Genomic DNA, 121,896 nt, shown 5'->3' with positions numbered 1-121,896 from the left:
TGCCGCTCAGTCCGGAGTTTCGGGCCGAACTGCAGCAGGCAGCTTCCTTGCCACAGGGCAGGAACCGTGGGAGGCGGTGGGTGGACCCCTGGCCGTGGGGTACAGGGACTGTACATTTGGGATTTTCAAAGGAATGAAATCGATATTTATCAAATACTTAGTATGAGCCGGAGTCACACACTCTTTGTGCACACCCCAGTTTTTTGTTTAAATTCCCAGACAACTCCATGAGATCGAAGCCGATATTATCCGCGTCTTACAAGAGGACAGTGAGGCTCAGAGAGGCAAAGTTCCTTTCCCAGAGGCACACAGCCTGTGTGTGTGTGGGGGGGGGGGGGGCGGGGGGGAGGAGAGGGGAATGGAGGCAAAGGGGTGTGGGCGATTCCACAGCCTGCGATCTTTGCCCCGAACCCGATGTGGGAAAACGTCATCCCAGCACCCTTTGAATACATTCTTAGCAAGTCACGTGATCCCCATCTGGGTCAGCAAAGGAGGTCTCAAACGACTAGCCTTTCCCGCCTCCTGATGCTGACCCCGCCCCCTAGGCTTAGAGGGCTCTAGGACCCAGCAGCTGGGGAGGGTGGACTGTGTGTGTGTGTGTGTGTGTGTGTGTGTGTGTGTGTGTGTGTGTTGGGGGGACCCCCCCCATCTTCAGGTCCCTCCTCCTCCCTCTCTCCAGCCTTTCCCTTTCTCCCCCACCTCTTCCCCCTTTCCTCCCCTCCCCCTCTTCATCCCTCCCCTTTCTTCTCTTCCCTCCCCTCTTCTCCTTCCCCAGCCCCTCCCCCTCCCTCACCCCTCCCACCTCGGTGGTCACATGGGGGGCACCGCCGGATTTAAGCCTAATCTGCCCTGTGCTCAGCACAGCGGTCTGGCTGTGGGGTGGGAGAGCTGAGCTAGTCTCTGGGGCCCTGGAGAAGGGCCTGGAGGGGGGTGCCCACAGCTTCCCCCTCCATGAGCTTGGGGCTGGAGGAATCGGTGGAGGCCCAGCTGGCACTGGAGACGGTTATCCAGGTGGGTCCCGAGGACTGTGCCCACCCTGTCCGGGGCAGGGGAGCATGGGTCTAGCAGGAATGGATGAGTGGTAGGTACATCTTGGGGTCATGGGGTGGGAGGGGTGGGTGGTAGGGTGCACGGGGGCCCCAGCTTGCAACTCCCAGCCGGACTGGGGGTACAGAGGTGCTCAGAGCAAAACTGCTTTGGCCCCCTTATCCCAGGGCCCTGTGGGAAAAGGGGATCCCTGCTCCCAGATTTAAGGGTTGAGGTGACATCTGCTAGCACAGTGGGGTTGGAGCTGGACTGGAGCCCCCAGCCCTGTGCTGCCCCGATGGGTTTTGTGAGTGAGCCATGCGGTTTGGTTCGCTTCTCTGGCCCTCCATGGGGCCTCCTTCCCGGGGCAGGAGGCACTGAAGCGTGCCCTCCCGTGGGGCGTTTTTTCCATTGTAGCTCCCAGGCTTCCCTCCGCATGGGGGCTTCCTGAGGGTCTCACGGGCCCCCACATCTTGGGCAGCAGGACTTTGTTCCTCTCCCATCCAGGCCAGGGAGACCAGGGCCCCCGGTCCCCTTCACACTCTCTCTCTCCCCCCCCACAGACCCTGGAGAGCAGCGTCCTGAGGGCAGGCCGGGAGAAGGGCCTGAGCGAGCAGGACCCTGCCCAGGACTCTCAGCTCGCCTGCCTACCTGCCCGCATCAGGGAGATCATCACCCGCAACCTCTCCCAGCCTGAGAACCAAGGTGCCCCTCTTCATTCGCCCCCACAGACACTGCCTGCACCTCACCCCTTGCCACGTCCCCCTCTTCCACGGCCGTAATGACAGGAATGACCGCAGCTTCCATTTCTCAAATGCTCACTGTGAGGCGGGCACAACCCTGTGATGGAGGGACCCATTTTACAGATGGGGAAATGGAGGCTCAGAGGTATAGTTTGCCCAGAGTTGTTCTCCATGTGACGCTGCGAGACCGTGGGGATGAGCACCCCCACCTGCAGCCCACAGCAGAGACTTAGACCCAAACACCACTTTCTCTCCCAGGGAAGGTGTGAGCTTGGCTGAACCCCAGATTACAGGGGGAGGGCAGCTCAGTTTAGCTCAGGGCTCTGCAGAAGTCCCAGGGATGGTCCTGTCCATTCCCCAGCAGGGCAGAGAGGCTGATGGGCCCCTGTTCCTCCTGCTGGGTGCCGTCCACAACCTCCTGTGTGGTTTGAGAGTCTGGGGAGGGCACACTCAGTTACAGCTGGCGTGTGGGCAGCTCTCCTTGGTGGTGATTCTGGGGCTCCGCCACAGTCCTTGTCCAACCTCTTTGGGACGACCAGTGGTGTTGGGGCCCCTGGGAGCCCCAGGCAAGGAGAGACTTAGAGAACCCTCACCTCAGGCTGAAAGAGCCTGGAGACCTGTGGCGTGTGTCCAGTTCTCCTGGGATGGAAGGGGAGCCCACAGGGCGGGGGGACACTTCGACTTCTCCCTTTTTCCCCCTCTTCCTGTTCCTCCTCCTCCTCCCAACATGACCTATACTATCTGAAGCCCTGGCTTCAGAGGTTACATGAAGCCCTTCCCTTAAGTGAGGTCTTCCTGGTCTCCTGGTAGGTCTCCTGGTCTCCTGTTTACCAATTCCACCCAGGTTACAGATCAGCAAAACTGAGGCCCAGAGAAGAGTAATACTTGGAGAAAGAAGGAGCTAGAATTGCTGGACGGAGCCTCCCTCCAGCACGTTCTAGGCCCGCTGGGGCCACCCTTCAGCGGTGTTTGGATCCGCTCTGAGTCTAGCCCTAGGCCTGTCTCTTTGCCCACCTTCCTGTTCTTATCTCTGTTTGCGTGCTCTGGTGCTGACGTCCTCTCTCAGGGGCCCAGTCCCTCTTCCTGCCCAGTGATGTTTGTAGAGCACCTATTGTGGGAGGGTGTGGACCTGGGGGGGCGGGGGGGAAGGAAGCCAACCATGTGCCTGCTGTCCCTCTCCAGCCCCGCTGCCGGCCGCGGAGATGGCATCAGTGCTGTCGCTGCAGGAGGAAAACCAGCTGCTGCAGCAGGAGCTGTCCCGCGTGGAGGACCTGCTGGCCCAGAGCCGGGCGGAGCGTGACGAGCTGGCCATCAAGTACAACGCGGTCAGCGAGAGGGTGGGTGCTGCCTGGGGGCCGAGAGCTGGGCCACCATGCTCCCCTGATGCGAGGGCAGGGAGACAGCCAGGCCAGGCCTGTGCCCCGGGCCGAAGGTGGGCCTGGGGTCCGGCTGGGCCGGGTGTAGATTGTGGCCCTACCGACGCGAGTGGCCTCGAGAAAATCACTGTGCTCTCCCAGTTTGTTTTCTGTCTTGGGGAGGCTAGTATGATGTGGGCTTGAGAGTACCTGTCACCAGGGGTGACACCGGGGGTGGGAGCACAGAGAGTAAGGCCCCTAGAGACCCCTGCCACCCCTCGAGTGTCTGGACGTCTCTCTGTGCTCCCATGGGTGGGGCTCTTGGGGCCCACCCAGCGGCGGCTGAACACGGAGGCAGGCAGGTGGAGGGGGCCCAGGCAGCATTCTGCAGGCCTTCTGGGGCCACCACAGACTTGCTGCCACCCCCCGTGGGATTGAGGACCAGCAAAGGAAGGAAAGAGAATCCAGGCTTGCCTTCAAGTCCAGACAGGATTCGCATTCCCCAGGCTTGTGCTGCAGGCTTGTGGGGCTCCCGGGGCAGGGGGTCGCTGTGGGCCAGGGCCGGGAGCACTGTCTCCTTTGGGCCCCCAGTCTTGTGAGGTGACGCTAGGGAGTTGATGGCTGCAAGTTCGGGAGAGAGTTGCACGGGGGAAGGAGTGTCTATCTAGATGGGAGATGTGTGGGTTGTAATAACAGTCATAATCGTAGCTACTGTTTATGGAGTGCTTACTGTGTGCCAGGCACTTACTGGGTGCTTTACGTTTGATGCACCAAGCTTGGGACCATGATGCTGCTTGTGTAGCAGAGGAACTAACAGGCTCTAAGAGGGAGAGCACCGTGCTTGGGGTCCCACAGCCGGTGAAGGCTAGGTCTCTCTACCCCCAGCCCCAGATGTGCATTGCAGGTTTGTTTTCTGGGTGTAGGAAGAGACGACTGGGCTGGGAGTTCCAGGGGGCAGTTGGAAAGCTGGAAGGACCTCGGACATGATCCTCTGGATGTAACAAAGAGACTGGAGCCCAGAGACTGAGGCTGGCCCAGAACGCCCTGTGCGGGAGGCAGAGACAGGTTAGCCGAGGACCCCTGGGCTGGGCCTGTCCACGCGGGGGCATGCATACTCCTTTTGGGAAGAGGGATATGTGTTCGTGCCTGTGGTTGTGAGGTCCGCCAGTGTCCTGGTATTTGCTTGCCTGGACAGGCTCCCGACGTGTTGGGACATGCAGAGGAACAGGGTGGGGGGCCCATAGTGGCCCCAGCTCCTGGGACAGTGTAGAGCTACTTTTCCCAGAGTTTTCAGGAGGTGTGGTGGGTGAGCTGGCCCGAATCCCACATTGTTGGTGGTGACGGGGCCTTGAGCCAGCCCTCTTCCAGTTTAGCCCTCTCATCTTTTGGCCACTGGCACGATGCCAGGTCCCCGGGGGCTGTCTCTTAAATGCCAACTTCTGACTCATAGTGTGGCTAGCACGGTGCCCCAAGCGGGCAGGGGCAGAAAAGGAGAGGTGGGGCGGGGGGGAGGTGGCAGGCTTCTTTTCTGCTAACACATGTTGCTGAGGCTGGGCTGCAGCAGGTCAGAGGCTGGGGTGTGTGTGTGGCGGGGGCGGGGTGTATTCGTCTAGAAGATTCCCTCGTGGCTGGGGAGGCCCCTGAATAGCATGTAGAGGGGGCCTGGTGTTTCACTTTTGTCTGTCTGAGATGGTGTGAGCGAGGCCCCCACCTGCAGGCAGGGTTTGGGTGTGAATGACCTCAAAGCCTGTCCTGGGGGGTGGGCTCACAGAGAACGTGAGAGTCTGAAGATCACTTTATTACAGATGGGGAAATAGGCCCAGAGCAGGGGCATGATAGGCCCAAGGTCAGTGGTGGAGTTGGGTTGAGACCCCTGGTCCAGGGCTCTGTAGTCCTGTGGCACTCTGTCCCTGCTGCCCACTTGTTCCCAGGGGACCAGTGGTGGGGCCTGCCCTGGTGGCCATAAGTGTTACATGTGGGCTGCTTTGGAAGCCAGTCGGTGAGGTTGTTCACTCTTTTAAACCCCGCAGCATCCCTGGGAAAAACAAGTGGAGGCAAGGTCAAGGTCTGTGTCCTGTTGACGCATGGAGAGAAACTGAGGCAGAGGCTCCCAGTGGCCACTTCCCAGGTTCCAAGGAGGACCTCACGGTCCCTATGGAGGCCCCCCCATCTTCCTGTCCCTGTGGAGCAGGTGTTGGGCGAGGCAGCTGCGAATGGGAAGGAAGCCATGGCCACATCCCCTGGGCTCCGCAGGACAGACCCCCTGGGCTCCCCCAGTGTCCATGGCAACCTGGACAGAGTGAATGAACGGCGGGTAGTTGGGCAGGGGTTGCTAGGGGAGACAGTAAACTTCTTTCATCCTCAGCGTGGTGACCGCCTCTTTCCCTTTTGAATTACAAGTAAAACTGAAAGGCTGTTTTGTGAGGGGTAAAGTTTGTGGAAAGGGGTGAGGTGTGGCCGGGAGTGGCCCTGGTCTGGCTGTGAGCACTGGGGAAGCGGGCGGAGCACCCAGCGACGGCCTGAACCCCTCCACGTCACAGCAGCAAACAGCCCCCGTGTGCAAAACGCACAGAGCACAGGCCGCGATCGGACCCCACACAAGACACGTCACACGGAAACACGAGTCCCCCGCGGTGATACGCGCTCAGATTCGTCGGATTCGTCACCGGACACAGCATAAGTCACACCGACAGCCGGGCACCGCACAGTCCCCCCCGTTCACAGCACGTACCACCCAGACGCACAGCCACACGGACGAGACGCACCATCCTGCGGACAACACGACACGTGGTCTCACATCTCACGGACACACACAGCCAGACAAAGGCGTGCGTACCTGCACGTGGCCTAGAGTCGCTGATCCACGTGCCCCAGACACACGTGGAGCCCAGACACGTGCCCCAGACCCCCCCCCCACCCACGTACAGGCCTGCATGCAGACATAAAAACATACGAACACACGGGCACCCCCGTGCTTGCACCGCAACAGAGACCTGTGACCCCAGAGGCCTCCTCGCGGAGGTCCCCCTGAAGGCCTGGACACAGAGATACACGGGGTCCCTTATGGAGACAAATGCCAAAACGCACCCAGCCGCCGCCAGATACACATAGTATCTCACTGCGCTGAGATGTAAACAGTCTGCCTGTCACCTGCCTTAGGTAGGCTCCAGGCAGACCCTGGTCACGGGCCTGCAGCCTGCCTTCCAGGCAGAAGCCCCCAAGAAGTCCCCACCGGCTCCTCTTTATGGGGGGCACCCCAGTGGCCACTGTCGCCCTGCCCCAGCACAGTGGTCCGTGGCTGAGCGGCCCCTGGGCGTCCTGGGTGTGAACATAGGCCCGGAGGGCTAGCCTGGTCTGGGCCTGTTATTTAGCCAGGGCAAATAACCCTGGAAGCTTTGGAACCCACGCGAATGCTGGGCCTGGGCTAGCAGCGCAGGCAGTGGGGAGGTGGATGGTGAGTGTGGGCCTGGGCCGGAGTCAGCTGGGCTGGGCTGTCTTCCCCTTGATTCTCCCTGACGAGTGTCCCTCTTCTCTCAGTCCTGCTCACCCCCAACTGCCCATTCCCTCCTCCCTTCCCCCAAAGCTTGAGGAGGCTGCTGGGCCTCCCAGGGCCAGCAGGTGCCTAAGGGGTTAGGAGGCTCAGCCAGAGTGGGGCACCGCCTGTGCTCACGGGCTCTGACAAAGAAGGGGCTGCCAGCTGCCTGGGGGTGGAGCAGGGTGCTGACGGCAGCTTCCCGCAAGGTGGGAGGTGGGGGTAACTTGGGGCCGAGACGAGACGGTATTAATAAGCGTGCAAGAAGCGTGCCTTATGTTAGAGAGTTTGTGCCTCTTACAGAGAGAGCACTGTGTGCGTGTCGGGGTGGGGGTAGGGGTGGGGTGGGGACTTCACCTCTGTCACCCTGGGGATGTTTGAGACCGCCCCTGTCCTTATGTGTGTGCATGTCTCTAAGCTCAGATACGCACGTGTATATTTTTGCTTCTGCTTGAATGCATTCACATTTGCTCATGCGATTAATTCATGATCTCCACAAACATGCCACTGCCACTCCTCTGGGTCTAAGATACAGCGGGGAACAGAAATCCAGGTTTTCCTGAGCACGCTTTGGGTGGTGGTGGGGAGACATAGGCATGGAGCTAATAATCAACCGCCGCGGGTTAGGTGTTTGGCGGAGAGGCTCACTGTGCACGGTGCATGGAGGCTGTAATGTTTATCTCCGGGTGCAACTTTGTGTTTTGCATGCAAATGTTCCTGGGCCCACCTGCATGTGTCCATCCACGCCTTGCCTGTGTGTCGATGCATGTTCAGCCTGTGTCCACGCACAGCGGCGTTACCCTGTGCACGCGCGCCATCACATCCCGGGCTTGCCCATCTATGCCTGCAAGGCATTGTGGGTCTGGGCCCAGCCTGGCACCCTCTGCAGAGCTCTGGGCCTGCTTTCCCGAGAGGCCTGCGCCTCTCACCCAGGCACCTTCCCTGCAGCTGGAGCAGGCTGTGCGGCTGGAGTCTGGGGAGCCAGAAACGCAGGAGCCCACGGGGCTGGTCCGGCAGAGCGTGGAGCTGCGGAGGCAGCTGCAGGAGGAGCAGGCCTCCTACCGGCGCAAGCTGCAGGCCTACCAGGAAGGCCAGCAGCGGCAGGCCCAGCTTGTGCAGCGGCTGCAGGCCAAGGTCAGGGCTACCCACTCCTGCTCCTGTCCCCCGTGTGCTCGCTTTGCCCTGTCCCCAGCCCCTGGGGCTAACCTTCCACTCCCCACCCACCCGCAGACCCTGCAGTACAAGAAGAAGTGCTCGGAGCTGGAGCAACAGCTTCTAGAGAGATCTACAGAGCTGGAGCGGCAGCGGCTGAGGGTGGGTGCTGGCGTCGGGGGGGGGGCGGGGCGCGAGGCGGTCCCTTCCCTCTACTTGCCCAGGCTGATGCCCCACTTCTCCCCCCCAGGACACAGAGCACAGCCATGACCTCGAGAGCGCCCTCATCCGCCTAGAGGAGGAGCAGCAGAGGTGGGGCGTGGTAGGGAGGGAGGCTAGCTGGTGGGGCTGGCCTCTCCTGCCATATGCCCACCGGTCCCTTTCATGCCCCCCCCCCCACCCCCCACCCAGGAGTTCCAGCCTGGCCCAGGTGAACTCCATGCTCCGAGAGCAGCTGGACCAGGCGAACTCGGCCAACCAGGCTCTGAGTGAGGACATCCGCAAGGTGACTTCTGACTGGACACGCAGCCGTAAGGAGCTGGAGCAGCGGGAGGCGGCGTGGAGGCGTGAGGAGGAGGTGGGCACGGGGCTCCTGGGAGGCCACTGGGGCCTCGGGGTCCCAGGCTGGCCGGCGGGGAAGGGCCACCGTAGAGTCGTGAGGACTAAGGAGCCGAGGGGAGAGGGAGAGAGAGAGGGACGGCCTGCTGGCCCATGAGCCTTTTAGGAGAGGTAAACAGTTTGTCATCGTAATAGCTGGCCTTGCTTAGCCTACACGACATGCCTGGCATGCATTTTCTCTTCTGTTCCCCCTAATAACTGTGTGTGGTAGGTGCTGTCATCCTCATTTTAAAGAGAAGTTAAGTCATCCGCCCACGGTCATGCAGCTGGCAGCGGGGATGCAAACCTAGGTCTAGCTCCAGCACTTTCTGCCTTTTGCGCTGCCTCGTGCAGCCGCAGCCCGTGGAGGCGTTGCAACCCGTTCCCTGTGCGAGAGGGAGGCTTGAGAGCCTGCGCGGTGCGCGCAGGCCGGGCGCGGGCCCAGGGGAAGACCCGCTTCCCGGACCGACGACCGGGTCTCCCGCGATGGCTGGAGTTGGGGGAGGAGGCGGAGCTGGGAAGGGGGCGGGGCCGGGGCCGGGGCGGGGCCGGGAGGAGGCGGGGCCGGCCCTCACTCAGCCCGCCTTCCCTCCAGTCCTTCAACACCTACATCAGCAACGAGCACAGCCGCCTGCTCCTCCTCTGGAGGCAGGTTGTGGGGCTCCGTCGGCTGGCCAGCGAGGTGAAGATGTCCACCGAGAGGTGAGGCCCGGCTGGCGGAGGGGCGGCCTGGGGAGACGCTGCAGCCGCTGGAGACAGCCCCGCTTTTTAAATTGAATTCAACTCCGCAGTTGAACTTTAGTCCAACCGAACACACCTACTGTGTGCCAGGCCCTGTAGAGATGCAGAGACAACTAGTAATAGTTAATTCCTACCACCGTCATGGCAGTCAGCAGGTACTAGGTGTTTGCTCTGAGCTAGGCTCTTTGGCCGTTTCGTGTCTTCTGATATGGACAGGGCCCCAGGAGGTAGGAGCTGTGATACTCCCCGCTTCACAGATGAGGGCACTGAGGCTCAGAGAGGTAGAGTGACCTCCCCAAGGTCACACAGCAGTAAGTAAGTGGCCTAGTCAGGATTTACAGCTCCTGCTTTTAATCTGCTAGAATGTGCAGCTTCTGCCACAAGACCTCTCCAGCTCTAGTGATGAAAAGATATGGACCCCCCAAATTCTAGACCGAGGAAGTGAGTGGTGAGTGAACAGAGCAGAGAGACTATCCCAGATGCTCAGAAGGTTGGGAGGGTTGGGGAGGTCAGAGAAACACTTCATAGACGAGGTGGAACTGGCACCGACCTCAAGGGCTGGGTAGGATTTTAACCACCAGAGACAGGGGCACTCCAAGCAGAAGAAAGAGCGTGAGCAAAGGCTCGGAGGTAGGAGGAAATGGCAGCCAGTGGGTCTGGAACAAAAGGCAGGGGAAGGGAGGTCAGGTTGGGAGAGCCTCAAAGGCTCATGTCAGCAGGGGAGCTCGGTCCTGCTTGATCTTTGAGCAAGTGAGGTGGCAGGGAGAGCTGAGACAGGCAGAGTAGTTCCTTTCTTTTTTCGCGTTACAATTTTATTTAATTATTTATTTGATGATCTTTTGTTAAAGCTTCTTTTTTTCAAATTTGTTTTTTGATTTAAAAAATGTTTTTAATGTTTATTTATTTTTGAGAGAGAGACAGACAGAGCATGAGCAGGGGAGGGGCAGAGAGAGAGGGAGATACAGAATCTGAAGCAGGCTCCAGGCTCTGAGTTGTCAACACAGAGCCCGACGTGGGGCTCGAACCCACAAACTGCAAGATCGTGATCTGAGCCAAAGTCGGACGCTTAACCAGCTGAGCCACCCAGGCACCCCAGATGATTTTTTTTTAAGTCATCAGGTATTCAGTGTCCAAATTTCTAATTGGCTCATCAGTGTCACAGATGGTTTTGCTTCACTTTTTGTGTTTATAATTTGTTGGAATCAGGACCCATCATAGATGCTCACCAAATGTGATTGGCTGAGTTGCCTCTTAAGTCTTTTCATTTATTTGTTTAGGAAACTGGGACAGTTGTCCTGAGTGATTCCCATAGTCTAGATTCTGAGGTGGTGTTTAACACCTTTGTCCCTTGTATTTCTTGTAAATTGGATGTTGGATCTAAGCCTTGATCAGATTCAGGTTCAGGTTTTTGTTTTTTGGTTTTTTTTAAACAAGACTTCTTCCTAAGTGCTGTGTGCTCTTCTATTAGGAAACCCCAATGCCTGGGTGCCTCTCTTTGTGTACATTGGAGGCCCTTGATGCTCAGTGCCAAGACTCAGACACTCATCAGGGGTCACCAAATCATGAATGTCCCATTCTGTCACTTCTTCGTGTATTAACTGGAATTCTTCTATGAGGCACTTCCTCTCCTTAGTATTAGGCACCTAGTGGTATAGTTGATTCAGGAAAGGAAAGGATTTAGCCTGATATACTAAAAATATATATATATGTGTGTGTATATAATATATATATATATATTATATATATGTTATATATATTATACATATATAATATATATAACATATATATAATATATATAACATATATATGTATAATGTAATATATATATATTTTAAGCTCTTTGCCCAACGTGGGATTTGAACTCAGGACACCAAGATCAAGGGCTGCATGTTCTACAGACTAGGCCAGCCAGTTGCCCCAAATATGTATTATTTTTATTTAGCATTTAAAAATTTAATTATTTTACTTTTGAATAACTTACATATTCACAAAATTCAAATTTCAAAAGGGTGTACAGTGAAAAGTCTCCCTCGCCTTTCTGGCCCAGATGCTTCCCTCCCAGTTTCCTACATGACCTGCCAGCCTTATTTTATACAAGAAATATAGCAGATCTCTCTCACTCTCTCTCTTTTCTGCCCCCCTCCTTGTTCTATACTTTTGGTAGAATTTTGTCTTTGAGTTCTTGAAGATACTTTCTTCACCTAATAGTTATAACTTCAAGGTCGCTCCCTCTTAAGCTCTGAATAGCTGATGCATTTTTCTTGGTTACGGAGTATTCCATTGAATGGATATGCCAGATTTATTTAATAGTAGCCCTCTTTCTTTTTTTTATGGCTAAGATTTTTAGTGTACTTATTTTCAATTGTTTTCTATCTACATTGCTTACCTAGAAGTGATCAATTTTGTTGTGGACCTCTTTAATTAATTAATTAATTTTAATTTGCAGCCACGTTAGTTAGCATATAGTACAAAAATGATTTCAGGAGTAGATTCCAGTGATTCATCCCCTATGTATAATACTCGGTGCTCATCCCAACAAGTGTCATCCTTGTCCGTTTAGCCCATTCCCCAACCCACAACCCCTTCAGCAACCCTCAATTTGTTCCCTGTATTTAAGAATCTCATGTTTTGTCCCCCTCCTTTTATATTATTATTATATATATTATATAATTATTATATACTTATATTACATTATTATATTATTATATATTATATAATTATTATATAATTATTATATATTATGTCCTCCCTTTTATATTATTCTTCTCTTCCCTTATATTCATCTGCTTTATACCTTAAAGTCCTCCTATGAGTGAAGTCATATGATATTTGTCTTTCTCTGACTAATTTCACTTAGCATAATGCCCTCCAGTCCCATCCACGTAGTTGCAAATGGCAAGATTTCCTTCTTTTTGATTGCCGAGTAATACTCCATTGTATGTAGTATATCCCACATCGTCTTTATCCATTCATCCATCAACGGACATTTGGGCTCCTTCCATACTTTGGCCATTGTTGATAGTGCTGCTATAAACATGGGGGTGCATGTGTCCCTTCGAAACAGCACACCTGTATCCCATGGATAAATGCCTAGTAGTGCCATTGCTGGGTCGTAGGGTAGTTCTATTTTTAAGTTATGTTTTTACTTTACACAAATCAATGTATATTTTTTAAAATTTATTTTTGAGAGAGAGAAAGACAGCATGAGCAGGGGAGGGGCAGAAAGAGAGGGAGACAGAATCCAAAGGAGGCTCCAGGCTCTGAGCTGTCAGCACAGAGCCCGACACAGGGCTCGAACCCATGAGCTGCGAGATCATGACCTGAGGCAAAGTCAGATGCTTAACTGACTGAGCCACGCAGGTGCCCCACAATATTTTTTTAAGTTATTTATTTTGGGAGGGAGAGATCACAAGTCAGGGAGGGACAGAGAGAGAGAGAGGGAGTGAGTGAGAATCCCAAGCACGGTCAGTGCAGAGCCCGATGCGGGGCTCGAACCCACAAATCACGAGATCATGACCTGACCTGGTCAGATGCTTAACCGACTGAGCCACCCAATAGCGGCCCTCTTTTGATGCACATATAGATTGTCACCGGTATTTCTGACATGAGCAGTACTGCAGTGGATCACTTTATACACAGGTCACTTCCCTTGCATTGGGCCATATCTGTAGGATAAATTCTTAGGAGTGTAGTTGGTGAGTCAAAGAACCTGCCCATTTATACTTTTCAGAGTGCTTCCTAATTGCCCTGCGCTGTGGTTACACCCACTTACCCTCCTGCCAGCAGTGTAGGCACAGCCTGTTTCTCCATAGCCTCACCTACACTGTGTGTTATGGGACTTTTTTTTTTTTTTTTCCCCCATCCAATAGTGGCATCCCACTGTTAACATCCTGGGATAGCTTTAGTTTATACTATAGTTAAATTAAACTATTAAACTATCCTGGGATGGTTTCAATTTATACCCCGCCATCCCATCCCCCTTCTGTGCTCTCTCCACCAGGGACCTGCTGCAGCTGGGAGGGGAGTTGGCCCGGACCTCAAGGGCCATCCAGGAGGCGGACCTGGGGCTGAGCGCAGGCCTGCGGCTGGCCGAGAGCCGGGCAGAGGCGGCCCTGGAGAAGCAGACACTGCTACAGGCCCAGCTGGACGAGCAGCTGCGGGACAAGGTGCTCCAGGAGAAGGACCTCACCCAGCTGCAGGTGCAGAGCAACCTGGACAAGGCCAACCTCAGTGCCAGGTGCGTGAGGCAGGCCTCCCTGCAGAGTGAGCGTCTGGGGGCGCAGGGAAGAGCGAGTGTTTGTTCACCGGGGCTGGGCCTTTCCCCGGGGTGAGCTCGGCCAGTCTTCCCAGGCACCTCATTTGGCAGAGGGGGAGACTGAGGTTCAGGGGGCTCTTGTCCAGGGCACATTATGAGCAGTTTAACCACTGAGGCTAGAACTTACGCTCCCAGCTCTTGCGATCTAGATGAGCCCCAGAGATAAAGTGAGTGGCAACTTCATTCTCCATTTGTTTGTTTATTTATTTATTATTTATTTATATTTTTGAGAGAGAGGGAGAGAGAGAAGCGGGGCTCATATTCACCCGAAGCAGGGTTCATGCTTACCTGAAGCTGGGCTCGAGCTTACCCAAAGCAGGGCACGAGCTCACCTGATGTGGGACTCGAACTCATGAACTGTGGGATCATGACCTGAGCCAAAGTCAGACACTTAAAGACTGAGCCACCCAGGTGCCCTCATTCTCCTTTCATAGATGAGCAATCTGAAGTCCAGAGAGAAGTGACTTGCTCAAGATCACACAGTTAGGGTGGTGGAACCGAGGGTCCCCCCTGAAGGTTTGGGAAAGCATGAAGGACACATTGCTGGTGGGTGTGAGGAGAGGCTGGGGTGGGTCTCACATTCACCTCTGTCACTGCTCTTCTTCCAGAGTGACAGAGCTGGCCCTGACAGTGGAGCGCCTTCAGAACCAGAATCTGGAGAAGGATCGGGTCAACAAGGCCCTTACTGAGAAGCTTGAGGCCTTGGTGAGATGCACCTGACCCTGAGATGTGGCAGGGTGGGATCGGGAGGCCGACCAGACCCACAGATGAGGGCCATGTTTGCTAGGGCCATCCCTAGCATTCCATTCCGATTTGGTTTCACCCTCCCCCCCCCCCCCCATTAATTGAGCACCTAGTGTGTGCCAGGCTTAGTGGTAAGTACATTCACCTCCTTTATCCCATTTCATTCTTTCAGCAGCTCTGTGGCATGATCCCCATTACACAGATGAGGAAACTGAGGCCCAAGGAGAGATACTGTCTAGAGTCTCAGAGCCAATAAGCTGGGGCTTGAAAAGATGCTTGTGCCCTGCTAGCACAGGGCTCCTTCTCTAGGAACTGAGCTGCCTCCCCACCAGAGGGACACCCTTCAAGGGTACTGCCTGGGTTGGTCATCCTTCTGTGTGGGGCCTGGCCTGGGTCCTATGTCCGGCTCTCCTCCAATAGGCTGTGTGACCTATATAGTGACACTGCACTTCTCCGGGCCTGGTCTGTGCATTGAGGGCACGGGGGATGCCATGGGGTCTACCAAGCGTCTGGCCTCTGAGCAGGGCCTTAGAGGCTACCTGATGGGTGGGGAGCCAGGGAGGGAGAATAAGGTGGAGATTCAGACTAGGGCAGAGACCCTGACCATCCCTTGTCTCCCCCACACCACTCCAGGAATCCCTGCGGCTCCAGGAGCAGGCGGCCCTGGAGACAGAGGACGGAGAGGGGCTGCAGCAGACCCTGAGAGACCTGGCACAGGTGGGAGGTGGGAAGGAGCCCTGGGCAGGGAGGGCCCGGGCAGTCTGGGGCCACCACGTCCTCTGGTGGCCTTGCGCTGAATCGCAAGCGGCTGGGGGCCCTGGGGACCCATGCTGCTGTTGGACACCCCTGCCAGTCGAGCCTGGCCTCTACCCCGAGGGGAGCCCCAGTCCGAGATGGGGAGGCGCTGCGAATTCCAGGCCCATCTGGGAGAATCGCCCAATGTCTCGGCAATACACGGGAGAATAGCCGGCGGGCCGAGGCCTGTGAGCCAGGGCGGGTGGAATCGGGAGGACCTGTAGGAAGGGAGCTTAGAATGTGCGGCGGAGCGCGGAAGCCGGACACGGGGCGCCCGCCACCCCACTGCGTCGCCTGGGCTTCTTGGTCCAACTAACCCGCGGCCCCCCTCCTCACTGGCCTGGCCCCCCCACCTCAGGCCGTCCTGTCGGACATGGAGAGCGGTGTCCAGCTAAGTGGCTCTGAGCGCACGGGGGACGCGTCGGACGGCAGCCTGCGGGGGCTCTCGGGCCCCCGGACCCCCTCCCCGCCGCGACGCTCCTCGCCCGGCCGCGGCCGATCCCCGCGCCGAGGCCCATCCCCGGCCTGCTCCGACTCCTCCACGCTCGCCCTGATCCACTCGGCCCTGCACAAGCGCCAGCTGCAGGTCCAGGTAGGCGGGGCACCAGCCCCCTGGGGCGGAGCCAGAGTCCCGGGGGCAGGACTTGGGGCATCTGGGGCGGAGCCAGTGTTGTGGGGGTGGAGCTAAGGAGGGGGCGGGGGGGGGAGGGAGGAGCCTGGGCTGGGCCTGAGCATTTTGGGTGGAGCCAAAACCCGGAGTTAGAGCTACTGAGTCAGGTCCCATGGAGGTGGGTGAGAACTCTGGGGCAGATCTGAGTCCAGAGTGGGAGGTGCTTGGGCAACTGGGGGCGGAGCCTGGGGCAGAGCTAGAGTCCTGGTACCGAAATTAGAGAAGAGGTTCCGGGACAGGCAGAGCCAGGACCCTGGGAAAAGGCCTGGGGGGGAGGAACCAGTCTAGGATGAGAGGAACCGGGGGAGCTAGGGGCAAGGAGGAGTCTGGGGGAGAGTCAGAACCAGAATGCAAAGGGGAGGAGCCTGGGAGCCCTGGGATAGTCAGAATCGGGAAGAGGTCGGAATGTGCTTGGTGGTTTGCCTGGAGCTTACTTAGGTCAGTGTGTCTGAGGAAATGGCGGTCAGAGCCCCGGCAGAGCACTCGGAAGGGGGGTGGGGGCACAGTGAACGGGAGCGGAAACCTAGTCTGGAGGGCTTAGCCCCACTCTCCTGCCTGAGGCTTAGGCCACAGAGTAGGCTGGGTGTGTTCTTGGAATGAGCAGAGAGTAGGGGGCGCTCCGGAGCTTCCTAGGGCTCCCCCAGACTCAATGGTTCCCATGCCACAGGACATGCGTGGGCGCTATGAGGCCAGCCAGGACCTCCTGGGCACCCTGCGGAAGCAGCTTAGTGACAGCGAGGGTGAGCGCCGCAGCCTAGAGGAACAGCTGCGGCGTCTTCGGGACAAGACCAACGGGGCCACCCAGGCTCATGAGGATGCGCAGCGTGAGGCCCAGCGTCTGCGGGGCACCATTGACCTTCTGAACAGGTGCCTGAGAGGTCAGAGGTGGGGGCCTGGATCTAATGCCAGCCCGAGCCTGTAAGCATGTGGATTGCACTTACATGGTCATAACTGGCCCTATGTCTGTTAAAATTCAAATTAATTGAGGGCATCTGGGTGGCTCAGTCCATTAAATGTCTGACCCTGATTTTGGCTCAGGTCATAATCTCACAGGTTGTGAGTTCGAGCCCTGTGTCAGGTTCTGCGCTGACAGCACAGAACCTGCTTGAGATTCTCTGTCTCCCTCTCTTTCTGCCCCTCCCCTACTCCCTCTCTTATCTCTTTCTCTCTCTCAAAAATAAATAAATATTAAAAAAAATTAAATTAGGTAAACATTTTAAAAAGTAAAAGTTCAGTCCCTCCGTTGTCCTTGACACATTTTAAAAGCTCAGTAGCCACAAATGGCTACAGAACGTTTCTATCATCCCAGAGAGTTCTAATGACAGTGCCATTTAGACTCTGTCATTGGAGATCTTTGAGACAAGAAATTACCCACTCTTAGCTATCTGGTTATTTTTGTTGTTGTTGTTGTTGTTTGCTGTTTCTCCTCAGTGTAACTGCAGAATTAAAAGTTTGAAAAAGGAAGGGGAGGGGTGCCTGGATGGGTCAGTTGGTTAAGCATCCGACTTTGGCTCAGGTCATGATCTCATGGTGAATGAGTTCGAGCCCTACGTTGGTCTCTGTGCTGACAGCTCAGAGCCTGGAGCCTGCTTGGGATTCTGTGTCTCCCTCTCTCTCTCTGCCCTCCCCAGCTCGTGCTCTGTCTCTCATTCTCTCTCTCTCCCAAACACAAACAAACATTAAAAATTAAAAAAAAAAAGAAAAAGAAACAAGAAGGGGAAATAAGAAGGCAGGACCTTCTCACAGCCTCACCTGCCTGTCCTAACCTCTGTTAGGGAGCACGGACTCTGCTCCCCGTTGTGTTTCCTGGCAGTGACGTAGATAAGGCTTCTAGTACACCTGCCATGTGCCAGGCTCATTGCCAAGCGCTTTGGGCAGATTATTTAAATTAGTCTTCCCATCAAACTCCCGCAGGTTGGAGCTGGGGCTATCCCGAGGTTGAAAGACTTGTCCCAGCTGATGCAGCAGTGTGGCTGGGGGTAGGAATTGGAACTCAGGTCCATCTGAGAGCAAAACCCGGGCTCCCCATGCCTTGGAAGGAGGGCCTGATACGTGGCTGTGTTCACGGTGAACTCCTCGTCTTGCATTCTGCTATTTTTATTTCATATATCATGTTACATGGTTTTTCCCACCCACTGCGGCCTTTGTGTCTGGTACACTTACCGGTTGCCCCTTCAAGTGAAGAGGCGGGCAGTGGAGGCTATGCCAGCGATCAGCCCTAAGCTGATGCCCAAGCTAAGAACCCCGGCTGGCTCGGAAGGAGGGGTGACATCCCCTGCTCCGTTGCTGTGACCACTGGCACTGGGGCAAGAGGCAACACTCTGTGAACCTCCAGAGTTCCCAGTTGCAGTCCCCTCCCTCCCTCGCTGGCCACCGTGTGCAGCTGGGCATACCCAGCTCTACTGGGCCTTCCAGAATTGAGGGGCATTTCCTGGTCATACAGACTGGCCCGTGTGTCCCGAGAGCCTAGCGTGGCCTGGTGGGGTTGTTGGGGGCCATGCCAGTGCCTCCATCCGTTCCCTTGGGTGGGTTGGGGGGGAGAAGGAAAGCTGGGTGTCCTCTGACGGGAAGAGTCCGCTCCAGGGAGATGCGGATGAAGTGAGTCGTGCTGAGGGCGGGGTCGGGGAAGGCTTCCTGGAGGCAGGTGCCTTAGAGGTCAGAGGACGGGGCTCACGGGAGGACAGCAGCACGGCCCTCTTGGCCGGGGAGAGCCGCCCCAGCAGCGCCTTCGGCTCTCCCTCCTCCTCCAGGGAGAAGGACAGCCTGGCCCGCAGCCTGCAGGCGGCCCAGCAGCAGGCCGAGGAGCTACGGCAGGAGCGAGAGAAGCTGCAGGCGGCCCAGGAGGAGCTGCGGCGCCAGCGGGACCGGCTGGAGGAAGAGCGGGAGGACACGGCGCGGGACAGCGAGCGGACTCGCAGGGAGCTCGAGCGCAGGTGAGCGGCTTCTGGCCTCCCCTGCCCAGAACGGACCTTGGGAGTCCCGACGGTCCTCCCTGGGGGCCGGAGAGGACCGACGGTGTCCCAGACGTCCTACTGTCTTGAGGAGTCTTTGTGGCACCTCTCTGAGGAAGGGTCTTCTCACCAGCCCTGTTTCGGGAAACTGAGGCTCAGGGAGATACAGTCACTTACCGGGGATCAGAGGACTGCTATGAGGCAGGAGTGTGGACGGTGACAACAACGATAACTAAAATAGCAGTAGTAACACTAATATCATTGTTTAGGGGTGCCTGAGTGGCTCAGTCCGACTTCAGCTCAGGTCATGATCTCGAGGTTTGTGAGCTCGAGTCCCACGTCGGGCTCTGTGCTGACAGCTCAGAGCCTGGAGCCTGCTTTGGATTCTGTGTCTCCCTCTCTGTCTGCCCCTGCCCTGCTCACGTTCTCTCTCTCTCTCTCTCTCAATAATAAATAAACATAAAAAAATTAATATCATTGTTTAAATTGAAAGAGTAATCTAATATTACCAAGTATTAGACACCATTTTAAGCACTAAGGTTCTCTCTCTCCCCCCCTTTTTTTTTAACGTGTATTTATTTTTCAGAGAAAGAGAGCAGGGGAGGGACAGAGAGAGAGGATCCCAAGCAGGCTCTGTGCTGTTAGCGCAGGACCCGACGCAGGGCTCGAACTCACAAACCGTGAGATCACGACCTGAATCAAAGTCGGCCGCTCACCCGACTGAGCCTCCCCGGCACCCCTACACTGAGGTTCTCGTGTTCAGCCCTCATGGCAACTCTGCTGTAGGAGCTCTCATCCCCATTTTGTGGATGGTGAAACTGAGGCATAGAAGGGCCATGTAATCTGACCTAGGTCATCACACGGCTAGTTAGTAAAGAGCCGGGCTTTGAACCCAAGCGTTCTGCCTTCAGAGTTAACCTCTTGGCCACTGCACTGCCTCCTCCTCTGAGGCATAAGTAACAGTGCTGTTTAGTACCTTGTGGTAGAGAATATTGTTCTTGCTTCTGCAGACTGTTGGGGAGATATGTCAGGCACTGTTTTAAGCATTTCATGTTCAGTAGATCACATATCCTTATAACAACTTCATGAGGCAGCTGTTACCCCATTTTGCAGATGTGAAAACTGAGGCCCAGAGTCCCAGAGTCCCAGAGCCAAGAGTGGTGGGCTTGGCTGTCCTTGTGAGTGAGGCTCTGGCCTCCAGGGCTCCCGTCTCAGGCCTGGTCCCTGGCCTGCGCCAGCGCCGTCTGGCTGCGGGAGACTCTGAGCAGGGAGGTGACGTGGGGCACCCGCCCACCCTGCGTCCCACAGCCACAGACAGCTAGAGCAGCTGGAAATGAAGCGCTCAGGGCTGGCGAAGGAGCTGGTGGAGGTGAGGGAGGCGCTGAGCTGTGCCACGCTGCAGAGGGACATGCTACAGGCCGAGAAGGCCGAGGTGGCTGAGGCGCTGACCAAGGTGGGTCCCCGAGGCCCCAGGCCTTCTCCCTCTGGCCACACACTGCCCCCTGTTTCCGGCTGGCCTCTGACCCTGTGCACAGGCTGATCCCGGCCCCCCAGACCACAGGCTGTCCTCGGACCCCAGTCATAAGTGAACGGACCTCTATTAGTGGTCATGTCCTTGCTTTTCCAGATGTGTCTGGGGCAGTGCTGTTCAGGCCATCCCATCCCACCTCTGGACACGGGTCCTGGGGTCTGTGAGAGCTGGGGACACAGTCCTTGGCGGGTGCCTGCCCCACCCCTGTACTCTGGGTCTTGAGCAGTGTCCCCTTAGACCCCGCTCTGTGGGACCCTCTGACCCCCGCCCTGCCCTACAAGAGCTGGGGTTCCCTTGGCTCCCGCACAGCTCTCCCGTGTGTGGCTTCTTTTGAGCAACTTCATAGGCAGCCGGCCTGTAGCGACTGTTTTCTGTCTCATGGTGTGTTTTCCCTCGCCCCCCACCCCGTCTCTGAGGGTGTTTCTCCCCACCCTCCCGCCTCCATGCCTCCACCCTCTCCCATCTCCGTGCCTCTGCACGTCGTTTCCTGCCTCTCCCCGCCTCTCCCCTCTCTCCATCTCTCCCATCCGGCTGTCTCTGGCCACCCTGGCCCCCACCCCGCAGGCTGAGGCCGGCCGCGTGGAGCTCGAACTCTCAATGACCAAGCTGAGGGTCGAGGAGGCCTCTCTGCGGGACTCCTTGTCCAAGCTGAGCGCCCTCAACGAGAGCCTCGCCCAGGACAAGCTGGGTCTGAACCGCCTCGTCGCCCAGGTATGCCGTGTGCCCGCAGGCCGCCCACCGTGTGCCCCACTCAGAAGCCCGACTCACTGAGGTGCCCCAGGCCCAGCCTCGGCCCCCGCCCCTCACCCTCGCTGCATATCTCCCTGTACACCTCTGGCCCTGTACCTGTCGGGACAGGTCCTGGTCCTGTCCTGTGCCTGGTCCATCTGTGCCTGTCCTGGTCACTGCCTCTCTTTCTGTGTCTGTTCTGACTCCGTCTGTGTCTTCTCTCTCGCGGTCTGAGAGAAAAGAAGCTCCGTGGACCCTCCTCCCTGCTGCCTCCTCCTCAGTGTCCCCACACCCTTTCCCCCGGGGAGCCTCCCCTGGGCTGGCTGTGATGGGTGGGTGGGTGGGTGGAGAGGAGGGGGCGTCCGCGGTCCTTCCGCTGGTGGAGGGGCTGAGCTGACCCTCCGGCTGGTTCGCTTGCACGCAGCTGGAAGAGGAAAAGGCGGCCCTGCTGGGCCGGCAACGGCAGGTGGAGCAGGAGGCCTGCTTGGCACGGGAGGCGCAGGAACGGCTGGAGCACCTACGGTTGGAGCAGGAGGTGGAACAGCAGGGCCTGGAGGGCTCCCTGCGGGTGGCCGAGCAGGCCCGGGAGGCCCTGGAGCACCAGCTCCCCACGTTGCGCCAGGAGCGCTGCCGGCTGCAGGAGCAGCTGGCCCAGGTGGGTGTAGGGGGGGTGGGGATGGGAGCAAGGAGGGGGAAGGGGTTTCAGCCTCCCAGCCTCCTGCATCCTGGGATCCAGGGGATCCCCATCCAGGGGATAGCTCCCGGGCCTAGGAGCGTGATTCTGGGTTTAAGTCCAGCCCTCTCTTTGCTAGCTGGGAGCCGTGGGCAAGCTCCACAACCGCCCGATGCCTCAGTTGACCCCTCTGTCACGTGGGGCTAATAGTTCTCATCACAAAGGGTTGTTCTGAACAGCACAGTCGAGGAGGCACTTGGTAGACGGATCACCACCCAGTAAAAATTCATGATACGATACCAGGTAGAGAAGTTTTGAATTGGCATCTTAGACTTTTGGGGACCCAGTGGGAAGGCACCTTAGGATTTCAGGGATCCAGGGGCCTTGATATAGTGCCTGTCCTGGAGAGCCCAGGTTCCTGGGAGGGACCTCTAGGCGATGGGCTACGGGGCACAGGACACAGGGCTCCAGGGCTCCGCTCTGTTTTGTGTATTCAGCTCCTCTGGAAATTTTCAGGCACAGAAAGCATTCTGGCACTCCCCAAACTGAGTGAGGACACTTATTATTTTATTTGAGAAGGAGAATGGGGGAGAGGGGCAGAGGGAGAGAGGGCGAATCTCAGGCAGGCCTCATGCTCAGTGCGGAACCTGACGTGGGGCTCAATCCTATGAACATGAGCTCATGACCTGAGCTGAAGTCAGGACGCTTAACCGACTGAGCCCCCCAGGCGCCCCTGTATTTATTTGTTTTGAGAGACAGAGAGAGAGAGAGAGAGAACGAGAGAAAATGAGTGGGGAGGGGCGGGGAGAGAGGGAGAGACAGAATCCCAAGCAGGCTCTGTGCTGTGAGCTCAGAGCCCAGGGCGGGGCTCGATCTCACAAACCGTGAGATCACGACCTGAGCCAAAATTAAGAGTCGGACGCTTAACGACGCACTGAGCCACCCAGGCGCCCCCTGACGCTTATTTTGTATGCGCGTACATCGTAGGTCCGGGGAACGCTGTGATTTGTCCAAGTACACACAGCACACACAGCCTGAGGTTGAATCCAGGTCTCCCGCCTGCCAGGCCAGGCCCGGGTCGGGCTCAGGGTCGGGGTGCTGCCTGACGAGAAGCCGGGGAGTTTGGGGAGTGGTACTCATGGTGCCTGGGTCGGGGCCAGCTCTCCCGGCAGCTGAGCGGGCGCGAGCAGGAGCTGGAACAGGCACGGAGGGAGACGCAACGGCAGGTAGAGGCGCTGGAGCGGGCAGCCCGGGAGAAGGAGGCTCTGGCCAAAGAGCGGGCCGGCCTGGCGGTGCAGCTGGCCGCAGCTGAGCGAGAAAGCCGGACCCTGTCGGAGGAGGCCACACGCTTGCGGTAAGGCCTTGGGCCTTAGGCCCCGTCCCGGGGGGACAGGGGGAGGGGGGTCTGCCTGGGCCCGCCCTGGCATTGGCCCACGGGGGCAGTTACTTAGGAGCCAGGCTTGCCAACACGTTCTAGCTAGGGCCCAGCCTCCCCCCAGGGAGCGTGGGCCTGGCTGAGCAGGTAGGCTGGCACCTGGCCCACGGCCGGCCACGCCCTGGGAGCCACAGTTTCCTGGGGCCCAGGAGGCTGAGTCCCAAGGCCTCAGGGATTGTATGTGCCGCAGCCTGGAGAAGGAAGCCCTGGAGAGTAGCCTGTTCGAGGTGCAGCGGCAGTTGGCGCAGCTCGAGGCCCGCCGGGAGCAGCTGGAAGCCGACGGGCAGGCCCTGCTGCTGGCCAAGGAGACCCTGACTGGTATGGGGGGCCCGAATCGGGGGTAGGGAACTCCAGGCTCCAGCCCGGTCTATAACCCATCGGGTTCTGGGGGCTCTGGAGGTTGGGAGCACTGGCCCTGGAGTCTGGCTGACCTGAGTTCCGATTCTGCTTTTGCTACTTAGATCTGAGCTCTCTCGAGCAAGCCTCTTCCCTCTCTGGGCCGAAGGTTCCTCAATGGCAGTTAGAGGTGATAATGCTCCTCCTCTACAGCTGTTGCCAGGATGAGGCGAGAAAAGCGTGTGAAGGCCTTGGCCCAGGGCCTGGTTCAGCCAGCGGTGGCTGTTTGTCCTCGTCAGGGCACTTAGGTCTGAGTTCTCTGCAGAGCCACGGACTCTCTCGGCCCCCCACCCGCAGCCCCTCTTCCCTCCGCGTTCCCCACCCAGTGTCTCAACTCAGGGGTTCCTCTTACTCAACGAGCATTTACCAGGCATCTACTTGGGCCGTAAAAATTAATTTTGCTGTCCACATCTACCTGAGCCAGACAGAACCAGGAAGGGGCATGCTGACAGAGTCTCTGGTGGGCTTCCAACCCAGGAGATGGTTTTTAGATTGTTCCCAGTGGGGTATGACTTCCCCATGGTCACCTCCATTAGTGCTGACAGCCCAGCAAGTATGTTTATCACAATCAGTCATTAAAGGAGACGCCTTATAGAAAGCCGTGCAGCTTTGGAAAATTACCTGACTTCCCTGAGCCTCCATTTCCTCATCTGTAGATTGGGCATGAGACAAGCCACGTAGGTGTGTTACGAAGGTGTGGTGAGAATATATCTCTCATGTGCTCAGCCAGGAGTTTGACCCCTTGTAAGCATTCAGTCAATAATTCAGTCAACCCCATTATTGCTAACCCCATTTTGCTAACCTCCCCATTTGGGGGAGGGAGGTCTTCCTCATGTCGTTTCATTTCTTTGATGCCATTCGCAGTCGACAGGGAGGGAGACAGGGCCAATAGACTCATGTGGCAGATGGGGAAACTGAGGCCCAGAGAGAGCAGGGAGCTTCTCCAAGGGAACTCAGCCTAGATCCCAGGGGGACCCTCGATCATCTGGGAACTTGCCCACGTGGCTCATCAGGTTTGAGCCTGCTGGCCCATGGGGAGGTTCTGACCCAAGGCTGTCCCTTCCTGTGCAGGGGAGCTGGTGGGCCTACGGCAACAGATGACAACTACAGAGGAGAAGGTGGCTCTGGACAAGGAGCTGATGGCCCAGAAGCTGGTGCAGGCTGAGCGGGAAGCCCAGGCCTCTCTGCGGGAGCAGCGGGCCGCCCATGAGGAGGACTTGCAACGACTCCAGCGAGAGAAGGTTCGGGCAGCTGGTTGGGGCAGGCGGGGCTCTGAACCGGTGTCTCCTCCGTGACCTCAGGCAACTCACCCTTCTCACTCTGCATCAGTCTCCAAATCTGTGAAACGGAACCTCATCCCTGTCCCAGGGGCCCTGAGGGCACCTGTGAGGATCCACTGGGGATGCCTTATCAAACATGCAGATTCCCAGGCCCCAAATCTGGTTCAGCCCTGGTGATCCTGATGCAGGGGGTCCACAGCCACATTTGGGAAACGCTGATCTAATGTATAGTAGGAAAGCACTTTTTTTTTTTGAAGTTTATTTATTTATTTTGAGAGAGAGAGTGAGAGCGCGTGTGCAAGTGGGGGAGGGGCAGAGAGAGAGAAGAGAGAAGATCTCAAGCAGGCTCTGCACCATCAGTGCAGAACCTGATGTGGAGCTCGAACTCACTCACAAACCAACCTTGAGATCATGACCTGAGCTGATGTCAGACGCTTAAAGCTTAGCTTAACAGACTGAGCCACCTAAGCACCCCTGGAAAACACTTTCATTTGCTAAGAAGTGCTGTTTGCATACGAAAGACCACTCTGGGACCTGAGCACTTAGGCAAAGAGCCAGGTCACCAGAAGACCAAACAGAGCTATCTAAGAGCACTGGTTCTAGAGTTTCTTTGCCTGGGTTTGGACCTGATCTTGGTCATATATTGGTTAGGTTGCCTACGGCCTCAGTGCCTGTAACGATGGGGATAATGATAGTATAGAGTATTGTGAAGGTGAGGTGAGATAATCCTTAAAAAGGGTTTGGAATAATGACTGGCACTTCATAAGTGCTCCATAAACGCTGATTGTTATTACCATGGCCCTAAGATACTGTCCAGAGCCCCGTGTTGGACAGGGCTGCGTCTCTCAGCAGTTCAGGCTGTTGCTTTATGACTCCAGGGGCCACCCCATGGCGCCTAGAGTCAGTCGTCTTAGATTTGGGTGGATAGTATTTCCCTTCTCCAGCAGGGGGCAGCAAAGATTTGAAGAAGGGGCACCTGGGCCTACTTCTCGCAAGGTTGCTAGGGCCTACTGCTGGGGCCAAGTACCCGCCTGGGACCACCAGGGGGCCGTTCTTTCTTTGCCTGTGGGTTCTACCTACTCACCCATCCACCCAGTCCCCAGGGCGCCAGACTCCTGTGTCCTCTCTGACTCCTCCTGTGCCTTCTGGCTTGGCCTCTTAACATCACCGCATCTGTTCTCTTCTGTCGGGCTGCTCTGCCATCCCCAGACCCCCTTTGCTCCCCACAGCCCACCCCGCCCCTCACTACCTCAGCCCCGATCCCCATCCCTCTTCCACAGCTTCCAAACCGCCCCTCGATCCAGCTCATCCCTGGCTTGCCCCGACTCTTCTCAGAATCAGCCCACCCCTCTCTACAGCCCACAGGGCCTGGTCTGGCCTGGCCGCTGCCCATGGCTCTGATGCATGTCCCCCTCGTAGTTCAAGCTCCAGTGACCTTAGATACAGTGTGTCGGGTTTTCTCTTCCCTCCGGGCCCGGGGCTGGACTCTGGGTTTGGGATTCTATTTCTCTCTTGACCTGACGGGACTGCGGCTCATCTGTCCTTTGGGAAGTGTTCTCTGGCCCCCGGGCCAGGCTCCTGCCGCTTCCTGGGGCGCACACAGCCCCGGCGCGACCCCGTCACAGCCCTTATCATTCACCCCACCTTGTAGTTGCCTGGTGGCCTGCCCTGCCGCTCAGGTTCTGGGCTACGAGCGGCTCTCGCTGGCCTGAGGTCGGTGAGGGGCCGCCTGAGTCCAGCCTTGCGGCTCACACGTGCCCGGGGCCTGGCCCGCAGGAGGCAGCGTGGCGGGAGCTGGAGGCCGAGCGGGCCCAGCTGCAGGGTCAGATGCACCGGGAGCGAGAGGAGCTGTTGGCACGGCTGGAGGCAGAGAAGGAAGAGCTGAGCGAGGAGATCGCCGCCCTGCAGCAGGAGCGTGACGAGGGCCTCCTCCTGGCCGAGAGCGAGAAGCAGCAGGTTCGTGAGCCCCGGGGTGGCCTCCGCTGCTGCCCCAGGGGCCCCTGTTCTCCCGGGGCTGGTCCCTGTTCAGCCGCTCAGCAGCTGGGAGCTAGGAGTCCCTCTCTGGGTCTCAGTTTCCTCACCTGCAGGATGGGGGGACTGCAGGGGTGTGTGTGAAACATTGCTGAGACCGCGTTCAGTGAGCCGTGCCTGGGAACTCCCGGAGCGGCTGTCACATTCGTGGCACTGTGAGCACTGGGTCCCAGAAAGCTGAGCCACAGTCTGCCCTCCCTTCTGCCACTCCAGGCTAGCCGTGGTGTCCCCGGGGCTGCCTTCTGAGCGGTCCCTGCGTTGCCCACATGTAGCAGCTGAACCCTCTTCAAAAGCGCTAACTCCTGACTTTCCCATACCATAAAGGAGACAGGCCTGTCCTTACTGGCTGTGTCACTCTGAGCAAGCCACTCTGCCTCTTTGAGTCTGTTTCCTCATCTGTAAAAGGGAAATAATGAAGGGCCAGGATTACCGAGGGAAGTTGGCAGGATTTCTAAGTTGTGTCCACGTCCAGACTTGCTGTTATGGCGGTCGTGCCCTTTTCGGGGGCTACGGAGGGGGTGAGTCCGCACCGCTGCCCCGGGTCCACCTGTGGTGACCCAGACAAGGCACCGAGCCCCCAGGGGGCACATTTCCCAGGGCAGGGTGGGGGAAGGGCCCAAGCGTGCCCCCATGACCAGCCGAGCCCCCAAGCCCTTTGCTCCCTGCCTCTGCCCAGGCCCTGTCCCTGAAGGAGTCCGAGAAGACGGCGTTGTCGGAGAAGCTGATGGGTACACAGCACAGCCTGGCCGCCGTCTCCCTGGATTTGGAGCGGCACAAGAGAGACGCCCAGAGCCGGCAGGAGCAGGACCGGGTAGGGCAGGCCAGGCAGGTGGGCCTCCATCCGAGCCAGGAGGCATGACCCTGCTTGGAGGGGCCCCCTCTCCCAGGCTGTGGGGGGAGCTTCAGCCCCTCCGTGGGGTCCCCCATGAGAGGGAGGTGGCACAACTCTGCCCGGTGAATCCTAGTCTGAGGGAGAGAGCGGCTGTGGGCACAGCACTCACTGGGCATCAAGGGATCAGCAGACGGTGTGGCAGGCCCGCGGGAAGGGCCGCGTTTGGAGCCGACCCTCCTGGAAACAGCCGGGGGAGGGGGACGGGGGCACCAAGTCTGAGGAGTCCTGTCTGTCCTAGAGCACTGTGAACGCGCTGACGTCCGAGCTGCGGGACCTACGGGCCCAGCTTGAGGAGGCTGCCGCAGCCCACGCCCAGGAGGCCAAGAGGCTGCAAGAACAGGCCCGAAACCTGGACAGGCAGCGGGAGTCCTCCATGCGCGAGGTGAGCCGTTCCGGGCAGCACACCCTAAATGCCGCGGGGGGCCTGGCCCCCTAGGGGCCCAGAAGAGCGTGTAAGGTTTGTCCCTGCATTTGAGAACGAGCGAACAGCCAATGTAGAAAGGAGGCGGTAAGCCTTTATTAAGCGCTCGTTGTATCTGTCTGGGACTCGGCACTGGTGGGGTCCCTGCCCTCTTGGTGTCCCTCCGTAGAAAGATCCTGGTGGATGATTATTTCAGGCCCAGACACCACTAACTCCAGCACGCTCTGCCCCCGAATCAGAACTCACACCTGTGGTCTGAGTCGCTGCAGAGCCGCGGGGCAGGTGCCTGTGGCCGGGGATACAGGTGCGGGCTGGCTTCTGCCAAGTGCCGGCTCCGGCAGGGCCCGTACCCTGTCCCGTGACAACCTGCCACCCTCGCAGGCAGAAGAGCTTCGGACGCAGCTGCGCCTGCTGGAGGACGCCCGTGACGGGTTGCGGCGGGAGCTGCTCGAGGCCCAGCGCAAGGTGCGCGACAGTCAGGATGGCCGTGAGGCCCAGCGCCAGGAGGCCAGCGAGCTGCGGCGCAGCCTGGGTGAGGGCGTCAAGGAGCGCGAGGCCCTGCGGCGTTCCAACGAGGAGCTGCGGGCGGCCGTGAAGAAGGCTGAGAGCGAACGGATCAGGTGGGGCAACGTGGGGGCAGGGGCCAGCTCGGTCCTTCACCGGGCCCATCCTTCACCCTGGATCACGTCCCTGGAAGCTGACTTCACCCCCAGGGTTCTGGGGAAATCACACAGATGGGGAGTCTGTGCCCTTGAACCACAGCTGGCCACGTGGGTGGTTTTAGGCAATTTTCCCATCTGAAAGAAGGGGAAAGGTAGCAGCTGACCCCACCTGCTGGTGTCACCCTGGAGACTAGCCCCAACCCTGGAGTCACCTGTTGGCCTCTGGCAGCCTCGGGCCTGGCCCCCGGCCCTACAGGGCTTAGCTCAGGAGGGGCAAGTAACACTTGGGGCACCTCTAGGCCAAGAGCCAGTCCGACCAACTCCAGGGATTAGGGAAACAGACTTTTTTTTTTTTTTTTTAAGTTTATTTATTTATTTTGAGAGACAGAGCAAGCGGAGGGGGGGCAGAAAGAGGGGGGGAGAGAGAATCCAAGCAGGCGCCTCACTGTCAGCGCAGAGCCTGACGCGGGGCTTGAACTCGCGAACCATGAGATCGTGACCTGAGCCGAAACGGGAGTCAGACACTTCACCCACTGAGCCACCCAGGCCCCCGAGGAGAACAGGCTTCTGTGTAGATCCCCACCCTGCACTCTTCCCGGGACCCGTGGCTGCCGCTGACCTCTGCCCTCTGCCCTCTGCCCCCTCCCCCCCACTCCAGCTTGAAGCTTGCCAACGAGGACAGGGAGCAGAAGCTGGTGCTCCTCGCGGAGGCCCGGGTGGCCGCGGGCAGGGAGGCCGAGGAGCTGCGGGCCGGACTGCAGGAGGTGGAGCGCTCGCGGCTGGAAGCCCGCCGGGAGCTGCAGGAGCTCCGGCGGCAGGTACCCGCCCCGGGCCCTTGCCGCGTGCTGCCCCTTGTGCAAATCTCAGAGGAATCCACGAACAACAGAAGGTGTAGACCCTGTGAGAGGGATGGGGAGCTGGCGAACACTTGTAAAGAGCCCGCAGTAACTATTTCCAGCTCTACGGGCCATACGGTCTCTGTCGCGATTACTCAGCTCTGCCAGCAGAGCGAGAAAGCAGCCCGACACAGTACGTACGCGTGTGGGCGCGTGTTCCATGAACACTTTGTTGATGGGCACCGAAATTCGATTTTATATCATTCTTCACGTGTAAGACATAATATTCCTGGATTTTTAAAAAAAAATTTTTTTTTAATGTTTATTTTTGAGACGACGTGAGAGACAGAGTGCAAACAGCGGAGGGGCAGACAGAGGGAGACACAGAACCCGAGGGGGGCTCCAGGCCCTGAGCTGTCAGCCCAGAGCCTGACGCGGGGCTCGAACTCACGAACCGTGAGATCATGACCTGAGCCAAAGTCGGACGCTTAACCGACTGAGCCACTCAGGCGCCCCTGTTCTTGGAATTTCTTTCCACCATTTCAAAATGAACCATGTCCAACTGTTTACAAACATGTAAAAACCGTCCTTGGCTCAGGCTTTCCCAGAAGACTTACAGAACAGGCAAGAGCCCCATTTGGCTCCTAGGCTCTACCTCGTCCAGAGATATCACAGCGTGACTACCAAACTCTCTTCATCTCCCACCAGGGCCCCCGCTTTACCTCTTCGGGCGCCTTCCTGTTGGGTTGAAGTCCTGGGAAGCCACAGGAGTGTCTGAAAGGAAGTCACATTTATGTGCCAGGCTCTTGCTGGGTGTTGTGCATGCAGCCCCCTCACTCTAGCGGCATGGGGTAGATGGGCCTTACCCCCCACCTGCTCCTGTGGGGAAACGGGGGCTTAGAACATACCTTTGTATTCCGCTCATCTGAGATTAAATCCTGGTCTGCTGCTTGTGGGCTGTGTGCCTTTGAGCAAGTCACTTCTCCTCTCTAGGCTCCATTATCTATTGAATAAGGATAATGTCAGTACCTGCCCTATAGACAGTTATGTGAGACTAAATGAGTTCGTACAATCGAAACGCTGAGAACAGATGTGGACACATGGTAAGCACTCCGTAGGTCAGGCATCACTGTAGAGGAAGGTGACCAGGAGGCCTGTGCTTCCTGCCCTGCAGAATTCCTTTTCTGATGTGGGTCCAGCACGCCCCATGATAAGTAGTTGCAGTGAGGCAATAAATGGAGGTGATTGGTGTCCAGGTGCCTGGCATGGCTGGAGCTCGGTGAAGTTATCTGAAGCAGGTCCCCAGTGGATTCGAGGTGGTGTTCAATGTCTGTGTCCCTGGAGCGCTGGGTCCTGAGTGCTCCCTGTGCCTGGACAGGACAAGGTATAGGGGCAGAGTTGAACGGGCCCTCGCCACCCTGGGCTAGAAGGGGCTGTGGATGCCGAGAATGGATGCTGGGTCCTACCTGTCTGCTCTCTCTCACAGATGAAGGTGCTGGACGGTGAGAACACCAGGCTGGGCCGGGAGCTGGTGGAGCTGCAGGGCCGCCTGGCCCTGGGCGAGCGGGCAGAAAAGGAGGGCCGGCGGGAGGCCCTGGGCCTCCGACAGAAGCTGCTGAAGGGCGAGGCCAGCCTGGAGGCCGTTCGGCAGGAGGTAACTCGGGTGTGGATGGGGAGGGTCTTAGGAGGCAGTTGGGGGGGTGCCCTGGGTTTCCTCCCCCCGTCAAGAAGCGGGTGGGGACTCCAATGCTGGAGTCATTCTGAGACATCACTTCCGAGGACTCGTTCCTGTCCTCCACTCCTTGAGATTCTTCTCCAGGTATAATAGTAATAACAGCTGCGGGAACTGTGTAGCAGGGGTGAGGGGGGTAGGGGGAGCTCTGTAGACATAAGCTTGTTTGATTCTCTCAGCAGCCTAATGAGGCAGGCTCTCTTACCCCATTTTTCACAGAGAACCAGACACTTAGGCTCAGAGAGGTCAAGGGGTCTACTCAAGATCACACAGCCACCCAGGTCTGTCTGACTCCCAAGCCTATACTCTTCCCATTCTGCTTTTCTGGCTGTTTTCACCTTAGTGCATCTACTGTGTGACCTTGACTAAATCACTTAACCTCTCTGTGGTTCAGAGCACTGATGGGCTGGGGGCCCTAGCATAAGTCCTGGCATCCAGGGGCTCTGTGAATGGTGGTTTCTAGTGAAACTGATGGCTGTGAGCGGTTGATTTATCCTCTAAACCAGAGGGGGGTGTGTGGGATCATGCACTCCATCAGAAAATAATTTTTTAGTACATGCCTCATTGTGTGGTTTATTGATAAGTTATGTGCACTGACAGTACAGCCTAATGGTTGAAAGAACAGCCACTGGAGGGGCGCCTGGGTGGCCCAGTTGGTTGAGCGTCCGACTTCAGCTCAGGTCATGATCTCATGGTTTGTGGGTTCAAGCCCCGTGTCAGGCTCTGTGCTGACAGCTCAGGGCCTGGAGCCTGCTTCGGATTCTGTGTCTCCCTCTCTCTCTGCCCCTCCCCTGCTCACACTCACTCACACTCTGTCAATCTCTCTCTCAAAAAATAAATAAACATTAGGGGCGCCTGGGTGGCTCAGTCGGTTGGGCGGCCGACTTCGGCTCAGGTCATGATCTCGCTGTCCGTGGGTTCAAGCCCTGCGTCGGGCTCTGTGCTGACCGTGCAGAGCCTGGAGCCTGTTTCAGATTCTGTGTCTCCCTCTCTCTCTGACCCTCCCCCGTTCATGCTCTGTCTCTCTCTCTCTCAAAAATAAATAAACGTTTAAAAAAAAAATTAAAAAAAAATAGATAAATAAACATTAAAAACATAAGAAAGAAGGCAGGAAGGAAGAAAAAGAAGGAAAAAGAAAGAAAACAGCCACTGGAGCTACTGTGCTTGGCTTTGAATCCTGGCTCCGAGCTTACTAGCAGTTTGGCCTTGGCACAGCTGCTCTGTGCCTCAGTTTCCTCCCTTGTAAAATGGAGATGATTCATGGTGGTAAAGTTTTTTGGGGAAAGTACTTAGTCCCTGGCACTGATAAGTCCTGTCCAGGGAAGTGTGGGCTGTTAGTTTATTACTAATAAATTGTATATACTACAAGGCATGTACACAGAAAGAAGAGAAAAAAAGATTCTAGTAGTTCATTCCCACTTTCCCGTGGATATTCCCGCACAAACTGCCTGGGTGGAGGCCACTAAAGAAGCAGATGGTGTGCCAGCCACTTTTGGGTGGGTGGGCTCCAGGCTGGGCCTGGGAGGCGGGGCGTCGGGTTGGGGGTGGCCTTGCTGACCCCCACCTCCCGGCATTGCCCGACCCAGCTCCAGGGAGCCCAGAGGAAGCTGCAGGAACAGGAGGGCGAGTTCAGGGCCCGCGAGCGAGGCCTGCTGGCCTCCCTGGAGGAGGCACGCGGCGCCGAGAAGCTGCAGCTGGACCACGCCCGCAGCTTGGAGCTGAAGCTGGAGGCGGTGCGGGCCGAAGCCGCGGAGCTGGGGCTGCGGCTGAGCGCGGCCGAGGGCCGGGCGCAAGGCCTGGAGGCCGAGCTGGCCCGCGTGGAGGCGCAGCGGCGCGCAGCCGAGACCCAGCTGGGCGGCCTGCGCTCAGCTCTGCGTCGGGGCCTGGGCCTCGGGCGCACTCCCAGCCCGGCCCCGCTGCCCTCGCCGGGCTCGCCGGCCCGGGGCGCGCCCGCTGGAGGTGAGTGGAGCCACGAGGGAAAGGGCGGGGCGGTGGGCGGGCTTCACTCTGGCCACGCCCCCGGTTAGGTCGGCTCCGCCTGAGAGCGGGCTGCTGTCTGGGCCATGCCTCTCCTTTAACGGACCAGTCTCAATCCCGCCCCATATCACTTTCCTTCCCTTTGGGGAGTCTGCCCAGGCTCTTCCCCTTCGCTGATTTGTGTTCCTCTGGTTGCTTCATTTTTAAAGGAGGTGCTGGTGCTTTTTTTTTTTTTTTTTAACGTTTATTTATTTTTGAGACAGAGAGAGACAGAGCATGAACGGGGAAGGGTCAGAGAGAGGGAGACACAGAATCTGAAACAGGCTCCAGGCTCTGAGCTGTCAGCACAGAGCCCGACGCGGGGCTCGAACTCCTGGACCGCGAGATGGTGACCTGAGCCGAAGTCGGCCGCTTAACCGACTGAGCCACCCAGGCGCCCCCTTTTTTTTTTTTATTTTTTAAAGTGTTTGTTTTTCAGAGAGAGAGTGGGGGAGGGGTCAGAGAGAGAGGGAGACAGAATCCGAAGCAGGCTCCAGGCTTTGAGCTGTCAGCACAGAGCTGGACGCGGGGCTTGAACCCAGGAACCGTGAGATCATGACCTGAGCTGAAGTCCAACGCTCAACCGACTGAGCCATCCAGGCGCGCCTGATGGTGCTTGTTCTTAATGCCCCTGACTCCTCTGAGACTTTGAGGCTGCGTCCTCTATAATTGATCCTCACTCCCTCTCTCCATCAGTCTCCCACCCCTAGCTTGATACCCCTCCACACTAGACTTGTGACCCCAGCATCACAGCCAGACAGTTACCTACCCGGCCTAAAACCTCTTCCAGCAACTCCTTCAGAAATCGTTCCAGTCCCATTTGTTCCCAGGGCCCCGTGGATGACTCTGGGAAAGTCAGCGCTGTGCTATGGCAGGTGTGAGCACACCTTTGGAGAGCATCCTTGTCTCAGCCTGACATAATTCTATCTTGACTCCTAGGGCCTAGAATAGAACCTCTGGAATCTTAGCACTGTGGGCAATTCACTATGGGATACTGAGTTGTTGCCTCTTCAAATCCAGATTTAACCCCTGGATCACATTCGATCAGTTATGGAATACTTATTAAGCGCTGGCTGGGTGCTAAAGACAGCTTCACTATGGGATGGAGCAGTAAACAAACTGACTAGCGTTTCTGCGCTTAGGGAGTTTCTAGTCTAGGGAGAGGAGCAGACAATAAATGTGATATAGAGATGAAATAGAGAATGTTCTGGGTGGTAGTAAGGGCTGGAGAATAGGCAAGGACAAATGCATTCAAGGACATTGCTGGTGAGAATGTAAAACAGCACAGCTGCTGTGGAAAACAGTTTGGCAGTTCGTCAAAACACTTAGATTCACTGGCTGCCTGAGTGGCTCAGTCGGTTGAGCATCCAACTTCCGCTCAGGTCACGATCTCGCGGTTCATGAGTTCAAGCCCCACGTCGGGCTCTGTGCTGATGGCTCAGAGTCTGGAGCCTGCTGCGGATTTCGTGTCTCCCTCTCTCTCTGCCCCCTCCCCTGCTCGTGCTCGGTCTCTCTCTGAAAAATAAACGGTTTAAAAAAAACAAACAAACCTTAGAATTACCATGTGCCCCAACAATTCTACCCCTAGATATATAACCAAAAGAACTGAAAAAGGGGCCTTGAACAGATATGCATACACCAACCATTCAGAGCATCATAAAAGGTGGAATCAACCCGTGTCCATCGACAGATGAGTAGATAAACAAAATGTGTCGTGGCCACACAAAGGAATATTATTCAGCCTTACAAAGCAATGCTATTCTGATCTGTGTTACAACAGGGATGAGCCTCGACAATATTATGCTAAGTGAAAAGGCAGTCCCAAAGGGACGCTTGCGGGAAATACCTAGAAGAGACACATGTATAGAGGTAGGAAGTAGATTAGAGGTCACTAGGGACTGGGGGCAGGGGACACTTGGGAGTTACTGCTTAGTGGGCACAGAGTTTCTGTTTGAGGCCGTACCTGTCAGTTTGCTGGGGCTGCAAAACAGAGTACCTTAAACTTCAGTCTGTGTCTCCCTGTTCTGAAGGCCAGAGTCCCAGATTAAGGTGTCAGCGGGACCATGCTCCTTCTGAAGTCTCTAGGGAAGGATCTGTTCCAGGCCTCTCTCCTGGCTGCCTATAGTTCCTAGGCTTGTGGCAGCAGGACCCAAGCTTCACTTGGCCTTCTTGTGTGTGTATCCAAATTCCCCCTTTGTGTTAGGATACCAATAATACTGGATTAGGGGCTCACCATACTCAACTATGACCTTGTCTTTTTTTTTTTTTTTTTTTTTTTTTTTTTTTTTTTTTTTAGAGAGAGAGAGAGAGAGAGCAGGGGAGGGGTAGAGAGAGAGGGAAAGAGAGAATTCCAGGCAGGCTCCACACTGTCAGTGCAAAGCCCAATACGGGGCTAGAAGCCACAAACTGAGATCATGACCTGAGCTGAAACCAAGTGCTTAACTGACTGAGCCACCCAGGCATCCCCACTATGACCTCCTCTTAACTAATTACGTCTCCAAGAAGGTTACTCCCAAATAAATTCACATTCTGATGTGCCAGGGGTTGGAGCTTCAACTAATGAATTCTGGGGGGGCATAGTTCAACCCAAAATAGGTATGATGGAAGATTTGGGAACAGATAGTGGTGATGGTCACATAACAATGTGAATATAATTGGTTAAAAATGCCACATTGGGGCGCCTGGGTGGCTCAGTCAGTTAAGTGTCTGACTTCTGCTCAGGTCATGATCTTGTGGTTTGTGCGTTTGAGCCCCGCATCGGGCTCTGTGCTGACAGCTCGGAGCCTGGAGCCTGCTTCCGATTCTGTGTCTCCCTCTCTCTCTGCCCCTCCCCTGCTCACGCTCTGTCTCTCAATAATAAATAAACGTTAAAAATTTAAAAAAAAAAAAAAAGGCCACCAAAATGGATGTAGAAAAAGCATTTGATAAAATTCAACATACAGTTATGATCCAAACTCTTGGAAAACTAGAAAAAGGTTTCCTTAGCTGATAAACTAGTTCTCCAAAACCCTACAGCAAATATTACATTTGACTCCTGTATTTAATATTGTACTGGAAGTCTCAAAGGTCCTAGCCAGTACACTATGGTAAGAAACATAGAATTAATGTTTTAAGGTTCAGGAAGGGAGAAACAAAACTGCCACTATTTACAGATCACGTGATTTTTCTATGTAGAAAATACAGGAGGGGGCACCTGGGTGGCTCAGGCAGGTAAGCATCTGACTTTGGCTCCGGTTATGACCTCATGGTTTGTGAGTTCGAGCCCTGTGTCGGGCTCTGTGCTGACAGCTCAGAGCCTGGAGCCTCCTTTGGATTCTGTGTCACCCTCTCTCTCTGCCCCTCCCCTGCTCATGCTCTATCTCTCTCTCTCAAAAATAAATAAACGTTAAAAAATTTGTAAAAAAATACAGGAGAAGCTACAACAAATTGTTAGAACAAGTAAGAAGCTTTAGTAAGGTTGCTGGAAACAAGATCAACATACAAAAGTTAATTATATTTTATTATATCAACAGAAGCAGAACACGTTTGTTGTTTACTGCCAACAGCAGAATTGATAAAATATCATTTATACTGGCACTAAGAAATCTCTCCCCCAAAGAAAACACCAGATCTAGATGACTTTACAGATAAGGTCTACTATCCAAGGAAAAAATAATTCTAATCTAATATGACTTTTATGGAGACAGCCATAAATGTTGTTGAGAGACATTAAAAGAAAGCTAAATAGGAGAAATGATTGTATGTATCAACAAATTCACTATTATAAAGATGTCAGTTCTTCCAGATTCATCTATAGATTGAATGGTATTTCGGCAAAATTCTTTCTGTGTGTGTGAAACTTGACAAGCCAATTCTAAAACATCTATGGAAAAACAAAGGCCAAGAAAGCCAACTCACTCTTGAAGAAAAAGAACTAGATGGCTAGGGGTAGGGGCTTGCCTTGCCAAAGATAAAAGTTAATATAAAGTTTTAGTAATTCAGGTGCTGTGCCACTGAGACCAACACTGGCTGTGTGGTCAAGGACCAGACCTGCATGTCCAAAGAAACCTGATCTGTGTTGGAAGCTTGATCTGTGATGGACTTTCCCAAAAGTCCCAAAAGTATTTGGATAATTGAGAATCCATACAGAAAAATAAAAAAGAAAGAGACCCTTCCATCACCTTTTAGATAAACATCAATTTCAGTTAGATGCACTGCATTTTTTTTTAAGTTTTTTATTTATTTAGGTAATCTGTACACCCCTTGTGGGGATTGAACTCACAACCCCAAGGTCAAGAGTCGCATGTTCTTCTGACTGAGCCAGCCAGGCACTCCTAAGTAGATTTGAAGATTAAATACAAAAGGGAAAACTGTAGCTTTTAAAAGACAACATAGGAAAATATCCTTATGGCTTTAGGACAGGAAAGGATTTCTTGAGACACACACACACACACACACACACACACACACACACCCTGCTAACCATAATGTTAGTCAATGTTATTTAATTAAAATTAAGAACCTGAAAAAAAGATGGCTAGGAAAGCATATTGTATGTTATATATATTATCACAGCAAAGAAATTTAAAAAAGAATTTTAAGAGAGAGAGACAGAGTGCAAGCAGGGGAGGGGCAGAGAGAGAGGGAGACACAGAATCCGAAGCAGGCTCCAGGCTCTGAGCTGTCAGCACCGAGCCCGATGCGGGGCTCGAACTCGCAAACCATGAGATCATGACCTGAGCCGAAGTCAGATGCTCAACCTACTGAGCCACCCAGGCGCCCCAGAAATTTTTAAAGATACAGCAAGGGCAGGGGTAGGGGTGTTTGTGTGGGAAATGGAGAGCCCCGGTGAGGAGGTGGTAGGTGGGGGAAGGATGGGTGGGAGAGGAGACTCTGAGGACAAGGGACAAGTGGAAGTAAGGGGCGAGGACGAGGGACGAGTGCCTGACTGGCAGTTCCCCTGTGAACACCGAGGGGACAGCAGGCACAGGGCAGTGAACAGGTACAGACGAGTGGGAGGTGAGGACGTGAGGACAAAGGACACGCCTGAGTAATCCTTGCAGGCCACTCTGTGGTAGGGGCCCTTGGGGGCAGTGGGTAGACATCCTGCTCCAGGTCCTGTGGCTGTCGACGGAGCTGTGGGGCAGCTTAGGTGTCCCTTGCCAAGGCAGGAGGATGCTATGGGCAGGCTGACGCCCTGCCCTGTGGTTCCGATGCTGACCTCCAGGTGGCGCCCTGTCTCTGTGCGCCCCTCCGGCCTCTTCAAGCAGACAAGACTGCATTTCTCTGCCTGGAAGTAGGGCTGCCTGGTTCTAAATCCCATTGTGGGATCTTCCCAGCTTTGAGACCAAGCAGATCGCTTAACTGCTTTGAGCGCGTCCAGCCTGTGAAGGTTCTTACTCCTCAGAGAATTATCGTGAAGGTGGGATAGGCAGTCAGTGCCTGGCAGATAGGAAGCAGGGAGATGTTGAGGTGGTGGAACGTCCACCCTTGGACTGGGTCCTGGGTGTGCAGCCCTCACAGTGCCCCTGGTCTTGGCGGGGAGGCAGACCTTGGAGCCTCATGACCCAGCCTGGGATCAGGGACACGTCTGGGGAGCAGATCTAATGGAATGGGCCAGGCAAAGAGAGGCCATGGGGAGAGAAGGGAACAGCATGCACGAAGGCCCTGGTCCCGGAAGAGGGAATGTTCTAGAACTTGGGAGCCGAGGGTCATGTGGAATGGACAGCTTGTAAAAGGTGAGAGGGCTGTGCTAGGGTGAGCAACGGGGCCTCTGCACGACGGCAGGGAAGTTGGGCTTACTCTAAGGGGCCTGGGACCAGGGAAGGGTTAAGCAAGAAGGTGAGGGCCAGCATGAGGTGGGAAGCTCCTGCAAGCTGCTGGGTGCGGCTCGGGGGAGGGGGGAGGGGTGAGGTGTGCGAGCAGCCCACAGGCACCACCCAGGCCTGAGAGGCTCGGGTTCTCGCAGCCCTAAGCATGCCGCCTCCCCCAGGAAGCGGCGAAGGGCTCAGCAGCCCCAGCCCCTTGGAACGCAGCCCTGGGTCCGAGCCACCATCCCCAGGACCTGCCACCTCCCCGGCATCCCCAGACCTGGACCCGGAGGCGGTACGGGGGGCCCTCCGGGAGTTCCTGCAGGAGCTGCGGAGTGCCCAGAGGCAACGGGTGAGGCTGGGTGTGAGCCGCTGGGTAGGGAACCGGGTGGCTGAGGGCCCTGCGAGGGGCTGCAGGTGTCAGACCAGGGGTCTTCCCTTCCTCCCCCGCCCCACGTCGGGGCCGCAGGATGAGCTTCAGGCCCAGACCGGTGTCCTGAGTCGACAGCTGGCTGAGATGGAGGCTGAGAGGGACAGTGCCACCTCACAGGCGAGGCAGCTGCAGAAGGCTGTGGCCGACGGTGCAGAAGGTGAGTTTGACCCCCCACCCCCGGCTCCCTGCTCTCTGTGCTCTTAGCCGCTGAGGTGGGACGTGTGGGATTGGCCTGAGCGGCTCCTCCGTCCCTGCCCTGCCCACCGTGACCTGAATGGGGGGCCGTCTCCTCTGGGGGTCCCTCCCTGGTCAGCTCCACTCCACGTGTGCAGACCGGCAGACCCTCAAGGACTCGGAGAGGCAGGCCCTGTGGCGGGCGGAGGGCAGGCCGGGCACCTGGTGGCCGGGTTCGGGTCTCGGGGTGCGCCCGGCCAGGCCTGACGGGGCTGGGGTGCTGCAGCCCGACGCCGCGTGGACGGGCGGCTGAGCGGGGCCCAGGCAGAGCTGGTGCTGCAGGAGGAGAATGTGCGGCGCAGCGAGCGGGAGCGCCGGGCCGCCCTGGACCAGGTGGCCGCCCTGGAGAGGAGCCTGCAGGCCACCGAGAGTGAGCTCCGGGCCAGCCAGGTAGACGGGAGCTGAGGGCCGGCGGGGGCAGGGGGGCGTCCGCCTGTGCTTGAAAGGCTGTCTGGGAGTCCTACTGTGTGCGTCTCCGTTGCCATCTGCCTGGGTTGCAGCACCCACTGAAGTGAGCCGCCTGTGACTCTGTCCGGAAGCCCGTTCAGATTGCACCCGCTCGCTCCTCCTTGAGGTCACTAGGCTGCAGAAGAAAAGGCCTGGGCTTTTGAGCCTGACAGAAGAAAGTCTGTTCAAGTCCCGGCCGTGCTGTTTATTGCCTGCCTGGTCTCGTTTTCCTCCTGCGTAAAAGAGAGAGGCCAGCAATCGTCTCCCAGAGACGATACACGAGTGCTCTTTTTTTTTTTTTTTTAAGTTTATTTGTTTTTGAGAGCGAGCACGAGCAGGGGAGGGGCAAAGAGAGAGGGAGAAAGAGAATCACAAGTGGGGTCCTCACTGTCAGCGCAGAGCCCGATGCGGGGCCTGATCCCTCAAACTGTGAGATCATGGCCTGAGCCGGAATCAAGAGTTGGATGCTGAACTGGCTGAGCCACCCAGGCGCCCCGTGAATGCTTTTAACATATGGTGTTCAGGGGACGTCGGTTTCCTTTGTCTCTGTATAGCCACATGAGTGGTGTTCTGGGGTTTTTATATGTGTTTGGGGGACATCTGTGTACACGTGTCGTGTGTGTGTGTGTGTGTGTGTGTGTGTGTGTGTGCACGCGCATGTGTGTGTGCCCGGGGCAGGACACCCTGGCCCTGGGGGCGACAGTCCAGGCCACCGAAGCCTTGAGCCCTTCTCATGCCAAAGGTCCCCTCACTCCTTCCCCCTTCCTCCCCAGCTCTCCATCGTTGCCCCGACAGCCCACCCCCTGTCTCTGGCTCCAGGTCAAGTTTGAGCTGGATTGTTATGTCTGTGGTTCCAGGTCTGGCCTCCGGCCCAGCCGCAGGGGCCGCGGGAGGAGGCCAGGAACAAAGCTGGGCAGGGGCCAGAGTGGGGCTGCCAGGCCCAGACATGGCAGAGTTGGGGCTCTGAGCACGGCGGCAGGGGGCCGGGCTTGGGGGGGGTTCAGTCTGTCTTCCCGTCCTTTCCCTACTCCTCAAGCCTCTTTTTACTGTCTGACCCCATGTGAGGGAGGAACATCATGCCCTAAAACCAGGGGGGGCCCAAGGCTCCTACCTGACTCAGCTCAGATCACACAATGCAGCTTCTGGGCCTGGCTCTGGGGAGTGATGCAGCAGAACAGGGAAGCCCTGGAACCTGCCTTTTCACCCTCCCTTCCCACCCCGGGGCTCTGCGAACACTTCGTGGTACCCCTGGGCCCGTGCAGTCTCCCCACTGCACAGATGTGCGGTAGGGCCACAGAGCAGGAAGGGAGCACCCTGGATCACAGAGCCTGTTAGAAAGGCCAGATCAGCCAAATCCAGAAAGCGCTCTGGGATCCTCAGGCCAACCCAGCCTGTGAACATGCGGGGAGGTGGGGGGCCTCGCAAGGGTCACACAGTGAGGGGTTGGGCCAGCCTCTTCAAGGCTGCTCCCCACTTTCTCCTGAGGGTCCTGACGGGGTGTGGGAGGCGCAGGGTCGGGGGTGGCCGGGCGGCCGGGGCCTGACCCCTCCCCCACCCGCAGGAGAAGATCAGCAAGATGAAGGCCAATGAGGTGAAGCTGGAGAGTGACAAGCGGCGTCTGAAGGAGGTGTTGGATGCCTCTGAGAGCCGCACCATCAAGCTTGAGCTGCAGCGGCGCTCACTCGAGGGGGAACTGCAGCGCAGCCGCCTGGGCCTCAGTGACCGTGAGGCCCAGGCCCAGGCCCTCCAGGATCGGGTGGACTCCCTGCAGAGACAGGTGGGTCCCCATTACCCTTTGCGGGTTTCTCATCTGCACGCTCAGTGCCGGGTGCTTTACGGGGACTGCGTAATACTCCCAACAACCCCGAGGCAAGCATCATCCTCATTTCGTGGACAGACAGACAGACAGAGAGGGGCTGCCATCACCCAAGATCACATAGCTAATAAGAGACACAGCCGAAATTAGAATTTAGGACTCTTTGACACCAGAATCTTCATTCCTAGGAAACATGTGGGACAAGTTAGAGATATAGGTTTCACTCATGTCCCTTTTTTTGCCTTGGCTGCCAGGAAGCTCAGCTCTAACTAGAACGTTCAGTTACTCTGCTAGTCCTACAAGGGCACCCACCAAAGTCAAGAACACAGAACATTTCTGGATTGTGGTGGTTACCTTTTCTCCTCCCTGGCAGGGGAGGAGACCCTGGGGTCTGGGACATCCGGGTTTGTGGCACTCCGGGTGAGGGTAGTTAAAACCAGCAGTGGGACGGAGCCTAGGCTGCAGTGGGCTGAGCCAGTGGGAGCGCATGGGAACAACGAGGGTCGATGATGAAGGCCTAGGCAGGGGTGGGAGGAGCTTGGCTTGGGTTCACCGTTCCTGCTGGAGGCCAGGGTGAGAGCAGAGCCACTTTACTGTCCTGTCTGCCCTCCTGCCAGGTGGCAGACAGTGAGGTGAAGGCGGGGACTCTGCAGCTGACAGTGGAGCGGCTGAACGGGGCCCTGGTCAAGATGGAAGAGAGCGAGGGGGCCTTGCGGGACAAGGCGCAGGGCCTGTCAGAAGCACTGGCCCAGAGTAGCGCCAACCTGACCAGCACCCAGGACAAGAATCTGCATCTGCAAAAGGCCCTGACCGCTTGTGAACATGACCGCCAAGTTCTCCAAGTACGGGGGTTCCAGGGCCTGGCTGGGGGTGGCCCCAGTGAGAGCCAACAAGGGCAGGCTTGGAGGGGCCCTTGGAGGACAGTCAGTTGGGAACCCTAGGGAGCCAGTCCGTGAGTGCTTTGAGGTGGGTGGGCCCAGTAGGAGCATTGGCCAATAGGAGGGGTCTTGGGGTGGGCGGGGGCGATAAGAATACGCCTACTGGTATAGGCTTGAGGGACCCAGATCCGGGGTCATGCAGGTCAGTGGGCCAGGCCTGCTGTCTGCCTCGCCCTCCAGATTTTGGGGCTGTTTTGTGGGCTGTAACCCTGACCCGGAGGTACAGAGTAGAGGGGAGCCTTTGCTCCATCCTGGCATCAAACGCCCCTGCCCCCCAGGAACGGCTGGAGGCCGCTCGGCAGGCGTTATCGGAGGCCCGGAAGCAGAGCAGCTCCCTGAGTGAGCAGGTGCAGACGATGCGAGGCGAGCTGGCGGACCTGGAGGTGCAGCGGGCAGAGGCAGAGGGCCAGCTGCAACAGCTTCAGGAGGTGAGGGCCACGATGGGCCCCTTCTGTCCCCGGGACGCCGAGGCCCTCAGGATGCAGCGGGAACTTCCGTATCCCCACCTCATCCCGAACCCGGGCCCGGCCTCCCGTGAGGAAGCGTGGTTCATTCGACCCGCGCCCCCGTCACGCAGATGGAGAAGCTGAGGCTCAGAGAACAGCGTGGCCTCGGGTGATAGTTCTCTGATGGGGGCCTCACCAACCCCCCCTGCGGGGGCCGAGGCTGGCCTCACCATCCCCAAGCTTCAGATGCACGCGCACCGAGGCCCGGAGGCATTAGGGGCCTGCCGGCTTCTGCAGGTGCTGCGGCAGCGACAGGAGGGGGAGGCGGCGGCCCTGCACGCAGTCCAGAAGCTGCAGGAGGAGCGGCGGCTGCTCCAGGAGCGCCTGGACGGCCTGCAGCGGGCCCTCGCTCAGCTGGAGGCCGAGAAGCGGGAGGTGGAGCGGTCAGCGCTGCGGCTGGAGAAGGACCGGGTGGCCCTCAAGAGGATGCTGGACAAGGTGGGCTGAGCCGCCGGCGCTGTCCCCCCACTTCCTCGGGGTCTTGGCCTTACGTCCCCAGGGCCGGGGGCCTCAGGTGCCCTCCGGCCCCTGCTCCTGCTGCCTCTAACCTAACACCCCTCTCTGCGCCCCTCCCTCTTCACGGGAGCCCCCCCCCCCCACCTTCCCCCGGGTGCCTTAACGCCCTCCTCCTCTCCCGGCCTAGGTGGAGCGCGAGAAGCTTCGCAGCCATGAGGACACGGTGCGGCTGAGCGCCGAGAAGGGCCGCCTGGACCGCACGCTCACGGGGGCCGAGCTGGAGCTGGCTGAGGCCCAGAGGCAGATCCAGCTGCTGGAGGTCCAGCCCCCGGCCACCCCCTCTCTCCCTAGCCCTGGACCCGGGCCCCACCCCTGCCCCAGGCCTGAGTGCCAGACCGTCCCAGGAGCTGCTGATGGCTCAGCCGGCCCAGGGTCCTCAACCTCCATAACCCACGAGCCCAGACTCTTGCAGGGCACAGCCCAGAGCAAGGTCCTAGAGGGAGGGGGTCCTCCCCAGAGTGGAGAGGAGAGAGATGCCGGTTAGCGAGTGAGCCTGTGTGCTTGCGTGTTGTGGAACATGGAGGCGTGAGCGTGCATGGGAGTGTTCTGCACGTAACGTGACTCTTGTGCACAGATGTGACAAGTCTGCGTGTCAGGAACGTGTTCCAGGTGTGTGTGTATCTTCCTGTACCGAAGTCTTCCTGTCTGTAGATGTAGGAGTATTGGAGCTTTGCTCGTAGGCACGCATCCCTGTGACCAGGGGCTAAGTACTTCCGCGCTTGCTTTGGGGCCGGTACGAATGTGGGCGTGTCCGCGTTTGACTACGTCTGCGCGTGTGTGCACGGTGTGCGCATGTGCACGCCTGTCAGCGGGGTCACTAGGTACCCTGACCCCGGATTCGCGGACCCGGGGGGCCAGGAACATGGGGGACAAACCAGGATCTCTTGCTCCAACCCCCTGCCTGCACTGTCCTGAGGGGCCTTCTAGGCTCCCATTCCTGGGAGTGCCCGCCCCCCCCCCCCCCTCCCCACAGGGCCACACCCCTGACTTGCTCCTCTTCCCGCAGGCCCAGGTGGTGGCACTGGAGCAGGACCAGAGCCCAGCCCGGCTGGAGGCCGCGGAGCAGCAGCAGCGGGAGGTAGAGCGGGAGGTGGAGCGCCTGCGCAGCGCCCAGGTGCAGACAGAGCGCACCCTGGAGGCTCGGGAGCGGGCCCACCGGCAGCGCGTGCGCGGGCTGGAAGAGCAGGTGCTCAGGCCTGGCCGGGTTCTGGCCCCGCCCCAGGATATTGCAGAAGCGCCCTCGGGGGGAGGAGCGGGAGAGGGCTGGCTGTGACCTCGGGTGGGAGCAGTCGGCGGCACCTAGGACCGAAGTGGTCCAGGGGGATCTGTGCTGGTCTGCGTCGTGGCTGGACACGGGCTCAAGTGATGTCACCGGAACTCCGTCCCCGTGCTGTGGCTCTACTGTCCTCATTGTTGTCTCCTGGGTGGCACACGTGGCCTCAGCAGCCCCAGCCTAGGTTATCCCGACAAGCTGCCATCCCAGAGGAAAGAGGGGGCCTTTTTCCTTAGAGCAACAGAAGTCCCAGGGATGACCCTTCCTGGCCTGCTTAGTCCCTGACTCCTTCCCAGCCATCCCTGACCTGACGTGTGCAGGACAAGGCTGCTTGGGTAGGGCCAGGCCTGGGTCACAGGCACCCCTGGTGGGGCTGGTGCCAGGCCTGCCTAAGTGATGAGAGTGGGGACGGGTGGCTCCTGACAAGATGCCAAGGAGCAGTCAGCAGCTGCCACGTGGGTCGGGACGGAAGGGGTAGGAAGCACCCTGGTGTTTAATGAGACCCATTTTTTCCTGAAGCGGGCAGGATTGGGTCCCTTCTGGGGTCCCGGCTGCAGCCACATGCCCCTTTCCCTGGCATCAGGCTGGGGACCAGGCTGGCCCTACTTTCTCTTTCTTCCCAGGTGTCCACACTGAAGGGACAGTTGCAGCAGGAGCTCCGGAGGAGCTCAGCACCCTTCCCCCAAACCTCCGGCCCCCCAGGGGAATGAGCCCCTTCCTGGGTGGCCCCCTGGCCCAGAGCTCGGCTCAGGGTAGGGAGGAGACAGGTGGCCGTGCTGGATGCCAGGGACTCCGGTAGCAGCTTCTTAGCGGCATCCGGGGCCCCACCTCAGTCCAGTCCCCACCCCTGGGATGAGCATCCAGGTCACCTGAGTGTCTGAGCCAAAGCCAGGGGGTCGGGGAGACCCCCTTGCCCCTGGCTGGCCCTAGAGCATGGGCTCATGGGAAAGAGGAGGGGTGCCTGGGAGTCAGAGACCCAGACCCTCTCCCCCGGCTTCCCAGAGATCTCTCCGCCTTAGTTCAGAGTGTTTGTCAGGAAATTCCTCAGAGTCCCTGTATTTTTATACCTTTTTACAACGTTAACTGTTCAGAACTGTTGTTTTTTTGTAACAAAAGACCCCGTTTTCTAAAAATGGTTTGTACAGATGTGTCCCCTTACTTCAGTGTGCCTTCCTCCACTGGAGAGATGGGTGGGGAGACACAGGGGGCCTGGGGCAGGGGTGCAGGGGGAGATGGGGTCTTTGGAAAGGCCCGTGGCACTTTCCGGCCTCACAGGATGCTGGCGTGGGGAGGTCTCCAGGGTCCCGCGCCACCCATCCCATGTGACAGACGGGGCTGCTGAGGCCCAAACTGCACAGCCCGGCTCTTTCCAGCCACAGCGTTCTGGCCCCTTTCTCTGGCCCCTCGTTAGGACTGGGCCCACCCTCTGCACCGTGGCAGGCCTCTCAGGCAGTGTGCGGGCCTGGGAGGTGAACGTGGGTCTTGCCCTGGCTCCGCTGAGTGAGCCTAGCAAAGCTGCGTGACCTCTCGGAGCCTTGGTTTGCTCATCTGTAAACTGGGAACGTGCTTCACAGGGTGGTTATGAGGCGGCGCACGTGGCAGGTGCTCAGGGTCTCCGAGGAGGAAGTACTCGTCTCCGTGGAGTCTGATGGGGTCAGGTGGTGCCCCCCGCCCTGCCACTTCTAGCTGTGGCTCCTCGGTGGGTCACTTAATGCCTCTGGGCTTCCTGTCCGTAAGGTGGCGATATTACCTGTGCCCGCCACATGGGCCTGTCTGGAAGGCACACGGGACTGCGCGCTGATCGCTCACGTGGAGACTGGGCCTCTATTTCTGCCCCCCCGAACTCGCGGCCCTCCCCCCCAAAGGCGGATCTCAGAGCACACCTCCCATGACCTGCTTTATACCCTATAAACACCTCTGCGCCTCCACATGGGTGGCCTCCCGTCTTGGCCTGCATGCCTCTGATGACAGGGGACTCACGCCCTCACTGAGCAGCCCAGACAGTGAGAAAGCTGTATCCCTGAACCTTCTATTTCCAACGCAGCCCTCTGCAGTGCCCCACCCCCGCCCCCGACGCAGGACCTGGAGGGGACAGTGGTCATGATCCACCTTTCTGGGGGGGGGGGGGGGTCAGCTGAAGCTGGTGGGTGAGGAGGCAGGACTGGGACTGCAGAGGCAAGGCCACAGGTCACCTGAACGGTCCCTTCTCCCCAAGGGGCCAGGCAGCCTCTCAATGAGGACAGGCAGTGTCAGAGACACCTGGCCACCCGCTCTGTGCTCCCAACTGAGAAATGACCAAAGCTTTTGTAAAAACAATTTTAATTTTGTATAAAACAAAGGTGGTCTATGCCCGGGAGCTGTAGGAAGTCCAAGCAGACCGGCTGGGGTGAGGGGCACAGCCTACCTCAAAGGGGCTGGTGGGCAGGGGACTGTCCTGGAGGGACTGAGAAGGCACATCAGAGGCCCAGGTCCCACCGAGAGGCCTGGGATGCCCCTCCTCCGGGGCCGAAAACTGGGCCGTGGGGAGCCCCCATTGTGCCCCAGAGGTGGCCACAGACTGGGGGAGGGGCCTGAGACAAACCCCCAGGGCCACAGTCCACTAACTTTTTACAGGATAAAAGGAATGTCAGGCTGGGGAGAAAAGCACCAGGTGAGGCAGGGCCCGAGGGCCCCGGATCTGAGGAAGGCCCAGGGCTTGGGGTGCTGGCTCCGCCCTAGCAGCCCCCGCAGCTCCTCGCACAGGAGGCCGCCACGGACTGGCACAGGCCACTGCTGGCCATCACGCCACATTTGGAGAACTTGTCCCGACACAGGTCAGCTGTTGCGGGGGGCAAGGAGTCGGGGTCAGGGAGAGGCTGGTCATGGGAAACCATCGGCCCCTTCCCGATCCCGGGACAGGGAATGTTCTGAGGAGAAGCAGCCGGGAGGGAGTTCGGGAGCCTCCTGAAAGTGGCCGTGGTGCAGAACACGGGTTTAATAAACACCAGGTGGACGGACAGGAAGAAGGGCGGCGAGTGGGTGTGGGGAGGGGGAAGGTCTGGGGGTGCAGGCCTCCCTACCTCGGAGGAGCTCCTCGTGGGCACACACCGTGCGGACACAGATCTCCTTGTTGACCACGTACACGCGGCGGAGGCTGGGGGGTGGAGCCGGGACGGCGGGGTCACCCCCGACCCCACCAGGGGGGCTCCACGCATCCCCGCCCCTAGGCCTGGGCTCACGCGAGCGGAGTTCAATTCAGGGTTCATGCTCCCCTACAGTCCCACCTCGGGCCGGGGGGCACTGTGGCTGCCTGCCCTGCCCCCCAAACCCCACCTGTGCTCACCTGTAGAAGCAGACCTCATTGAGACACTGTTTGCAGGGCTTGTGGATGGAGTAGAGGCGGGTGCACGGGTACTGTTCCTCGCGGCAGTCTGGGTGACGGGCAGGATCAGACTAGGGGCCGCAGCTTGGGCGTGGCGTAGCCCCCAACGATGCCCACCGAGACTGGCTCTCATCGCGGGGTCTAGGTCCACCCTGCACCCTCTGGCACAGCGCGGGCACACGCACACACACGCGCACACACACAAGCACAGACAGCATTGCTGGGGCTCCCAGGGCTGCCCGATTTTATACAATACATGCATACACGCGCAAGTTTGCAACCACGCTTGGAAGCATGTACCTGAACAGGCATAAGCTCAAACACAACCGCACCCACACACAACGGTCACCCAAGTCCACACCAACCAACTGGGCCGGGCTCAGAGGAGTACACGCGGACACTGAGCTCACGGGAGCGAGAGCAGCCTGCACGGTCTGGCCGTCTCCGGCTCTCGGTGGGGGCGGCACGGGGGCTGGCTCAGCTGGCCTGGGCTTCTGGTCCCCTCTCTGCCTCGCTGGCCACGAGCACCGCCCACTCCTGCTGGCTGGCAGGCAGGCAGGAAGCCCCCAGCACGCTCCCTCCCTCTTCCCAGTGTCTGGGGGTGGAGGGCCCTTCCTGAGGCTGCGACCAACTGGGGGGGGGGCAAGGGGGGCGTCTCCCAGAGCTTCCCGGGGGGCCCTGCGGTTGCCTAAAGCACTGGCCTGTCTGCAAGCCCCCGACCCTGCCATCGGCCCGGCAAAAGCAAAAGGCTTGTCTGTCTCTGTCCCATCAGCGCTGCAATCAGCTCTACCCCCGCTGCTGAGGCCGTGCCTCTGTTTCTCCAGCTGTCAGGAAGCTCTTACCCAGAGGCCCAGGCTCCGTGGGCTCTGTCTCCGCATTTCCTGGTGCTGGTGTCAGGAGAGGAGCAGGCAGACATCACTGAGAGGGGTCCATTCAGGGCACCAGCCCCGCCCCGGCACAGACCCGCCGCTCCCAGGGTTGACAGGAGCCGGCAGCCTACCTGGGGTGGGGGCCAGGACGACTTCCTGCCGGACTTGCTGCTGGGACTGGAACTGCTCCGCAGGGGGCCGAGGAGTCACCTCTGAGTCGGGCGGGCAGGCGACAAGGGGGTCCACTCCATCTCTCCACCCCAGCGCTCAGCTGCCCGCCCCCGCCGCCTGCCCCACCCCAGCCCTTTACCTTGATAGTCATAGTAGTCCGGTTGGTCTAAGAACAAAGATGAATGTGAAGTTGCCGGGGGGGGGGGGGGGGGGGGGGGGGGGGGGGGCAGGCGAGCTCCCCAGTCTCGGGGGGCACAGGAGGTCACGGCTACACCCAGGACCACCCCCTATGACTCCCACCACCCTTCCCCACCTGGTCCCCAGCTGCGTCGTGCACACCTGGGAGCCAGGCCTTGATGATGTGGCCGGGTGTGGGGAGGGCTGGGCGGGGGGCAAGGCCCTTACCTATCTGGTCACTGTAGTGGGTGTACTGGACGTGTTCCGGGAACGGAGACAGAGAGTCTAGGTCATACTGGCCCTGAGCCAGCAGGGCCCGCTGTGAGGAAGCAAAGCATGAGGGGGTGCCCTGCAGGGAAGGACAGCACTTCTGGGAGGACAGGTAGAGGTCCCAAGGGCAGGCCGGTGAGACCCTAAGATCCTACCACCCAAGGGGATCCAAACTCCTTCCTCGACCCTTACAGAGGCCCTTACAGAGCCGGCTCCTGGGCACCTCACAGACCTTTTCTGGGCCTGTCTTCCCCTGCTAGCCTCCTGGCTGTTCCTGAACTCAGCACACTCCTGTCTGCCCCAGGGCCTTTGCACTCAACTTTCCCTAGGCCTGTGATCCTGGGTAACTTCTCCTCCTTCAGATCTCAGCTAAAAATTCAGTTCTGCCCAAAGGCCGTCCCCGGCCTACCCACCCTCTCCATCCAGTTCCTCTGTTTACTTCCAACCTCATGCTCAACACGCTGGCACTTATCACGCCTACTTGATATAGCAGCCTCCCTTCTCTAGACGGGCGGGCACCAAGAAGGCAGGGGTATGTCTGCCCAGGTCATCATTGTACCCCAGGGGTCTAGCCCAGTGCGTGGCACATGGTAGGAACTCAGTATCTGTTAAATGAATAAATGTTAGCTATGGCAGGGGCCTTCGATCCCTATGGATAACTCCTCACTTCACCAATAGGGATCACTCCAAAGTCAAGATTGCATGGTGGGGGGTGGGGGGGGGTGGGGGAGGGGGTTGGGGTTGGGGGTTGGGTCCCAAAGTGGTCTGGAACCCGGACCTACAGACTCCCTGCCTTGGGCGCCTCCCCCTCCTACACATCGGCTTCCTCCTGGAAGGGAGGGGAAGGCACGGACTCTTGGTGCCTGGGTGTGTGCCCACTCTCCAGAGCCCTGCCTGGCTGCTGCTGTGGAGGGGTTGGGGTGAGGGCTGGGGAGGCTCATGCTTTGGGAGGGGTTGGCCAGTACAGGTCTGTGGTCCAGGAGGTCCCGGGGACCGGGAGTTGAGTGCTGGCCACAGGGCACAATAAAGGCTCACTGCCAGCTCCCAACCCCCAGCCACACAAGGGGAGCCCCCAACCCCAGGAGCCACTTACCAGGCAGGAACAGCAGGAAGAGGTAGGCAGCTCTCATGGCTACGCGGTGAGGCAGTCTGGGCTGGTGTCAGGACAGCTGGAGGGGGTGGGGGGGGCGGGCTGTAGCTTGGACCCACTCACCCAGGACTGTGGAGCCCACCTCTGCTCCCCCGCATCTAGCCCGGTGAAGAAGGGGGTGCTGGAACAGAAGCCAGGCATAGGGAGTGCCGGGAGTAGGGCGGAGCGGGGGCCGGGGTCTACATCTGCTGTCCCCGAGGGCCCCCTGGGTGTTCAGGTCCCAAGTCACAAGGCCCCCAACCTCGCTCCAGAGTTGATCTACAAGCGGACGGAACCCACCCTGCCCTTCTCACCGAGGGCACGTTTCTAGCCCCCCGCTAGCTCTGACTCTGCTCTCCTGGCCCGCAGCCGTGCCCGCTTCCGATTCAGCACCTCCCGGTGTCTGGCGCACTGATCATGGAAACCCTTGAGCCAGGCCCATCCTCAGGACCCCAGCCCCTCTCAGCCACCATCATAGCCCCGACTCTGCAGCGGTCTGCCAACCCCACCACCTGTTCCCAATTGCTCTGCGGGGAACCACATGCATGCATGGGCCCCAGGGGGCCGAAGGGCAGCCAGGCCCGGGCAGGGCTCCCACCCCCAGAAGATTCCTCTCCTGCCAGCCTCCAGGCCTCCTAAGACCTGGCTGTCTTCATCACAGACTCACGAGACTAAGGTCTATTTGTCTGCAGCAGCAGGAAACGCTCAGGTGGAGTCTGAGGAGAGATTCTCTGGATCCTAGAAGGGCAGAGCTGGAGGGGACAGTGATGTCACCCAGCCCAGAGGCTCTGAACCCCTGAACACTGTATGACAAGTGTTGTGTGCGCAATTCTGGGGGGAGAGGGCAGTGGCCCTCAGCCTTCACCAGGCTCTGGAAGTTCAAGAACTCCAGCCTTTGGCCACACAGTGGGCTTGGCAGGGTCTACAGGTCCCAGCTCAGTGGGGGGGGGGGGGGGGGGGGGGGCAGGCATCAGCCTTCCGCCTGGAGCGCTGGGGAGAGAGTCCATGGGCTCACCCATCCAGGAAGGCCCCTCCCACCCACACAAAGGGACTTCTTCCAGACGGCTAACTGGAGACCTAACTGCCACAGGGCGTCTAAGGAGAGAGGAAGGACGCTCGGACATCTGTCCCTCTTCGCTCCCAATCCAGAACCTTCCGGGACCCCCTGCCCGGCTCATACATTTACCATCTCCCTTCCTTACTGAGGTGGGGGTGGGGTGGGGTGGAGGAGAAGAGACCCACCACTCAGGCTGCCCCAGAGGCAGGGGACCTCGGGGCTCCCGGTGTTCCTATCCCGAAATCCCTTGGCCCTCTCTCAGTAGGAGGGGACCCAGAGACCTGGAGCTCTTTCCCTGTAACTCCCCCCCGCAAGGCCTCATCATCCCCTCCTTGTCCCCACGGGGCTGAGTGGCAGCCAGGCCAGTTGGAGCTGTCACCACTCAGAAGGAGGCCCTGAGCTGGGGCCTAAGAGGCCTTAAGAGGTGGGGTGGGGGCTGTCTGTCCCCAAAGCCCCTCCTAGGCCTCACAGCCTCCCGCATGGAGTCTTTTCCTCCCCTGGAAGGTCTGGCACCCAGGCCCAGGCTTACTGGGGGCAAGGGGGCCCCCCAGGGCAAGGGGCGTGGGAGTCCCTGGATCCTCCCCCCGGGGCCACATCTCCAAGCACTGCTGTCTAGACTGTCGATTTTGGGGGTGTGGGGGAGGCCAGGACCTGCCTAGAAGGCGGCCCCCCTCTGGCCCCTTCCGCAGCTGGGGACCCCACCCCGAGGCGTTCGTGGGCAGGAGGGAACGAGCGGGGCCTACTCAGAGCCCGGCCCCCCACACCGCCCCGCGGGGAGGCCAGCCGCGGTGCGGGTGCGGCCGGAGGGGACCAGATGTGGCCGCCGCCGCACAGCTGGAACAATCAGCCACGGAACTTGCTCGGCGGCTCCCCACGCCCCCCTCCCGGTCTCGGGTCTCCCTTTGTCTCTCTCCGCCGCTCTAGCCCGGCGGCTCCGGCCGACGCCCCCACCCCACTCGCCAAAGTCCAGCCTCCCGGGGCGAACGGAAGCCCCCCCCCCAACCCCGGCCCCGACGCCCCCAAACGGGCCCCCCTCCCAGCGACCCCCAAACCCCCCAAGTGTCCTCGTAGCATCTGCTCAGACGGCCCCGGGTTCGGGAACTCGGGCAGCCGCCCCCAGGCCTGGGGGCCCGCAGACCCCCTACACCCCTGCCTCCCCCCACCTCCCCCCGGGGACCCCCCTCCCCCCCCACTCCCGAGCGCCGCCCTGCCGCTCCGCCGCCAGGCCCGCGCCTACCTGGCCGGGTCACTACTCCGCCGCCCGCTCCGAGTCCGCCGCGGAGCCGCCCCTGCGCCGCTCTGAGCCCCCCCTCCGGGCCCCCGACGGGCCGGCGCCCGCCCTCCAGCCCGGAGCCGCTGGGTCCTAACGCGAGCCCCGCCCGCCCGCCGTGCGTGCGGGTCTCCAGCCCGCTTCGGGGGCGGCCCTGGGGGAGGCGCCCCAGGAGCCGTCCTCACGTCTGCGCCGACCTCTGGCGGGCAGGACGCCTCTCCAGCCTCCTCGGCACGTCTGGGCTGGAGTCTAGTGTGAGGTGGGTTTTGAGGACGTGTTACCCCCGTTTCACAGAGGAGGAAACTGAGGCTCCTAAAGGCGATTACACCCGCCGCGACTCAGCTCTCCCCTCTGGCTTCTCCTACCGTCCGGGACAGCCTTCCGGGCCTGCTTTCCCTCCTGCCTCTCTGGCTCTGCCTTCTGGGTATTCTTAGCCAGTTCCAGGCCGGGGGGCTGGCTTCCATAACCTGCATTGCAGACCTCGGGCCACAGGCTACCAGGCCTGGCCCTGTGCATGTCTCCAAGGATCCAACTCCAAATTCATGACCCCTGACCCTCCCCCAGACCTGGCTGTCCTAGAGGTTCCCGTCTAGGGAGCAGTCCCAGCACCCTTCCATTACTCAGGCTTCCTCTCTTGCTCTCAGCCCCTGCGTCCAATCCAGCACCCGGCCTCTAATCCTGCTTCACAATCCTTTTTCACATGGGGCCGCTCTCTCCGCTGTGCTGTAAGCCACCATTAGCTCTTGCCTGGACTCTGTAATAAGCTCTAATCTAGGCTTTCCCCAGTGGGGCCTGCCCTTCCAGACCCACCTCTGACACTGGCCCCCTTGTGCTTAAAGCTTCTGCTGGTTTCCATGGTACCTGGGATCAAGGCTGAATTCCCCTGTGGCCCCCAAGGATCCTACCCTTCCCCTCCCGTCTGGCTCTGCCTCCTGGTTCCGTGCAGCCACAATGGCCTTTTGGTAATCTCTCACTAAACCCCTTCCTCTGCCTGCTCAGGACTTTTGCTCAAGCTGTTTCCTCCTCTTGGAACCCTGGTGAGGTCTGCCTCCTCCCGGTTATAGAGCAAACCCTCCTTCTTCAGGGGAGCCTTCCCTTTCTCCCCGTTCCGCCCCTGAGCACTTTCTGCTCTAGTGCTCACAGCTGTCGTGCTGCCCTATGTCTGTGACCATGTGAATCCTGCTCCTCTCCCAGATGAGCTCATGAGCTTGTGCGCCACACGAAGACAGCAAGACGGCGACAAAGTCTGTTTTCGCTCATCCCTGTTGATGCTCATTAGGCACAGCGCCAGGCTCAGAGCAGCTGTTCGGTGAACATTAACGGAATGAATGAACGTGCACTCAATTCTCCCGGGAGAGCCCGCGTGGGGGGGTGGGGTAGGTTCCTGCCTCTGGGCCAGTCCTCAGCCCTGCCTGAACCTGGGGCAGGGGCTCAGGCTGGGAGGACGTGGGGGTCTCCTTGCCCCCAGTCAGGCACCCCACAACCGCCTAGCCCTTGGACTCTGAATCCTATTAGGCAGGACCTCGATATGTCTCGTGTATCATTTGCTCCCCGGTGCTGGTTTGGCAAATGAATGAATACCTGCCACCCCCTCTCCACGGTCTATCACCGAATAGCAGGGGCTTCTGCTACCTGGAGCCCTGGGGGCCCTGGGGGCCAGCACAGCCCTCCCTGCCCTCCCTTAGCCCTTGCCTGCTCCAGGCACAGTCCCTCTAGGGTAGGAGAGGCAGAAACACCTGGCAGAAATGCTGTTCCCTACACTTGACAAAAAGGGGAAACAGAGGCCCCAGAGCTTGCCACTCTCACGTCCTGGCCCCCAGATTCTCTGTGCTGCTTCTACCCACTCCCCTGGCCCTAAGGACCCAAGCAGAGGCGGCAGATACTTGGGGAGCGGGGTAGTGGGTGTGGGTGCTCTCATGACCTTGGAGATTCGCTCTGTCTGTTCACCTCTCACACCAGGTTACAAGGTACATGTGCAGAGGCCAAGTTCTTTTCTTTTTTAAATTATTTATTATTATTATTTTTTTTTTTGAGAGAGAGAGAGAGAGAGAGAGAGAAAGCACAGGAGGGGCAGAGAGAGAGAGAGACACACACACACACAGAATCGAAAGCAGGCTCCAGGCTGTGAGCTGTCAGCACAGAGCCCGACACGGGGCTAGAACCCATGAACTGCGAGATCATGACCTGAGCCGAAGTCGGACGCTTAAGTGACGCAGCCACCCAGCTCCCCTAGGCCAAGTTCTTTTGTACACTGTGGTAGCACCTGTGCCTGGCACATGACTGTCCAATAAATGCGTGAACCAATCGGTTGAGGGATTCGAACCCAGCCTCTCCCCGGGTCCTCCAGCCTCCACCACCCCGAACTGTTGCTGGTGACGACTCCGTGCCCGGTACAGGAGGTCTGTGGATGTGCCTCATGTTAGAAATTGCTTTTTCGGGGCACCTGGGTGGCTCAGTTGGTTAAGCGGCCCGACTTCGGCTCAGGTCATGATCTCGCGGTCCGTGAGTTCGAGTCCCCGCGTCGGGCACTGTGCCGACAGCTCAGAGCCTGGAGCCTGTTTCAGAGTCTGTGCTTCCCTCTCTCTGACCCTCCGCCGTTCATGCTCTGTCTCTCTCTGTCTCAAAAATAAATAAACGTTAAAAAAAAAAATTAAAAAAAAAATTGCTTTTTCATGCTAACTCGGATGTAAATTAAAAAAAAAATAAATAGGGCTCCTGGGTGGCTCAGTCGGTTAAGCGTCCGACTTCGGCTCAGGTCATGATCTCACGGTTTGTGGGTTCCAGCCCCGCGTCGGGCTCTGTGCTGACAGCTGGGAGCCTGGAGCTGCTTCAGATTCTGTGTCTCCCTCTCTCTCTGTTCCCCACCCCTGCCCTCTCTCTCTCTCTCTCACTCTCTCAAAAATAAAAGATTAAAATATTAAAAAAAAAAACAAAAACAAATTTCTACTCCGAAAAAAAAGAAAATTGCTTTTTCACACCCCACATCCTTTCTGCTCAGTTTGATTCAACATTTACTCAGTTCCTGTAAGGGGAGGCCAGGGATGGTCCCAGGACTCCCAGGAATGAGGTCGGCGGGGGGGCTTCTGGAGGGCAGGAAGCAGTCTTTCTTTCCCACTCTCTTCTGCCCAGCACTCGGTATGACCGAGTTACATCTCCAGAGTGGGGCTTGGCCAGGGTCCCACTGATGGGATGAGGTCAGAAGCACCCACCCTTCCCCGGGGGGACAGTGCATGTGGTTCGGGCTGGGAGACATGGCTCAGAGCTGGACCACAAACACGGCCCAGGATGCTGGGTGGGGGTGGGTGGCGGATAGGAGGGAACTGCCCCGGTCAGATGCCTCCTCGGCGCTGGCACAGGAGCGTGGCAAGCGGGTACTGAAGTCAAGGCGATCTGGCCCCACCTCCGGCAACTTGTGTGACCTCTGAACCTTAGTCTCCTTATCTGCAAAAGGGGAATCAGATGCCGCAGTCGTAAGGATTAAAAGACGATGCGTACAAAATGCTTGTTGGAGGGGCGCCTGGGTGGCACAGTCGGTTAAGCCTCGGAGCTTCCGATTCTGGATCTCGGCTCGGGTCACGGTCTCACGGTTCCTGAGGTCCTGCATCGGGCTCCGCGTTGATGGTGCGGAGACCGCTTGGGATCCTGTCTCTCCCCGTCTCTGCCCCTTCCCCCAACTCGTTATTATAAATAAATTAATTAAAAAAAGAGAGAAAACAAAACCCCAGATGCTTAACGGAGGACCAGGCACTGCTCAACCTGAAAACATTACTGTCCCACGAGGAGACGGAGGCCCGGAGAGGGGAGTCGTCCACCGTGACCTGAGGTGCTCAGAGCGGACACATGCCAGGGGCTCCCAGCCGGGGACCCGGTCAGCGGTACCACGTAGGAGACAGCCACGGCCGTGCCAGGAAAATATCATGACTTTATTTGTTCCACTGACAGAGGCTCTGGGGGCATTGGTAGCTGTCATGTGTACACGGGAGGTCTGAAGTTGGGGACGACAGCATTTCCCCGGCCGAGGGCAGGGAACGCTGGGCCGGGCAGACCCGGGGGCAGGAGCAGGACATCTGCCAGCCTCCGGGCTGCAACGAGCTGGTGGCGGTGGTGTCTCCGGAGACGGGTCCCAGTCGGTGGCTCAGAGGCAGGGAGATCGGCGTCCGGTGTGCGGACGGGGCCGCGCTACCTCGCGGGCTCGGCGGGCGGTGGCCAAGGCTGCTCGGCCAGCTCCCGCTCCAGCTGCTTGAAACGCTTCTTCGAGACCTTTTTGGGTCGGAGCCGCCGCAGGCAGGCCGGGAGGCACTGGTCCAGCACGCTCTGCGGAGGACAGGGAGAGGGTGGGAGGGGCAGCTGCGGCCGAGCCCACCCTGAAAGCCCACCCCCCCCAGCCCCAACCGAGGGTGCGCCCCACCTCCAGCATGAAGGCCCCCACGAAGTTGCAGGCCACCAGGCCCAGCAGCAGCAGCTTGAAGCAGGTGTCAGCGATGTTCCTCAGCCCCAGCGGGCCTTGCAGGAGGCCAGGGACCAGGAGGAGGCCCACCAGGACGGAGCCCAGGAGCGCCAGGGCCATCAGGAAGGCCACTGGAGGGGGGAGGGAGTCCGTCAGGCCGGTGGGCCCCTCCCCACTCCACCCACGCCAGCCCCGCCCCGCCCCGCCCCGCTCCGCGGCCGCACCGTTGGTGTAGAGCGGCCGGCGGAAGGGCGCCCCCTTGGACACAGCGGCGGCCAGGATGAGGTACTGGAAGCTGGACAGCGAGAAGACCACCGTGTTCTCGTAGTTGGGCAGGTTGTCTGGCGCGGGGCACGGTCTTGTTCAGGGGCACGAACCTGGGGGCGCAAAGCCCGGGGTCAGGGAACGAGCGTGGAGGAGGGGGTTGGGCTGGGATTGGGGGGCGGACTCGCTACTCACCAGGGTTGGGCCACGGTCAGGAAGTAGCCCCCCAGCTGCACGCCGGCCACCAGGGCCACCTGCAGCAGGAGGCTGCTCAGCACGGGCGCACTGAGCAGGGCCCCCGGCGGCCGCGCCCGCCCCAGCGCCAGCGCCGGCCCCGTGCGGCTCATGAGCACTGCCACCGTGGTGGTGATGACCAGGTCGATGGCCAGGAACTGCAGGTCGCCCAGGTTGGTGTTGATCTGCCAGCAGGGGAGGGAGGGCAGAGGGGCAGGTAGCAGCGGGGGGCACCAGACCTGCGCCCAACCAGTCCGATGGGAAGGGAATCGTTCCGCCCAAAACCTGATGGGGAGGCAGCGCCTTCCTGCCTCCGGGAAGCGCCTAGTCTGATGGAGAAGACACTGCACCGCCTTCGGGGAGCCCCTCTCCCGGTCTGAGGGAGAAGGCAGGGGGGCCTAAATCTGAGAGGGCAGGTTCCTCCTACCCACGGGGAGCTCCCTCCCAGGCTGAAGGGGGTGCTTCGGCTCTGCCCGTAGAGGACGCAGGTCCTGGTGGACACAGGGACAGAGGCTCGTACGAGATCTGCATTGCCCGGTGGGGTCACCTCCTTTCCATGGGGGTGAGCTGCGTGTGCTCAGAGCAGCGCGGGGGAGATACCCCTCCGGGCAGGGTGTGACGGGTACAGCCAAGGTCTCGGCCAGGGCAAGAAGGGAAACAGGTGGATCCGTGGCGCAGCGACCCTGGCTCTCCGTCCCACGCCTGCCTCGGTCCCTGCCTGGGCTCTGCCTCAGTCTCCCTCGGGCATGGCAGCTCCCGGAGGGCAGGCGCGAAACGCCAGCACGCCAGGTCATTCTGTGGACCTACTGTGTGCCAGGCGCTGAGCTCAGCCTTGTGCGACCCAGGGCTCAGGAGTCGTCTAAGCCACACAGCCAGAACGCGGCAGGGCAGGATGGGAGACGGCACCGTCCATTCCAGAACCCGCTGGGCTCCCGGCCACGCTGCCGAGCGTCCTGGCCGTGGGCCTGCTCTGGGCGGCAAGATCACTACTCACCGTGTAGAGGATCAGGACGGAGATGAACTGGGTCAGGCTGTACAGAGCCATGTACTTGAAGACGCTGAACGATGTGTCGAGGGAACACCGGCCTTCCCTGGGTAGCGGGCCGACGGGCCCCGATGAGCCCTGGCCCACTGGCCCCTGCCCGCCTCACCTGATGACCATGGGCACACACTCGATGCTGGCCATGCTCGAGGTGAAGGGCGAGACCACAGAGGCCTCGGCCTGGGAGAGTGAGATGCCCACGTCGGCCGCCTTCAGGGCGCCGCAGTCATTGGCGCCGTCCCCACACATGCCCACGCAGTACCTGACGCAGAGAGGTGTGCAGGAATGGCCAGAGCCGGTGAGGAGCCTCCGTGTCTGTGAAGTGACCCCCCTCCCCTCCCATGGGCTTGCTGGCAGAAGGTGGGGTTGGCCGGGTCCCTGCTGCCTGCACGGCACCCGGCACACAGCAGGGGCTCAGCAAACAGGGGCAGTTACTGCTTCCGGCATCACGGACCCAGGAGAGCTGCTTGGGTTTTCCCGGAGGGTGAGGATCATCCTTAATGCCTGAGGTGTTCGTGCACCACCACGACCACCACGGACCAGCTGCCCCCTGCAGGTCCCACATGTACTCACTGAAGCTTCTGGAGCTCACAAACCAGCTCTGTCTTCTGCTCAGGAGCCATGCGGGCGAAGACAGTGCCCTGGACCAGGACCTGAGAGCACAGGGAGACAGGGGAGGCTGGGGCAGCTGTAGGGTGGGGGCGGGAGAGCCACGAGGAGGGAGGAGAACATGGGGTGGCGTAGAGCGACCAGGGGTGAGGCTTGGGGGCAGCCCTACCTTGGGCAGCAGCTTGGGGAAGTGCTTCATAAGGACACCAAAGGTGGACCCGCTGAGGGCCAGGTGGCTGCATCGGGGGTCTGGCTCCAAGGTGCAGCTTGCGGCCTGGCCGAGATCCTGGGGGCCCAGGAAGCTCCGCTCAGCTTCCCCTGCCCACCCCGGAGAGCTGGGGCCCGGGTCAGGTGACGCGGGGGCGGGGGTCATCGGTGGGGGGTGCGGCTGGAACCCCGGCTCAGCCTCACCTTAGCCCCGTTCATAGCCGTGGAGGATTCTAGTGGCAGGAGCTCAAGGGAGGCAGGCCGGCCTCGCTCGGGGGGGGGTGGCGTGGATGAGGACCAGACGCTCCTGGGGGCCCACCATGCCGCAACCCTGGGCCACGGTGACGGCCGTCTGCAGGTTGTCCCCTAGGAGCGTGGGGACGAGGTCAGGGCCCAGGTGCTATCTGGGGGGCCGTCCTCACCCTGACACTTACAGATGGGAAAACTGAGGCCAGACACAGTGTGTCTATCACAGCTGGCTGGGTGAGCTCGGGCAGGTACATCAACGTCTCTGAACCCCACTTTCCTCTTCTAGAAAACCAGGTATCGAAGGGCTTAGGGGAAACTGGGCACCCGGGTTTCAAGTTCCACATACACTACTCGGTGCTGCCGGACCTCGCTGGCGGGTGTGCGTGCGAGCGTGTGCGTGCGAGGGTGGGGAGGACCAGGACGAGGACGCAGACCTGTTGGGCTCCTCCGTGTTGCCCTGGCTAGAGTCTTTCCTTCCTTGCCCCATGAAATCGTCACCACTTTCGAGGCTGACATAACTTCCCCCATTTCCTACAGGTGGAGCTGGAACTCGGGACTTGGAGCCGGGCTGGAACCCAGGCTGATCAGCACCACCCCGGGACTCTCTGGAGGTCATTCTACCCCCCCGAGTTTCGCCTGCCTCATCCATCGAATGGAGGGACAGTTACCCCCTGGGAGGGACGTTGTGAAGATCCACGAAACGTCTGAAAAAGCCCCGGCCTGAAGCCGGGGTCCGAAAAGAAGGGACGCGGCGCGCCCTTCCCTCTGCCCGTGACGGGGTAGATTCTGCCCTCCTGACCCAGGCCCTGCTGCCCGGGGTACCTGTCACCATGACGGTGCGGATGCGGGTCCTCCGCAGAGCCCGGATGACCGGCGTGGTCTGCGGCTTCAGCAGGTTCCTCATGACGAGCAGCCCCAGGAGGCTCAGGTCCTGCTCCACGGTGTCCCTGGAGGGCGCCAGAGCTGGGTCAGAGGTCAGGCGGTGGCCAAGGCCCCTCTGCCAGCCACCGGGCAAGGACACCTTCCCAGGGCGCTGCCTACGCCTGGGCCTGGTGCGCAGTCCCCAAGGGGCGGGACAGGGGACGGTCCACCTGGTCAGTCGCTGAGCGGCCTCCAGGCTGGGCGCGATGGGCAGCGGCTTGCTGGCGAGGGCCACGACGCGGTAGCCGGCGGCCGTGTAGCTCTGCAGCATCTGGGCGAAGTCCGTGGGCACTGCCAGGGACAGGCAGGTGTCACCGGGCCGGGGGGGGCGGGGCCAGGGGCAGAGGCCGGGTGCCCACCCCATTCCCGTCAGTGGCCCGCCCCCTGCACCTGTCTCGGGGTCGCAGAGGCCTGCCACCAGCTCAGGGGCGCCCTTGACATAGGCCTCCGGCTGCGCGGCCCCCGGCCACGCCACCACCACGTCCATGCGCTGCAGGGCTGACGAGAACGGGAAGCGGCTGAGGACGCTGACGGGTGCCGGGGGCTCCTCCTGCAGAGTCGGAGGGGCGGCTGAAGGGCCGGCCTGTGGGGCCCACCCCGGCCGCCCCGCGCCCCGCAGGCACACCCGCAACTCACCATGCCCTGCAGCTGGGGCTCCTGAAGCGGGGGTTTCATCACCGCCAGGACCTGGGCCCCGAATGCCGAGTCTGCGGCCGGCCCCTCCTCCAGGACCTGCGAGGCGGGCGGAGAAGGTTGGCATCTGACGGGCTGGGCACCGGCTTGGCCCCCGGGGCGGCCAATCCTTGGCCCACGGAGGGAGGCGGCGCGGGATTCAGATCAGATTGGAGGAAGACTTCCTCCATGGGAGACTGGATGGAACGGGAAGTCAAGAGCGCGGGCTTTGGAGTCGGATGGACCCAAGTTCAAACTCTGGCTTTGCCACTTACAAGCTGCAGGGTGACCTGGGACAAGTTATTCCAAATCTCCCTCAGCCCGATCCTTCCTCCCTGTGAGGCAGGTTTGAAGCTTCCTTCCTGGGCTACAGGAGGAGCACGAGACAAGGCCTGTGCAGCGGAGTGCTGGCACACAGTAGGTGCTCGTGTGTGGCCTTGGCCACATTGTTATTAATGACGGCGGCACACTGGACACCACCTGACGTCCTGGAACGGAGACCGGGCAGGGTCCGTGAGAGCCCAGCTGCCCAGAGGCAGGGGCTGCCCTGCTCCTCACCCAGCCAGTAGATTCCACCATCTTGAGGTCCATGGGGTCGCCCACCGGGGTGTCCTGGAGCCGGGTGAGGGCGTGGCAGGTGGCCAGCGCTCGGAGCAGGGGCCCCACGGGCAGGCGGCGGGGCTCCGGGACCAGAGGCAGGAACGCCTGCCCTTTTAGGGGCACCACACCCATCACATCCAAGCCGTCCTCCGTGAGGGTGCCCGTCTGCAGGGGGCAAGGGGCAGGCCAGTGGTGAGTCCTCGGGTTGAGCCGTGTGCGGCTGCGCTGGGCGCCCACGCCCCAGAGTCGCCCTCCCCAGCCCCCACTTCCTCTGTCTGGCACCACTGCCGCCGGGTCCCCACCCGAGGCCCCTTTGCTACCCTATCACCCATCTGATGCGGTGCCAGGAAGGGGCCCTGCCACACGCAGCGCTCGGTGTACCTGCTGAATGGATGAGCGAGGCAGGCGCCAGCCTGCACGCCCCAGGCTGTGTTCCCGCGGCCCAGGGACAGCCGGGGAGCTCTGTGAACACGATCAGCTTAAAACCTCTGTGGCCCCCGGTGCCCTCAGAACAATTAAATGTCCAAACTCCTCCACGGGGCTCACCAGCCTCTGACGACAAGGGCGCCCCCCCCATCTCGCCCTGCCCCCTTCCCCCCTGCTCCTCTTGCCTCAGGCACGTGGTCTGCTCAGCTTCTCCGGCCCTGCCCCAGTGGCCCAGCCTCCCAGCGAAGACTTCCTCACTGCCATCTCCCTGAGGGAGTGACCTCAAGTAGCACCCGTCCCATTACCCCGTTCACTTCCTTCCCCAAGCCCATCACATCGTCTGCAGCTTTCTGTGCTTTCTGGTGGGGGGACATCGCCGTGGGGGTCTCTGCTGGGTCTCAGCGCTGAGAGCAATACGGGGGAAAAGCCTGAATGATCTCGGACAGCTCATCCGCCAGGCCGTGAGCTTGACGCGGCTGGGACCTGGGTGGGGGGTGGGGGGGGTGGTATCTCTAAGGGTTTCCCCCCCCAGGACAGGATCTGGCACCAAGCAGGCCCTTGGTCAGCGTTGCCGAATGAGACACGGGTGCGGAGGCCTGGCCGTGGCGCCCGGGCCCCCTGCCCTGCGGCCCCCACCTTGTCGAAACACACCAGCTGGAGCTTGCCCCCCAGGTTGATGCGCAGCGGGTGGATACAGAAGATACCCTGACTCCGGAGCCGGCTCTGGGCGTAAAGCGTGCACACGGTCATGGCGGCTGGCAGGGCGGGGGGCACCACGACCGTCACCAGGTCCAGAGCGCGGATCACGATCTCATTCAGAGGCACCTGGCAGGAGGCACCGTGAACGCCAAGGGCCAGGCCGGCCCCGGGTCCCCGCTGCCGGGCCCCACCCGGCCCCCTGAGACTCACCCGGTTGCGGTGAAGGACGAAGATGCTGTAGATAGTGCCGAGGAGAGCTGGGGAGACAGCAAGGGACTCAGCGGGATTTGGGACGGGATTTGGGACGGGATTTGGGACGTCCCACCAGCAGAGGGGAATGCAGGGGGACGCTCACCCAGGACAGAGAGGGCGGCCACAAACTTCATGCTGTGCTTGTAGAACTTGAAGCTGATGGGCCGGGGATGCAGGATGGAGCTCACCAGGCCCCCTTTGGCTGTGCAGAACCCTGGGGGGAGCCGGGGAGGCCGAGGGTCAGGACGGGTCCTCTCGGCCCCTCCCCTCCACCACCGCGCCTGGGGGCTGTGAGATGTGGTGCTCCCAGGATTAGGAATCATCCAGTTTGGGGTTCCTCGTGATGGCCCGGCGCTCACAGGGCTCAGTAAAACCGGAATGAACGGACAGTTATCTATAAAGTGGGTGGTTTCACTTAAAATTCAGATATGTGGCTTGTGCTGAAACACTCAGATCTGGTGACACCGGGTCCCATTCCCACACGACAAGAACCTGCCGGTGTCGTACGGGGCTGCTCCCTTCCGGAGGGGTGGGCTCCTCCTTGCTGGCCACATCCCTGCCCACATCAGCCAACCCCAACTTGGCAGTGGGACTTGTCTCAGGTCCCATGGTAGGACAGCAGCGGAGATGGCCCCCGCCCTGCCCGGTGTCACGAGCCCAGCATCCCTCCCTGCGTCCCGGACTCCCACCTGTTCGAGTCACCACTGCCAGGACGTGGGGTCCAACAAAGGCCCGGGCCTGCAGGACGAGGGTCCCACAGAAGAGCGTGTGCCGCCGGTGGGTCTCGGGGCAGTAGGGCACCGGTCCTTCTGGCAGGGCCGTCTTCAGCACTGGAACGCTCTCCCCTGGAAGGGACGCGGTACGAAGCTGGTGAGGGGGTTCCATGCCACTCCTTCCCACCGACCAGAGTGAAGCACCGAATTGTTTCCTAAAGCCCTAGGTCTCATTTAACTCTGGGAACCATGTGTGCAGAAACCACTGCCCCCATTTTACACAGAGGGACACTGAGGCTGAGAGAGGGCAAAAGACCTAAAAGAGACAGTCAGGCAACCCTGCAAGGCCGTGTGCCAGCCAGGTACCGGGACCCCTCCCGCGGGGAACACGGGAAAGTGGGTGTGCACTCGTGTCCACATAGTTGGGGGGCAGGGGGTGGGGAGGATGTTCTCATTCTGTTGGAATTATTTTATAACAAGCTGTACTCCTTTTATAACTCAAGCCAATAAACCACAGGGTGGGGCGTGGGGACTAAACCTCTACAAAGCCCCGAGCATGCTGTACGGCAGAGTGGTAATCTTTTTTTTTTTTTTTTTAACGTTCATTTATTTTTGAGAGAGCGCAAGCAGGGGAGGGGCAGAGAGAGAGAGAGAGAGAGAGAGAGACAGAATCCGAAGCAGGCTCCAGGCTCTGAGCCGGCAGCACAGAGCCCCACGAGGGACTTGAACCCACCGACATGTGAGATCATGACCTGAGCTGAAGTCAGAGGCTCAACCCACTGAGCCACCCAGGCGTGCCCCGAGGGTCAATCTCTTACTGAGTGCCTGAGCATGTAGGATTAGCAAATGCCGACCCGACCCCGGGGTTGTGACTTGAGCACAAAAGAAAAACCTCAATGTCCCCGATGCGAGCAGAGGGGCCTGCTGGCAGGGGAGGAAGACCCGGAGGGCTGACCTGTCAGCGAGCTCTCGTTGACCATGCACTCCCCAGCCACCAGGGCAGCGTCGCAGGGCACCAGGCCGCCTTCCTGGGGCAGCACCAGGCAGTCTCCAGGCACCAGCTCGCTGGAGTCCACCCACTCCTCCTCTGCGGGCAAGCGGAGGGGGCCTCAGCACGGCCCAGGGCGCCCCCCCCCTCCCCCGCCCTGCCCCCTCCCTTCCCCAGCGCTCACCTCCCCCGGGCCGGCACACGCACACCCGTGTGGACAGCTGCACCATGTCCCTCAGAGTCTGGCTTTGCTGCAGGCAGGGGGACACGCGGGGAGTGGGTAGGCGGTGGCCCCCTTGGGGACCCGCCTGCCCCGCCCCGGCCCCCTCACACCACTCACCTTCCTGGTCTTGTAGAGCGACAGACAGATGGAGGCGGTGGAGATGAGCAGTATGCAAAGGGCATATGAGTAGTAGCGGTCCGCCAGCCACAGCCCGATGCTGAAGGCCTGGAACCCATAGTAGGGGTTCAGTGCCTGGGGGAGGGGCGGGGAGGCAGCATCAGGGCCCGTGACCCCGGGCCAGCGCAGCCCCGGGCCGGGCCGTTTCCCTGCTCAGCCCCATCCGGACAGCTCTCGAGCCCCCGGCTTCTCTGCTCTAGGGAGGACGCGGGCATTTCCATGCCAGGCCCCCGCTAAGCGCCGCGTCTGAGTACCGTCCGATGGTGATGACAATTCCACGGGGTGGATGCTACCCTCACTCCATTTTGCAGACAAGGAAACTGAGGCACAGTAGGGTCAAGTCACTTGCCCCAAACCACACAGCTCCCGAGTGGCTGCCTGGGGTTTACATCGGGCCAGACTCCTGAAGTCTGTTCCCCTTCAGGGGCGTCTGCCTCTGGCTCAGAGGGCTCAGATCCCTCAGAGGGATCCCTTTGTCCCCTATGCCGTGTCACCCCTCTGAAGCCTGGGTTCTTTGCATATGAACCGAGTGTCCCTACTCCACGGCTGCCAGACGGTTAAAGCGGCTTAAGCACAGAGAGTCACGGCTCTCACCCGCAGGAGAAGCCCAGCCCCTGTGGCTTTGCCTCCGGGCCTCTCTTCCCAGCCTCAGCCTGGATCAGAGCCTCCAAGTCCTGGCCCTGAGCTGATGGGGCTGGGTCTGAGATGACTCTCCCCTGTGGAGAAGGGGACGGCTGCTCTGGTCTGCCACTGGAAAGTGGCCCAGAGAGGCCAAGCCCCCGGCCAGGGTCACATAGCCCATCCAGGCCAGACCTGGGGCGAGGCCCAGGGACAGCCCTACCTCGTCCACCAGCAGCTGGGGATAGGACTTGACCGGCACGCTGATCACGTTGGGGCCATAGATGGTCTTCCTGCAAGAGAGGTGACGAGGCCAAAAGATGGAGGGGGGGAGCGGCGGCCGGATCCTCCAAGGGCAACAGAGGTCCTCATCTCACAGCCAGGGAAACCGAGACCCAGACAAGGCCACACTCAGGGGAGCAAGACAGGGGTCCCCAGAGTGCAGGGAACCTCTGGTCCAGGGCAGCACCCACCTCACGGCTTGCTCCTGGAGGCTGAGGCCAGAGCAGGAGCGGCGGACGTCGTCACAGGTGCGGCCGTGGTCCAGCAGGCTGCGGGGGGGTGGGGGGGGTTACTCAGATAGGTGATGGGACCCGGGTGCCCTGCAGGCCAGGGACTTGGGGCTCCAGGTCCCTTCGGGCCCACTGAGCTCCTAGGAGGAGGCAGGTTCCTCACAAACTCTGGGCTTAACTTTCTCCTTCCATCCCTCTGACTGGCCCCAAACTACCTCGCCGAGGAAGAACAATGAGAGATGATTGATAACATTTAATACCGACAAGAACCACTCTTATTTAGTGACAGGAGTATCATTTACAATGATGACGCCCTCGTCAAGCGACTCAACCTCTCTGTGACTCAGTTTCCTCCCCTGCGGAATGGGGACGGTGACAGCACCCGCCTCACAGGGCTACAGGTGGAATAAAATAGAAGCCACACAAAGCGCGTGGCTAGTCCCTGGCACCTACGTCGTGATGAACACGTCAGCCATTTGTGCTATTGTCCTCCTGTGGCAGGGGCTGGCCCCGTCCCCCCGTCCGCGGGGTGCCCACCTCTGCAGACGCAGCTGGCACTGCAAACACCTGTCTTCGCTGGCGGGTTGTTCCTGGCTGCAGGAGGGTGCTCCACCGCGAGCCGGGGAGCACCAAGGAATTCACATCCGTGGCCAGGAGCCAGCCGCCAACACGGGTGGGGCGGGGGTGGGGGATGATGGGAAGTACCCCCAGCCTCCTCGCTCCTCGGGTGAGGGCACCCCGGGCTCCGCACTGGCTCGAGAAGATCCCCAAGGGGACCAAGCTCCCTATGATACCTCCTGCTCCCCCCACACCCCCCAGTGTTCCCCGGGATCACCTTCCACACAAGCTCCCTGCACTTGAAGATGTGTTGTGAGCTCCCATTTCTCAAGTAGGTGGCAGAGCAGGGACGAGACCCCAAATGGAGGGTCCCAGTCCAGAGCCTCAGCTCTGATTTGGTGTCACCCCCTTGGCCCGAGGCTGAGCCAGACTTTACACGAAGCTTACAGATTTCCCCCTCAAGATAACCCTAGGAGGCATGGATTCTCTTCATGTCCCGGTTACAGGGACTCTGAGGCCTGGAGAGGCTCAGGGGCTCGCTCACGCCGCAGGGGACCAAAGCACAGAGCTGCGGGGAGCCCGCCGGGCCACCTCATGCCACCCCTCCCGCCCAGCCCAGCATCAGCGTGTGCGTGCCGGCCCTGACCCCTACCTGACTTGGCAGAAGGCCTGTTGGCTCTCGATCCAGACGTAGCGCTGGCCCCGGAAGAGGTAGTATCGCAGCTTCCGCTGCTGCATAGGAGAGAGAAGAGGCTGGAAAGCAGCCCCAAGAGGAGCTGGGGGGTGGGGAGGGCAGGGGTAGAGAGGCCAGAGTCACAGGAAAGAGGGAGGGAGGCCTGGATGTGTTAAGGTGCTCAGCCGGCATCCGGGACATTTGGGACAATGGAACCAGAGGCGCCTGGGGAGCGTGGAGTCCAATCCACCGCCGTATAGAGCGTGAAAGTGAGGCCCAGGGACGGGTAAGGACTTGTGCGGACCCAGCTGTCCACTCACTGCCTCTTCGTTCCTGCAGAACTGGGTGGTGTCCTTCCATGCACCCTCTGGTACTGCCCCAACAGCTGCCTGGCTCCGGCCGTCCTCCGCCTGGACCTGGGCAGGCAGCTCCAGGCTGGGAGGGGTGTGGGGGTTACTGCGGCACTCTGGAACGTTCCAGCACCACCCCATCCCCACGGAGCCATGGTCCCTCCCTGGGGTGCACGGCACCAGGGTCAGAGCCTTTGTGGGAGGAGGCCGGTGGGGAGCAGGGGCTTCTGGGAAGGGCGATGGGCTGCCTCACCTGCTCTCACTGATGGCCTCAGTCTGCACCTGCACAGTATACAGCTGCCACGAATTATCCTGGAACACAGAGGCGTGGACTTGGTCCCAGAGGAGACTCCTCCCTTCCCAGGCCCCACCCTGCCCACCCTGTGGCCCCTGCTGGAGAAGGCAGGGATCAAGGACGTAGATGATCCTCCTCTCAGGAGCCACCTAACCTGTCCCTTCTACCCACTGCTCAGATGGGAAAGCTGAGGTCCAGAAAGGACAACCTGTGTCAGGTCCCACAGAGATTCCGGGGCCGGATCGGGCTGAGAACCCGAGCAGGATCCATCGCCTTCCTCCCCCTGCATCGGGCCCTCTCCAGCGCCAGGCCCACCCCACCCTCTCCTCTGCCCCTGCCGGCCGGGACTCACCTCTTTGTCTCTTATTTCGATGACGAGTGTTTCGGCGCGGGCCAGGTTGCAGGGCCGGAGCCGCAGCCGCACCCGCCACACCGGCTTCCAGCGGAACAGCAGCAAAGGGACCCCTGCCATCATCCAGACCACGATGTGATAGCCTATGACCCTCCATGGACTGCCACAGTAACCGCTGAGCCTCTGCGGAGACGCCGACAGAGAAGGCCGAGGTGGGGGCGGGGCGGGCTAGAGGAGGAGCCGGGGGGTCTGGGGGGCCCACCTGCCCACACCCGCCCACGTACCACGGATGAAACTGAGGAGCTGAGGGGATCTACAGATGTCTCTATCGTCAGGGTCCCATAACCGGCGGGCGTGCTGCCCACGAGAGGGCTGCTGTCTGTGGGCACAAAGGAGAGAGGTCACGGCCGGGGGGGCGGGGCTCCTCCTGCTCCTGTTTCTTTAAACATAACAAGCATTGTCATTTTGTGGCCCCTACAGAAGCCGCGGCTGTTTCCATGCAGCCGCTGTGGTCAAAAAGGAGCCGGCGTGGCTGTTCTCCCTGACGGTCACGGTTCTGTTTGCTGTAACTGACCTGCAACATTTTGGGAAAAGACAGTCCCCGCTGTCCCTGCCAACTCTTGGGTGCAGAGTCCTTTGCTAAAACTGGCATGTTTCCAGAGGGCAGGAGAAACGTTCCATGGGTGGGGTCTCGCATATAGTTACCAGAAGGAGGCTCTCGAGAACTCGCCTGCTGAGACCAAGGACCCGTCCGGAGGGGCAGATGGGAGCGGGCTGGACACGTACTGGAAAAGACCTGTGTGGTGCTTTGGGTCCTTGCCCTGAAAAGCTTAAGGTGTCAGTACCAGCACCAAAGGCAGTCAAACCTTGATGCTGAGGAGCACAAGAAGGGGGCCATAAGCTTATTCAAGACAACTGTAGTCACAGCTGTGCGAGACGAAGGTTCTGGCATGAGTGAAGTGGCGCTTTCCGTGAGTGGGGATCCTGGGGTCAGGACCGCGACGGAGCACAACCCCCTCAGGACCTGGCTGCCCCCAGGTTTCCTGGCAGCGTCTGATTCTGCAGACGCTAGCTTGTTGCTGATGCTGTGTTCAGAGTGAGGTCTGCTGGGGCGCCTGGGCGGCTCGGTCGGTTAAGCCTCCGACTTCGGCTCAGCTTATGACGTCACGGTTCGTGGGTTCGAGCCCCGCGTCGGGCTCGGTGCTGACAGCTCAGAGCCTGGGGCCTGTTTCAGATTCTGTGTCTCCCTCTCTCTCTGCCCCTCTCCCGCTTACTCTCAAAAATAAACATTAAAAAAATAATAATAATAAAGTGAGGTCTGCTGCTCACAAAGCTGTGTCTGTGATCAAGCTCCCCTCATTCCCCTAGTGTTTCTCTCCCAACTGTGAACCCATAATCACCCGGCCTGACCAATAAAAGACTGAAGTAAAAAGCATCGCTGTTTTATAAACTGGTCTGACGGATCTAATAGCAGTGATCTGGCTGTTCTACTGGTTCTCACTCACCACGTCGAGCTCCTTTGTGCGTCTGGCTCTCTCTGGCTGGGTGTCGGCTCACAATGGGGTGGGGGACAGGCCCTGGGGGGAGGCACCCTGAGCTCACACCGTCCTCACACATCTAGCTGGTAGCTTCCTGGGAGCTATGTGCCCCTCTTTTCCGTCTGGTCCCCACCCTGAGGGCAGGGATCAGGGCTGCTCCTCCTTGGTCAACTCCCGTGCCCGGCAGAGTCCTGGCAGCGAGGAGATGCTGAGAAGCCAAGACGTCAGGCCCGCCTCTGATGGCAGCCAGGAAAGGGGCCTCCACTGCAAAGGGGAACTGGGGAGGGGTGAGGGGAGGGAGGAGCCCAGCCAGTGGGGGGGTGGGGTGGGCAGAGAGGAGGGTTCAGCTGCAAAGAGAAGATGCTGTGTCCCAGCTGAGCAGTTACCAGGGTTCCTCACTTAACCTCTGCAAAGGGAGGGCTATCACCCCCATTTTACAGATGGGAGAACTGAGGCTCAGAGAACAGCACTAGGTGGCTCTACTGCAGAAATTCTGTTTACTTCTGTATCCCCAGCTGTAGAGCTGTGGTCCTGGCAGGGCGGGCAGGCAGTGAATGTTCCAGGGCTACAGACGGGGTGGGCTCACGGCTCCCGCTGTCAGGCAGCCTTTGTGGGGTTCAGACATGTAGGTGCCTGGGCCCCTCCCCAGACCTGCCAGAGCAATGGCAGGAGCCTCTGGAAAAGCTCGCTTAGAGGGATGGGAGGGCCGGGCAGGTGGGGGCGGGCTGCAGGTTTCCCAAGCTCCCATCCTTTCCCCTCCCCAGAGGAGCCCTGCACAGCCCTGGCCTAGAAGTTTCCACCAACGAGCCCAGAGTGTCCCAGGCCGCTGCCACTGTCATAAACATCCCCAGCCCCTCAGCTGCTCTCTCCCCAAACACTTGGGCTTCTGAAGCTTTCCAAACAGCCAACGCTTCCGAAGGCCCATTGTACACACATACCCTCTGCTCCTGGCCCTTTTTACACGGTTGACACGATAACCCTGCCATGGGAGCTCAATTATTAGCCCCTTTCTATAGAAGAAAAGGAGGCTCAGAGAGGTTAAGTCACTTGGCCAAATCACACAGCAAGTACACGGTAGCGTCGGGATGCAAGTCCAGGCAGGCTGACTCCAGGGTTTTCTCCCTCTGCTGGACCACCGGAGGACACCCTGAGGATTGGGGCCACGGGTCCCCATCAGGCCACGCAGATCTCCTACCCCAGCCCCCATATCGCCACGTAACGACGGGGATAATAATTACTATGGTAATGACTATAAAAAGCAGCCAACAGTCAATAAGCACTTCCTGGGAGACAAGACCCACTGGGAGCATCCCTATGAATTCGCTCCTTTACCCTCCAGCAACGCGAGGAGGCCAACTCATTTTTCTCATTTTACAAATGAGGGAACTGAGGCTCGGAGGGACAGAGAGCCCCAGGTAAATGATGGAGCCAGGAAGCTGGAGCCAGATCCTGTGTTTTGGGGGCCCATGTGGGCACTTTCAGAGACCAGGGCTCATGGCCTGCACCTCCCTAGGCCTCTCCGAACCTGATGAGTCAACAACCAATTAAGCCCCACAAGCCCCACCTCCAGCCAGTCCCTCCCCTGCCCTGTCCACTTGGCTGACTCAGAACACAAATGGAGTGTCAGCTCAGGGACAGGGACACACACACACACACACACACACACACACACACACACAGCCTGGGTGTCTGGCCGGCAACAGTCTCAAAGCCGGAAGGGCAGGAGGCCAGGTCAGCCTTCTTCCCTGGGGTTCACACAGGTCCCAGACCGTGTCTCCTGAGATGGTCCCTTTCACTCTCTGGTCCCAGCCCAGTCCAGCTTGTGAGTGAGGCTTAGCAGAGCATCACTTCCTTCCCTTCCCGACAGCAGCCTGCAGACAACACACAGCGGAGGGCCCTCTGCTATCTGGTGTGGCCTGGGGGTGGTGATCACTAGGGTTCCGGGCCTGGAGGGGGGGGGTGCAGAGAAGCAGGCATTTGGGGCAAGTGACACAGCCTGGCAAGCTGGGTTCGCGGGTCCTTGGCCACCCAAAAAGCCACAGTCTTCTCTCGCCCCACTTCAAAAGGGGACAGTCCCAGTTGCTACCAGAACCCCAGCCATCTCTTCTGCCAGACAACTGCTCCCCGAGTGGGGCAGGGTGGGGAGTTTCTCCTTTAAGGTTGATCTCGGCTGGTCCGAAGGTGTAAGGGAAACAGAGAGCATCTTGGAGTGATAAGAGGTTGACACAGGCCGGGCATCGTTCCGTGGGCTTTATACACATTAACTCACTCAATTCCTCACCACAACTCTATGAAGAGGGGACTCCTTTTATCCCTATTTTACAGATTAGGAAACTGAGGCCGGGAGGGGTGAAGTAAGTTGCCCAGACGCCACAGAGCCGGTGAGTGGCGGGATCCGATCTAGGCGGTCTCGCGCAGGGGTCCGTGTTTTTTTTTTTTTTTTAATTTTTAAGCTTATTCATTTATTTTGAGAGAGACAGAGACAGTGTGAGTAGGGGTAGGGCAGAGAGAGGGAGAAAATCCCAAGCAGGCTCCGCACTGTCACCACAGAGCCCGATGCGGGGCTCAAACGCGTGGAACCGATGCATTTGAACTGATCGTGACCCGAGCCAAAACCAAAGAGTCGGACGCTCACTGGCCTGAGCCACCCAGGCGCCCCTAGGGTCCACGCCCTTAACCACTGCCCTACCGTCCTCACAGCTGTCTTCGTCCGAGCCCCTGGCTCCCTTACAGGCAAGCTGTGTTTTGTGAGGCAAGTACCTTAACCTCATCACCCCGTCTGAAACCCACAGCGTCCCCTGCTCCCCGGTCCACACTCAACAGCCTCTCCGGGCTAACCGCTCGGCTGGGGATGGGGAAGAAGCCTGCGGCACGCCGGGCCACCCAGAGCGGGTCGCTTCCCTGATCTGCTTTCATCCTGCCGTTTACCCCACTTAACAGGTGCGAAGGCTGAGTCCTGGGGAGGCAGTTTGCCCACCGACTTGTCGCAGCTGGAAAGGATCTGTCTCGCTCCCCCGTCCTCTCTGTCCGCCTCAGCCACACCCACTGGCAGCCATCACAGCATCAGGCCTGCACGGGCGTCCCCCTCCGGCTCCCAGTGCCTGGCACGAGGCTGGGACTCTGGAACCGTTTACTGAATGAACGAACGGCCGAGGCACGCCTGCACGTCTCGCTGACATGACAGCACCGGCCCCTGCCTCTGGGCCAGTCAGCTGCCAGGTGCAGAAGTACGGGCCTCGTCTTGAAGGGCCCTGCCAGAGATCACCCTGTGGCACCCTCGTTTGCTCGCTTCCCCCAGGCCCCAAACACCGTTCCCTCTGGGAAGTTCTTCCTGGTGCCATCACACACCCCTCCTTTCAGGACGGGATGCTCTCCCAGTCAACCTCGGGAGGAAGGAAGGAAAGAAAGAGGGGCTTGAAGGAGGAAGTCAGATCTATGGAGAAGTCTAGCCTAGAAAACTCTGGTCTTCCAGCAAGATCAAGCCTAGGGCACTCTTTCCCTCCAGCAGGACACTTGTCAAGACACTGGCAAGTGCCTGTTGATCTCCTGTCACATCTCAGCTCCCCAGGAATGGCACAGGAGGATCAGGGCAGTATCTGATCTCTTTCAGTATCGCCAGCTCAGGCTGGCCCAGAGCGGTCTGTGCGGTGCGGGATGAGAATACTTTTCAGGATGATTCGGTTGCTCTTCTGAATAACAGTGACTGAGGGGCAATTATCATCTCATTTTACAGTAGGGAAAACTGCGGAACAAAGCTTCAAGATACCTCGCCCAGAGACCTACAGCTCGAAAGGGCAGAAGCTGGAAATGAGTGGTTCTGCAGGAACACATTCCTCTTAGCTCATCCTCGCAGCCGCACCGTGAAAGCAATGGATTTGGATCCCATTTAAAATGAGGCACAGAGAGGTTGATTAATATGTCCAGTCACACAGATATGGGTGGTCAAGACTAGACTTGAAGCCAGCCTGACTCTGCAGCCCTGGGGCAATGCCACCAGCACTCCAGAGTGAAGGGGCTGCAAAGCCATCTGAGAACCTCTCGTTTCCTGCGGAAGCCCCAGCTTCCTGCTGGTGACCTGGCAGTGGCCCAGGGCAGCAGCACTGCCTCCTCCTGCACTGTGCTTCCCCCGTGGCCAGAAGCTCCTCTCCTCTGCCAGGCTAGGGGGGGAGAGGAACAGCCTGCTAGTAGTAATCCGATCTTTGGGTCTGGTGTTCGGAGGGTATCTTTCCTCAGCTTTCCCCCTTCCTCACCCCCGGTGCACTCCCAGCTTCCGGTGGGGTGGCAGAGGTGGTTGGGGAGAGAGGTGGGAGGTGGGGAGAGAGGTGGGAGGTGGGGAGAGAGGTGGGAGGTGGGGAGAGAGGTGGGAGGTGGGGAGGGAGAGCCCAGAACTGAGCCTTCTGCGGCTGTACAGGATGCTCGACCTTTGGTGGGCCCTCTGCGGAGGCCTGAGTGACTGACATGGAGATGAGACTTCCCTCCTCCTGGAGAAGAGCGGCCCCTTCTCAGAAGGTGGGATTTAATTCATACTCAGAAAAGGGTGGGCTTGGGACACGTGGTCTGGGAAGGGTGGTAACAGGCAGGGTGTGGTCCTCGGACCCGGGGTGTTGACAGGCTTCCTCTGGAGGCCTGAGGCAGGAGTGGCATTTTGTGTCCAGGGCACTCTGACCCAGGGACTCGGGAGCCTGGCGTCTCCAACCCCATTCATTCATTCATTCTTCATTCATCCAAGAGGAGTAAGCACCCAGAGGCCCCGGATGCGGCGGCGTCCACGCATCTTCCCCACTCATGCGGCCTATTCCCCCGCCCTGGACATCCGTCACTGCTGGAGGGAGTCCAGTGGGAGTGGGGCATCTCCCCGCGCCCCTTCCCCGCGGGCCGCCAATCACCCTCGTGCACAGCCCCCAGGGCTGCTGGAAAGCAGGGAGGCGACGGTTCCGCGCGGCGCCATCCCCGGGCTCCTGGCCTCTCTGGGAAGGGTCCCCGCGCCGACTCCCCCAGGAGGGGGCCGGGATGGGCGCGGGCATGCCTCCGGAGGTCGTTCCCCTGGCCTGCGAGCCTGCGGTGGGGGTGTCGCGCCACGGCAGGCGCGACGACAGGAGGCCCAGGAGGCCCGGGGACCGCGCCCTGTTCGGGGAGGCCCCAGCCGCGGACTCACCTGCGCTCATGCCGGCTCCTCGCGCTCATCGCCGGCCCCGGCGCTGCGGCCCGTGGCCCGGGCCCGGGCGTCGCGATGCCCCGCGGCGGGGGCGCGAGGCAGGAGGCGGGAGGCGGCGGGGGGTGGGGTGCGGGGCAGAAGTCCGGTGGCGCGAGGTGGTCCGAGGCACCTGCACGGGAGCCGGCTGCCGGCGCGGCTGGGACGGTGCCGCAGTCGGGGTGTGAGCGCAGCCAAGCCCCGCCCGGCCCACTGCGGCCCCACGTCCGCCCCGCGCGCGGGCTGCCGGGACTTGTAGTCCGAGCCGCCTCCGCCGCCCGCGTAGAGGCGGATCCACCGCCCCAGATACACAGACCCGGAGGAGGGCGCCGGGGTGGGGGGGGGTGGGGGGGGTGGGGGGGGGTGGGGGGGGTCCGACAGGGACTGTCAGAAACTCCGACGGCCAGTCCTCAGACACGTGAACACACGGACACACACTCAGAGACGGTAACCTTCAGACACACAAACACCAGTGCACAACACCCCTCCCACGCCACCCAGATTCACACACAGAGGTGTGACATTTAGAGAGAGGACAGCAGCCCTCAGGCGCACCCACACAGATGCACCCACAGAGGCAGGGGTCTGTTTCAGGGAAACAGGACAGCTCTGGCCCAACAACACACAGGTACACAACAACCTCAGATACACGCATACAGAGTCACGCACGGAGGTGACACGTAGAGACAACACACACATACGCAACGGTGATGTGATGCTCAGAAACACAGCTATGACAACCCCCTACCAACGCACGGCACGCACAGAGTGGGCCCCAGATACTGGTCAAGGGCTATGCAGCCTGGGTCAAGCTGGCCTCCATCTTTTCCAGGCTGGGTGACCTTGGGCAAGTCACCTGACTCTCTGGGCCTCCCTTTTTAACCTACGGGATGGCAATGACATTAGCGATGCCTGCTTTCACAGCGTTGTGAGGCTCACATGAGGAAAGACATCAAACACTTGGGACAGTAGCTGGCACGGCTCACTAAATGTCAAAGAAGGAAGACACACCCGCCCAGAGACTCACACGGTCAGATACGCCCCTCAGAGATAGGGCGTGGGCACGGGGAGACTGCAGTGATGCACGAGAGGCCTCTAAAATGCCGGAGAAATAGCGGAGGTATAACCCAGGCCTCAGAAGCCTCACCTCATGACTGCGGATACACCCGCACAAGTGGGACGCACGGAGGCCTCATACCTGTATGCAGCTTGTGACACTGCCAACATGGCGTCCCCTGACCCTGGGGTCGGTGGCTTCTGGACCAAGGACCTCCAAAGGCAGAGGGTGAGTCAGAGACCCCCAGGGTCTGGAGTAAATCAGGGAACGACCATATCAGGGCCAAGGATGGGACCTGTCATCTATCCAATGTGTCATCTATCCAATTGTCATCTATCCAATACGATCTATGGCGTGCCAAGCGGTTCTAGAAGCTGGGAACACGATGGTGAATAAAGCAGACACGGGGAACAGCCAAAGGCAGGCAGAGGAAAACTCCAACAATTGCCTGTCATGGAAAGGGCTGGAAGAAGCCAGAGCTCCGATGGGGGGTTATGGTGTAGGATGGCACCTTCTGGAGAAGGGAAAGAAGGGAAGGCCTTGACAGTGTCTGAAACAGCAAGAGCTCGATACGTCCATTTGCTAAAGGGACAGATGTTGGCAGGACCCTCTCATGGGTGGGACGAGAACGTGCAGGAGTATGGAATCAGCTATGCTCCAGGGTTTAGTTCTGAGCGGATGGGGGACAGTGGAGCCACTTACCGAGCTGGGAGGCTGCTGGCCTAGCAGCTTGACCGCCTGGGGGACGCGGCTGGCTTCACTCAGTTCAGATAAGTCCTGTGTCATCTGCCGATGACATTTCCAGTGTGGGCAGGCTAACTTCTCACAGTCCCCATTTCTTCCCCCAGGGCTTAGCTCAATATGCCTGACGGACGTCCTCCCCGGGGAGCCCAGACCCCCACAGCAGGCACAGTGGCTGGGTGTGGAGAACCGGCCTGCCAGCATGGCCTTGCCAAGAGGCAGTGTGGTCCTGGGGCTGGGGCTGGGCTGTGACACCTCTCCTGGGTTGGGATGTGCATCAGGCACTTTCTAGCTGTACGAGCTTACAAAAGGCACTTTCCCTCTCTGAGCCTCTTTCGTGGCTCAGAGGGTGAAGAGAGATAGCAGGTGCTTGGTAGAAGCCAGTTGCTTTCTTTAGCTCCTGGCGCTGGGCTAGAAGCTTCATAAGAGCAGGGGGCTCAGATACCCGCACTGCAAGGTTGGTTCCCTCGCCCACTCCCCGCCCCCCTTCCTACTGCTTGGCTTTGAAGAGGCTCCACCCTCTACGCCCATCTAGGGAGGAGGCACACCTGCCGCTCTCCCCATCGCCTTCATGGGGCAGGAAGCCAGAGGAAGCTTCTTCCCAAACCACAGAGGATGTGGAAGTCTCTGCCATCTGCTGGGGTTACCTCTGGGGAAGTGGCTCTCCCTGTGTGGTCCTCTGAGTGGTTTGTGGGTTGGGCTCCAGGCACCTGTGGGTCAGGACCCATCAAGGAACTTTCCTTGCAGGGCTGCTGCTCCCTTGGGGACTGGCGAGAAAGACGTAACATATGTGTGGTCCACGTGGCCGAAGGATTGAGAAGTCACTAGTTTGGGCCAGTTGATTCTAGAGCGTTGCCTTACTTCTCAATTTCTCCAGCTTTGCTAGATTTTTGCCACGAAAGCGGATTTTCTCACCTAGTGACAGAACCCATGACAAGATGATGGCCGTCCAGACACATGAAGTGGGGTTTCAGCCATTTGTCTTATAGTCTCCTGGGCGAAAAGGAGAAGGGCCAGAGAGAATTTGGGTGTTGGGGTCTGTTGGTGGCACTCTGTCCCTGCACCGAGTGGTCAGTGGGACATGAGAAATGAGCGTTGTTGGTTCCGCCCAGAAAAACCATCCTCTGAGTGGGAGGGAGGTCCCTCAGTCTGGTCAGGCGTGTCAGAAACGTCCCGGGTCGTCAAGTCCAAGGGGCCAGGAATAGAAGGCCTGTGTGGTCCCCGTGGCACCGAGCGGGCCTTGCATGCCGTGGGTAGTTGAGACCAATCAGTTGAATTGTGTTTCTGGAGCATTTGCTCTACTGCAGGCTAGATGCTTTCTCATTTATCTTTTTTTTTTTTAACGTTTATTTATTTTTGAGACAGAGAGACACAGAGCATGAACGGGGGAGGGTCAGAGAGAGGGAGACACAGAATCCGAAACAGGCTCCAGGCTCTGAGCAGTCAGCACAGAGCCCGACGCGGGGCTCGAACTCACGGACCACGAGATCGTGACCTGAGCTGAAGTCGGATACTCAACCGACTGAGCCACCCAGGTGCCCCATCTTTTTGAAAACTAATGTTAAGTATTTATTTAAAAATTTTTCAGCTTTTTTGAGGTATAAAGGATTCCCTTCATTGAGTTAACACATCTATCACCTCACATACTTATTTTTTGAGTAAGAACTTAACATTTATTCTCATTGAGACTTGAACCACAATTCTAGTAGGCGAATGCTGTTAATGCCTGTTTTTTTTTTTTTTTTTTTTTTTTTTTAACGTTTATTTTATTTTTGGGACAGAGAGAGACAGCATGAACGGGGGAGGGACAGAGAGAGAGGGAGACACAGAATCGGAAACAGGCTCCAGGCTCCGAGCCATCAGCCCAGAGCCCGACGCGGGGCTCGAACTCACGGACCGTGAGATCGTGACCTGGCTGAAGTCGGACGCTTAACCGACTGCGCCACCCAGGCGCCCCAATGCCTGTTTTATAGATAGGAAAAGAGAGGCACAGAAGTGAAAGTTGCCCAACGACCAGGTAAGAAGACGTGGCTGGGTTCAGTCTTAGAGAAACTGGACGAATTCCACAGTATTACTTTTGCAGATGAAGGCACATCGTCCGGACACAATCGGGGCACAGAAGTAGCACAAAGGACAGGTTCCCGTCTCTCCGCTCAGATCTGCAGTTTTTATTAGAACGAGCCTTTGTGACTGTTAAAAATAGAACGGTTGCCTGCGTGCCATCCAGGGAAAGATGAAATAAACAGTCAATACAACTATCGGTTGGTACCGTGTTCCCATCTGGCCCCGGCGGAGACGGGGTGCCCTGAAGCCACAAATCTGACGTGCCCTGAGGCAGATTTGCAGTGACAACTCCCAGGACACTGCCTCGTACCAGCAGCTGGGGGGGCAGAGCTCGTCTTTCTGAGCCATCATGTTATTCGTGGGAAAAACTTATGTTTCTCTGCAGACCTGGATATTAGAAGCAAAGTCAAATTATCCATGAATCCAAGGAATGTGACCTCCCCGAGGCTGAATCGGTGTCAACGGTATGGAAGGTATGGGGGCTGCCCCGGGGGGTTTTCAGTTCTCACTTCCGGGTTTAGGCTTCAACACCAGAGGTTGGGTTACCCGTGTGGTCTCACTGGGGTGGTCGAGCATCTGAGATGCTATACTTTAGGGCGAGGACCCTGTTCGGAATTTCTAATAATACAATGTTTGTGGTTTTTTTTTTTTTTTTGGTGTGTGTGTGTGTGTGTGTGTTTGTGTTTTAATTTGGCGACCTTGGCAGGGATGGCAGGGAACGTATCTTGCTCATCTTTACCCCCCCAGCCCCTCGCCTCTCGTAATGAGTAATGCTGGAGACAAGACTAGTGCTTTTGAACTGTCCCTTTTCAAAGCCACCAATGCTCATTAAAGGTTCATCCTGGGTGAGTCAGACATTTTTCTTGGCTGCCTGCCTCACGATGCAAGAGGCCTTTGTTTCCTGGATGATCTCACTGCTGTGAGTTAAAAAGCAGCCTTGGAGTGTTCCTGAATGTAAGGAGGGCTTGCCCAAATGGGCAGCAGTAGAGAATCCCTGTGCACCTGCCCCACCAAACACTTAACCAGGGGTTCCAAAGGCTAAGGTGGACAATAAATCACACACACACACACACACACACACACACACACACACTGAGGCAGATCATTATTAGCACCAAAGAGGCCCTTATATATTGTGGGGTGAGAATAGAAAGCTGCTATATTATTGATGATCGCTAAAACCTGGAAGCAACCAAGTATCCACCGAGGGATGGATGGATCCAGCAAACTGTGGCATCTACACACAATGGAGTATTATTCAGCCTTAGAAAGAAAAGTAATTCTCGGGGCGCCTGGCTGGCTCAGTCCGTGGATCTTGGGGTTGTGGGTTTGAGCCCCATGATGGGTGAAGAAATTACTTAAAAAATAAAATCTTAAAAAAATAAAATCTTTTATGAAGAATGTTTATTTTTGACAGAGAGCATGAGCGCACGTGTGGGGGAGGGGCAGAGAGGGCCAGAGAGAATCCCAAGCAGGCTCTGTGCTGACAGCACGGACGTGGAGCCTGAACCCACGAACCGGGAGATCATGACCTGAGCTGAAGTTGGACATTCAATGACTGAGCCACCTGGGCGACCTATATTGTACTGTATGTGTGTGTGTGTGTGTGTGCGCGTATATATACACTTTTTAAAATTTCTTTTAATCTTTATTTTTGAGAGAGACCGAGTGCGAGTGGGGGAGGAAGAGAAAGACACACAAATCTGAAGCAGGTTCCAGGCTCTGAGCTGTCAGCACAGAGCCCGACATGGGGCTTGAACTCAGGAACCGTGAGATCGTGACCTGAGCTGAAGTCCGACGCTTAACTGACTGAGCCACCCAGGGGCCCCTGCACTCTATTTTTGAAGGGAAAGCTTTCTGTACGCCCATTTGTCATGGCAGAAAGGTCTGGAGGGAAGTGCCTCAGCTGTCAGTGGGGGAGGCGGTGTGGGACTCGGGGTGTTTGCGGGGCTTTCCGTTTCCGACCTGCCGCACTTTTTGCACCATCTGTCTTTTCAGTGAGTGTTGCTGCCTTCGTGGTAGAGTGTTACAGCCAAGGTGGCAGTGTTGGGAATTCTGGCAGTGTTGGGAATTCGTGCTTGCCTGGAGAGGTCTCCTGAGGTCAGCCGTGGAACTCAAGGTCACAGCTGATCCCGGTCATTGCTCTGTGCTGGAGGCGTCTAACTGACTTAGCAAGACGTGGCTCGAAGTAATTCTAATACTGAAAGCTTCAGGACCCGGGAGGCTGTAGGACAAGAGCTCCCATCAGTGAACGCACACATTCCGTCCTGCAGGGAGCAGGGGGGAGGTGGGCAGGGTCACAACCCCCCCACCCCCACTTGGGCAGACCGAGAGGCCAGGAGGAGGAGGAAGCTGCCTGAGGGCGTCCCACGGGGGAAGGGCAAAGGGAACAAGTCCCAGGCCCAGGAGGCCTGTCCACCGGGACGCCGCCCTACCCCCAGGGGCTCAGTTCCAGGGTCGGGCCCTCTTCAAGGATAAGGGCCCTTCCTTCTGGCACCCGTGCATCCCTCTTCAGCAAGTAAAAGGAACAGGCGTGCTTTTTTGTTAATAAAGTAGAATAGCATTTATTTCTTTCTTAGAATCTTTATTATACATGCTGTATTCATGGAAAATCAAGACCTCAAATTGGATATAAAGTATGTCCAGCTGGGCCGGTTAAGTCGCGGTTAGCGCGGGAACAGTTACACTGACGCTTTCTTCCCCTTATAGGTGGCCATCATTTTCTTGATTTCAGCAATAGCTTTGCCTGGATTCAGCCCCTTGAGAGAAGAAAAGAGAATCAGTACCAAAGGGTACGTGAGACTGAATGAAGAACCCAGGGCCTGGGGCGAACCCCCCTCAAGTGGGGCTGGGGTCAAAGCAAGGCGATGCGAATCTCATCCTTTCAAAGCCAGGGGCTGGGGCTCAGGGCTCTCCGGTGTCCACCTGGAGACGCCTCACAGCGGCCGGACGGCTCCGGTGACCCCTCCCGCCCTCCTGCGCAGACCCACGGGGGCCGTGTGCTCGAGACGCACGCACGTCCAGGAGAGGGCAGCTCTTCCACGGCCACGGCCGGCGTCCCAACCAGCCGGCAGCCCTCAGTCTCTTACGCGTTCCCGTGGACACACGAGAGCCCTCACGGGTGCCGGGAAGGAAGGGCCCTCCCTGGGGACCCTTCCCAAGCTCCCGTGGCAGCCTGACTGGCCAGTAACCCTGCTTCCGCAGGAGGCACCATGACGAGCCCAGTGAGCGCCGGCCGCCTCAGCAGGGCACAAGGACGCAGCCGAGGTGAGAAGAGAGCCCCGTCTTTCTAGGAGCACAACTCTACCCTTGAAATGACAGTGTGGGTCGTACGGGCCCTGAGCAGGAAGTGGAAGTTTGGTACCTCTAACACCCGTGACCTGGGCGGGGGGGGGGGGGGGGGGGAGGAGTGGCGCTGCCCTCTCAGGGGCCTGAATCTGTACGCACACGCAGCTCCAACAATCGTGCAGAGGAAACTGAGGGAGTGAAGAAGGAGGTGGCACTTTTTAAAAAGTTTACTTATGTATTTTGAGGGGGGAGAGAAGCAGAGAGAAAGGGAGAGAGGGAGGAAGGGGGAAGGAGAGGGAGGGTGAGGGACAGAGAGAGGGGGAGAGAGGAGTAGAGAGGGAGAGAGAATCCCAAGCAGACTCTGTGACACGGGGCTCGAACTCACGAGCCACGAGATTGTGACCTGAGTCTGGTGGACACGTAACTTAGGCTCCCAGGAGGTGTCACTTTTTTTAAAAATTTATTTTATTTTTTTAATTTTATTTTTTACTTTTTAAAATTTACATCCAAATTAGTTCACGTATAGTGCAACAATGATTCCAGGAGTAGCTTCCTTAGTGCCCCTTCCCCATTTAGCCCATCCCCCCTCCTACAAGCCCTCCAGTAACCCTCTGTTTGTTCTCCATATTTAAGAGTCTCTTATGTTTTGTCCCCCTCCATGATTTTACATTTTGTTTCCCTTCCCTTATGTTCATCTGTTTTGTCTCTTAAAGTCCTCATGTGAGTGAAGTCATATGATTTTTGTCTTTCTCTGACTAATTTCACTTAGCATAATAGCCTCCAGTTCCATCCACGTAGTTGCAAATGCAAGATTTCATTCTTTCTGATTGCCAAGTAATACTCCATTGTATATAGATACCACATCTTCTTTATCCATTCACCCATCGATGGACATTTGGGCTCTTTCCATACTTTGGCTATTGTCGATAGCGCTGCTATAAACGTGGGGGTGCATGTGTCCCTTCGAAACAGCACACCTGTATCCCGTGGATAAATGCCTAGTAGTGCCATTGCTGGGTCGTAGGGTAGTTCTATTTTTAGTTTTTTGAGGAACCTCCATGCTGTTTTCCAGAGTGGCTGCACCAGCTTGCATTGCCACCAACAATGCAAAAGAGATCCTCTTTCCAGGAGGTGGCACCTTTTAACAACTTTCTCACTGATGCCAAGCACCCGGCTCTGCCCGAGATCAAGCCCGTCCGGCCAGCTGGCCCTGCCCAGATGCTCCGCCCTGGCCTGACCCCGGCACTCCCCTCTCCATACTGGACTCCGCGGGGGCTGATGCCCCCGATCTTAGGCTATGGAGCCGGTGCTGTCCGCCCTGCAGTCCCCACTCTGGTGGGGCCGAGTAACTATGACGCCTCCCGAGGCCAAGGAGGCTGTCCTGGGAAGCCCTGGAACAGGATGGTCGGAGGAGACCCACGGGCTGCTGTGGAGTGCTGTGATCAGGACGCTCCAGATGATGGGATTTCTTTTAAGCCACCTCCCTCTCCTCACTCATGGTGTCACCTAGCCTCGTGACTGCCTGGTCCCATCCGCTGAGAACCTTTTGTATGTTCGACCCTACTGCCAATAAAGCACTTCCATAGTGTGGGGGGTGGCGGTGGGGGAGGGGGAGAAATGTGTGGAAAGAAAGAAAAGAGAAAAAGAGAAAGAAAAAAAGAGATCTTCAGAAGGAAAGAAAAGGAGAGAGAACACTCTTCCAAGGCTGCTATGGAATGATCTCGAAAATAAATTAAGGGGTAAAGGCAGTGACTGGGACTGAACAGGCCCTGTATGCATTTGGTACAGCGTGCAATCTCTGGAAAGGCACACGAGAGGCGGGGAACATAGGCTGCGTTGGGGAGGTGGAGGGGGTGATGGGGTGAGGGATGAGCGTCCACGGCGCCCCTGCCCGCCTCCGCTTACCACAGGACTAGGGGGTCAGCACACCCGAGCCCACCTGATCTGGGGCAGCAGGAAGAGGCTAGTCTGGGAGGCAGGGGGCCTGCTTTTCTGGCCTTGCCCTGCCCCGACAGTGACCTTGGCAGGTCGCTGCCCTCCCTACTCCTGCCCCGGGCTCGGCTTCCCCGTCTGTAAAAGGGTCCCTTCCAGTTCAAACAATCTGGGCCTGTGTGTCCTCCCATGGGTTCCAGACAGCCTCCGTTCTTGTCTGCTCCCATGTGTCATGCAAAGACGCCCGCCAGGGAATGCACCCAGAAGCCAAGTGCCCCCCGGAGCTGCTGTCTCTGAGTCTGGAACAGGCCGGGCACCCGTCTGTGGACCCATTTACTGAGCGCTCACTGTGCCAGGAGCTGTTCTGAGCACGTCAGTGGTCTAACTTGCCCCACAAATTAGAGGTCCCGGGGGCAGAGCCTCACCCCCGCCTGGGGGCCCCTACCAGGCCCCACTGCTGATGGACCACGAGAAGCACCGTGGCAGAGACGGGCACCTGGAAACACGGGTGTCAGGCAAAAAAAGAAGGGAATTACCCACCTGGATGTCCTGTTTAAGCTCGGCTGCCTCCCCCCACGCTTTCTTTAAAGCTGCTGGCTGGTTATCCCGGTTTCCATCTTACTGCCTGCTCACACACTCACCCCACTGCCTATAGTCTCTGCTCGAGGGGCAGCCATGCTCTGAGCTGCGTGGCCCGGGCTGCTCCCTGCCCACCGCCTGGACCGAAGGGCAGCCAGCCCACAGCGGGCCACGCGCCTCGGATGTGGCACAGAAACGCAGAGAAGACAGGCGGATGGCCGGAGCTGAAATCAGGGCGAGTCCAGGAAGCAGGAGGACGAGCAGGAAGGGGAGGGAAAGCTAGGTGAGCTCGAGCTGAGACCGAGAAGAGACCCCGAGAACGAACGGGCTGGCTGCGAGAGCATAGCAGACTGGCTGTGGGACGCTGCGAGACGGAGGCACAGGGACACAGAGGGAACCGCGCACATGGCACTTCGGACGCTTCGGACATGCCGGCCCGGAGAAAGGGCGGAGGGCCGCCGGCGCCTCGTACCTTGGGGCAGGTCCTCGTGCAGTTCATGATGGTGTGGCAGCGATACAGGGAGAACGGGTCCTGCAGCTTGGCCAGGCGCTCCTCCGTGAAGTCGTCTCTGGAGTCGATCATCCAGCGATAGGCCTGGGGAACCGGGGGCCGAGGCGCTGAGCTGGCAGCTTAACCCGTCACAGCTCAAAGCCCCAGGCAGGGGTGCAGAAGGGAGGGAGTCTCTCAGTTTAGGGGCCTCGTCTCTGCTCCTTAAGTCCTGCCATCTTTCAAGGCAAGGCCCCCCCCCCTCCTCGGTAACCCCCTTGATTAACGACCCCCCAACTTCTGAGCCACACTGCACCTGGTACCCTGGTGCTTAATTACATGCAAGCAGGCACCGCCCCCTCATCACTTCAAGGCGCTCATTGGCTTCCTGGATGCCCAGCTTCTGAGTCAGGGAACCGCCTTCACAGCACCTACCCACGGTCTCCCGTAGACTGATGACTTAAGATCTCTGTCCAGAGAGGATATTTAATATTTGTTCCACCGACAGACTCCCGTGATTGGCCAGCCCATCTGGGAGCCTGGCCTGGGCCGGCTGAAGGCGGTCAACCGCCCGAGCACGGGCTGCTGGCGCAGGGAGGCGGAGGGGGCTCCGTTCCCCAGGACCTCACAGCGATGGTGCGGGTGCCAACGGTGAACGAACGGGCCTCGTCGTTCGATCTTTTATGTGGATGGGAATCAATGCTGCTAAGTGGTCACACCGCACGGAGCTTCCCTTTTTGTGGGAAGATGAGAAATGAGAACTGGTGTTTTTGAGCTGCTCGAGAATCTGAGAAAAGCACTGCCCAGAAACTTAAAAAGCACAGCTTTATGGGAAGGAACAAAGGCAGTTTCCCTGCAGTGAGTACACATGCAGTGATGTGCCCAGAAAGGCCGTGCTGCCTCCTCTCCAAGCAACCCCTAAACCCAGGACTCCAGGTTTTCATCAGCCTGGAAACAAGTGCCAATCTTACAGCTGGGAGGCTGCCCCTCAGTCAAATTTCTCTCTCCGGCCTGCACGTCCAAACTCCCCGGGGAGGGAGACGGGGGGCTGCCTGACAGATGTGGTCTGGGGAAAGCGGGCACGTGGGGAAGCAAGAGACAGCTGCACAAGGAATGCGTTTTAACATCTGCAGGGCGTGCGTTGCCTCGGGGTGACCCTCACCACACAGAAACGAGGTATCTTGCAGAAGATGTACTGAAACCACGCGAAGTCCAGGCACCCCATTGCCCTGCCTGTGACGGACGCCCGTTGGCATCCTGGTTTCCAACAACCCACCGTCCTCTTGGACTTCTGGATGCCTCAGTTTTAACTTCTCTTAGAGCAACGAAGGAGCACCTTACCTGCATAAGGACTGCAGGTCCCAGGTATTTGTCTCCGTTCCACCAGTAGCTGGGGCAGCTGGTGCTGCAGCAGGCACAGAGAATACACTCATACAGCCCGTCCTGTGCGGAGGGAAAGGGCATTCAGGGGCCCAAGGCCGAAGAGACTTGGGTTTCTAGCTGACTGAATGTGATGTCGGCGGTCGGCACGTGAACAAAGCGACTATTTGCATGTGAGTTTTCTTGGCAAAATCCTAGGGGTGGCTTGTAGGGATGTATCAGATTTGTAAAAAGAGATCTTGGAACCAAAATGTAAACATTTGCTGGATTAGAACCCAGAGTTCTGAAGGCCATGTACAATGTACTTATCCTTTAATACACCATCTCTGTTACCTAAAAACAAACAAACCCCCCAAAAAGCAAAACAAAGAAAAGCAACCAGGGAAACCTGGGTGGCTCAGTTGGTTAAATGTCCGACTTCGGCTCAGGTCATGATCTCAAGGTTCATGAGTTCGAGTCCCGTGTCGGGCTCTGTGCCGACCAGCTCTGAGCCTGCTTGGGATTCCGTCTCCCTCCCTCCCTCCATGTCCCTCCCCAGCTCGTGCTTTCTCTCTCAAAAATAAATAAACATTAAAAAAAAACAAAACAAAAAAACTTCACAGCCTGGATACTGGAACTCAGAGTGACAGGGCTGTCCCCCACCCTGCCCAGCAATCCCTGGACTCTCGGTGTCAGCAAAGAACAGCAAGGTTCTAGTCCCAGTTTTGCCACGAACTCCTTTGCTCCTGTCTGCAAAACAGGTGGTGGAAGCAGGACCACCAACGGCCAGGACGTGTCTGATTTGCCCCCGAGTGTCAAAGAGCCTCTGATGGGGGCGTCAACTTGGAAAAACCTGGTAATCTGCATACAGGTTTCTTTTGAAAAAGACAAACATCCTGCAACACGGTAATGACGTGCCCTTCTAGGCAGTGTGGGCCTGCTCCAGACCCCCTGGTCCACTGTGGGCCCATGTGGGTTCACACTGCCCACGTGGTCCCGAGAGGATGGCAGTCCAGCCCCTGGACAGATGCTCTTGCAGTTTCCTTCCAGAACACACTAAATAAACGGTCCGCACGATCCCATGCTGCCACTCTCCACCCCATCCCCCCAAGCCACACTTCCTGGCAAGCATCTTGGCAACAAGATTCCTCAAAGCAAGACAATAAATGGGGACTAATGACCAGTTTCTCACGATCTTCTATGGACTGCAGGTACTGCTGCTTGCCTTCCTGGGATTCATCCTTCTTCTTCAAATAAGGCTCAATGGATTTGTACTGAGCATAGAAGTTGCTCAAGTCCTGAGGTTAAGAGGCAGAAGGAAAACAGGGTCAGATTTCACCACCACTCCTTAGCTTCCTTATTCACCCCATTTCGTGGACAATCCCTACTTCCCCCCCGATCCTACAGAACTCTGACTCACTTCGGCGTGGATCTGTGCAAAGACTACAGAAGGAGAAATGGTCAGCATTAATTGTGGCTCGGAAATCTCTCCTTCACCCACTCAGGAAGCCTTCCAATCCCATAGCCCCTCCAGTGAAGGTGGTCAAACACGGGGAGGCAGAAATTAAAGTCCAACGCGTAACCAGTGTTGCCTTCCCCACTGGGATTTTCCACATGAATTCTTTGTAGTTATGGCCAAATTCTTGATTCTGGGACTGTTCCAACTCTACAATCTTGTGCCCAGTTATTCCCAAACAATCCTCACCAAATGAGCTGCTGGAGAATCTTCTAGGTGGGTTTATCTTCCACCATTCAAATTCCTTAACTCAGGGAAAAAGCCTGCCCTAAAGAACTGATAACATATCTCTCTCTCTCTCACACACACCTCTTCCCCTCTCCCCTGAAGATAAAAAAGGGGGAGGGATGGGGGGGATAGGAGACAGAAGGGGGGATGGGAGGGAGGGAGGGAGGGAGGGAGGCAGAAACTCACGGGAACAAGATCCTTTATCACATACATATGTGGAAGAGGGTAGATTTTGGAGACTTTGCTGAGGTTGGTGTCAATCCTGCGGGTGCAAGCCAGAGTGTTGCCTCCGTTGATGTTCATCGCGCAAGAGCCACAGATGCCTGATAGAGAGAATGCATTTAACACCTCCTCCCTGCCCCCGCTTAGGCGGTCCAGCTTCAAACTCTTTTCTGGAATGTTGTTCCTCTACCATCAGGGGCAGCACTGACACAGAATCCACTGGGGCAGGAGGTGATGCTGTTTTCCCTCTCCTCCATCTTTCTGCCTGGAATGCAGATCTAGCGGCCGTAGTTCCAAAAGCCATTTTGGGACCGTGAGGTAACCTTGAGGCTGGCATCGACACGCCACAGATGGCGCTGGGAGACAGAAGGGGCCTGGGGCACTGGTGGCATCACACAGGGCCCACATCAGTCCTAGCTCCAAGATTCATGTATTTCCAGGGGCATCACAGAGGGCCCACATCAGTCCTAGCTCCACGATTCATGTATTTCCAGGGGGGGGGGGGAAAGTTTTTTTTTTTAAACTCCCTGTTACTTGAACTCAAACTCTAACAGACAGAAACCAAAAGCAAAATATCATCTTCCGGTTTAGGCCTGGGTGTGATCACCCACATAGAACTCTTACTCTGTTTTCACCAAAACTAGCAGCATAGCGGCTCTGGGGATATGAAACCCACGTAAACTGGCTGAGCACTGACCTTCCAAGGAGAAGAATGAACTAACTGGAACCAAAGCACAGCAAAAATAAGGTGCTGACGCAGGACCCTGAAAGTGAGACTTCTCTTTGCCTGGACTCACGTCCCGTGTAGGGAAATTTCCTAGGTATTTCAGAGTTTAAAGATGACTATGCAGTATGAATCCACTTCTCTGAAGCTGTCTTTTGAAGATCAGGCCAGAGAAATGTGATTACTTGTGAGACGTGCACTGGGTTATCACTTTAGTAAGACCACTCCCTTCTGTGAATCTTAATAAGCGTGTCTTAAGCAAATACTCCTATAGTTCCCCAGGGGACTGAATGTCGTCAATATATTTATGTAAGCCTGGCATCCCAGCAGAGAAATATGCTTTTGTAAGCGATGGCATACAATTTAAAAAATAAATCTGGGGTGCCTGGGTGGCTCAGACGGTTAGGTATCCAACTTCGGCTCAGGTCATGATCTCACAGCTTGTGAGTTCAAGCCCCGCGTTGGGTTCTGTGCTGACAGCTCAGAGCCTGGAGCCACTTATGCTCTCTCTCAAAAATAAACAAATTTTCTTCTTCTCTGAAAAAGGCTCCCCTAGAAATTCTCTTACCAACAAGGGAAGAGAAAGGAGTGGTAATTAATATCATTCTGCTTCGTAGTTTTTAGTCCAGATGGGCCACAGCTTATATGTCTTGGCTCTGAAAAAGTCTTACGGGGAAAGGTTACTGAAAAGCATCTATATTTCCTGTGTTGCCAGGACTTACATGGGGAAGGTTGGTGTTTAATTACAGCAGAATGTTCCCTGAACAGCAGGACTCAGCCAAACTACGGTAATATCTGTCAGCATTTGGTACACTAAATCCCATCCTGTAAGATTAGATGAATCAAAGCAGATGTCTTAGAAGCAGGACTGAATGACCTGAAATGCACAGCAGAATGAAGATTAAAAAGTGATGGGCCAATATCTATAGTGACTTTCCCTTTTAGGAAAGGTTATTTTAGGAAGAAGATTCAATCACTTGTTTTGGCCCACACTACCCTCTGTTTCGTTTTCTCAGGTTTTCCAAGCCTGGCCAGCAGACCGTACCGCCTGAGTGCAGTTCTGGAATCTGACAAATCTGGCGGACTCCTGGCTCCCCAACTATCTGTGTTTTTCTGGAAGTCCCTTAACCTCCCCGGACCTCAGCGTAAACACTAATAGGGCTGGTCTATTCCGCGTAAAGTGAACAGAACAGAGCCGGGCACGCACACTGTGCTCCACGGCCATCGGGACCAGTCAGCCCTCGTAGCATCCCTCTGTGACTTTTGTGATTGGTACTCAAAACGTACCACTGAAGATTATCTAGGGGTTTTCTTAAAATCAACTCATGTTTACTTAGATTTATGTTAAAAAACTTTACCACTGTGACACTGTCATTAGTAATTATATTTTTCTAACGTATCATATAAACACACGGCTATTAAAGTAAAACACGCGGGTCTGAATACTGCTGGAAATCAGCTCCTGCGACACCGGCTGCACACTGTGGGAAACTCTGTTCCCACCCAGAATGTTCCTACTGAGCAGCTGCTCTGAGCGTGCGTAAAACAGCTTGGCAGGGGTGCGGAAGTGGCTGGCTAGCAGACCCAAGCTGGTCCCTGAGGGTGTGACAGCTCACGGGGACCGCCGGATGCAGTGACCGTGTGACATAAAGCTCCTGACGGGAAGAAAATTCAGAAACCAGAGCTTGTACTACGGTTCGAATTTTTGACACATTTACCCAAGAAAAGGAAGTGCGACGCACAGCAAGGTCACCCGGCGGATGGCCAGCTGTTCGGGTAGCTGTCTCAGTCGTGGCCGGCCCGGGCACCAAGCATAAGGGTCTAAAGCCTAATAAGGAAGGAGATACTTACCTTCTCTGCATGATCGTCGGAAAGTCAAAGTCGAATCGATTTCATTCTTAATCTTGATTAAAGCATCCAACACCATAGGACCACATCTGACCAAAAACAACAAGACACTCCAGTCGTACTGATGCGAAGTCCAATGTACCTACACTTCATTATTATAATATGACCTGACACGTCTGTGTATATTAGCTGCTCTTACCCTTTTGGCTTTCTGAGGTCACACTCAGGAATTTTTCCATCGTTCTATTTTTGTGTATTCTTACACATTGTAAGTCCTGCAGAGTCACGCTGCGTATACATTTCTAGGAAAAGGAAAGCTGAAGGAGCAGAGAGAGAGCCCCCTTACTCCAAAGCACTGCGAGTGCCCATGCGTGAGGGGGCAGTGGGGTGAGAGGAAGGGCAGCAGCACAGGGCTTGGAACTTGGGGCGCAGGCCTGGCGTCTGAGAACCTGGTCAGAACCCTGGCTCGGCCACTCGCCAGGTTCTTGGCAAACCGCTTCATCAGCTTCCCACCTACGAAGCAGAGGCAGCCCCTACATCTCACGGGACCGCTGCAGGTGAATTAACACACAGGACAGTCAGACAGAGTGCCTGCCACATTCGCTCAGTGTAACTGTGATCATCATCGTGCAGAGGCTGCAGTTGTATGAACGGTTCACTCTCCCTGAGCCTGTTTCCCTGTCTGTCAAATGGAACCAAAACTTAAATCGCAGGATTATTACAAAGATGAAATAAAAGCATGCGACTTTCACAGTATCTGGCACAGTCACGTGCTCAACAAACCTATTTCCTGGTTGTCACGCCCATGCCTCCCAGTCCTGCTCTATGCATGGGATTTTAAAAAATATGCCCCGCCCCGATATCCTTTAGCATTATCCAGATTTCTTTTTTTTCTACTTTATTGAGCTATAATTGCCATATGACATGCAAATTTAAGGTGCACAGCATGATAGCGTAGCACATAATTTAATATACGTATATACTGGGGCGCGTGGGTGGCTCAGTCAGTTAAGCGTCGGACTCTTGATTTCAGCTCAGGTCTTGATCTCATGGTTTGTGAGTTTGAGCCCTGCGTTGGGCTCTGTGCCGACAATGCAGAGCCTGCTTGAGATTCTCTGTCTCTACCTGCCCGCCCTCAAAATAAATAAACTTAAAAAAAAAAGCGCCCCTAGGTACATATGGTGAAATGATCACCACAACAAGATTAGTTAACAGGGCCGCATTATCTGTATTTCTATCAGCAAGATGCAAGTACCCCTTTCACCCTATCTTTGCTAACACTGGGAACCACCCTTTGAAAACCTCTGCTATTTTGAGAATGGAGAAGTATTATCGTTTTAATCTGAGATCTTTGAGTATTTCAGTGGTTGAGTATCTGTCATAAAGCCATTGATGTGTCTTCACGCTCCAGCTGCTTATTGGAAGTGTGCTGTGCCAGGTTCCACGCTGGCTGCTGGACATACACCAGAGAACAGATGAAAACCCTGCCCGCGAGGCACCTTCATTCTAGTCGACTATGCTACAGACTCGGTCCACCCATGTTCTTTGCCTCTTTGTTTAGGAGATCTTAGGAATTGTTTTTAAAGGAAAAAATCTTTTTTAAAGCTCCAAAACTCATCATTCCCAGTACTTCACTTCTGACACTCCTGGTCACCAGGCGTGTGGTTTCCGGAACCGAGCAATCCTGCAACCCCAGCTGGGTGTCCCCACAGTGTAACTCAATCTGGCCCCACCACCACTGGCCGGTGACAGCATCAGATCCCACAGCTGAAGGGCTCGGTCCCAGCCCCCACCCCCACCGTCCTCGGACACCCGCTGCCCGCTGCAAGCTCGGGCTGTCCCCTGGAAGACTGGCTGTGGATCAGAGATTCTCATGATCCCCTCCCTTGGGTTTGAGAGTTGCTAGAGCAGCTTACAGAACTTGGATAAACAGGTAATTTACTAGGTTCTGATTTAGTAGAATGGCCAAGTGGAAGAGGTGCACAGGGCACGGCGCCCAGGAAGGGGAGCAGAGCTTCCGTGCCCTCTCCCTGCACCTGCACGAGTTCACGCACCCAGACTCTCTGAACCCCACAATCCGGGTCCTTTCATGGAGGCTTCACGGCACAGGCATGATTGATTACATGGTGCTGCTGGTCGGTGGTTTGACCTCTAACCTCTCTTCCCTCTCAGGTCAAGGGGTAGGGCAGAGGGTTCCAACAGTCTAAACACAGGGTTGGTTCCCTAGTAATCAGCCCCCAACCCAACCTGTGGTTATCTAGACTTCTAGAAACCACCTCATTAGAGTAAACTCAGGCGGCTGAAAGGGGCTTGTCATGAATAAAAAATACAAGCCCATTTCACCTTCAGTATTTATCCGGAGCTATTTCAGGAACTGGGAACAAAACCAAAACTATTATAACAAAAGATGACCCTATAGCTCTTATCACTTTGGATCACAAGGGTTTTAGGAGCCAGAAACCCTGGAAAAGACCAAATTTATACCACCAATCTATTCTATCAGTGGCGAATCCTGCCCCTCCCTCACCTCCAGCCCATAACCAGCAATTGGCTATTTGACTTCTTATTTTGGTAATGGAACTTTTAAACCACACAGATTTAAATGCTTACATGTTACAGTTGACCACCCTTTCCCCTTATGATACTATCACTATTTTTTTAATGTATGTATGTATTTATAAAATTTTATTTTTTAATAATCTCTATACCCAATATGGGGCTTGAACTCATAATCCCAAAATCAAGAGTCACACACTCCTCTGCCTGAGCCAGCCAGGGCCCCAGGACTATCAATTTTAAATCTAAAAAGATTAAACCCCTTCCTGACGTTTCAAGACTAGAATTTTCCTCTAGATTTTACATTAAAAAAAAATGTGTATTTATTTTTGACAGAGAGAGAGAGAGAGAGAGAGAGCGCGCGAGTGCACACGAGCAGGGGAGGGGCTTGAACTTATGAACTGTGAGATCATGACCTGAGCTGAGGTTGGAAGCTTAACTGAGCCACCCAGGCACCCCATGCATTTTAAAATTATTCCCCCCAAATTACAAAAATTGCTAATCAATTGCCCCAAATCACTGACTAAACCTTCTTTTGCTTCTGATTCATGGTACTTCCTTCTGGTATTCTGTAACAGAATTTCACTGAAGTAGAGTTTATTTTGCAACTTAAAAAAATTCAAATGATCTGTCTATTCTTGTCCTGGCATGTTTTAAATGGCAGCAATCCTCTATTTTTACAAAAATTTCAAATATCAAGTTAAAAAGCCAAAGCCCTCCCTTCAAGTGATCTCTCCTGCTAAATTTCATAATAGCTAGGGACTGTTAAAGAGTTTGGTATATTTTTCTCACACCTAAAAAAAGCAATATATATAATAACACCTTGCTTTTTTCATTCAACATCTCCAATAAAGGACAATAATCACCTGTTTTCCTATGGAAGGACCCTTAGCTTGCTTAAATCCTCCTCTATCATATACAATGATGCAAATAACATTTTTACATAGAAATCAAGATTTTTTTGGCTATTCTGTGTCCCTTACATTTCCATAGACATTTTAGGATCTGCTTGTCAATTTCTGCAAAAATGACTGGTGGGCTTTTGACAGTAATTGTGTTGAATGTGTAAATCAATTTAGGGGTGCAGTGCCACCTTAAAAAGATTGTTTTCCAGGGGCGCCTGGTTGGCTCAGTTGGAGGAGTATGTGACTCAGTCTTGTGAGTTTGAGCCCCACGTTGGGCGGAGACTACTTAAAAAAATTGTTTTCCAGCCCTTAAACATGGGATGTCTTTCCATTTATCTAAGTCTTTAATTTCTTTCCTTTTTTTCTTCCCCCCCATTTGAGAGTGAACAGGGCAAAGAGAGAGAGTGAATCTTTTTTTTTTTTTTTTTTTTTTTAGCATTTACTTATTTTTGAGACAGAGAGAGAGAGAGCATGAACAGGGGAGGGTCAGAGAAAGAGGGAGACACAGAATCTGAAACAGGCTCCAGGCTCTGAGCTGTCAGCACAGAGCCCGACGCGGGGCTCGAACCTACGGACCGCGAGATCATGACCTGAGCCGAAGTCAGCCGCTTAACCGACCGAGCCACCCAGGCGCCCCAGGGAGAGAGTGAATCTTAAGCAGGCTCCACACTCAAGTGTGTTGCCCAATGTGGGGCTTGATCCCTTGACCTGGGGATCATGACTGGAGCCATAATCAAGAACTGGGACACTTGGGGCACCCAGGGTGGCTCAGTCGGTGAAGCATCTGACTCTTGATTTTTAGTTCAGGTCATGATCTCACAGCCTGAGCTGGAGCCCTGCAATGGGCTCTGCACTGACAGTGAGGAGCCTGCTTGGGATTCTTGCTCTTTCTGCCCCTCCCCCACTTGCATTCTCTTTCTCTAATAAGGGTTAAAAAAAAAGGAATGTATAATACCATCTTAAAAAAAAAAAAAAGGGTCGGATGCTCAACAGACTGCACCAGCCAGTTGCCCCTAGGTTTTTAATTTCTTGTCACCGATGTTTTATAGTTCTCAGCGTACAAGTCTTGCATTTCTTTTGCTAAGTTGGATCCTCAGCATTTTATTCTTTTTCATGTTATTGTAAATGGAACCATTTTCTTATTTAAGGACTGTTCACGACTAGTTTATAGAAATACAACTGATTTTTATATACTGATCTTATATCCTCGCTGAACTAGTTTATTAGATCTAATAGTTTCTTGGTGTGGATTTGTTAAGATTTTCTATATACAAGGTCATGTCATCTATGAAGAGTTTCCTTCTTCCTTTTCAATTTGCTCTATTTTCTCTTGCCTAATTTCCTTGGTTAGAACCTCCAATAAAATTCTATAATGGCTGATGCTAGTAAAAAAACAAACAAAAAACCCCTTTTTGCATGACCTTGTACCATGCAACCTTGCTAAATTTACTTATGTCCTTGTAGTTTTGTAGATTCCCTGGAATTTTCTTTTTTTTTTTTTGGTAGATTCCCTCAAATTTTCTATGTAACCAATGATGTTATTTGTGACTGGTGACAGTTTTATTTCCTCCTTTCCAAATTTCATGCCCTTTATTTTTAACTTGCCCTTAATGCACTTGTTCAAATGTCATGTAGAACACTCAACAGAAGCGGAGTGGACACCCTTGCTATGTTCCTTATGGGCAGAGCACTAACTATTTCATAGTGAGCTGTCGATTTTCCATAGATGCTCTTTATCTAGTCGAGGAAGCTCCCCTTCTTTTTTCAAGTGTGCAGACTTCTGGTTTTTCTCCTTTATCTTGTTACTATGGTGAATGACACGGACTGATTTTCCAATTTTCCTAAATGTTTACTTACTTTGATAGAGAGGTGGGGGTGGGAGTGGGAACTGTGAGCAGGGAGGGGCAGAGAGGAGAGAATCTCAAACAGGCTCCACACCCAGTTCGGACCCTGAAGGCTGGTGTGGACTCCATTTCACAAACAGTGAGATCATGACCTGCGCTGAAATCAAGAGTTGGACACTTAACCAACTGAGCCACCCAGGCACCCATGATTTTCCAATGTTAAAACTACTCTGCACCCCTGGGACAAGCCCAAACTTGGTTATTAAGGCATTATCCTTTTCTTATAGATGGTTAGATTTGATCTGCTGAAATCTTGAGAATTTTTGTGTCTATGTTCATGAAAGATACCAATCTATATCCTTCCTTTTTGTAATGAGACGTCTCCATTAGATTTTGGAGTCAGGTTTTGATGGCCTCCTAAAATGAACTGGGAAGTGATTATTCCTTGTTTATTTTCTGAAAGGATGTAACAGGCATTAGGAGTTTTCTTAAATGTTTCATGATTCATCAGTGAAGCCACCTGGGCCTGGAGTTTTCTTCATGAAAAGGTTTTTGACAACGCATCTCATATCTATAATGAATACAGAACTGTTCATATTTTCTTTTTATTTGAGAGAGAGAGAGACAGAGAGAGAGCGTGCGCATGAGAAGGGGAGAGGGACAGAAGGAGAGAGAATCTTAAGCACACTCCACACTCAGCATGGAGCCCAACATGGGGCTTGATCCCAGGACACTGGGATCATGACCTGAGTCAAAATCAAGAGTCAGATGCTCAACCGAGCTATCCAGGTGCCCCCTGTTACTGTGTTCTATTTGAATTCCATTGTGGTCAGAGAATACACTCTAGAAGATCCTAATTTTTTGGAATTTACTGAGATTTGTTTTATGGCCCAGCATCACAGTGAATGTTCCCTGCACACTTGGTAAGAACATGTATTTTACAACTGTTTGGTGTGGTGTCTCAAAAATATTAATTAGATCAAGATGACTGATAATGTTCAGATGATCTGTCTTTAGTTAAAAAAAATTTATTTTTAAATTATGTAAAAATTCTTAAGGTTTATTTATTTATTTTGAGAGAGAGAGAGAGAGAGAGAGAGAGAGCGCGCGCGCATGTGCTCAAGAGAGAGCACGTGTGGGAGCAGGGGAGAGGCAAAGAGACAGGGAGAGAGAATCCCAAGCAGCCTGTGCACCATCAGCACGGAGCCTGATGTGGGCTCGAACTCACAAACTGTGAGATCTTAACCTGAGCCGTAACCAAGAAATCAAGAGTTGGGCACTTAATCCACTGAGCCACCCAGACATCCCTTTCCTTTTTTTTTTTTTTTTTAAAGAGACAGCATGAGCGTGTGAGCAGGGGAGGGGCAGACTGAGAGGGAGAATCTTCAGCAGGCTCCATGCTCAGCGTGGAGCCTGACTCAGGGCTCGATCTCAGGACCCTGGGATCATGACCTGAGCCAAAAACCAAGGGTTGGACGCTTAACCGAATGAGCCACCCAGGTACCCCATGCCAGTAAGATCTTTAAATTTTACTTAGTTGAGTTTTGTTTTTAACAATATTTAAAGTGTATTTCTTATAAGTAGCATGAAATTGGGTTTTGCTTTTTATCTATTCTGACAGTCTTTGCCTTTTAATTGGAGTGTTTAATGCCTTTAATGATATAATTATTGATGAGGTTGGATTTGGCTCTCTCATTTTACTATTTGTCCCAACATTTTTGCCCCTGTTCTTTCTTTCCTGCTTTAAGTAGCATTTTTAGATGGAGTAAGCAGTTTTGGAATTCCATTTAATTTATATATTGGCTTTTAGCTATCTCACTCTGCGTTTTAATAAATGGTTATTCTAGAATTATAATGTGTCCTTAACTTTTCGACCTATTTCGAGTGAATACTGTACCATTTCATGTACTGTAAGAACCCTCCAACCTTACAGGTCAACCCACTCCCAGGCCTCATGCTGGTCATCACACACATTACATCTGTGTAAGCGGTCTGTTACACAACACGGTATTAGGTTGTTAACAGTCATATGTATACTTTAATGGAGTTTAGAGGAAAAATGGTTTCCTATTTACCATAGCTAGTGCTTTTCGTTCCTTCTCCTTTCTTCCTTCTCAACAGGCAAGACAACTTCTCACACTGCACTTAGTACAGGTCTTCTGGCTGTGAATTCGTGGATTTTTTATTACCTGAAAATGTCTTCATCCCATCCTCACCATTTTGCGGAGTACAGGATTCTGGCTGACGGTGTTTTTCTTTCAGTAATGAAGCGATGGCGGTTCATGGTCTTTGGCATCTACAATTATTGAGTAAACAATCATTTGTATCGCTTCCCAGGCTGTAATGTGTTTTATCGTTCCTGCTTTCAAGATTTCCTCTTTCATTCTGATCTTCAGCAACCGGAGTATGATGTTCCTGGGTGTAGTTTTCCTTGTATTTACCTTGTCTGAAGTTCATGCTTCCTGAATGTGTCAATTATGTCTTTCACCGGCCTGGGGAATTCTTGGTCATTAGCTCTTCAAGTATTTTTTTTTGCCCTTTCTCTCTCTCTACTCCTTCTGGGACTCCAATGACATATGTTAAACCTTCTGATATCATTCCAATCTTTTTAGTCTCAAGAACACGTGATTCTTGTTAATGTATTTTCAGGGTCACTGAATCTTCCTGCTGTCTTCAATCTGCTATCCGGTAAATTTTCTATTTCAGATATTGCTGTTTTCAGTTCCAGATTTTCCATTTGGTTCTTTTTACAAGTTTCTATTTCCCTGCTGAGATTTTCTAGCTCGTGAGCATCTTTTCCTTTATCTACGAGCATAGGGATAACTCCTTAAAATCCACATCTAGTTCCAACACCTGGACTGCTCAGGGCTGGGTGGCCTCCATTGCTGGTCTTTCCATTTGAGTATGGGTCAGGTTTCACTGTTTCTTCATATGGTTAGTAATTCTGGACTATGTGCTGGACTTTGTGAATAAATGACGTGGCAACTCTGGATTTTATCGTGTTTCTCTATAGAGTATCGATTTAAAAAAAAAATCCTTTTAAAATAGTTTTCTATTTTAAGTACACTCCATGCCCAATGTGGGGCTTAAACTCACGACCCTGGGATCAAGAGTTGCATGCTCTACCGACTGAGCCAGCCAAGGGCCCCTGAGTTGTTTTGTGTTTTTTTTTAAAGCAGTAATTACTATGGGCTGAACTTCAGACTTGGGCAGTTCACAAACAGACTTTGGGGCTCCCCCTCTATGTTTCTTTCCAGGACTGCCCCCTCGTTTACTGGTTACTGTGGTAGCTATACAACATCAAGCTAGGAAGTAAGACTGTGGTTTTATCGTGTTTTTGGCCTCGTACCTCTGCTTCCACTGGGGCTTGCCCTCAGGTCACAGAGTGTAAAACCAGTAACATTCTGTTCTTCCAAGTGTCAACTCATTCCCAGTGTCTCTGGTCACTCTGTTGTGCCTGTAGGTCATTACTGCTTGTCTTCTGTCCAGAGTTTATAGCTGTTACTTGAGGGTTAGTACGATGAAAGCTACTCTGCCGTAACCGGAGAAGAATGCAATTACTCTTTACGTTTTTTAGCGTCAAAAAATAGTTATGGGGGCACCTGGGTGGCTCAGTCGGTTAAGTGTCCGACTCTTGATTTCGGCTCAGGTCACGATCTCAGGGTTCACGGGATTGAGCCCTGCATCAGGCTCTGCGCTGATAACACGGAGCCTGCTTGGGAGTCTCTCTCTCTGCCCCTCCCCTGCTTGTGCTCTCTCTCTCTCAAAATAAATAAACATTAAAAAGTTAGTTATGAATTTAACTCTTCTGAAGTTTCAGCCACATTCTGTAGGTTTTGATTTGCATTGTTTTTATTCTCCAAGTATCCAACAATATTTGAAATGATTCCTTAATAAAAGTAGTTGTTTAAAAGAGTGCTTTTTAACTTCCAAGTAGTTAGAGTTTTTTGTTTTTAACACGCATTTTACTAATCACTTTTGGTTGTTGGGTATTTGGTAAGTGTCTGTCTGACAAGGTTATATATCAACTAACTCTAGTGCTTAATAGAACTTACATGTTGGTAAAGTCAAAGAAAGCATTTAGAATAGTTTTCAAATCTTTTTTTTTTGTGCCACGGAAGCTTTTGTTCAAAACACATAAAGTCCTTATTCATTTACAAATAAAACAGATTATGAAATAGGACAGTTCTGATTACACTGGAGAGGGGAGAGGTGGTGCAGTGGGGAGCTGGGGAGCCCAGCTCACCAGATTTTCTTCCGTTTGGCTGCCTGTGGAGGTCCTCCGGGGTGGAAGATGATGAGAGTGGTTCAGAAAGAGGTGAGGACTCGCCCCGCTGTCGCTGGCTTTGAAGACGGGGAGTATGAGCTGCGGGGTGCATGGCCTCTAAAACCTGGGGGCGGCCCTTAGCTTACAGCCAACAAGAAACCAGGGACCTCAGTGTTGCAACCATAAGGAACTGAATTCTGCCAACAGCCCAAGGGAACAGAAAGCGGATTTCCCCGGTCTCCAGAAAGAAACAGGGCCTGCTGACACCTCGACCCATGGTCTGATGACACCTTCCCCAGACTTCTAACATGCAGAACTGAAAAGTAATAAATCCAGGCGTTTTAAGTCGCTAGGTCTGTGGCGCTTTGATATGACAGAAAGACAAATAATACAGAGGTATGGATCTCTGCTACTATTTTAACTGCATCGCTATCTTGTCATATTACCATTCCAGAGACATTTACGGTGTCCTTCCAGCTCTACCAGTACTCCTAGAGACTTGTCATCCTCTGGGGGGGCCCGGGTGGCTCAGTCGGTTAAGTGTCCACCTCTCGATTTCGGCTCAGGCCACGATCTCATGGTTCGGGAGTTCGAGCCCCACGTCGGGCTCTGCGATGACTGTGTGGGGCCTGCTTGTGATTCTTTCCATCTCTCTCTGCCCCTCCCCCACTCATGTGCACGTGCTCTCTCTCTCTCTCAGAAAGAAATAAACTTTATTTAAAAAAAAAAAGAAATTTGTCATCCTCTGATTTGGGGAAAGGAAAGGAATTTTACAAAAGTTATTCTTCCTGGTATTAATTATCTTTTCGAATCAGGTGCCTACCTCATTCATTTGAAAAAGAGACGATAAATTCCAGGGCCACTGGGTGATCTGTTTTTAAACCTTCCGCGGATGTGAAAAGCAGGTCCCTGACTCGGATCAACAGCTCACCTTCACTTAGCAAACATCTAGCTCTCACAGAGATACTCACTTATTCAAGTCAATTTCATAAGTTTGCATACGAGGCTTATCTCCCGTCTTGTCTGGGTCCCATCGGTAGATGGCAAACTTCTTGATTCGGGGAGCTGTGGCTGCCGCTGTCTGTGCCCCCCGGCAGGCCTGAAATCGAAAAGGTTCACAAGAAGGGGGGGAAAAAGCTATTAAAATGCAAGACAAATCCTACTGTTTAGCTGGTGCTATAAACTACAGCACTGGCTATAAACCCACACGTTACTGTCTTCTTGCAACAGGCATTCAATAGCCATCAAATATTAAGCACCTAGCACATCACGTACCAGACATGGTGCTGGGGGCTAGTGAAATAGCACTTAACGAAACAGTGTTTGCCCTCACGGAATCTACTTTAAGCAAGAGAGAAATTAAATATTTATGATAAAGTATAAAGAGGGAAGAATACAGAAAAGACTTACATTAGTACAAGAGATCAGGGAAGGCCCCATAAATGATAATGAAGCTGAGACTGGGTGAGTAGGGATTAGAGAGTGTTATAAACTGAGGGAACAACACGTGTAGAGGCCTGGATGGGGGAGAGCACAGCGCATCTGGGAGAAAAGTCGAATATGAGTCAGGGGGGCTTGAGTAAGGTCGGAGGAGTGGGAAATGTGAGGAAGTCAAGATTCTGATGTTACCCTAAGAGCAATGAGAAGCCAGAACGAATTATCAGGTGGATGACATAATCATTTTTATTTTTGAGAATGATATCACTGGCTACAAAGGAAGAATTGTCAGGCAACACGCGGAGAGACCAGTAGAAAGCTACCGCGGTTGTCAAAACGAGATGCCGGTGTTTCTAGATTAGGTGTCTCCATCAGTCTGGGCTGTTGTAACAAGACATCAAAGACTGGGTGGCTTAAACACGACAAATTTCTCACGGTTCTGGAGGCTGGGAAGTCCAAGATCAAGGTCTCAGGCAGACTTGGTGTCTGACGAAGACCCTCTTCTTGGTTGACAGATGGCCACCTCCTTGCTGTCTCATGTGGCGGAGAGACAGATCTCACGTCTTTTCCCCTTTGTGTAAGGGCACTAATCCCATCGTAAGAGCTCTACCCTCATGACCTCATCTAACCCTGATTCCCTCTCATACGTTCCATCTTTAAATAGCATCATAATGGGGATTAGAGTTTCGACGTTTGAACTTGGGGGAACACGAACGCTCAGCTCACAGCACTGCAGCAGGAAAGACGGTGAAGAATACTGTAAAACAGAACCCATGTAGGGAACTAACCAACACCCGAGTCCTGTTCTCCATGATGATTCTATCCCATCTCCTGGACACTTACATCTCTGCCAGTGGGTCTCACACGGTGAGCTCAGCAACTCCAGAGTGCTACCACCTTAGAGGCTGCTATGAGAGGGTCAGGTTAAGAGGGCTGGTCTCTGGTTAATTCCGTCCTTCACCAGAACAGCTTCCCCATAACATATTTACAAAAAGGGTGCTGTTGCTCAAAAGTTTTATATTTAAATTCACACTCATTTTTTTTTCAAAATTTTTTAATGTTCATTTATTTTTGAGACAGAGAGAGACAGAGCATGAACGAGGGAGGGTCAGAGAGAGAGGGAGACACAGAATCTGAAGCAGGCTCCGGGCTCTGAGCTATCAGCACAGAGCCTGACGCGGGGCTCGAACTCATGGACTGTGAGATCATGACGTGAGCTGAAGTCGGTCGCTTAACCGACTGAGCCACCCAGGCGCCCCAATTCACACTCATTTTTAAGGCCACAATTTATTATTGCCAGGAACTGTAGTAAATGCTTTATACTAATTACTCCACTGAGTCTTTGTATGAGAAAAATGAGGCTCAGCGACCGAGCAATGGGCCCATGATAACACAGCTGACAAGAGGAGTTATGACTGGAACCCAAGTCTGTCTGACCCCAGAGCCGATGCTCCTGAACACTGTACTAGTCATTTGTGAATATTTGGAGGTTTCTTCTTGGCTCTGTCTCCTTTTTATGTCTCAATGCCTTGAGGGCATGTGTATTAGAGTTCTCCAGAGAAACAGAACCAATAGTGTGTCTATCCATATAAATGCATGATACATATGAAAGGTATATATACACATATACATATACATAAAAAGAGATTTTTTTTTTTATGAGAAATTGGCTCACATGATTATAGAGGATAGAAAGTCCCAAGAGCTGCAGTTAGCAAGCGGAGAGCGAGGAGAGCCAATGATGTAAATCTAGTCAAAGCCTGAAGGTCCATGAACAGGAGAGCCGATGATGTGGTTCTAGGCCAAAGGCCAGCAGGCTTAAGACCCAAGAAGAGTCGACGTTTCAGTTCAAAAGCAGTCAGGCAGGAAGAATTCCTTCTTATTTGGAGGAAGGGGAGCCTTTTGGTCTATTCATGCCTTCAACTGATTGGATAAGGCCCACCTACATCAGGAAGGTCAATCTGCATTACTGGGTCTATTGATTTAAATGTTAACCTCCTCTAAAAACACCCTCACAGAAACACCCAAAATGTCTGACCAGCTATCTGGCCCCCTGTGGCCCAGCTGACACATAAAACTAATCATTCACAGAATGGAACAGGTTCTATTTTGCATCTTCTAGCATACCTGGTCCAGGCCTTTGTGTATAGCATTTCAATTCGTGGTTAGGAAAAATTGAAGACACACGCAAGAAATTATACTGGAATTTAAAATAAAATTAAATAAAAAAAAAAAAAGAAAAAAGTACAAAGCAAAAATTGAGCATTAGGCAAATGCAAACATGCTGTCCCCATTCCACAGTCCTTGAAGACCTTTCCCTCGAGGTGAACACACAAGGCGGCCACCGCTGGCTCTACCCTGGGAGCAGAGCAGGGATCCTGTCAGTCCAACGGCAGTTAGAAGCTGAGCCCCTGGTCTGTATGCAGAAACACACAGACTATATCCCAGGTCAGCTAACTCTCTTACAAACTGGTAAAAACAGACAAAACTGGGGAGGTTAATGGTGTAATTACAAGAGGTGCGATGGTGTTTCTTACTTGCCGGCAAAAAACGTCCCAAATTAAGTGAGGCTGAAAATATAAACATCAGCTACCAAGAGGAAAAAAGGAAAGATGGGAAGATGAAAGTGAAGGTGAAGAGAAAAGCAGATTTTTCCTTTATCACCAGGCTGGCTAACGTCAGCAATAAAAGGAAAGTCATTTCTACAAAAGAACATCTTCCATTAGGGACTTCCATTTTTTTTTTTTCTTCTTTAGCAGGATTCTATTCCATGCTACTGTATTTTACTTATTCTTTTTTTTAATTTTTTTTCAACGTTTTTTATTTATTTTTGGGACAGAGAGAGACAGAGCATGAACGGGGGAGGGGCAGAGAGAGAGGGAGACACAGAATCGGAAACAGGCTCCAGGCTCCGAGCCATCAGCCCAGAGCCTGACGCGGGGCTCGAACTCACGGACCGCGAGATCGTGACCTGGCTGAAGTCGGACGCTTAACCGACTGCGCCACCCAGGCGCCCCTATTTTACTTATTCTTAAAAAGCTCTCTGCAGGGCCTGAACTCATGACTCCAAGATTAAGAGTCGCTCCCTTCACCAACTGAGCCAGCCAGGCGTCCCTAGGGACTCCATTTTGTAAAACAGGAACATTTGGCTAACGCCACCTTGTGGCACTTAAGGCAAAGTGAAGGAAGTGAAAAGAAAAGATCACTGAAGATACTCCAGCAGGCTTCTGCTTGCTTAGTGCTTCACCTCGTTTTGGTTAGATGATAAAGTCTACTTCATTATGATAAAACTCACCAATTTTAAGTGTACAGTTTGAAGAGTTTTAATAAAGTGGTATAACTGCTACCATAATTATGACGGCACACTTCCACCTAGAAAGTTCTCTAGTGTTCCTTTACAATCAGTGCCCACTCCCTCCCCCTTGCAACTGATCTGCTTTCTATCACTACAGATTTTTTTACAGAATTTCATTTTTTAAAATATTTATTAATTTTTGAGAGAGAAGAACGAGCAGGGGAGGGGCAAAGACAGGGGACAGAAGATCCAAAGTGGGCCCTGCGGTAACAGCAGAGAGTCTGATGTAGGGCTCAAACTCATGATCCGCGAGATCCTGACCTGAGCTGAAGTCATACAATTAACCCACTGAGCCACCCAGGCACCCCTGCCCCCTTTTACAGAATTTCATATAAATGCAATCAGACAGTGCATCCTGGGTCTAGCTTTTACCACCTAATATAATGCTTCTGGATTTTCCTCATGCTGTCGCATATATCCAGTCTGTTGCTTTGTTAAAAAATTAAACTTTCCATTCTGAGATATAGAATCACATGCATTTTTAAGAATTAATAATGAGACCCCCTCATACCCTTTACTCAATTTCCCCCAATGAAAACAGTCCCGATCTATAGCACCATCTCAAAACATCAGCACTGATATATCAACGGTCAAGACACAGAGCATTCCCACCCCCGAAAAGACCCCTGGGATTGCTTTATCAAAGCCACTCCCCTCATACCTCCCCCCTTAGTCTCTCACTCCTGTAATTTTGTTATTTCAACAATGTTATATAAATGGAATCATCTAGTATGGAACCTTTTGATTGGTTTTTCTCCATTCAGCAGAATTCTCTGGAGATTCATCCAAGTTGTGTGCACGTCAACAGTAGTTTCTTTTTACTACCGAGTAGTGCTGCATGATATGATGGACCCTAGTTTGTCCAGCCATTCTCCCACTAGAGGACCTCGGGGCTGTTTCCAGTTTTTGGCTATTATGAATGAAATTATAACGAGTACGTGTGAACATATCTCCACTTCTCTGGGATAAATAAATGCCCAGGAAGGTAACTCCTGGATTCCAGGACAGTTGCATATCTCGTTTTTTTTACAAAATAACCAAATTATTTCCCAGAGTGGGTGGCTGCCTTGCCTGTGGTAGGTGGTAGAGAGAGGGAGAAAAATAAAATGCATTTAAAAAAATATCTAACTCCTTAAAAAAGAAACTTTTTTTTTTTTACACTAAAATATTGGTAAAGCTTGGACTTTCAAAAAAACTTGGGACTTTGAGGTTGTCAATTACAGCTTCGTGGCCGTGAAGCCTGATTTAAAAGTACTGTCTGAGGGCAACAGGCATCCAGCCGTATCAAGCTTGGTCTCATTCCCACAAAACCTGCCAAAGGTGACCGTGGATTCGTGCAACGGGTCCTCACCTTAACAACTCTTTCTAATACGTATGTCTGCTTCATATCCACTCTACAAAACTACAAAGGTCTAGACTTGATCATGCAGATCTTCCCAAAAGTGATTAGGTTTTTTAGACATCATTTACGAAGTCTTATCTTGTGAACGATGTGAGCAAGAAACCACAAGGGTGCATCACAACAGAGCACCATGAGGAACCCCAAATGTAAGTTTTGGGGTGTCCCAAAACATAACTCATTCTTTAAAAAACACCTAATTTAAGTTTATTTTGAGTTAAAAACATGTTTTACACAACACTTGGAGGGATAATGGGGGGGGGGGGCGGCTAACAGGAATGAGGAGAGAAGATGCAAAAAATAAAAATTACCAGAGGTGGTTGTGGTTCTAAACTGAAGGAGTTTGCTTGTCTTGAGCTGCACTAAGAGTTAATCCACAGGATTATGGCAGCTGTGATAAGAACAAATACATTTATGCAATAGAGAAACGTGAACATTTGTTATGTCAGTGTTCTAGTAGAAGTAAAAAAAAAAAAAAATAATGGCTTTCATTCACTGAGCCCCTACCGTGTAAGAAATGTTGTACTAAATTGTCTCTAATCTTTATAACATCTCTACAAAGGGAAGTTTTATTATTCTCATTAAAAAATTAAAATGGGGCGCCTGGGTGGCTCAGTTGGTTAAATGTCCAACTCTTGATTTTGGCTCAGGTCATGATCTCAGGGTTGTGGGATTGAGCCCCACGTCTGGCTCCGTGCTGAGTGTGGAGCCTGTTTGGGATTCTTTCTCTCTCCCTCTGCCCCTCTCCCTGCTCATTCTCTCTCTAAAATAAAAATAAAAAATAGGGGCTCCTGGGTGGCTCAGTTGGTTAAGTGTCTGACTTCGGCTCAGGTCATGATCTCAAGGTGTTGGAGTTTGAGCCCTGTGTTGGGCTCTGTGCCAAAAGCTCAGAGCCTGGAGCCTGTTTCGGATTCTGTGTCTCCCTCTCTCTGCTCCCTCCCCACTCATGCTCTGTCTCTATCTCTCAAAAATAAACAAACGTAAAAAATAAAAATAAAAATAAAATAAAGATCATAGACCAAAAGAGCCAGGATTCAAATACAGGTTTCTTTGTTTTTGTTTTTAATCTCCAAAGCCCGACCTTTTACCCATTATACATGTGGCGAAAATGCAAATCCAATACTGAAGAGCACAAAGATAGTTCCTTTCCTCAAACAAATCCAAGGGACACTGAATTCATACAATTAGTAAGATCTTGCGCAGTAGCTGGCCCAGACACACTCATTTATTTGTTCGATAAATAATTACAGAGTGGCTAATATGTTCCAAGGGCTGTTCTAGGCCCTGGGGATCAGGACAAAACACACACACACTCTGATCCTTATGGAGCTTATGGTGACTGGAGACACACACAAATAAGATCTATAGTAATGTCAGGGGGTGATAAGTACAATGCAGAGGGTGGCCAGGGAACTCTTCACTGAAAAGGTGACAGCTAAGCAAAGACCTGAAAGGTGAGTAAGTAAGCCATACCCAACTCAGGGGAAGAGCAAATTGGGCAGAGGGGACACTGAGCCCAAATCTTGAGGTGAAAATGTGTTTGAGGAGCAACAAGGCAGTCAGTGTAGTTGAGAATGGAGTGAGCTACAGGGGCAGGAATGGGGGAGGAGATCGGGAAGTTAATGGGACAGCCAGATCACATAGGATCCTGTAAGGTTCTTTTTTTTTTTTTTTTTTTTAAAACATTTATTTATTTTTGAGAGACAGAGAGGCAGAGCATGAGCAGGGGAGGGGCAGAGAGAGAGGGAGACACAGAATCTGGAAGCAGGTTCCAGGCTCCGAGCTGTCAGCACCGAGCCCGATGTAGGGCTCGAACCCATGAATCACGAGATCATAACCTGAGCTGAAGCTGGAAGCTTAACGGGCCAAACCACCCAGGCGCAACCCCCCTCCCCCCCCCCCCCCCCCCCCCCGCTTTTTTTAAAGTAATCTCTGTGCTGGAACTCATGACCCGGAGATCAACAGTCTCATGCTCTACCGACTGAGCCAGCCAGGTACCCCCTAGCAAATTTCTTTAAATGCACTCAATGAGTTGTATATTTGAGATTCCAACTTTGGAGAATATTCTATCTCTCTCTTTTTAAATTAAGTACACTCTATGCCCAACATGGGCCTTGAACTCATGACCTCAAGATCAAGAGTCACGTGCAGTACTGAATGAGCCAGCCAGGTGCCCCGACCTTGTAATGGTTTTTGCTTTTACCGTAAGATGAGAAAATACTGGTTTTGAGCAGAGGAGTGACAGAGTCAGATTTAAGCTTTGAAAGGATTATTTTGGTTTGTGTTGAGAATCAAAGATGAAAGTGAGAAAACCACACAAGAATTACAGTATACGGTAATTAGCTAAGGGATGTTGGCAGCTTGAACCAGGCTGGTGGCTGTGGATGGTAAGAAGCGGTAAGTTTTGTTTTGTTTTTGCCTTTTTTTTTTAGAAGTGGTAAGTTTCTGAATACATTTTAAGAAGGAACTGATAGGATTTCCACGCAGACTGGATGTGACAGCGGGGCAAAGAGCAAGGATGACTGCACTTTTTGGCCCAAGCCCCATGGAAGATGGAGGTGCCATCACCTGAGAAGGAAGGACAGAGTGGGGCTGTGTGTGGTGAGGGGTAGGTACTAGGAGCTGGGTTTTGGGCCAACAAAGTTTGTGATGTATTATCAGATATCCAGGTGGATATTAAAAAAAAATTTTTTTTTTAAATGTTTATTTATTTTGAGACAGAGAGAGAGCAATAGGGGTGGGGCAGAGAGAGAGAGAGAGAGCAAGAGAGAGAATCCCAAGCAGGGTCCATGCTGGCAGCACAGAGCCCTCTTTTTTTTTTTTTTTTTTAAATTTTTTTTTTAACGTTTATTTATTTTTGAGACAGAGAGAGACACAGCATGAACAGGGGAGGGTCAGAGAGAGAGGGAGACACAGAATCCGAAACAGGCTCCAGGCTCTGAGCCGTCAGCCCAGAGCCCGACGCGGGGCTCGAACTCACGGACCGCGAGATCGTGACCTGAGCCGAAGTCGGACGCCCAACCGACTGAGCCACCCAGGCGCCCCACAGAGCCGTCTTTTCTATAGGGGTAGGGAGTATTAATATCTACCTTATAAACTGGAGGGTCAACCTTCTAGCATAGCCCAGAAAATAATTTCTGCTTTTCAATGTTGGCAATATCATCAGTTTCTGATTGGCAGATGGGCATCCTAAGACCTGCCAGTGCTCAGAACAATGAGATACACAAATGAAAGCGGGCAGTACTTGCCCTAACGGAATTCACAATCTAGATGAAGAAATAAGGCAATACAATTGCAGGTAATACATTACAGCTAAACACTTATAGGCAGAACTATGGTTCAGTGCAGACTAATGCATGAAAGGAATTCAGAAGAGCCATATTCTACTGTGTCTTCGAGTCCGCGGAACCTCAACATCGCTCAGATAATACACCAAGCTCATTTCGGGACTCTTATGAGGTGACTTTCGTGGGTATGAATGCACATTCCTACGAGGGGGAGTGGACAGGAGGCAGCTCTCTATTTCTCTAGCCTCAGGAGGCCCTGCAACGGCCTCACCTGGAATTATGAAACTGACCTATGAAACCAACCTTCTGCTCAACTCATTCATGGAAGAGGGACCTGAGCGTTGGAACTCGCTCTCACTGGTGGGGCTCTCACAACTTGACTGCTTGCTCAGCAACTATGAAAGGACCTGGTAAACAAGGTCGTTACTACTCATTAATGCTCAGCGGATACAAACTTCCAGCTCTGATAGGCAGTCCTCCTTCCCTATCTCCCCTTTTTAGAAAGACTATAAAATGACTCATTCAAGTTCATATACAGCACATTGGAAAGAACTAGCATTTGAAGGCAGGCCGTATGCACTGTGTTATGCAGCCAGGGCTGTATTTAAAATGAGAGAGATTCTCGTGTCAGTGCAAGAATATTTCTGGTTCACCTGTGCCCAGATCTGGGCTAAGAGTTTTTCCCATATTATGTAACAAACAGACAAACAAGCTGGATTTTGGTCTTAGATCTACCACTTTGCAGCTGTGATATTTTGAGCAAGTAAAAAAATTTTCTCTGGGGCCTCAGTTTTGAAACTTCTAAAAAGGAGGTAAGAACTACTATTCGCCCACGTTGCAGGGGTTGTTGAGGAGCTGAGAGGAGGAGACAGACTTCAAAGGGATTTGTAGGGGCACCCGGGGGGCTTGGTGGGTTAAGTGTTCAACTTCGGCTCAGGTCATGATCTCACGCTCTGTGAGTTCGAGCCCCGCGTCAGGCTCTGTGCTGACAGCTCGGAGCCTGGAGCCTGCTTCAGAATCTGTGGTTCCCTCTCTCTCTGCCCCTGCCCCGCTCATGCTCCATCTTTCTGTCTCTCAAAAATAAATAAACGTAAAAAAAAAAAAAAAAAAAAAAGGATTTGTAAATTCTTAGTTCCTTATGTGTGCAATGCCAATTTCCCTTCCCCTTCCAAATAAATCTTCCATTTGGAATGGAGATAATTGTGTAGAGTCCTAATGCAAGGGGTGTGGGGAAACTTATCACCGCAAACTGAGTAGTAAATAAGGGCAGCACCAGGCTCAGTTCCTATGGGATCCATGCCAAAACTCTGCGCTTGGTACGGTCGTAAGCCCTTTACAGACAGGGACACTGAGTCAGTGTCATCCGACGCTGCTTTAAGGCACCTTTCCCGCAGCCCCCCACCCCCACCGGGAAGGGCCCAGATCCTTCGGGGATCTGATTTGCCTCCATTTTCCCTTTCCTCTGCCCTTTATCAATTCCGGTCCAGTCTCTGTTTACTGAGCCCCCAACCCTGCACCCTGGAGGAGAGACCTCGATTCCCAGCTCCCATTCCTCCCACTCCCGCAGCCCTGTGTCTTCCACAGAGGCTAGTTTGAGGACAGAGAACGGGCTTAGAGCCCAAACGTTTGGATTCGAATTCGGCTACAACAGTCACTCGCTTGCCACATGACCTTGGGCACCTCAAGACCCCCCCCCCCCCCCCGAATACTTTCCCCTTAACTTAAAAAAAAAAATCGTCTCCGCCCTGATAAACTCCCGGGCTGCGGCGAGGCGCAGAAGGATAACGGACTGGGATGCTCCAGGACCAAACCCGCGCGCGACACAGCGGGAGCGGGTCCTTCCACTCCCTGTGGCCTTGTCCTGTGCTCCCTCGCCCTCCTCCACGGCCCCCTCAGCGCCAGGCTGCCTCCATGACTCTCATGCCTGCCCTCTTCCTCCGGCCCCGCAGCTCACCTGCAGGCAGGCTCCGCCAAGGGCCGTGGCCGGGAACCGGCGCCTCAAGGAGACTCCGACCGCCGCCGCCGCCATCTTGGCTCCTGACGTCAAGCCCCACCCCTTAACCCTGAGGTCGCTCTCCGCCGTCGTCCCGCCGAGCACCGCGGCGCCCAGCCGGCATCCACCGAGGCCCCGCTAGCCGGGCAGGAGCCGCCGAGTGGGAGGCGGTTCCAGTTTCCCCGGTGGGAGGAGGGAAGGCGGAGAAAGCCAACGCGAGCGTGCGCAGTTGCGGTGTGCCCGGCGCATGCTAATGGGCCTCCCGCCTTCCTAAGGTGACCTTCCCAGAAGGGAGCGGAGTCGGAGACCGGGAGTGTTGGGACGGCTGGGGCTGAGAGGACGGCGGGGAGGAGCCACCCGATCGGGAGTTCAGTCCGTATTTAGCCCCCTCTTCTTCCTGAAAATTTGTCAGTAGTATCACTCATCTCTTAGTGATGAGCTTAGTGGCTTTGGTCAGACATTTGTCAGACACGGTGTTGTTTGCCCGAGACTGTCCTGGTTTCAGCACGGCTTACTTAGCCATTTAGCAGCAGAATCCATTGCTTGAACACCTGCTATACGCCTAGCATTGGGATCCATCATCTCACTTAAGACCCAAAACAGTCTTACGGGAGAGGTCTGTGCATGAAGTCTCCACTTTGGGTATTTCAGCTGCCTTCCCCAACCTCTCCGTGGCTCATCCCAGGACCAGCCTCCCTCTGGGGGCTTGATGACCTCAGTCTTCCGAGTCACATGGTCTCCTGGGTCACCTGGGGCGTTTATGCAGGTAGTTAGCTTTCCAGGTACTTGTGTTTGTCAGGAATGATGTTTCCCTTCTCTGCCTGCTTGTTTGTGACATACGAAGGGTATCTTTTCATAGTCTGGTTTCCTCTCACAGCTCATGTAGATGCGGCTGGGGAAATTAAGATGGCCAGGCAAATTGGTTTGTTGGGGCTAAGTTTCTGGAGCCCTGGGCTGGAACCAGCCAGCTACACTGCTGTCTGATCTCATTAAAGGAGGTGTGTAGTGAGGTCACAAGAAACAGCCTGGACCCCTGGGTCTAACCTTGAATCTTCTCAAGGCTGTGTGACCTTGAACAAGTCCCTCCCCATCTCTGGCCTATAGTTTCCTTGCCTGTAGCATCAGGGTGTTGGGCCAGCTGATTTAGGGTTCTGGGATTCATGTGACTGTCTTGGGGCGCTGTCTTGGCGGTGACTATTGACAAGGCTGAGGTCACCTTGGCTTTCCACTGGGGCTGACCCAGCACTGGAATAGGGCTTCTCCAAGTCTGCCCCAGGGCCTCTTGGGCCACCCAACCTGGATGGAATCATGGGAAGATTATCACCCTCTCTCTAACTCCTCCTGGCTGAATCGTCTTCTGAGATGAAGGGAGAGCATCCTCTCCCTCCAAGGAACGCGTTCCTAAAGAATGGGGCCCATTGGCATTTTCACGACTCTTGTCTCCAAGGTCGATGCTACTCCTAGATAAGTGATAACTCTTTTACTGTACCCAGGTCACCTTGGAAAGAGCCATCTGAGGCCAGCAGAAGTGAGACCTTGATTTATGGAGGGGCTCCTGGTGCCAATGGGCCCACGCGCCCTGGAGTCACATCGTTCCTGGGCTTCATGGGGATTTGGGGAGCTCAGAGTTATGGAGGAACAAATTCCTGGGCGGCTGCACCTCCGCCCTGAACTTTGGGATTCCAGAAAGGCACAGCTGCACGGCTTAGAGGTTTTCATGGCCAGCTCCTGACAGATCTTCCCTAGGTATCCTCATGGTGAGAACCAAGGTTTTTTTCTTTTCAGTTTCCATTTGTCTAGCGAGTGAAGTATGGCTTTTCAACAGTTGGCTAGTCACTTTAAGTTTATGCGGAACCTCATCGCTTACAAATGTGTTTACATAAACAGTCTGCTTTGTCCTCATAACAACCCTTCCAGTTGGAATAACTCCTCCCCCTCCCCCCCCGCCCCCATTTTACAGACTTTCTTAGTCTTTGGGTAATGAGAAAGGTGAGCAATCTGGGGTGAGAATCTTGCATCAGGAGTGCTTTCTTTCCCAAGGGCTGGAAATCCACTCGAGAGTTAAAAATTAAACCCCAAGAGCATTGTGTTGTATCCACTGTCATTTGTACGATCAACTCTATTTCTAGTGTCTTGTGATTTAGGGCAACCTGCACTGATTCCCCTCCCCCACCCCCAACCAGAGGGCCAAGGATTTAAGAGAGATTTATTTTATATATATATATATATATATATATATATATATATATATATATTTATTAAATATGAAATTTATTGTCAAATCGGTTTCATACAACACCCAGTGCTCATCCCAACAGGTGCCCTCCTCAATACCCATCACCCACCCTCCCCGCCCTCCCACCCCCCAAAAGAGATTTATCAGGTAAGATTTAGGGGAGAAATATCAGATAATTTTATTGCCTGGGAGAGTTATTTGTCTCCAAGAAAAACCCACCTCACCCCAATTCATCTCTGTGGTGGGACTTAGGATCCGTGCCATCCAAAATTTAGGATTTCATGCTCCTTCGACCAATGGGCTGTCACTCTTCCATCTCTCTGGCTGACCCCCTCCCGCCCTTTGTCCAGCTGTCTCCTGAGCATCTGTCTGGGTGTCCCAATGGCCTCTGAAACTCAACCTGTCCCCAATCATACATACCACCTGAGGTGCTCACATCTCTCTTTTCAGCACCGTCTACCCAATCTCTAAGCCAGAAACCTAGTGTGCACCTGACTCTTCCCCCTGCCACATCCAATCAACCACCAACCCCCGGCATGGCCTCCAAGGTCTCCAGGTCAGCTGCCACCTCGAGAGGTGCACAGCTGCTCCTGTGTACCAGGCCCTCTGCAGGGCACTCTGGGGACGTTTTCTCTGTCTAATCATTACAGCAACCCCACGAGGTAAGGATTTATGTCCTTCATTTCAAGTTGAGGCAGCTGAGCCTCAGAGAGGGTCAACGCCTCACGTAAGTCACACAGCCGGGAGGTCAGGTTGGTATCCTCTGTTAGAGAGACGGCTGGGCTCTGGGCCTGCCACCCAAGGAACACAGTGGTTCACGGGCTCTTGGGAACGTAGTGGTTGCAGCTACTGTGTCTGGTCCACCTGCAGAGGGGGCCCCTGCCTCACGGAACTGCCCAAGCCTCCCTAATAGCCCTTTTCATCCTGCCCTTAGAAAGGGCTTATCTAGCCCCTCTTCCCTCCAAACCCCACCATATAATTAGACTTCTCAAAATATTCTCTCCGAGTGGGATGGGGACAATCATATGCTACAGACTTCTCCAATTTCATGAGCAGCCTCTGTGGAACTCCCGGAGCAAAAGTCACGAGCCACTCCCAGTCCAGATGGGGCTGCGTTTCGCACAGCTGAAGTCAGCTCAGCTGCTGGGACTTAGCGAGTGGCCCAGGGCCTTCTGGGGACTGTCACGTTGCTGGGCCCTATAGCATCACACCACAGCACACACCACACATGCACACACACAAAGAGCTCACCCACCCTGCTTAACCTCTGTCCCCCTCCTGTCTGCCTGCCCCATCACCAGCGTAGTCTCCAATTAGCAGTTAATTTGGTCCTCGGGGCGTGTGTGGGTGTGTGCTTTGTAAACGCAGTACATGATACAACTCCCTTTCCAGCCGAATCTGAAGTTTGAGCACTTCTTTCTATCAGAGACAGAGCCGTGTAAATGAAATGCAAAAAAAGGAATCAGTGGTAAATATTCATTGGTAGTGACTATTTATTGGCTTACTGCAAACAGCTCAAGTCAGAGGGGTGAAGAAACTTAAAAGCGATTTTGACCTTCTAGAGAGCAAGGAGGGGGAGTGTTTAAGTCTGCCGGCCTTTGGGGGTTCAAATCCTGTTTTATCAGACATTTGCTGTGTGACATCGAGCAACTTACTTAGTGTCTCGGTGCATTACTTTCCTATGGCGTAAAATGGGGGGAGAGAATCATGGTCGTCTCATGGGCAGGAGTAAATAAATTAGTATCTGGAAGGAAGTGTAAGTCTTAAACTGGCAGTAGGAAGCCCAGCTGGGGGAATAAAAGAGGCCGAAGAGAGCTGTGAATTATTAGAGAGAAGAGATTATGCTAATCGGGATGGGAAGACTGCAGCATAAATAAGATGCCAAGGGTTTCGGGCGGCTTTAAAAAATTATTTAAAAATACATACGTAATTAAATTCTCACTATGTAAAAATTTCAAGCAACATAGGTAATGTGTAAATCCCCTCGTCACGCTACCTTTCGCAGAGGTGATTAGTATTGTCAATTTCAGGGATTGCTTCCCTATCTTTTTCTCTGCATGTACATACATATGTATGTTTCTATAGAAATCCATGGCTTTGCTTGGCGTTCTTTTTTTCTTTTTCTTTTAAATGCCAACATCACATGCTCTGCCTCGGAGCTCTTCCCGCATCAGTGTCCAAAATCTATTTCATCTCCACGCTGCCAACCGTTTAAATGTAGGGATGTGCCACAGTTTGATCATTCCTCAGGTGGTTTCTTAAAAAATGATTTTCCTATTAGCTTTTAATTTTTAATTTTTATTTTTTGAGAGAGAGAGAGCAAGCAAGTGCACGTGTGTGTGGTTGCATGTTTGAGCAGCCAAGGGGCAGAGGGAGAGAATCTTAGGCCCCATACTCAGCAAGGAGCCCATTGTGGGGCTCCGTCTCATGACCATGAGATCATGACCTGAACTGAAATCAAGAGTCAGATGCTTAACCAGCTGAGTCAGCCAGGCGCCCCATCATCGCCATTTCTTAAACGTGTCATACATTTACATCTCTGTAAATTGTTGTGTCTCTGCTCAGTTTGCCAGCCCTCCCTTCTCTGACCAGGGGAGGGGCAGAGAGAGAGGGAGACACAGAATCTGAAACAGGCTCCAGGCTCTGAGCTGTCAGCACAGAGCCCGACGTGGGGCTCGAACCCATGGACGGTGAGATCATGACCTGAGCCGAAGTCGGACGCTTAACCGACCGAGCCACCCGGGCACCCCCACAGCTCTTTGTACCTTATTCATTCCTCCATTCAGCAAATATTTGTCAGGTGCCTACTCTATCAATCTGCCTCCTTGCTCTCCTGTCTCCCTGACTTGGCAGTCAGTTCCTGGGGAAGGGGGTGAGCTCATGTCTCACGCATAGGGGTTTCCAGGGAGAACAAGTATCCTGGTTTACCCAGCACGGCTCCAGTTTTCATCAGTTATCTGGGTGGAGTTATTGGTAGCGCCCCCTTTTCACTCCGGCTTAGATGAAAAGATCACGCGATCACTTGAGTTTTACGCACGATAGACGCTTACCGTAACCGTTCGTTGGAAACAAGAACGGACGGTGGATGAATGCATGTAATTTGCCGCTCGCGATTTGAGATGCCGCCTTACTCTGGGCTGAAGACTGGAGGGAACGCGCTCCATTATGGAGAGGTCATTTCAACCTGGGCTCTGTTGCCTTTGAGGGCTTTGGTTTACGGAATCCTATAATCCCCAGACAGCTTGCTTATAGGTAGTGGGGCATTCTTGTTGTAAGATTCTAATGGAACATGCTGAGAAGTAACTAGCACAAAGGCAGCATTTATGAATGAAAGACGACGACCCATTGAACTGGGGTTAGGAAGCTGTTTCTTTCTTTTTTTTTTTTTAACGTTTATATATTTTTGAGACAGAGACAGAGCATGAACGGGGGAGGGTCAGAGAGAGAGGGAGACACAGAATCCGAAGCAGGCTCCAGGCTCTGAGCTCTCAGCACAGAGCCCGACGTGGGGCTCGAACTCACGGACCGTGAGATCATGACCTGAGCGGAAGTCGGACGCTCAACCGACGGAGCCACCCGGGCGCCCCAGGAAGCTGTTTCTAAGACGAGGTAGTGCAGAGCAGAGGTTCAGCAGGTGAGCTGAACAGTTGTTTCATTGTGTTTCATTCAGAACATATTTGCCGGGGCGCCCGGCTGGCTCAGTCAGTAGAGCGGTTGACTGTCAATCTCGGGGTCTTAAGTTCGAGCCTCACGCTGGGCATAGAGATTACTCAAAAAAATAAAAATCTTAAAAAAAAAAAAAACCCAAAAAAACCGCAAACGTATTTGCTGAGCACTAGGTGCCAGGAACCGCAGGAGGGAAGTAAAACAGTCTTTCAACATTTTCAGCAACAGGGTAGCAGGGAAGGAGGGCTCCAGAATGCAGGTCAGAGACTGCTCTGTAAGACTGCCTGGCCGGGGGCGCCTGGGTGGCTCAGTCGGTTAAGCGTCCGACTTCGGCTCAGGTCATGATCTCGAGGTTCGTGAGTTCGAGACCCACATCGGGCTCGCTGCTGTCAGCCTGTCAGCGCAGAGCCCGCTTCGGATCCTCTCTCCCCCTCTCTCTGCTCCTACCCCGTCTGCGCTCTCTCAAAAGTAAATATTAAAGTCATCTGGCGGTATGCCCCATGATGGACAAAACGGGCCTTAGCTGACAGAGCATGAAGGGCTGAGGCAGAAACAGGCTTGACCTGAACCTGGCACTTTGCTTCGAGACTGGCAAGAGAAGCCCAGACCTTCGCTTTCTCAAAGATCACGGCTCAAAAGGAGCCTGGGCTGCCCAGAGGTGAAGGACAGGGGAAGAGGCTGATTTCTCACAGCAGACAGGCTCGAGACAAGGCTGTTGAGCTGAGCTTTCTGCCTGGGCATGTCCTTTTTGTGGTTGTCCGGCTGGAGACGAGATTCCACACACTGTCACTTGATGTCACTCGCTATACTTAGTTACCAATAATATCGCCGTTAGGCCCCCTGGACCTGATGCCACTTGCAAGGGTCAGGATCCTGGATAAGTTCCACTTTCAGGCAGAATTCGTCCCTGGCTGCTCTTTTTTGGCGGGTGGGGTGGGGTGGAGGAGGGATCCTGCTTCTATACCTTTCGGCCATGCCGAGGTGTGGATTGGATCCCGTCTGGAATGAAGGGTTTGAGCTCATGAGGACCTCAACTCGGCTCACCCGGGACCTGCCGCCCACATCCTAGAGTAACACACAGAAGCAAGTTGTATCCCAGGCAATGGTGAGGGGAAGGAGGCTAGAAGTGAGGGAGTTATATTTTCCCTTTCCACGGGCATGGGGCCAGTGGGGGTTCTCATCTTGACAGGGGGCAGAGGCGACCTGGCCAAAGGCACTCCCCTGGCTGAGAGAGAGGCCAATTCGGGCAACACAGCAGCAGCCACAGGCAAGAGGACCTTCTGGAGGGACAAGGCTCTGCACACCAGGGCTCTGGAGGGCTGACGTCTATTGTATACTTCTCTTTTCGGTGTTATAATAATAAATTTTTGTTAGCCATTGCAGTCAGACTAGCCAGACTCTGGGGATTTTAGGAATGTGCCTACTCTTATAATTGGGGCTCAGCCTGGCAGAGAAGATTCTAGAACTATGCTTTCAAACCTGGTAGCCACTTGTGGCTATCGAACACCTAAAATACGGCTAGTCTGGGGGCACCTGGGTGGCTCAGTCAGTTGAGCATCTGACTTCAGCTCAGGTTATGATCTTGTGGTTCGTGAGTTTGAGCTCTACACTGGGGTCGCTGCTCTCAGCCTGTCAGCACACAGCCCGCTTTGGATCCTCTGTCACCCTCTTTCTGCCCCTCCCCCGCTTGTGCTCTCCCCAAAATAAATAAATATTTTAAAAGTATGGCTAGCCTGAATGAAGATTTTAAGTACAAAATATCCATCAGCGTTCAAGGACTTACTATAGAAGAATGTGAAATGATGTGGTTCTGGGGGTGGTCTGGAGTTGACAACCCAGAAAGAATTCTTGAGATGTCTTTGGTGCAAAAAGGTATTGTTTTCTTTTTTTTTAATTAAAAAAATGTTTTTAACATTTATATATTTTTGAGACAGAGAGAGACAACATGAATGGGGGAGGGTCAGAGAGAGAGGGAGACACAGAATCCGAAACGGGCCCCAGGCTCTGAGCAGTCAGCACAGAGCCCGACGTGGGGCTCGAACTCACGGACCGTGAGATCGTGACCTGAGCCGAAGTCGGCTGCTCAACCGACTGAGCCAACCAGGCGCCCCCAAAAAGGTGGTTTTATTAAAGCACGGGGGGACGGGACCCGTGGGCGGAAAGAGCTGTCCGGGGATTGTGAGGAGTGACTGACTGTATACTCCTTGGGAGTTGGGGGAGGTAAAGGCAAGGGGAGGTCTCCAAAAGGACTTTCATAGGCTACAGAGGACTCACAGGGTCCTGGAGGCCTAGCTATTGTCAAGCTAAGGTGGTTTTTCCCTGGAGGAATGTCCTACTCTGCCTGCCTCAAATATTTGTCCATGTGCTGCAAACTATAAGCAAACTTAAATTTCTCTACCATTTCCTTCTTGCCTTTGTTCCCCACATCACTATGGAGGGGAGGGTGATGTTGGGGCTCCAAGAAACTGAGTCTACAGGATTCTGGAGATGAGGCTATTGGTAAGATTGCCTTTTTCTTGTAATTTACTAAGACATCTGCAAAGTGATGGAGACTCAGGTCCCACATGACTGTGATCTCTATCAAT

At 55.3% G+C, this 121,896-nt stretch overlaps 5 protein-coding genes, 1 long non-coding RNA gene and 1 other non-coding gene across 9 annotated transcripts; 4 read left to right on the top strand and 3 right to left on the bottom strand.

Annotated features, from left to right (window-relative positions):
* The first annotated feature begins 353 nt into the window (after nt 1–353).
* Nucleotides 354–46,342, top strand: CROCC (ciliary rootlet coiled-coil, rootletin). 3 transcript variants are annotated; one of them, XM_053898913.1, is made up of 37 exons: nt 354–1,011; nt 1,590–1,731; nt 2,952–3,106; nt 7,605–7,790; nt 7,887–7,970; nt 8,059–8,120; nt 8,220–8,385; nt 9,001–9,107; nt 13,147–13,383; nt 14,070–14,166; nt 14,839–14,922; nt 15,359–15,592; nt 16,338–16,537; nt 18,421–18,603; nt 19,930–20,074; nt 20,717–20,863; nt 21,306–21,536; nt 22,715–22,908; nt 23,180–23,307; nt 24,457–24,626; nt 26,442–26,621; nt 27,373–27,507; nt 27,827–27,970; nt 28,391–28,629; nt 29,330–29,489; nt 30,994–31,161; nt 32,826–33,198; nt 39,227–39,396; nt 39,514–39,634; nt 39,938–40,101; nt 41,720–41,935; nt 42,592–42,816; nt 43,191–43,340; nt 43,656–43,856; nt 44,062–44,193; nt 44,941–45,012; nt 45,831–46,342. In XM_053898913.1, exons 1-37 carry the CDS (start codon nt 952–954, stop codon nt 45,915–45,917), a joined length of 5,949 nt encoding a protein of 1,982 aa, XP_053754888.1. In that variant the 5' UTR covers nt 354–951; the 3' UTR covers nt 45,918–46,342. The 3 variants fall into 3 exon arrangements, with proteins under 3 accessions (XP_053754888.1, XP_053754887.1, XP_053754889.1); XM_053898912.1 differs by having other exon boundaries at nt 44,941–45,120; XM_053898914.1 differs by lacking the exon at nt 7,605–7,790 and having other exon boundaries at nt 355–1,011; nt 44,941–46,342.
* A 1,167-nt stretch (nt 46,343–47,509) lies between these two features.
* MFAP2 (microfibril associated protein 2) lies at nt 47,510–51,200 on the bottom strand. The gene is given in 9 exon segments (XM_053898916.1): nt 47,510–48,025; nt 48,267–48,340; nt 48,530–48,617; nt 49,411–49,455; nt 49,569–49,649; nt 49,748–49,774; nt 50,014–50,098; nt 50,100–50,134; nt 51,149–51,200. Coding segments are annotated over 9 exon segments (576 nt in total). The 5' UTR covers nt 51,186–51,200; the 3' UTR covers nt 47,510–47,921.
* Nucleotides 51,201–57,413: 6,213 nt separating this feature from the next.
* On the bottom strand, nt 57,414–76,549 carry ATP13A2 (ATPase cation transporting 13A2). The gene is given in 31 exon segments (XM_053898915.1): nt 57,414–57,825; nt 57,920–58,089; nt 58,183–58,309; nt 58,311–58,335; nt 58,418–58,641; nt 59,451–59,547; nt 59,608–59,760; nt 60,072–60,151; nt 60,277–60,393; nt 60,519–60,593; nt 60,595–60,680; nt 61,386–61,510; nt 61,655–61,775; nt 61,875–62,034; nt 62,121–62,216; nt 62,715–62,921; nt 63,819–64,007; nt 64,092–64,138; nt 64,237–64,347; nt 64,823–64,978; nt 65,802–65,933; nt 66,019–66,085; nt 66,175–66,309; nt 67,076–67,145; nt 67,326–67,403; nt 68,575–68,654; nt 68,916–69,030; nt 69,199–69,257; nt 69,593–69,775; nt 69,877–69,971; nt 76,286–76,549. Coding segments are annotated over 31 exon segments (3,525 nt in total). The 5' UTR covers nt 76,296–76,549; the 3' UTR covers nt 57,414–57,690.
* On the top strand, nt 69,701–70,924 carry LOC128775900 (uncharacterized). Its single transcript, XR_008420864.1, has 2 exons — nt 69,701–69,804; nt 70,073–70,924. It is a non-coding gene; the product is annotated as an uncharacterized LOC128775900 (long non-coding RNA).
* Nucleotides 70,059–70,192, top strand: LOC128776007 (small nucleolar RNA SNORA16B/SNORA16A family). The gene has a single exon (XR_008420983.1). It is a non-coding gene; the product is annotated as a small nucleolar RNA SNORA16B/SNORA16A family (small nucleolar RNA).
* Nucleotides 76,550–82,720: 6,171 nt separating the features above from the next.
* Nucleotides 82,721–113,503, bottom strand: SDHB (succinate dehydrogenase complex iron sulfur subunit B). Its single transcript, XM_019461527.2, has 8 exons — nt 113,371–113,503; nt 102,910–103,037; nt 92,370–92,455; nt 89,759–89,895; nt 89,010–89,126; nt 87,811–87,912; nt 86,455–86,577; nt 82,721–82,942 (listed from the first exon to the last, which is right to left on the bottom strand). Exons 1-8 carry the CDS (start codon nt 113,443–113,445, stop codon nt 82,865–82,867), a joined length of 846 nt encoding a protein of 281 aa, XP_019317072.1. The 5' UTR covers nt 113,446–113,503; the 3' UTR covers nt 82,721–82,864.
* On the top strand, nt 82,938–85,021 carry LOC109274189 (serrate RNA effector molecule homolog). The gene is made up of 2 exons (XM_019461529.2): nt 82,938–83,450; nt 84,544–85,021. Exons 1-2 carry the CDS (start codon nt 83,396–83,398, stop codon nt 84,987–84,989), a joined length of 501 nt encoding a protein of 166 aa, XP_019317074.2. The 5' UTR covers nt 82,938–83,395; the 3' UTR covers nt 84,990–85,021.
* Nucleotides 113,504–121,896: the final 8,393 nt, after the last annotated feature.

This window comes from Panthera pardus, unplaced genomic scaffold (genome assembly GCF_024362965.1).
Source record: "Panthera pardus isolate Hobbes unplaced genomic scaffold, ASM2436296v1 HiC_scaffold_11, whole genome shotgun sequence".
NCBI classification, from domain to species: Eukaryota; Metazoa; Chordata; class Mammalia; order Carnivora; family Felidae; genus Panthera; species Panthera pardus.
Note: the sequence above shows the minus strand (reverse complement) of the source record. Positions and strands in the feature narration are given on the sequence as shown.

What these genes read in the sequence shown, in the direction of transcription:
- CROCC (XM_053898912.1), top strand. Translation starts at nt 952, where the DNA reads ATGAGCTTGGGGCTGGAGGAATCGGTGGAGGCCCAGCTGGCACTGGAG. An exon ending in CTCCCAGCCTGAGAACCAAG is followed by an intron (nt 1,732 to 2,951) that starts GTGCCCCTCTTC and finishes GTCCCTCTCCAG; the next exon opens with CCCCGCTGCCGGCCGCGGAG. An exon ending in GCCGGCAGGAGCAGGACCGG is followed by an intron (nt 27,508 to 27,826) that starts GTAGGGCAGGCC and finishes TGTCTGTCCTAG; the next exon opens with AGCACTGTGAACGCGCTGAC.
- LOC109274189 (XM_019461529.2), top strand. Translation starts at nt 83,396, where the DNA reads ATGACGAGCCCAGTGAGCGCCGGCCGCCTCAGCAGGGCACAAGGACGC. An exon ending in GGCACAAGGACGCAGCCGAG is followed by an intron (nt 83,451 to 84,543) that starts GTGAGAAGAGAG and finishes GCTGTTTTCCAG; the next exon opens with AGTGGCTGCACCAGCTTGCA.
- SDHB (XM_019461527.2), bottom strand. Translation starts at nt 113,445, where the DNA reads ATGGCGGCGGCGGCGGTCGGAGTCTCCTTGAGGCGCCGGTTCCCGGCC. An exon ending in TATGAAATTGACTTGAATAA is followed by an intron (nt 92,456 to 102,909) that starts GTGAGTATCTCT and finishes GTTTTTGGTCAG; the next exon opens with ATGTGGTCCTATGGTGTTGG. An exon ending in TGATAAAGGATCTTGTTCCC is followed by an intron (nt 89,127 to 89,758) that starts GTGAGTTTCTGC and finishes TCTTAACCTCAG; the next exon opens with GACTTGAGCAACTTCTATGC.